General features: G+C 42.7%; 6 protein-coding genes and 1 pseudogene across 11 annotated transcripts; 5 read left to right on the plus strand and 2 right to left on the minus strand.

Annotated features, from left to right (window-relative positions):
• Positions 1 to 3,893: 3,893 nt before the first annotated feature.
• LOC114866719 (proteinase-activated receptor 3) lies at positions 3,894 to 6,747 on the plus strand. Its single transcript, XM_029168813.3, has 2 exons — positions 3,894 to 4,087; positions 4,279 to 6,747. Exons 1-2 carry the CDS (start codon positions 4,021 to 4,023, stop codon positions 5,295 to 5,297), a joined length of 1,086 nt encoding a protein of 361 aa, XP_029024646.1. The 5' UTR covers positions 3,894 to 4,020; the 3' UTR covers positions 5,298 to 6,747.
• On the minus strand, positions 6,336 to 29,929 carry LOC114866718 (synaptic vesicle glycoprotein 2C-like). Its single transcript, XM_029168812.3, has 13 exons — positions 29,543 to 29,929; positions 24,032 to 24,908; positions 18,827 to 19,007; positions 16,975 to 17,126; positions 13,729 to 13,862; positions 13,535 to 13,624; positions 13,356 to 13,466; positions 13,182 to 13,270; positions 12,514 to 12,678; positions 10,428 to 10,561; positions 9,253 to 9,456; positions 8,911 to 9,070; positions 6,336 to 8,786 (listed from the first exon to the last, which is right to left on the minus strand). Exons 2-13 carry the CDS (start codon positions 24,636 to 24,638, stop codon positions 8,603 to 8,605), a joined length of 2,211 nt encoding a protein of 736 aa, XP_029024645.1. The 5' UTR covers positions 24,639 to 24,908; positions 29,543 to 29,929; the 3' UTR covers positions 6,336 to 8,602.
• Positions 29,930 to 40,096: 10,167 nt separating this feature from the next.
• Positions 40,097 to 53,991, plus strand: LOC114866613 (ceramide transfer protein-like). Of its 2 annotated transcripts, XM_029168589.3 has the most exons (17): positions 40,098 to 40,702; positions 41,605 to 41,739; positions 46,550 to 46,666; positions 46,790 to 46,855; positions 48,757 to 48,864; positions 48,943 to 49,078; positions 49,752 to 49,835; positions 49,985 to 50,142; positions 50,252 to 50,344; positions 50,431 to 50,517; positions 50,602 to 50,694; positions 50,857 to 50,952; positions 51,140 to 51,272; positions 51,379 to 51,449; positions 51,550 to 51,678; positions 51,750 to 51,879; positions 52,451 to 53,991. In XM_029168589.3, exons 1-17 carry the CDS (start codon positions 40,592 to 40,594, stop codon positions 52,576 to 52,578), a joined length of 1,875 nt encoding a protein of 624 aa, XP_029024422.1. In that variant the 5' UTR covers positions 40,098 to 40,591; the 3' UTR covers positions 52,579 to 53,991. The 2 variants fall into 2 exon arrangements, with proteins under 2 accessions (XP_029024423.1, XP_029024422.1); XM_029168590.3 differs by lacking the exon at positions 46,790 to 46,855 and having other exon boundaries at positions 40,097 to 40,702.
• Positions 53,992 to 54,035: 44 nt separating this feature from the next.
• On the minus strand, positions 54,036 to 61,245 carry LOC114866612 (3-hydroxy-3-methylglutaryl-coenzyme A reductase-like). 3 transcript variants are annotated; one of them, XM_055513313.1, is made up of 20 exons: positions 61,091 to 61,245; positions 60,482 to 60,687; positions 60,262 to 60,373; positions 60,047 to 60,134; positions 59,766 to 59,850; positions 59,563 to 59,668; positions 58,482 to 58,588; positions 58,267 to 58,386; positions 57,972 to 58,105; positions 57,587 to 57,873; positions 57,306 to 57,433; positions 57,000 to 57,194; positions 56,641 to 56,799; positions 56,404 to 56,561; positions 56,197 to 56,302; positions 55,766 to 55,936; positions 55,534 to 55,674; positions 55,271 to 55,429; positions 55,031 to 55,185; positions 54,036 to 54,949 (listed from the first exon to the last, which is right to left on the minus strand). In XM_055513313.1, the coding sequence occupies exons 2-20, from the start codon at positions 60,641 to 60,643 to the stop codon at positions 54,895 to 54,897; spliced, it is 2,628 nt and encodes an 875-aa protein (XP_055369288.1). In that variant the 5' UTR covers positions 60,644 to 60,687; positions 61,091 to 61,245; the 3' UTR covers positions 54,036 to 54,894. The 3 variants fall into 3 exon arrangements, with proteins under 3 accessions (XP_055369288.1, XP_029024419.1, XP_055369289.1); XM_029168586.3 differs by having other exon boundaries at positions 61,072 to 61,228; XM_055513314.1 differs by lacking the exon at positions 61,091 to 61,245 and having other exon boundaries at positions 60,262 to 60,393; positions 60,482 to 60,622.
• Positions 61,246 to 63,715: 2,470 nt separating this feature from the next.
• On the plus strand, positions 63,716 to 66,599 carry LOC114866614 (beta-1,3-galactosyl-O-glycosyl-glycoprotein beta-1,6-N-acetylglucosaminyltransferase 4-like). 3 transcript variants are annotated; one of them, XM_055513315.1, is made up of 3 exons: positions 63,716 to 64,307; positions 64,576 to 64,797; positions 65,194 to 66,599. In XM_055513315.1, exons 2-3 carry the CDS (start codon positions 64,600 to 64,602, stop codon positions 65,833 to 65,835), a joined length of 840 nt encoding a protein of 279 aa, XP_055369290.1. In that variant the 5' UTR covers positions 63,716 to 64,307; positions 64,576 to 64,599; the 3' UTR covers positions 65,836 to 66,599. The 3 variants fall into 3 exon arrangements, with proteins under 3 accessions (XP_055369290.1, XP_029024425.1, XP_029024424.1); XM_029168591.3 differs by having other exon boundaries at positions 63,717 to 63,973; positions 64,217 to 64,307; positions 64,576 to 66,599; XM_029168592.3 differs by having other exon boundaries at positions 63,716 to 63,973; positions 64,576 to 66,599.
• Positions 66,600 to 71,848: 5,249 nt separating this feature from the next.
• LOC114867030 (beta-1,3-galactosyl-O-glycosyl-glycoprotein beta-1,6-N-acetylglucosaminyltransferase 4-like) lies at positions 71,849 to 73,930 on the plus strand. The gene is made up of 2 exons (XM_029169323.3): positions 71,849 to 71,934; positions 72,039 to 73,930. The coding sequence occupies exon 2, from the start codon at positions 72,194 to 72,196 to the stop codon at positions 73,490 to 73,492; it is 1,299 nt and encodes a 432-aa protein (XP_029025156.1). The 5' UTR covers positions 71,849 to 71,934; positions 72,039 to 72,193; the 3' UTR covers positions 73,493 to 73,930.
• A 12,457-nt stretch (positions 73,931 to 86,387) lies between these two features.
• On the plus strand, positions 86,388 to 89,001 carry LOC114867401 (beta-1,3-galactosyl-O-glycosyl-glycoprotein beta-1,6-N-acetylglucosaminyltransferase 4-like; annotated as a pseudogene).
• The last annotated feature ends 12,934 nt before the right edge of the window (positions 89,002 to 101,935 follow it).

Consider the following 101,935-nt stretch of genomic DNA (forward strand, 5'->3'; position numbering starts at 1 on the left):
GATTCAGTGTTTGAAAGGGTGTGTTTGTTTGTTTTGCCCCTGGAGACGCGTGAGAGCCTCTGTGTTTCCAGGAGCCGTGACCACTTCAAATGGCCTGTGAGTTACTGAACAGGTTATGCATTCCTGTTCAACATCTGGAGCTGCCTCTTTGCAGGAAACCACATGGTGTTTATGTTCTGCTCCCATATTGAACCAGCTGGAGTCATGGGAGTGTTCATCCACGAGGCTCTAATGCTTTAAAACCAGGGCGGAAGGTAAAATATGGAAAGTGTGTTGGAAAGAGAAATGAGCTCATTGCTTCCTGTGTGAAACGAGAGGAGAGAATAGGACAGGATGAGGCTGAATGGAGACAGGATGGGGTGGGATCAGGATGACTCATGCACATGGACTCAATATCTGAGCTCACAACCAGACGTACAGTAACTAATGATCAGCTTCATATTTCTAAAACATACATAGTGGTGTCCCAGTTGACATCTGGATCATATTTAAAAGGCCTCCTGCCGTTTGAGTTATAGCCTCATGAACAGGCTAGACAAGATCCCACGGTGACTTTGACCTTTGACCTCTGAGCACCAGGATGTTATCTCTCGGCCAGTGCAAGTGGCTGTTTGGGCTGGTTTTGAAAGAATTCCTTTCCTGCATTCTTGAGATCGTTGTCAGACAAACAATCCCGACGTACTGAGTCGAGGAAATTAGTCAAACGCTGTTCTGCTGAGGGACATGAATGTTAGAAACCTGAAGGATGAGTCAGTGTATGTCGCAGCTGTGTGGAGGGGAACGGGCCTGAAGCACCTCCAGCCCGGCTCCGGCTTCACCTGCCGGGTTTCTGCTCGGTGCGTTGAATCAGAAGATGCTGCGTCTGTGGGAACTGAGCGATAAAACCAAACCACCAAAGAGTCGTTGAGGCAGAAATAGAGCGACTGGCTGCTCCGGAGCAGCTGTGGAGGTCACGGCGCTCACGCAGCGTAGCGTGTCCGGCTGATGCTGGATGACATTCCTGCTCTGAGGAGGAGGCAGGACACAAACCGTGGGAGCAGCCTCTGACACGAGGCCCGAGTCCAAGTAGTTTTCTGTATCCATGTCAGCAGTTTGACTTCCCTGAAAAGGACCAGGCGGCTGCTCGTAGCGACAGGTCGTCTGACGTGCAGAAAGATACGCAGCCAGCAGCCTCCCACACACACAGTAACAGAGAGAACCAGCACCTCAGTGGCCTCAAGGTGTGGAAACACTAGTTTCAGATTAAACCGAAGAGTCTAGTGAAAAAGGAAGTTCAGGTATTTAAAAAGTGCGGCTGCAGCAGCTTCTTCTGCTTGTTTGGTGTTTCACTTTTGATGATGGGAGTTCACCCGCCATTGTTTTTCTGGGGGACGACTCTCCGTTTCCCAGAAGTCTAAACACAGACGTGCACCAGCTCACGTCATCAGACACGTTATCTTACCATCAAAATACAAGCTAATGCTCAGTCTGCTTCTAACAGAGGAGCCACCTTCCAGCGGGTGTTAGTTAGTTGGTTCAGTGTCTCACCCCGTGTGAGGCTCCTCTCGCCGTGTGATATCTAGGCGCTGTTGTGACAGCTCCTTCCTTTATGCTCTGCTCTGTTTTCTGTCTCTTTCCCTTTTAGGAAATAATCCAGCAAAGCGACAGTCTCGTACGTGATCTTCATAGGAACTGCTGGGTTAAAGCGGCTTCGTCCAACTGGTCTTGAACTAATTTCTTTACTTGAACCATGACTCTGCATGTAGAAGTAGAGTGATAATGAAATAAATCCTCAGTGTAGCAGTGTTGAGTAAATATTATGAATCACCATATGTTTTCTGTTTTACTTAAGGTTGCATCATGCAGACTCATGATGATGCATTACCACATATGACACTAGTCCCTCAATATGTGTTGAACGATATCAGATATGTTCGAAAGGAGGCATAGTATTTATGATCCTACCGACTTCATGTCTCATTACTTCGCATCATCATGTATTTCAGGTCTTTACACAAAAAGAGCAAAGAACATTAATCACACGTCACTAAACACATCTGACCACTGGGGGGCAGTACAACAACAAATGTAATTACATTTGTTGTTGTTGATGCAATGTTATGGTATTTGTACATTAGTGGATTATTTTTGCATTTTTGGTTTCTAATTAGGTCTGTTGGTAATGATACAATAAAAATATAAAACATAATAATGTTTTTGTTGGTTTGTGGTTATGATACACATAAACACAATGATTAATATATAATTATGTGAGACATCAAATGATCACCTCACTTTGCCACCATTTACACCTTGGTGACTTAAAACTATAAGTAAACAGTATGTCAAATAAGAGTTTTTCACACGGTCTGTTTTGTGGTTGTTTATGGAACCGCTTAATTGGGAAGAGCACAAATAACCAGCACAGGAAATCACCCGAACCAGATGCTTATCTGACTCATCTGCCATCACACATAAGCTGGCCCATTCTGACAACTGTGTCTAGAAACCCTTGTGTTAATTTCTTCCAGATGCCAGTTCCAACGTGAGAGCGTTAGCCACGGAGCAGGATGAGGGACGATGACGGGGTTCTGTGACTTATACAGCTACAAAATGCAAAAGAAAGCAAAAGGAATAGAACCGACTCAATAACAGGGAGGTGGCAACTCAGCCTGACACCTGATTATCGCATAAGCTCAACAAAAAAAAACACTGCTACACTGCTCTGCTTCAGCACTGTGTTAAAAGGGACCTTGGTTCGCTCACTGTCAAACTGCAGGAACAGCATCACAGGATAGTGGCTGCAGGAAACAGATGCTGCTACAGATGCACCGCTCGTCCTTCAATAAAAAAGGAAATGCATCAAGCTCCTCTCTGTCTCTAACTTTAACTTTGTAACATTATTACATCCATATTCATTTACAATAATATATTATTCATTTATTCATCGGCATAGACATGTTTTAATTTCTACTATTTAAGGACATCATGCTTTAAGGGCAGTAATTCACAGGTTTTTTTTGTTCCTTCTGTCTGCGTCATCCTTGATGTTTTTTGTGGCCATAGCGTCAAAGGGAGGAAGTGGTCGTCACCTACAGTACAAAACGTCTATCTGGGGTTGATTCAGGGTAAAACAGCTGCCGCTAAAAACATCTCCCTCATTTCTGATTAACAGAAAAACACCACACGGGTCACATCTGTCATCAGCTGGATGTCGGCTTCGAACAATAGGAACCCCAGTGTTTACTTGCTTTGGTCATGACACAATTCAAGCACATGCTGTGATTAAAAGAGCAGCGTGCAGAAACGTTCTTACACTTCTTCACTTTACAACACACCACTGCAGTGACACACAATGTGTAGCTACACACACACATGCACCTATTTACTGTTTATTATCCATATCATCAAAAAATCTATTATTTTACAGTGTGTACTGTTTTATGTTTCAACCATCCATCTGCCTCTTATTAATGCTTTAAATATGCACAATATGTTCTCTCTCATTTTAAAGTTATTTGATACTGTTTTATTTTTCTTGCACAGTTAATACTGTTGTTGATTCTATCCTGTTTTGTCTGTTGTTTTATTCAAAGTTTCATTGCTGCTGAAAACATAAGAATTTCCCTAGCGTGTCTTATCTTATCTTTATTGCCAACAAGAAACAAAAGTTGTGTTTTATGGATCTAAGAAGAAAAATAGGACGCTGTCATTTCTTCACATATGAGCAACAGCAAAGACTAAACAATGCTTCATGTTTGGACAAGCTTATCATCTTTAGTCAGGTTTTCCTGTCACCTCTTTTCTGAATATTACCTCATGTCTCTCTGCATAGGCATATGCAGTAAGTGTGAATCTCACATCCAAACCGCATTTTCTGCTGTGCTGGTGAAGTCATTTGTGTGAGGAGGGGTGTTTGCAACTGGTGCACACCCACAGAATCACAAACAGGAGACAGATGTGACGGTGGCAGCCAACCAAATGCGAAAGGGAGCCGCCAGTAAAGAGAAGTGAGCGCGGCCGCGAGAGAGAGGAGACAACATGGAGCATCTGCGGCTGTTATTCCTCGCCTGTGTTCTCTGTGTGACTGCTACACTTCAGCAAAACGGTAGGATTTAAAGCAGCTGCTGTGAAACAAAAAGCTACCGTGAAACGCTTCCTGTGGTTTTGTATTTGTTAGGCTACAACGTGATTTCCTGCTAGGTCTCAGTAAAACAATAGGCTCAGGTTGTTTCTGAGTCACTCATGTCAGAATCATTAACTCAGCACAGCATTGAAAAACGTCTGTTTTGGTTGCAGAGAACTTCCCAGTGCCCAGAACATTCCAAGGCATTGAAGTCACGCGTCAGCCCCCAACAGACCCAAACGGGACTCAGGCTCCTTTTTCCCCTCCACAACTGCTGTTGCAGAGCAACGGGACGGCGGAGTACCTGAGTGGGCCCCTGAGCACCCGGGTCATCCCAGCGGTCTACCTTATACTGATGACCGTCGGGATCCCGACCAATGTCGCCATCCTCTGTGCCCTGGCCTCCAAAATTCGGCAGGTGTCCTCCGCCATCCTCTACTGCAGCCTGGCCCTCTCCGACCTCCTCCTCCTCCTCTCCCTCTTCTTCAAGGCTCGCTACCATCTCTATGGCAACCACTGGCTTCTGGGAGAGCCTGCCTGTCGGGCGGTCACAGCCTGTTTCTATGGCAACCTGTACTGCTCGGCCCAGACGCTGGCCTGCATCAGCATCAAGCGCTACCTGGCCGTGGTGCACCCGTTCCTGTACAAGCGCCTCCCCAAGAGGACGTGCAGCGCCTGGGCGGCGGCAGCCGTGTGGCTGGTGTTCGCGGCCGCCACCGTGCCCGAGCTCCTCGTCCAGCAGAGCTACTCGCTGCCCCAGCTGGGCACCATCACCTGCCACGACGTTCTGCCCCTGAGCGGCGGCTACCACGCTTTCTGGCTGTGGTACAACCTGCTGCTGACCTTCTTCGGCCTCCTGCTGCCACTGGTGGTCACGGTCGCGTGCTACGCCCGAATCGTACGCGAGCTGAACCATTCACAGCTCAACTGGGCGATGTACATCAAGGCCAGCTCCCTGAACTTCATCATCTTCCTGGCGTGTTTCACCCCCGCGGGAGTCCTGCACTTCCTCCATTACGTACAGTTGTCGGTGGACGGCACTGAGAGTTTGTACGTGCACTTTAACGTGGCGGTGTGTTTGTGCTGCCTCCATGCTTGCCTGGACCCTTTACTCTTTGTCATCATGTCCAGATCTGCAGGTTCTAGATTGTGCAAGGCCTTTAAAGGCAAAACAGTGAGTATCTCCATCTGAGAGATGATGGTGTCTGGACTGTTCTCTGTGGCTGAAATCCAAAGAGAAACTAAAAGCAACAATACCAAGGAAATGCTGTATGACATGAACGTACTGGAAAGGAAGGAAGATTTGTCAGTTCTCAGAATGATGACAGACAAATTGAGTAAAAAATGTGAAATAGAAGAAATTCATTTAACAACCACTCATTCCAACATTTATATTTTGTGGGAAATTGAGTAAGTGATTTCTAATTGGAGCTTTACTAATAATAATTGTTACTCCGTCAATGTTGTTTTGTATAGTTTTACATATGATGATTCCAAGCAGAGCTTCAGTGAGTGTGTCATACCTTCCTTATCGTATGAAAAAGGAACTAATGTCTGATTTGCCTACAGCCCTCTATTACTGACGCATCTTTCCTGTCAGCCAGGATGTGATGTTAGCACAAACCCAAAATGACACACACATAAACACTTCCTAAAATTACAGCTTATCTGTTTGTAAACAACCATGCACAGTATATACTGCAAGTCTGCACTTTTGATGTTTGTACTAACATGTCTGATTAAAACACACAAACTGGAGTTAGTACCTACAATAAAGGATTTAAGTTAATTACCGTTACCTCATTTGTACAAGATTATAAATATGCCTATATTTTAACAGCGCTGTCAATGACCATGATGCAGATTATTATCGTTGTGGTTGTGTGGTTGCCTTCTGAAGGCAGAACCCAATGAAATAATGCAGCTTCATCATCTCAGCTGGATTCTGTGAATTTTGACAGCGTGTGAAGAAATGCTTGAACATGGAAGTGGTGGTGTGGTTGTGAAGATTACCCTTGAATGTTATCATGAACAATATCTCTTTCTACAACAGAATAATATGATGATGTGTAATTTGATGCAGTTTCTCTAACAGCTTTATGAAAAGCTTTGTTACCAGCCTCTGGATAAATCCTTAAAGCACGCTTGTGGATTGTGTGTGTATGGTGCCACCTGCTGGTGGAAGTGGGTGCAGCTGCATTCGGACACTGACCACTAACAGACACTTGGCAGTTGTTCAAATGAAACTCTTTATTCAGCACGTAGACACCGGAGGAATCCACCTTTGCACTGCGTCCACTTGAAGCTTTTCTTATTAAAATAAATCATATCGAGGACTGGAGACTGTTTTTTTTTTTTTTACACGACACGTTTAGTTTGACAGCAAAGGTGTTCAAATCAGAAAGTCACACTTGGCATTTTGAGTGGCTTTCCAGTTAAACTGACAGGAAACATGAGGATTTGAGCCTCCCTGCTGGGGAACATCTGGTACTACAGATCATGCCTTTTCACAGTGACCTAGAAGTCAGCTCAGTATAATAAACACCTGTCCACATAAAATCTGACAAGACACGAGGATGATACATTCACTCCCTGCGGAGGAACAGCAAAGACACAGAAACAGGAAAAAAAAACACGCACAACAGAGCAACAGTAACAAACATGCAGGATTTCATCTGGAAAGAGTGAGTCTGAAGGGTCGATGCAGACGAGCGGGCAGCTAAAGCATCAAACATCCTCATCGGTTAAAATGATGGCTGTAAGAAGGGAATCCATTTTTTACCGTGTGTTAAATATGATCAAAGCAACAGAAACACATTTTGATGTTTGTTTGAAAATGACTGGAAGGAAAAAAACATATTGCGTTTCTCATAAATTATCTGTTTAATTTTAGGAAAGCAGCAAGAGTTTTTATTTGAAAGAGTCTGTTCATTCGAATAGTGCCTGAGTTTGCAGGTGTCGGTTTTTCCAGCTATTGATTATCTGACTAAGCATAATGGAGCTGAATGGTAAAAAAAGACATAGTTCCTAGAACGACGCTTCACGCTGAGGAAGTTTAGCCTTGGCATTTTGTACAGACTGTACTCATAGTTATCAAAGGTAACGTTTAAAGCGTGGCTTTCACATATCTGTTTATATGCAAGATGCCTGCTGGATCTTTTAGAGCACTCACACTCACGCACAACAAACACACTGCAGGGTCATGAGACGAGGGCAGGACAGAGCAGCGAAGCGTCTGGCAAGGTTTGGAAGAGAGATAGTGACACTGTTAAAGAGAGAGAGAGAGAGAGAGAGAGAGAGAGAGAGAGAGAGAGAGAGAGAGAGAGAGAGAAGAGAGAGAGGCACGACAGTTGAGAAAGGCCTTTGGGTTTTGGAGGTTGCAGCAGCGAGGCAGGGGAGGAAGAACAGAGCCAGACGACCAAACGACTTACAGAGAAAGAGGAAGAGTTCTATAAGAGTAAAAAGTCTCCTTGACGGATCAGATCGCGGCGAAGAGCAACAAGACAAAACACAACACGACGCGAGAGGAAGCGTTCGGACAAAAGATTTTCAATCTCAAAAGTCTGAAACTGTAAAAAGCAGAAAATGTAAACTTCTTCTTTTCATTTTAGAAATGTAGCTGCTGAAGTTGCCCATGTTGACTAGCCTACATTATTGTATATAGGTTTTTTTTTTATTCTATGGCCTTGTTATTCTTGCAAATTGCAGCAAAAAGCTTGAACCTCATTGACTGTGTGCAACGCCAACAAAAAGCACAGCAGCTAAAAACAAAATGACAATAAATAAAAAAATTAACCTTCCTAAAAAAAATACACAGCATTTACAAAATAACATTCTCTTAAAGGAGGAGTGTGACATTTTGAGAGTTAGATGACTGAGGAACTCTGGGCTACAGTCGGCCCCTGGTTAGCGTAGCTTAGCATGAACAAAAAGCAAACTTTGCACAATTGCTGTTGTATTCATGTGTCACTGACATGTTGTTGAACGTAGCATCTAAAGGTAATTGTTTCATTACTGTATATGAACTGGTTTTTATTTACCGTAACTGCAAACAAATAAGTTTTCTCAAGATGTCAAACTATTCCATTAAGAGCAGCTGTCAGAAGTCCAAGTCTTTTGCAGCTACTGTATGACACATGCAGTTTTAGACTGCATGTGGAACAGCCCATGTCTGATAATGAGCTGCCGATATGTAGAGTTTTACCACGAGGTGATGTCAGCAGCCACCGACACTCGACTCATTCGACTCCTAATATCTGTAGCTCTGTTTAGGAAAACTGCATTTTAGTGTCTTGCTTTACCAGGTATTTCTCTCAGAGGTGACAGAATAACAATCACACTCGTCCTGTGTTTGCATGTGCAGAGGCAGCCAACAACATCGATAAAATAATAACTTCCAACGATTGCAGCAAAGCTTTTAAAGTGACATAAAAATGGATTATTATTCGGCAAACTGAGCAAACACCTGGTTCACAAGGTTCTGTTTTGAGCTGAGGTCTACATGAGGACATTGGCACGCGTGTCCGGCAGTCGGAGGCCGACCAGGCCGCCGCAGACCAGCACAGACGAGGCCAGCAGGATGGGGATGGCCTTGGTGATCCCCACCAGCGAACCGAAGATCAGGTTGCCGAGCACTGCTGCCAGCTTACACATGGCGTTACAGAAGCCAAAGCCCGTTCCCCTGGAGGAGACCGAGACACAGGAACAAATGTGGAAGTCACTATTCACTTCCAAACTCAGAAAGCACACAGTGGTTCTAAGCTTATTTAGGCTTATACAGGTAAATGCCTTTACAGTACATGTACCTCCTGTCTGTTGGGTACAGCTCAGTGGTCACTACATCCAGGGAGTTCCAGGCAGAGATGCTGAGGCCATTGTAGAGGCACAGCATGAAGATCATCATGGACTCGCTGGTGCCGAACCAAAGGAAGAAGCAGCTGATGCCCGATAGCACCATGGAGCCTCCTGCAGGACACAACAGGAAGCGCCTTTGACTTCACAATCATAAACGTGCCCCATTTACGTCAGCAGAGGTCACTGCAGTCACAAAAGACCAGCAACACAGGAGATCAAGGCATTTCGCAGGAGAAAGGGCTGCTATTCATAGTCCGAACAAAAGGTCACAGCAGGTCCCCAAAAGTCCGTACCCAACATGCTAAGACGTCCTATTTTATCCATCAGAAGAGCCGAGACGATGTTCCCAGGCAACACAGCCAGGGTTCCCAGGAAGTTGACGAAATAGACCCAGTAGGCGCTGTAATCGTCATCAAACGTCATCTGACAGCCTGTCTTGTTGTGGTGGAAGGAACTGTTGATCACTTTGGAATTTGTGAGCTTGACGTCATCAATATCTGTAAATGAGAAAAGCAATTTAAAAAAGTAGTCCTGCAGAGCTTTAATAACAATTATTGCTATTATTGCTGCTATGGTACAGTATTTTACTTAATGTAATACTCAATGGTGTTACTTTAAGTGGTGCATATTCTTAGTTGTCTCTGTGTGTAAGTGTACTTTGATCTCAAGTTTGATGGACTCAGACATCTTGTATTTTATGTGTGAACAAAGGTTTTTCCAAAGAATCTCTCTGGTTTTCCCTAAATCTTGCAATAGTACATTTGCATTTTATTCATAGGCGCACTACATGGGCATGTTCTATTCTGTACAGATATGGTTTAATATTAAACCTCCCTGCTTTCATGAAACACTCCTCTCCCTCTGCTTCTCCTCATTTCCCTTCATCCCCTGCATCTCTGGGGACACATTGCTCGGGGCAAAGATACTCCCAGCTTCACGGGGCGTTACCGGCAACCTGACGTTCCCGTGTGCTGGGGGAGAACATTTCCTCCACCCTGAGCTCCCACATGGTCTGATTCAGCTCCAGTTCTCTCAGAACACGTGCAGCACCTCTCCTTTCGTTCCGTTCGCGCCTGCTGGTGCTTTCAAATAGCAACATAAAGACTGCATTGCCCTTTTATAACACACGGGACGTAGTGAAACCTATTGTTACAATTATTTTTATTTATCAAGCAGCTAAAACACCTAATACAGTAACCAGCTCCTGGAGCTGGTGCTTTTGTGGACTATAACCCATCACAGCTCACTTTCTGCTTTAACTACATGCACCTGAGTTCAGAAAGGCAATATGTGCAGGGGCAGAAGGTTAAGCAGTAATTTAGCAGCATAAAAAAGCCATAAATGCTAAACCTATTCCTTCTTCACTCTCAAGCTTGGATCCTAAATGAACTGTCACAAAGACACAGAGCGACTGAGTGAGCAGAATTTCCTATAGGTGGAAGGAAACACAGAGCAGGCGACGACTCACCCGTGTTGTAAAAGAAGGAATCCACGAAGGTGCAGTTCTTGAAGAAGGAACCGACCGAGGAGACGTCTTCGAAATAGCAGTTGAGGAAAGAGGAATCAATAAATGTGACAGCTTTGAACTTCATGCCGATGAACCTGTGAGGAGGAGGAGGAGGCAGAGAGGAAGGGAAATGTGTCTAATAAAGATCACACGAATCATCCAGTGAAGCAGGATCAACAGGGATTAGAAACATAATTCACAGCAAACACGCTGATGTGCACTATTTCACATTATAATCAATTAAATGAGGAGCTGCTACAGTAGATGAACACAATGATGCACGACGGCCAACAGGAACTATTTGAATTCTCTATTATTTATTCAGAAAGGGGCTAATATCCACATCATTAACGTCATGAACGCTGTGTCTTCTTTCTTCTGTAGTTGTGCTTCTCCTCTCTCTCTCTCGTTTCCTTTCTACAGGTATCATCAGATTCTGTCCCAAACGACCTGTGTTCTGTTTGCCACCTACAGACGGAGGCAGACGGTCACCTACGCTCACCCTGGTTCTGCTGGAGGGCTATTAAAAAGCAGCACTTTTAGCACTAGTAGTAGCTGATAGGATCAGTAGTATTTTTATACGGCAATCATAGGTTTTCAGAAGTTTTCTGATGATTCTGCCATAGTTGGATGTCTTAATAAGGGTGACGAGTCAGAATACAGGGCTGTGGTTGATGCGTTTGTCACTTGGTGTGAACAGAACCACATGCAGCTTATTGTGGCGACGACTAAAGAACTACAGTAGCGGTGGACCTGAGGAAGCACTGTAGATTCTAAGAATTCTAAGGTAAGATTCTAAACCTGAGGAGGCTCAGGTCACTTCGATATCTGTCCAAACACGCTGAGGTTGTTTTATGAGTCTGTGGGCACTGGTGCTATTCTGTTTACTGCTGTGTGCTGGGGCAGTGGACTGAGAGCTGGAATAGACTCAACAAACGCATCAGTAAAGCAAGTGACATTGGAGGGATGGAGATAGACAATTTAACAGTAGTGTCCAATAGGAGAATACTGTCTAAGCTACGAGGCGTTTCTGAGAATGGTTTTCATCCTGTGCACAGCATCCCTGTGAAGCATAAGTGACTTCCAAAGTGCACTACCATCAATCTTTATAACTCCTCTGAGATCGCTGTGATCACACACCACCATTCTTTCATAACCATATTGGTTAACCATATTGTAACTTTATATATGTAAAATATATTTTTTTCTATTTCTATGTCTACATGTCAGATCTTTATATGGTCTGTTTTTATATGTGCGATTTCTTATTTTGTACTGAGCATCTGGGACAAAATTAATTTCCCCTCGGAGATCAATAAAGTATTTCTATTCTAATCTATTCTATTCTATTCTATTCTATTCTATTCTATTCTATTCTATTCTATTCTATTCTATTCTATTATGTAATTTCCGCAATTAATTTAATAAATACTTTACATATAATTGCTACTTAAGGACATGTCACTGTGCTAATAAATTACACTGTTAAAAGAGGATTTTTTACATGTAGCTGGGCTCTGTTACCCCTGTTAGCATGTGTGATACATGTGTTATTGATCTGTGTACTGTATATGTATGTGTTGCCAGCTGCAGTCACGACCATGACACTGGTCTAGATTTAATCTCTTAATAAATGTGCAGCCAAGGTATTGATAGGTCTTTTCCCACTAGCCTTTGTGTACATTTAAGTAAGAAACACATCCGGAGAGTGTGTGTGTGTGTGTGTGTGTGTGTGTGTGTGTGTGTGTGTGTGTTTGTGTGCGCGTGTGTGTGTGTGTGTGTGTGTGTGTGTGTGTGTGTGTGTGTGTGTGTGTGGTGTGCGCGTGTGTGTGTGTGTGCATGGGTAAGTGAGAAAGAGAAAAAAGAGAGCGAGATAAGCCTTTTAATTTCCTGGGGGTGCGGGAGAGGCAGCAGGATTAATTTTAGCGGCTGCGGTGTGTTGTTTCGGGGAATGACAAATAGCGCTGCTATCCCATAACGGGACAAGCAGCTCCGAGCACAGCGCTGTGGTCAGCGAGGCCCGCGGGTCTCGGTTCCCTTTTGGTACCTGTCATTTAGAAAGACCCCGTTCCTGTGGATCTGGTTCTCCAGAGTGAAGTTGAAGGTGAAGTCCTCAATGCGTTCGCTGTTGTGAATCTTCACTCTGGAGGCGTACTCGTCAGCCTGGAGGTGCTTGATGACATCCGGGAACCATACGGACAGACCATAGTACCTGGACACAAGAACAGGCTCCTGAAAAACCTTCACAATATATAATACATACATACAATAAACCTGCGCTGACATTCTGACACATGAATTGTAATGCTAATAACACTCACTTGGCTGCTTAGCACATTAGCGTCTGGCATAAACAGACCTAACTGTAAGTATTCAATCAACCCGCTCGACAAAATAATAACAAAAACAACTCAGCCTACTTGTGTGTGTTTTTAATTGTAACGGACTGTCCTGGAGGCTGAACACTGTCGGCATGTACATACTGTAATTCATTAAAGCAGGCAGCGGGGGAAAAGCCGAACGGCACCTTCCCTCTTTCTGATCGGACCTGTCAACATTCATCAAGAGGATTTAAATGAGAGCGCACCTGCCTCGGCGATAAGCACCTCACTGACACGCCGTTATTGAGACGGAAGGCAGTGATGACTCAGCTTCGCCCCGAGCACGAGGGAAGAGCTGAGTAATAAAAGTGGAAGTCATTTAGGCTCCTCTTACCCAAAAGACAGAGTGAACCAGACTGCAGCCAGCTTCAGCGTGTTGTCTTTCACTGGGTAGGTGAAGCATCTCAAGAAAGTCGACCAGATCTGTTGCACGGGGGAAAAAAGACTTGTGTTAGTGGATTTGTTACGAACCATAAAGCTGAAGGATAAAGTCAGGGCGGCGTCATACTCCTCTGAGCTCGGACTTGATCTTGGAGAGGACCTTGAGCACAGGGTTGGCTGACTCATTCTGCATCTCCACCAGCTCATCCAGCTGTTTGGGGATTTTGATCCTGTTCACCTGCAGGGGGAGACACGGATCTGTGACCCGCTGGCGCCACTGCAGCACCGAGGACGACCGATACTCACCGTGAACACTCTCTCGGGCTCTCCACGAGCGCGCATGTTGGTGTCGTGGATTTGCTTGAGCACCATCCAGGCCTCGTCGTGTTTCCCCATCTAGGACGGCGAAGCTCGACGTGTTACGCTTACAGTAAATTTCACTCACATACATAAATCAAAGGCTAGTTGCGTCAATGCGTCAGACTCTCGCTGTTGCTCACCTCCAGGTAGAAACGGGGGCTCTCGGGCATAAAAGTGAGAGCTACCACGGCGGAGACGCATGGCAGCGCACACACCACCACAAAGACTCTCCAGCTGTGGAACTGGTAGGCCGAACCCATGCTGAAGCTCCAGCCTGTGCGAGAGCAAAGGCCACAAACAGTCAGATCTAATGAGGCACAGCGGCAGATGAGAGCGGCCAAAAACACGCGGTGTGAAACTCCCGGACTCAAACTCAGCTGGAGGGTCTGAAGGTCTGTTGCCATTGTTTATGTTCCTCACAACCTTATAATGGGTTTAATGTCTCTAATGAAATTAATTAACCTGGAGGTCAACTAGCATTTAGACACACACCATCTTCCTTAAATCATGCCACTAGCTGTCCTGTCCCATTCTCTCTCTCTCTCTCTCTCTCTCTCTCTCTCTCTCTCTCTCTCTCTCTCTCTCTCTCTCTCTCTCTCTCTCTCTCTCTCTCTCTCTCTCTCTCTCTCTCTCTCTCTCTCTCTCTCTCTCTCTCTCTCATCTCTACTTACACAAATCTGTTCTGCACGCTTTCATATTGTTGAACCTTGCCTGAAGCACAGCTCATGTTTTAAGTAGCATGTGTGTGCTCAATGAAGCTACTATTCCATGCTATGTTATGGACATGTTCCTACCCTCTGTGTAGATTTGAGCCAGAAGTTGAATTGAACTAAACCGTTAGTGTATTTCAGCACCATGGAGAGAGACACACAGAGACAGTTTAAACCACTGTGTCCATTCAGGCTTTAAATCAAATCAACAACGTTATATTTTCAGGTAAAAATTACATATTAGATTTTTGGTCAATGTTAGAAAAGCATATCAAACATTAACAACAAATATGTTTCCAGGAAAACCAGCATGAATATACAAGCAGCCACATCTGTATGTTTGTATGTTTGTATGTTTGTAAGTGTGTTTGTATGCCCTTTTACGTACAGGCTTGTGTGTGTGTGTGTGTGTGTGTGTGTGTGTGTGTGTGTGTGTGTGTGTGTGTATGTGGCCTGAGGGCTGCTCCAGCCTGTACCACTACAAACCTCATTAAGGGGATTATAGCTATAATGGACTGGAGGGGATGGCTGAGTGATTCAGATACTCCCCAAGATTTATGTCCCCCCTCTACAGTAACTGAGACTTTTAATGCTGTGTCACACCTTCTAGCCACACGTACGCACATTATACATTGAAAAGCAAACAAACAAACACACATATATATTGTGACTCTTTACTGTTACTGTCTAAAAGTCATTTAAATTTCATTTAATTTGTGTCTCTGCCTCTGACTCGCTGTCCGACCACGTGAGCTACATGAGATCACCAGTGTCATTTTCTATATGTATGGGAGCGTGGCTGCTACAGGCTCAGAGGTCTGCACTGTGTCAACCCTATTCCACCAGTCAATGTGAGGAGCACTGCGGCGGAACCTATTAACCAGTCGCCACCGCATCTTGAAGAAGGAACGTGTTAAAACACCGGCGTCTAATCAATTGACCTCAATTATGAGCCTCTGTCGGCACGCTCACAGAGAGGAGCTGACACATCGTCGTCCAAATAACAACGTGTATGAAAAGGAGACTGGGACTTAAATACTACACGTCTACTGGTAAAATGCAGAGCGTTCTATGTGATGCGTCCTGCTACTGTTTGACCTCTGGAGCGGCTGGAGTGAAGCGGACGCACATCTTACACAGTCGCCAGCTTCATTACATGTAATTAACACGCCTTCGAGCCCCGTCCTCTTCCCTCAGCCTTTCCCTTAAATCCTTTTCCTCTTTGTTTTTCTCTCCGCCTCCCTTCATCCCTCTGCCGTATCCCTTCACCTTTCGATTACCCGTGACACAGGCCACATAAATCAAGGGCGCCCCCTCCCATGTTCTTCTAATCTCTCCCTCCGTTCTCTCCTTCTCCTCTCTTTCTGTCCACACCCTCAGCAGCAGATTGATTTCATTTCTTATCCTGCGTCAGACACCTCCTCCCCGGCTTTTATCCTTCAGCGCTCCCTCACTAGCTGTTTATTACATCTGCCAACATGATATGCTTTTAAGTGGATGTGCAACATGCTTTGACATTACACCACAGCGCTGCTGTAAACTTTTAATGGCGATGAAGTGTTGCCGAAGGTTTCAGCCCAGCGTTTCATCCTCCTCTCGTCTGTCGCCGGCCACGCCCCTGCGGAGCCGTGTTTGGATTTCACGGCCGGTTTAGGACAAAAAGCCTTTGTGTGCACATTGACCGCGTACGCCGCCACCTGCTCCCGTTCGTCGGAGCCCTCGCGGGTCTTCATTTCCCAATTTAAGCACCACAGCTGAAGAAGTATTTGCAATGTTCCGTACACGTTGTGCATCATGCTGCACCGTATATGCCGCGCTACAGCAGGGAGCATCACATCATCAACTCAAACTTTATTTCCATCACTGTTTGCAGCGCTATTTAAACTAGTGATGCAGTTGATTCTTGGCAGTGGGGGCTCTCCATTAGCCTTTCTCTTCATTGTACCTCCTAAAACACAATTTCAGCTTCTGTAAATTGCCTAACTGCTTCATCATTTCTTGTATCTAACATGAATGCACCACCATCATATTATTACATACCTGTGTATTATATATTATTATACAAGCAAGAGGTTACTACTGGTGTCAAACAGCTGTCACGCACTGGAATTGAACCTCCCGTGGGAACGTGGCGCTTTGTTCTGCCTCTATTTTCAGATGTACAGATTGTCCATTTTCTTTAGCCACGGGGTCCAAAATGCACCTCACTAGAACAAGTCCAAGCAGGGAATACTTAGAATTACCCTGCTCAGTTCCAGCAGTTTGGTAACAGTCCAACATCGATATTATTAATATATTCAACTAGAAGCCTGCAATCTGTCATCTGATGCTTCTGCAGCTATGCTTCAGGTCAGCCATGCTTCTATCTCCTTTACAGCAGGAGAGCCAGCTTTTATATGTTGTCCTCCTTGATTTGCATTATCAGTCTATGGCAGATATACATGATGTGGTAATACATGAGGTCACAAGACTGTTCAGCAAATTCTACATGTCACAGTTTATTCTAACACAATGTGATGCTTAGTGTAACTAAGTGTAATGTATTTATTTTATGTTGCATGAGTTTTAGTTATTTATTACTTTAATCATTTTTGTATTTTTCAGAAACTTCTGTGTCACTCTCACTTCAAGAAAACCTGCTCATGTCACCAATGACTCAGATGCCACATTACTCACCGTAGTGGGGGATGATGGCCCAGGCCATGGCTGAGGCGTAGATCCCTCCGATCATCCAGAACATGCACAGCCAGCTCAGATGCTCCCCTCGCTTCTCCCGAGCCAACACCTCCGCAAAGTACGAGAATACTATTGGTACCGCTCCGCCAATCCTGCAATTACAGATTGCTGTAATTAGCAGTGTACAGTATGCTTCAGCAGCCCATCCTCATTTGTCCTCGTTAATGTGTGTCATGCCGAACCTTGACGAGCACGCTGAATGATTTACGAATGCAACAGCAAAACCAAAGGCGCTGGCAGCTGAATTGCTTTATAAGCTACACGAATACAGTTTGGATCATTTGTATCATTATCCATACGAGGATAAAACAAACATGAATCAAAGAAACACAAGAAGCAACAAAAGCCATGATAAGAATTGAAATAATAATGGTTCCTACAATAAAGGGGAAAAAAACATTCTATCATCTGCTGAGCAGAGAAAATGAAAAGGCACCAAAGCGCACAGGATATTACAAGTGATTTAATTGAATCTCGGCCTTTACATTTCCTCATACCTTATTGTTACATTAGGGTTTTTGAATAATTGTCCTCATTATGGAAAAAACATCTCGCATTAAACACAACTGACCCCTGCTAATACAACTAGTAAATGCTGGATCACGCTGTTTACGTGACGTGAAGCAGCACCGAACCATCAGGAGGTGTCAGCGGACGTCCGCACATCCATCTGTGTCCTCAGAGACTCCAGGGTTAATAAAAACAAAGAGAAATCACCATCGAGCTGTAAATGATAAAGGACGTGACACCAGCCTGCAACTAAGACTTCAGTTAATGGTGTTTTGGATGTAAATCTATTTCAGTTTAACTGATGAGACTCTGAACGCTGCTGCTATTTCGTAAATCAAACAAAATGCTATTGTTGAAAAGTGTGTTGTTTTAAAACGTGATAATGAGAAAACAGCGTAGAATATTTCAATAAAGAATCTGATGAGTCTGCAGCATTTAAGCTGCTCCATCACGTGAGTCAATTTATTTGTAATATTGCTATTGCATTAATCTTATACAGTAAGAGTTTCTGCCCCTAATTTCAAGTTGTCTGAGTTTATGGAAACATCTTGACAACATCGTGACACGGCTAAAAAACAAGCACACAACACAACACATATGTTCCTGCAAAACTCTCGCTCACATTTTAGAAAATCCCACCACAGCTCGATAGAGTATTGATCTGCTTATTTTCACACACTTGCACGAAAATGCTGCGAAGCCCAGAAGATGTAAGCGTGATTCTAAATCTTCTCCAGCCTCACCATAAACTGGAATCTGCAGACGAAGGATTAAACAAAAAGCTAAAGCTACTGATTTAAAACAAAGCCATTAAGGTAGAACGCAGGTTTTCCTGTAGTCTAACACAAGGGACTGAGAGTAAATCCAGTAAGACCATTAAAGTGGTGAAAGGCCAGTTAAATACAATCAAATACATTTTATGGTTCTTTATTCCAGCAGCTCTCAATCTGCATCCTTTTATTATCTTCTCATAATTACGCTTGTTCTGTTTCGTTGCCTACTTGTCTCGATAGCTTGACCTCAGTCACGTGGCGTAGGAGCCGGGATGTCAGCTCACTGTGATTGGTGGCTGTGTCATCTATCAAGGATGTGGGCGACCAAGCAGACCGGGCCAGCGCGCAGATGTTCATTTACTGTGCTCGGCTCATTTCTGCTGACGTGTCTGTTTTGTTTTGTATGTTCCCAGTTATAATGACCTCCTGTCGTGTGCTTCTTAGTATGGAGGGGGTGGGAGGACAGATCAGACCTGAAAAGGCGAGAACAGTGGGTGAAGTGAACTTACCCAAACCCGGACACCATGCGGCAGAGGAGAAACATGCTGTATCCTTGGACAAAGGAGGAGAGGAAGGCAAAGAAGCCATTGACAGACATGGAGATCAGCAGGCACTGCCTACGGCCCAACTTGTCTGAGAGGCCGCCCCAAAAAAAGGCTCCAAACATCATCCCCAGGTAGACGATGCTGCCTGGACAGAGGGAAGCAAAGGAAGCCAATGTTCACAGTCATCAGGAGTTAAAGATTCATAAAGCTGCTGGTAATAAGTGAATGGATTGTTTATGAAGTGACTCTGGTTGATTCTGGAGATCAACTGAAACCGTTTCAAATAATTTCTGCACTTTTGTAGCAGTGGTCACGCTATAAACGTGTCCATCAGGCACTAATGTACACGCTGCAGGAAATCTGTGGTTCATTCTGGAGTTTAACACACATCAGCTGAAGCATTAAGCGGCGCATCAGCAAAAGAACAGAGCTCTGATTGAAAATGCTCCTGTTATTTCCCAGCGATCGACTGAGCGCCGTGAGATCGTGTAAAATGGAAGTCTATATAAACACCATCAACGGATCGATGGGTCGGAGAACAACACGCACGTGTGTGAGGAGGCGGCGACGCTGCTGTTTCGCCTGGACTGAATCAGCGGGTTCCCTTTCCTCGTGACAATTCTGAAAGTGGATCTGTCTGGCTTCAGATCCAGAACGCTGGCAGACACAAGCAGTATCCCATTACAGGCTCATCTGGTCACACATTACAAGATGAAGCTGGTGCATAAGAGGATTAAATTAGCTACTGTGAAATCTCTCTTCGATAGATGCTTCATTAGCATGAAAGACGTGTTCAAATGTATAAATCCTCTCTGACTCCGTGAGGTGAGGACATTCTCTGCAGGGGGCCGGCTTTTAAAGTCCGGCCGGTGCCTTTTGCTGCAGAAAGTCGGGTCATTTCTCTTCCTGTCCCCCCGCCACATGCAGCACAAAGGAAAGAGGCTGGTGGTGGAGAAGGGTGGAGGTTGTCAGGCCAGTAAATAATCCACTTTACTCTGTATGTGCTAATAAAAATGCTAATGCGTGTGGAGGGTGAGATGCGCTTGTTCGATGAGGCACGGCCAGAGAGAGCTGCGAGGAGAGGAAGTCTCCGTCTCTTCTTTCTTTTTCTGTGGTCCCCTCCCCGGCTGTGGCTGCGGTGATGGGACAGATACGCTGAACGCAAAGGCGCTTATCAAGCTGCGCAGACATGATGCTGAGAGCGAGCGATTCATTACAGGTGACAGGCACTAGACCTATCTGTGTGCCGCTGCTGCAGAGACAGCCTTCCTACAGGCAGCCAGGTTTAAGAAGCCCCACACTGCACTAAAAATATCTAATTGAATATCAAAAGATGCTGCATCCGCACCGGACCCACGTCCTGCGAGTGGTGCAGCTACACATACGATGCACCCGAGTCCGTGTGGAGGCGAAGATGCCACCTGGGAGCAGCGGCTCATTTTGTTTTACGGCCTCTTGTGTGTGTAATAAATGAAGGGGGAGGGGGGGGTCAGGCCCAGGTCACATGTAGCGACCTCCACTCGCCACAGAACTGCACGGCTTTCGTGTTAATTAGCGATGGCCAGTAAAAAGCGGTGGAGCAGAGCAACAGTTGCTCCGCGGCTTAGGCTTGAATTAAAAGTCAGGTTTTACAGCAGGCAGCAACAGATTGTGTACTGCGGCTAAAATCAGCTAAAAGAGCGTGAATTAAGCCCACGTGAACTACAACTAAGCGTTTTCTGAAGCAGGAGCTCCCGGCAGGCAGCGTCTGCGCTCCTGTAACGGTCCACGGTGCAGCTTCCCACTGCATCTAAAGGGATTCATCCAGCGCTCTCTGGAGTTGTTGTCGAGGAGCTCCACACGCGATGCTTTATTTCATACAGTAATTAGCTCTTGAGCGTTAGCGTAATTCTCTGTTGACACCTTTCTGCTGTGTTTTTTTTCCCTCTCCTCGCTGCCTTTCGGTGTCTTGGCACGGATGAGAGGAGCTCGCTGGCAGACAGACAGCAGCCGGCACAATCCAGCTCTAATTTTCCTCAGTGGGAACATTCGATACATTAAGCGAGGGCTTCAGGTTTTCAACAGATGAGGGGATTCCCAGGGGAGTGTGTGATTGACAGGTGGGCTGTAGCACAGGATAGAGGAGCGTGGGAGGGTGGGAAGGAAGAGACGTCCCCAGGACCAAAAGCACATTCCTCCGGTATTAATTACATCAACGCCGGATGATTTGTTTGCAGTGATGGAGTTCACTCATAATACTGATTCAAGCTCATCGACCATAGATCTGCTTCCCTAGAGGCGACACAAGACGAAAATAACAACATGCAACGATATAATGTTGTCCAATTTTCATGTGTATAGGAGGAGAAAAAAGTGTAAATATTAATAGTGATAAAGTTATTGCACTGACCCGTACTCTGACCCGCGAAAAGAATGATTTAGCTCCACGTCTGCAAAAAAAGCAAACAAGTAAGATTGATTCACTGACTCACCATGTGCTGCTCATACTGTAGGAGACAGTGAACATTTGAGCGACAAATATTTGGAGTGTGATAAATTTTGCAACTGAACTGCCAGCTCTATGCTTTTGTAGAGAGCATAAAACGATGATTCAACACACGCATCGCATTTAGTAAAAGAACCCGATTTTCAGGGAGAGAGCGAGAGAGTAGGAAGGTCACGTTTTATATTGAACAGGGGCAGAAAGTGCAAAACCATCAACTCAACCGGATTTTATTGACTTCTTTATGTGGACAGTGAACAGGTGAACAGATTTTTGAACATCTCAAAAAAGCTATAGGTGATGCAGGAAAACACGTATAAGCTACAGTTAGAGGAGGAGAAAAGGGAGAGAGAGGCTATGAAAGCAGAGTCTCCATCTCCCTTCAGGGGGGGTGGGGTGGGGGTGAGAGCCAGTCTACCATAGCTAAACTGCGGTGAAACACAATGCTGCAGAGATTAACTCCAGCCCATATCTTCAGATGGGCCACGAGACACAGACAGGCTGTGAGTGTAACTTTACAGGGGGATTAGAGCAGGAGGGAGACACCAGAGCAGTACAGAAACAAATACTGTACGTACAGTACCTCCGCTTTCATAGTACTCCATTAGATTCACTTACTGTGGATTAGAGAAGGTATACATATATACAGTAATGAAGCCTTTAGATGTGTTAGGGTCCCTCTGGACCTGAATGCAACAAATATGAAGAGGCACAGTTTGCGCTGTTATGTGCATTTTAACAATTATCTCCTATTGCAACGGTTTGTTGACCCACTATAAACCACGCTGCCTTTAATTTGCGGTTGGATGACACTAAGTATGCCCTATTTCATTCATTCCATGCATACAGCACCTCGGGCTTAAAGTCAATCCAGAGGGGAAATTGACAGACAGACAGAAGGTGCCGTTCCAGATGTAACACAGAGATCCAGGAGAGGGGGGGGCATGCGTGGATTAATGCTTTTGTGAGCTAATTATGAATTTCCTATAAATTCAGTCCACAAGTCATCAACGTAGTCACCCAATTAGTTCTTGTTTAAGGTTGCTCTTTCTATGTGCATCAGCACATGCACACATCCTTGATTTATGCAACGTGTGAGTGAGTTGGTAAAATGACTCATTCTTTCTCTCCCTTCCCTCCTGTCTCCTGAGAGATGAGTCAGAACAGAATGAAATCTGGGTGAATAATAACACCGACCCCCCCCCAAGGTAACATGGAAAGCATTCTGTTTTTAGTTGTACACCCACACAATGCGGCTGAGAAAAGACAACATTGGAGCGATGCTTCATTTGGCACTGAGCAGATGAGCGTATTGAGAAAAACGACCCGATGGCGCAGAGGTGGGATGTGGTCAGCTGATGTGGTACAGTCGGATTAGATGTGAAAGTTCTAGAAGGGTGCAGCAATATCTTTTAAGCCCTGCCGGACATATTAAATGTGGCAGAAGCTTATTTTTGATTTTGGAGATAAGTAGTGGAGCGACATACTGTAGGGGAGCACAAACACACAACTTCCTGCCAGCTGAACACACCTCCCACTCAAAGATCCAAATACCTGGTGCCATGACAACCTGCTGGCACTCATAACAGTGAGATCACAGTCACCCAATGCTGCTCCCCATGCACGACCCTGCATGTCATAAACAACTCTCATAATTAGGAGGCTGAAAGAAAGACACCCATAAACTACTTAAAGTGTCTATTAAGCTTTCTATTTTGTAAAATTCACATCATGCTGCTGCTTCAAAAAATGTGTTTTGCAAGTTTTCTACGTTATTGATTTTTGAGGAAAGAAAGTACTTTACAATATTGCAATGCATAATGGCAATACAAGCAACTAGTGAGCCCAGATGCTTGAGACGACCGTCCAGTTTGAATTTTCACCCATCTTCATCTGTCAATGTAATAGGTAAGTGGGTTTTTTTTGCTCGTTGGAATGAGTAAACTACATGACATTTTCAAACAAGTCCCATTGTGCATGACAAGTGTAGATCCTTACAGTTGATAAATGATGTGGGTTTAGACAGGGATGTCTAAATTTAAGGTAAAAGCACTTATGGAAGGGGGAATGGCAGTAACATTTCTCTCTCGTCAGAGGAAACTGTGACATTGCAAACTGACACAGGATAACATTCTTAACGATACAAATCTGTAAATATACATATTCTAGACAAGGTGTAAATAAACAGTAATTAGTTGCTAAATATTAGCCAATATTTTGCTGGTATACTACTATGGTACAAAATGCTGTATTTACTAAAACGGTGCTAAACTGTACATTTCAGCTACATTAAAGCACTGTTAATCTACAGTAATGGCAACTGTGCTGCCTGTACGTTATTGTTTTTCAACAGGAAAAAGTCTAAGGGTGTATTAAAAACCTTTGTGGGTGTGTGGCAGTCACACTGATGCTGTAAATGGGACTGAATCTCACAGCAGAACCTGAGACTAAACATATTTGATAAGTGAGCTCATATAACCGTTTACCAGCTGCTGTAACTCTAACCTGCCCCCGCCTCCATCACGAGCGCCATCATGTCAGTGTAAGCACTGCGTGATCCCATTCAAATGGGCTGCTTTATAAATTTGATGCACGACTAAACAAGGAACGATCTAAACTCCTTTAAACCATTCGTCAGTGGCACCCACACCTCTCCACGGCGGAGTCGATGCTGCGTGGAGTCTTACCCAGCCATCCGGCGCCAGAGTTGGGCACGCACATGTCCGTCTCGGCGCTGGGCAGCACGAAGCCCACCACGAACACCTCCACGCCGTCTGACATCAGCGCCAGGCCGAGCACGAAGAAGAGCTGCCACTGGAACCTCCCGTGGCCGCACTCCTGCATGATGAGCTCGTACTGCTGGGCCAGCTCCTCCTCGTCCGCCTGCCTCTCATTCTCCAGCTCCTTGCGGCTCTTCAGGCTGTCGGGCACCGGCTGGCCCAGGGCCACCTGGCCGTCCCGGGCCTTGCCGCCGCCGTGGGCCGGCACGCCCTGGTACTCGCCCTCGTAGATCTCGTCTTCGTCGTCGTGGCCCTCGGTGGCGTCGCTGGAGGCGCCCTCCTCGTCGTCGTCTGCGTTGTTGCCGTAGCGGCCGTCGGGGTGGGAGTGGGCGTTGTAGTTGTTGTCGTCCTCGTCCTCGTTCTGGAAGCGGTTGTAGCTGCGGTGAGTGGAGTATTCATCCGAGGCGCGATCAACAGCTTTGCTGAAGTTCTTGGCAGCGTGCCTCTTAGCTTCCTTGGCGATGTCCTTGGCACCTTTGGCCAAGGAAGTCCTGTTGTTATGTGTATCATCCATCTTGGCACAGTGGTAGTTGGCACGAAAAGTCTTTTAATTCAACTATATTGAGCTTTTATTCCACGGGGTGCAATAATTACAAACTTCCTTTATTCTTCCTGGTGCTGTATTCCCACAGAGCTGGTGTTGAGGAGTCAGTCAGCTGCCAGGACACGATGATTAGGTAATGATGTCTCCTTCCATTGGAGGGGACGGCGGGCGGTGCTGAGACGGTGACCAGGAGATCCTCACCCTCACTTCAGCCGGAGCAACGTCGCAGAGACTGTCGGCCTGCAGGCACAGACAAGCAGCAAGTTTAGTCTGATTAAAAGCCGTCGGTCCCAAACTGTTGATGGTAATGGTTCTTGGCACATCGGAAAGAACATCAGAATGAACATCTCGACACGGAGGCAGCCAGGCCTCTCACTGAAACTGATAAAAGGGCAGCGTACTAATGAAGGGGAAACATTCTGCTGAGAGCAGAACAACAGCAAAAGAATTTTATTACAGAACTGTGACGTATGTGATTGAACAAGTCTACAGACACATATGATATTAAAACCACACAAATTATAGATATTTGAATATTACAACTTGACATCTTTATAATGTTTCTGTGCATATTTATGTTAAATGGAACTAGATGGAGATGAATCCAATATACACAGTATTCCTCACTTATAGGTATTCTCTTATTGGGATTGTTGATTTTGATTTTCTCGGCTTGGGCTGCATTACAGACTGCGTGACTCTCCTTACTCTGAACCCGTCAACACATCAGGCTCGAAGCCCCTGTCTGCCACGCTGCAACCTGCAGCGACCAAATGCTGCTAAAAAAGAAACACCAGCAAAACTTAAAGAACCTTCAGCGGCTCCACTCCTGACAGGCCAATTACCACCTGCACAAACACAAATATGCTGCACATGCAAAACACAAGACGTGGCATTTTGGTGGCCAGCTACTTAATGTAACAGAGTCTGCACCTCCTTTGCTTACCTGGCATTTATATAATGATACCTAATAAGCAGAAGGATTGTAAAACTGTTCGCATTCATAGTGATGGTGGAAACCTGAACCCAAAGTCCGTCTCCGTGCATTAGGCTTATGATGCTGCATGTGAACGTACAGTTCCTGGAGGGAAAAGGTGCTGGGGCTGGGCCAAGTGCCGAAGCAGGCCGTGGCAGGTTGATCTATGGTGTTTCTGCTCACCTTTGCTCTGCGGCATTAGATAAAGCATCAGTTGGGATCAGTCATTTGAACGTAGGTGCCAGAGCTCCAGCGCAATGTAAAGCAGCCCAGGAGAGTTTGGTGCATTGCAGCAATGACACGATTTAACAAAAGGGTTTTGACAAACGTTGAGCATGGTTAAATGGTGAGACACGACACAAAGTGATGGACTCATCGAAACACTAAGGTCGAGCAGCAATAAATGCTATTCTTGTACTGTAGTTAACAGGATTTATACAACAGGTGCTGTAGTGAAATTTGCTGATCTGTGAGATTAACCTCAAGATGTGCTCTGAGAGTTTCTCACCAAATGGCCGAGATGAAAATACTGGGATTCAAGATATTGAGAAAATGTTTCATAACACAGAATTGTTTATTTATTTTTTCATTAAGACACAGCCAGCGTATCTACTCTACTTCCAGTGTTATTTCACCTCCCCCCTCGCGGTTGCCTCGTCTTTATTCCTCCGTTCGCGATCCTTTCATCTCCGTCATCCACGTGCACCAAAGATTTCAAAGTCGTTGTATTTTTTTAGGCAACGCAAAGTACAAAAGCTATCAATCGTCTGTTGACATTTAAGCTGTTCATGATAGGCTAACTGTTCTTCTCCTTATGCAAATTGTCATTAATGCTGACATTTAAACGTCTTTCAATGCAGTTGGAGCCTTGGAGATAATTCTTTAAAGCCAGTCAAATGTCCGGTCCCGTTTGAAGCAACGCACACGACGCTTTCACGAAACACACAGCAAAAAAAGCACATACTCTACAGTTAAATACAGATTTATATACAACCTCGACATAAGCAAGAAAGCTAATAACGCACATGAGTGAATTTATTTCGTCTTTGGCGGCGACCCCTTACTTTCCGTTGTGAATTGGCTTCATGGCGTAATCTCAACAATCAGCAAAATTCCTGTGAGCTCTGAATCAGCAGCACGGCGGGCGCGAGCAGTCGGGTTGTCACGGCCCGCTGACGCCACCCAGCCACGTTCATTAATCACTCACAGGTGCACGCGCTCACACTGGGGTAAACGCACTGTGCAGAACTCTGGGCTGCTGCGCTTATACTGTATGTGGCAGAACATGCATTCTATATCAGACGCTGGGATTATGTAAATGTAAATCATGTGAGCGGAGCCCTACAGGCTTTGTGCAGGGCCCACAGATGGTTGCAGTGAGCGTTCGCTAATGCACATTATGTGACGAACGCGCAGGCCGAGTTCTACAGATGCTACATAGGTGAGGTTCACGATTGGACGGAAACGATGCAGGACTTATGAGCTACACACGCAATGAGTTTGCATGCTTTGATTTGAATGGAAGAAGATGATGAGACTATGTATTAGCTCTAATATAGCTACAGCTTCAAGTTTGGTCAGTGGTTATTTTATGAAAGATCTTGATACTTAAGACCAAATATTTCAGAGCAGGTAAAACAAAAATACTGGCGGCTCAACACCAAATCAGGAATGAGCACTTCAGAGCCTGTTGCTGTTACACAACTGTCCAGGAAGATCCACTGAATGCTTTCACTGCTGTAAAGGGAACCACTAACGAGTGTCCACACACACACACACACACACACACACACACACACACACACACACACACACACACACACACACACACACACACACACACACACACACACACACACACACACACACACACAGTGGAGCTGAGCCAACCTGCTGTGGGGCCCCTGAGTCACTGCTCAAACCGTGATTAGATAGAAGCAGTCTGCCTGTCCACATGCCCTGTTACGTGTCAAAATGCATTTTAAAATTAGAAAATTAGTCAAATCCATTTTTTTTCTGTTTCTTTATTTGCATTTGAGACTCAGTCACAATATCCAATGAATCATCATTGGAAAACAAATCCCACCTCCAGCAGAGTCAGGTTCAGAGTGGATGGCCATCCGCCTTGGCTGGTTGTGATGAGGGGACGGTGAATGCATGAAAGCAAGCAGCAAAACAACTCAGCCAACACAAGCCACTAGGTTCACTGCAGGAACACAAAATGAGAGCACGTTTCAATGAACATGCTCAGTTATTTTCTGAACAGTGAACCAAACAGAACGTGAGCTTTGGTCACACGTGAGCTGCAAAGGCTTCCTTCACCTGGAGTACCATGGAAATATTATGAGACCTGTACCAGATGTGGATCATGTGCATCACACGATCAATGCACAAGCTGCAGTAGCACGGTTTGGTTGACTTGACTCGGTCCTTACACTTTAGCTCAGCCATTCTGTACTTGATGTGTGTGTGTGTGTGTGTGTGTGTGTGTGTGTGTGTGTGTGTGTGTGTGTGTGTGTGTGTGTGTGTGTGTGTGTGCGCGCGCGTGTGTGCGCGTATGCTTGTGTGTGTGTGTGTGTGTGGGGGGGGGGGGGGGTCGGGTCAGGGACTGTATGGAAGCTACTGTACAGTATGCATCATCATACACATAAAACACACATACAGCTTAACATACATAAACAAAACTATCCAACATATGTTGTTTAGTTTCTGAATCACAAGATGTTTGAGCAAATAACCCATGTGTTGAGCATTGCAAACAGATGAATCTCTTGCTCTTTCCAATAGTGGCCGTAGATGAGTTGCATCCTCACGCCATCTGCCCCTCTTCATGACATGTGATGCAGAGCCATCAAAGCTGAACCTTTGTGTGTTTAAATATAGATGAAGACGAGATCGCAGCAATAGAAAAGGCTGAAACAAGCTGAATGCAGGCCTGCACCATCATCTGCTGAGCTAAAGCAAACAGAGGTACGTTGGCCCAAGGCAAACATTAATGACAATAATCTATTCATATGGAACCTTTATCCCCGAAGTCAACATCTGCTTGGTCACAATTTCTAGATGATCCAATAAAACTTCCTGTTTATGCTCCTGGAGCAGCTCTGAGCCAAACTCATCTGTCACTTCCCCGCTCTTTGTTCCACTTCCAGCGTTTACTACTGCAGCCCGCACCGCGTCTCTACAGTCACAGCCCACGGATCACGACCAGGAAACCACATCAATCACCAGCGAGGCTTCTGACGCACGCCGCGTCCCGTAATTAAGCGACGCCCCGTCCTGCTGGCCGGGCATCAATCCTGCAGCTGGACGGACGTCCCCGCACTGCGCCGAGCGCCGCACGGATGCGCTCGCTCGCTCACTGCGGATTCGTTCCGTCCGCATGAGCTCGGGGTCGCCTCCGCCGTGCGCGCGTATCAACTCATCCATCCGTGACCACGGTTCACGTCAGCGCGGAAACACCCCCCACCCCGACGAGTCATTACGGTACATTTCAGGTTGGACTGAGCACAAGCCGGCTCAGCGCTGCGCATTACTAAACTTTCCCTGAGGAGCAAACGAGCATCAATGACTTTATGGCTTGGATGAGCTTTGGTTAGAGGACATAGCAGCGATTTCTGGTCAAATACAGTTCAAGGCATGTGTCATTCTGTTATTCCAAGCACAGCGAATAATGCTGCTGCCGGAAAAACTCTTTGAAAGTTCCTCAACTTTCCCGTCAATCATGCGCACGGCAGGTTAGTCACGATGCATTCCCACTATTAAAAGCAGGATTTTCAGTCGCCCTAACCTGCACCGCCTCTTTCAATCGTGCATATTAAATCATCCAATAGGGCGCATGGTGATACGATCTAGTGGCTGAATGCAGAGCGAGACGAAGTTACAGAAAAATACTTACAGTGCACGGAGGAGCGGGCGCATCGTAGCGAGCTCGCGGAGCCTCGAGCGTTCCCCGATTCCCCTCTCTACTCGGCGGCAGAGGTAGTGGGCATCGCGCCGAGATCTCTTGTTTCTTGTCTTCTTCGATGCAGCGGTTTCACTGCTGCAGTCCCAGGAAGAGGCGAGAGGCGAGAGGCTGAGGGGAGGTGGGAAGCGTGAGCGTGATGGGGGAGGAGGAGAATGAGGAGGAGGAGGGGAGGATGCCGTAGTAACGGAAATCAATAGTAGGAGCGTGTCCTGCGCGCGACGACGAGCACGCGGAGGCTGCGCGGCGCGTCCAGCTGCGGGCTGCTGAGTTTGAAGCGGAACAAAGGCGAGGCTGAAATGACCGTGGCTGCCGGGGAAGAAGTTTACCGAGGGAGGACGGACTGTTGCTCGCTCCGTAACGTCAACTAAGAGCCAGTGACGCACGGAAAGTCGGTTTCATTAAATCATAAGCTACGGTAATACGGCAAACTGCCACCAGCTTCACTGAGTGTGATTTCACTCGGTCTCCTTCAAAGTAAGTTTTAATGACTTACAGTGTATGGATAATTACACCGCAAACGATCACAATAATAGCCTGGAATGAGGAAATTTGATAATAATAACTTAAAACAAACGATTATTCTGTTATTACTGTACAAATATTTAATACTTCAGGCTATGTTACCAGCTTAAATTGGAAATAGTTCATCTGTTCTTTGATATCACCTAGACTTAAATATTCAAGATGGCTTTTAAAATGATAAACTAATAAAATAAAATGAAATTCATGTTTTATGTTTAGTCTCTAGAGCCACCATTAAAAAACAGGGAGGCTCTGAGCTTCAGTGATTGTCATCGCTCCACCGGTCGGTATGAGCATTACATGTTCGCTGGGGTTCACTCCTGGTTGTCCTCCTGTTGTCTGAACCTGCCTGGCTCGACCTGACTCTCGATCCTTGGATTTTGAAACTATCAAATGTAAGATGTTAGTGCGCATCCTTCTGTCTGTGCTGTTGAGCGCCACCTATTGCTCAGGAGGTTAAAGTCACAACCACGATTCAAACAGCTGCAGCTTATCTGTTGGGTTCCATAATAACTTGTTAAAGACCTTGAAACTATACGAGTAAACCCGCTTGAGTCCAAAATACCTGTTTTTATAGTCATTAATTCACTGAAATCTTCTCACATCTGGTCCTGTAATTTTGAATTACCTTTGACATGTTCACATGTTTTCCCCAAACCTCTCAATAATGCAGCCTCTGGGAGAATGTGTTCAGAAAGTATGAGGAAAATTGTTTTTGAGTAAATTAGCTGGATGGGTGATATGGAGTTTAATGGATTTCTAATTACGCACACTGGTGAGCACATAATTGAATGGGTTTACAAAAACAAAGCATGTCGTTAGTAAAGGTCTGCTTCAAAATGCATCAGGAGGCACTGTTATGTTTTTTATCTAATTGCATACTCCACTCATCTACAGCTTGCACACCTTTGAGTGCTTGCTTATTTGTTGCTTTAGCTGATGTTTAAAATGATCACTTTTTTTTATGGATGAAAAGAAATTTGCATCTTCCTGCTAATGTCTTCTAGATGCATTCATCTTGATACTTCACTCATGTCATGTTTTTCCAATAATAGGAGCTTCATGTTGTTTTGTACGACACTTTCTTGCAACCCTCCTTGTTACTGTGTCCATGAATAAAACAAAACAACGCCATAATGACAGCATCCGATCAGTGGCCACGCAAGCTGCACCGACGAGGATGGAGAATATGGAGAAAATTCTATTTATAACTTGAAAGTACCTTGACAACACTTGATTTGCCCTCGCCCTGTGATCTTCAACGTGCCACGACTCTGAACTCCGGAGCAGATGCCTTCGTCCACAAGCCTTCTGCAAATGCCACAGTGGCAAGTCAAATCTGATGCAAAAGCTTCGTTGAAAACACAAGAATGCAATATTTTATATATACAGTAACCACGTATGAGGCATTATTAGCTTTACATCTTTTTTTGCTGAGCTTTTAGTCTAAAACATTTATTTTAATATCAGACCCTGTTCTTTCTTCTTGAAAGTATATTACCTGCAGGTACAAATACAGCATCACTAAGCAAATCATCTATTCTCTAGTCTGAAAAAGATCAAACTGCCTTGTATGACATAAACCTGCTGATGCTGAAAAACGCTTCCGGGCTTTTTCACTTTCATTTCCCTTCACAGAAACATATGAGAGATTATTAAAGGCGTAAGATAGCATCTTGGAAGCTGTCTGCCTGTGTACTAATTATAAGCACTACAAGTGTTGAATGCGTAGGGGTGGATAGATGGATGCAAAGATGCTGTCAGTGTTGGTTTTGAAACTTAATGCAGTGAGGAAGGTGTGGGTGGTGGAACAGCCAGGACCAATCAGTCAACGCAACATGTAATTACTGTCATGTTGCTGATCTGAACTGGGAGGAGTCTGAGAGTGAGAACAGAGCTGAACGCACAAATGTGGGGGATTGAGAAACTGCACGTGGAGCTGTGTAGGTTAAGAACAGAACAAGCCACAGAGAGTGTAGGACAGGTAACAAAAACTGGAAGTAAGGATGAGGTGCAGTCATGGAGGGAGACTCTGCACGATGACAAAAAGCATTTGTGGTCCGTATAGAACACAACGTGTCTAATGTAACGCAGAGGATTTTATTAGGCCAGAAATGAACTGGCCTTTGATTCAGTTCATGCTTCCAGTGCAGAAGTGTGACTGTCAGTAGGTGTAGGCGGTAGTTAACTTTTACAGTAAAGTCTGTGCTGCAGTAAAGGCTGGATGGGCCCCTGAGACAGGAGAGTACGTTTATTAATATGAGCATGTTGCCATAGGGACCACTGAAGGAGACACTCCTATAACTTGCATCGAGGGAGGATGAGACTACTGTACTGTGTGGCTGAGCAGGTTTGAGGACCTGTATGAGCACAAACAATATGTTTTGTGGACAAAGACAGACCAGTTTTTATCATCTGCTTCCACTCTTTGAAACTCCAGACTTTGACTTCACACTCAGCTCGATGCCGTGAAAAAGGCAATTAAAATTGCATTGGCCACGTCTTTTCTTTTAAGCTGGAAGATCCTGAGCATTAGCAGACATGCATTTGAAGATGAGAACTGTGAGGCGATACATAATACGTCGTGTCATCTAAAGCTGTGAGCTGCCGTCATTAAAAGCTGTCTCACATCATTTAGCTGAGGTTGTATTTGCTAGGTTTTCAGTCAGTCTGGTCGTTACTGTAGTTCAGGCTGAAATTAGTTACAGATTTAGGAAAGAAATCCAACAACATTTTTTTATTGTTACCTGATTGTTTGGTTTATGATTTTTGTTAGTGAGGCTAATATTAAAAAAAAGTGTTTCATAAGTTTACCAGTTTAACAGTTGTCGCATCACTTGAACTGTCACTTACCATCAAACTCAAATGTAAGAAGTTATTTGAAAGCAGAAACACAAACTGTGCCGGTTCTTCTGCATATTGAGTTTAAATTACAGTTTTAGGCTAACTATTTATCTCTCCCTCTCTCCCACACACACTCACATCATACCCCATAGTTTGTCACCTCTCATTAGAATGGAGGATAATAGATGGAGAGTGACAGTGATGTTAATTGGTTTTCCCCGTTCTTGTCAGCCATGGGTTGGATGAAGAAGGGGGAGACGGAACTTCTACGCTCTTGTTATTTAAATGTGCATCACTTTTTCTACCAAGCACAGTCGGATGTTCCACTTTTCTTCTTCCTTTACTCCGTTCATACTCATTTATTTTCAGCGTCAGCTTTTTTCTTGCGTAGACGATAATCACAACATCTCATTACTGATCCTGCACATGGCTCGTCTGAGTTCTTTAGAGAACGTACTGTCCCCGTTTCCCGTTACAAGACATTGAATCTCAACACTAACTGCATAGCATTAAATCCAAGGTACGTCTCCACATTAATTCTGTTTGAATGATAAAGACCAGTCTCTCAAATATTTCATTTTTACTTAAAGAGGAAGTTTAGTTCAGAATGAGACGAAAAAGTCGTATGGAAAAGTTGATTGTTAAACCTGAATGAACTTAGTGTAGAATACACTGGCGTACAGGACAGTGAACTGTGTGATCTGGCAACTCAGCTCAGTGTTCAGAGAAAGCAAAGAAACAAGAGATCAGTCTCCAAAGTCTAAGGATGAACCATGCAAATGCAAAACCTTATTGAATCCTTCACTTCGTATTAATGGTAATCCTTACTCATACCACGGCAACATCCTCAGCTTGAATGATTACCGAATCTTCCCCAGGCTGAACATTAGGTGCAGTATTCAGACTCCAATGAAAGAGGAATTATTGACCAGTAGTCGCAGGAATTTTGATTTAGTTTCTCTCTAGTGACATGAACCTATGGGGTGAAGAAGAGCTATGACCGGTGGTAAACAAAGAGGGGGCTGGAAACCGAGCAACACATTAAACCAGGGGTGTAAGGCAGCTGACAATTCATTAGTTACATTTTCCTCTCAGCCAGAACATTTTAAAAAAGGCACAGGGCTCAATGTCAGTGCATAGCTCTTCCAGAAATAACTTGACAAAGATGGCCCTGTTAAGATGCTGTTCAAGCCTTCTGCGGTCATAGTCATTATACTCGCTGCCTCCAAATTTTACAGCACATTCTCCACCAGTTGACGACGTAAGTAAATCACCATTTTTCACATCATGGCTGCCGCCGCCTCATTATGTTTGCATCTGGGCCCTAAAGGAATTTCCATCTAAAAGTCTAGTCTAGTCTGTGGCAGTGATCAGTATGTGTGGGAGGTCGGGGTCTAAGCTTCAGACAGTCACACTCTAAAAGTCACGGAGAGCTACATCCTGAAACCAGGTTATCAGCTTTAAGTGGACTTTGGATTTATTATGAACCAGCTAACAATCCAGCACAGTGTTGATAAAGTGTCCGCTTCTACACTTTAGGCTATTTGTCTTGGTCCTTTATGTAATGCAGGTAAGATTAGAGCTGAAACAGTCTTTGAGCAGAATGAAGAAAAGCCTGGAAAGCAAACCTCTGCTGGTGCAGGCTGAATACAATCAGACAGAAGCTGTGCACATCTTTTTTTTAATTTCTTTCTTTCTCTTTCCCTACGCATAAACTCAGCAGCTTACACTCAGGCCTCGTCTTGTAAACTGTCAGGAGTCCTCTGAAGGTTAAGAGGCATCTCCAGTAACCACTTGCTTGTTAACAACTCGGTGAATGATGATGGGAGAAACCAATAAAAGGACACAAAACTGAGATTATTGTTTTAATAAATTTCAGACAGTTCCCTTTTATTTTAGTGAATCAGCATTTGCCACCTTTTTCTTCAAGTGCAGTGGCTGTTGTCTGCTGATTTGGTGACATTAATATTCACTGCCTGTGTCATCTACAGAGACAGCGAGAAAGCCAAGAGCACTGTTCCTCGGAGGAAATCTATAGTAGAATATACAATGGGCTGAGAAAACCTAAATTTACAACAGTGTTCTATCTTACACATGAAGCACTCGTTGTGAGGTAGATTAGAACAGATTCATAAATCATTCCTGGCTCACTCATATGACCCAAACTAAAACTGTGATTTCAGTCACAATTGTTTACACTAATGTGGAAATATTTAAATCATTTCAATATAATTTTTTGTATTACAATTATGAGTAATAGAGTATCAATGTCCGCAGCAAATAATTAGTAAAAAAAAGGGAAGTTTTTTTTAATACAGTACACATGGGTGAAATGAGTTATTACATCAGTAGCTGAGCTTCAGAAATGAGCAGCAGGGAGACAAGGATCAGCTTAAAGGCAGCGCAGCAGTGTAGCCTGCTGGCTGTTTATTCGGGGTCTTGTGTAGTCACATGTTTTTTCTTTTTTTGTAAAAAAATAAAAGTCCCATTTTGCACAGCTGTCATTTATTATTCATGGATGCCCTGATTTTCAGTCAGTCTAGCTACATGGTGCCCAACTGCACAAACACATATCAGTTAATATGAAGCTCAAAATTACTAGACTATAGTCCTTCATAGTCTATAGAAGGACATCATAGACTACTCTGTACATGTATGTGCATATACTGTACCTCTTTAATAAGCCAGATACAAATTATATATATTTTTGCAGATCTTCCATATATCGGTTTCAACTCAGCTGCTGAAGGGTCCTAACGTCTAAAGGTTGCTAGTAATTATATATGCACAGAGTGGAAGTCAACAGTCTGCTTGTTTAGGCTTGTTTCTAGGTTGTGTCGACAGACAGGAGACCTCGTGCTGTGCCTCAGAGGTCTTTATTGTTTTTACTGCTGGCTGTGTGCTTCTTGGGCGCATGCTGTATATGAGGGGAGCCATTCTCACTCATGCGAATGACGACTGTAATTCGGCTAGAAAGGGAACCGCTGAGTGGGCAAAGCCTGGCCGTCTAGGGAAGGTCAAAGCTTTCCTGTGTCACTGACAAATGAGCTGTATTTTAGAGCGGCGCTTGCTGCCGTTCTGCTCTGTTGTCTGTACAACAGGCAAGTCGGGAGGAGAGGACGAGAAGAATGCAAAATCTCACCGTTCTTTTCCTCCCAAGGCAAAAGGTCCAGTGAAAATTATATCTATTGTGGTGCTGGAGAACTGCAACTTCATAGAAATGGAAAAATCTTAAAAAACAGTTGATAAAGATGTCATGTGTTTGTGTATTGACATGATTAGAGATGCTAGCAGTTTGGGCCTGTGGCCTATTTCCCAGTATTGCACTTATTGTGTCTATTGTCTGAGTAAAAATTATTTGGAAATTATATGATCACATTCATTAAAGTGTTTGGCTTTGGTGCTTTGTCACTCTACACACTTGATTCAGCATTACTGTAAAACAGCCGTGAAGAGGGTAAATGACAGGATGTAAAAGAGACTCAGTAATTGCAGTCATCACATACCCCTCTAGTGAATCAGTGTTAGGACTGTGATTGTGCCAAGTTTATTATGACAGCTGTGACAGGATTTCTCCATTATGATGCTTCACATAGTTCACTGGCTCAGTGCATCCTTTTGCACAACGACAAATTTAATTCTGTAAATCAAAAATGGAAATAGCTTAGCAAGCGCAGGATCGTGTTTTTTGATTTCTCCAGTGCTTTTAACACCATTCAGCCGGCGCTTCTGAAACACAAACTGGAGGAGACTTCTCTGATGGCTCTGCGATTGTCTTACTGATCACCGATGATGACGATCTCGAGTACTGAGGACTCACTCAGAACTTTGTGGACTGGTGCCAGCGGAACCACCTCCTCATCAACGCAGGTAGTGGTGGTGGATTTTTGTAGACGGCAGCCTGCTGTCATTCCACCGATGCACATCCAGGGGAGGGACATTGAGGGAGTGGACTCTTACAAGTACCTGGGTGTGCATCTGAACTGGACTGGACTCATACAGTGATACGGATGCACTTTACAGGAAGGGTCAGACAGACTCTACCTGTTGAGGAGACTGCGGTCTTTGGAGTGATGGGGCCACTCCTGAAGACCTTCTATGACTCTGTGGTGGCATCAGCCATCCTCTACGGTACACAGTGAAGTAATTTGTAGTAGATGATACATACAAACAGTTCTTGTACTTACATAGACGCTTTAATACCTGGTGATACTGGTAATTTACCTTATTTAAAATCTTAATATCTCCTTTTCCTCGCTTTACACAACTGTTTTGGCGTTAGCTGCCTTTGTTGTGTCATCTTTTTCATTTACGTGGGTGTGTCTATTTATTTCCCCCTTTTGCTGGGTCTTGATTAAATTTTAATTGACTTGAACTGACAAAGATTCAAGATTCAAAAAACTTTATTCTTTCCAGAGGCAAACTGTTTTGTGCACATTGATTGCTGTTATAGTTACACAAAAGGAAATATGGGTAATTAAAAAATTAACAAATTGGAACACATATACACATACACACGCTCACATCAAAATCCCTAGCTAACTATTTGTTACAAGATTGAAGGTTGACCCTAACAGAGGGATGAGGAACTGAACAGGCTGAGTGGCGTAATGTGGAGCACCTACTGATCAGCCTCTGGCTGAAGGTCAGTCCAGCCAGCACACTGTGTGGGGGGTGGGAGGGGTTGTCTAGGATCCTCCTCTCAGCTACAGCATGTAGGGGTCGAGCTCCACCCCCAGAACAGAACCAGCCCTCCTGATCACTTTGTCCAGTCTGTTACTGTCTGCTACATTCATGCTCCAGCCCCAGCAGACCACATCGTAAAACACTGGCCACCACAGACTCATAGAACATCCTCAGCACGGAGCTGCAGACGTTAAAGGACCCGAGCCTCCTCAGGAAGTATATCCTGCTCTGAGCCTTCTTGTACAGTACACATCTGAGGAGTTCTTTTTCCAGTCCAGTTTATTGTCCAAGTGGTGAAGCCTGATCTCCCTTCACCTCATTAATTACTGATAACAATTAAATACTTGCCTTTCACCCAAGACTTGTTACCTACATAAATGAAATACCGCACTGTCTCCTATTATTTATGTTATATGTTATTAGTTATGTTATGTGTGTTAAGATTAAGAGGTGTTACCCAGTTAAAAGAAAAATGCCTTGTTGGACACGGTCAGCAGGAGGCGCTGTCTCCTCAATTTTCTTGGTATGAAAATGGCAGAGAAAATTGACAGTGCACATTTACTATAACTGTTTGATGAACGTGTGCATCTTCACGTACGTGATAAAAGTTTACACTATGGGTTTATATTTGTATTAACTGTAGTGTTACTTTCCTCATTCATGTAGGCCCAATCCTCGATGTTGATGATAAACCAAAAATTAAACAAGAAGCTTCAATTTGTGGTAATTAAAACTATAATGATAGTGTGTCACAATTTATTACTTACTTCTCTGAAGTTGCTGCATTGTAATCGGTTTGTCCTTAAGGAAGTGCATGACACAATTATGAAATACATTAAATCTATTCTTGTAGACCGGCTACATCCTTCCTTTGCCTACTCGGAGCTGCTGACCTATGTGGAATATGCAGCTCGAAGAAGGATAGGGTGTAATCACATTGCTGCTGGATCAGGCCTGCCTGAGTCACGGTCTTTGACTCCTGGCCCTGAAGTCAGGGACTATTTGTATGTCACTATGATTAAATCAGCTGCTGAAATCCCATCCAGCAGTACGGCCACGTTGCTGAGGAACCGTTTAGATTTTCACCGATTTAATATGAAGTGAAAGGATTGGCTCCGGGGCTAAAGCAGAGCCGATTTCACTAGAAACATCTGAGAGGGCCTTGTCTTGTTTTTCTCACCCAAATGTTGTACCTTTCACTACAGCACTCAGTATGAAGTGACTACAGGTTTTAAAAGCCTGTTAATGAGCAATGTCTGAAATTTCAGCTTTATCCATTCACTTTTCTGATCAGTGGAAGGGAAGGGGTTGACTGCACAGCTAATAAAAGCCGTGTGTTTTCTCTGTTCCAGGTCTCGTGATTTCATGGGACTGAATCACACTCACCAAACCCATGACGAGGCCAAAGGCTCTCAGCTCTTTTCTGTTCTTCTGTCTTCTTACTTTGTCCTTAACCAAAATGCTGGTGTGTAAAGATGTGAGTGTCATTTAGGTATGTGTGGGTTTGGTTTGTAATATCACATGACTCACAGCTAACACAAGTGCAGCACTGGTACAGGCACATGTCGAGGTTTGTACCAATTAAGGCTAATCACAGTGAGGTAACATTCTTCATGGCTGTGTTTTATCATGTTGTAATATCATTAATTCAAACTTTTAAAGTGAACTTTCACCCTGTTTACTCTAATAAATTTACTAAACTGGTAGAAAAACTTAATAGTACTTAAAGTCAACACAACAATTAAAGACAACACAACTTTAAGAAAACCGAGGCCCTGTATAACATGCTTTAGTTATGTAAGTTATGTAGCAAAGTTGCAGTTCTTTCTAAGCTCTTCTCACAGCTCACACTTTTTTGAAAACGTAAAAAAAAACTCTGAAGCAGAATTTGACAGGAGTTGTGTTGTTTCCTGTTAACATTACCAACACTGTCAGCACAGTGTGACAAAACTGCACACCCACTGTCATTATTATACGCATTTTACTGACATGTGTGTCAGTCTTTATATCTACTTGGTAGTAATGTATGTTCTAGTAAATCAGTCCATCTTCATGACCTACTCTATTTTCAGAGCTGTACAGAGTAGGCGGAGCCCTGTTCCAAATAAGCGGGTTTAGTGACGTCACGTTAGCCAGCGCCCCTACGCACCTCGAATGTATTATTTTTATATTCTATATCCATATTAGTCTGTTTAAAAATAGTTTGGTCTAACTATGTATGCATAAAAGGCAAACATTGGTAAAATAAGTAAAGTAAAGTAAAATAATTAGGTTAAACAAGCGAGGATGAACTGGAGCTCCCTCCCTAATTTGAATTTGTTTACAGGGCAGTCTGCGGCTGGCCCTGTCCAATATGGCGGCGACGGTGACGTACGACCCCGCGACCAATCAGATTTGTACGTATCTTGTGTGTGTGTTGCGCAGCACACAAGTTGGAACACGCGCTCGCTCAGGCAGCGAGAAGAAGCTCAGGACGTTAGTGGAACATGGCGTTGGGCAGGGTAGCTGTCACCACTCAGAGGAAACAGCACCAAACCGTTCTGTGAGCGGGGTCGACGGATCGCCTGTCACCGCTGACGCCGGCCTGGGTGCATTTGTTTGGCGTTACTAATTCGCCTGTCACTTGTGGGACTGAGCGTAACGCAGCGCAACGAGAAGGGGCGGTAGGTGTGTTGACAGCTAACGGTTTACGCCTCGGCTAACATTTACCTGGACCGTCGACCCACAGATGTCAGAACTAGCCGAGTAGCGTAGGAGCCGTGGGAGCTAACGGGCGCGGGCGCTCATCTGGTGGGGCTCGTCTTCCTGGTAGCACCGTGATTACTTCATCGCTTTGCTAATGCTGACAGATTCAACTTTACTTGGAGGTCATCTGCCAAGCTCGCACCGTTTTTCACTCTAAGGGCTTTGCCAGATCGCTTCAAGGAAATGTCAGACAACCAGAGCTGGAACTCCTCCGGCTCAGAGGAAGATTTAGAGCCCCGAGAGGAGCCCCTGCATCCGACCGGGATCGGGGAGTTCAGCGGAGTTCTCAGTAAGGTAAGTCGTGCTAATCCTCCGGTGTCACCACCAGGTGCCCGGGGAGGCGCCTGTTATGACAAATCATGGCACGTCTATTTGAGAGACGGGTTATCCAGGATGTGTCAACATTTCCACATAGCTGCTAAGCGGCATTAGACTGATAATCCCTTCTGATGCAAAAGAAAAGCCCCAGTTAAAGCAGGGGAGTTGGGTTTGGAACACACACAGCCTTCAAAATACTGCAGGGGGTTCATTCAGTAAACACATGTTGAGCTTGTTGTTTGTAGTGACAGGAGCCAGGCGATTTCTGAAAATAAGACAACGGTATGGAAATAGCAGGACGACCTTTGTGTTAATAACCACTGTGTGTTAATTAATACTATTGATGACTTATTATCTGCTCTGTTGTTTCCACTGACTTGTGCAATATGTTATTTTGGGCAAATTGACCACAGCTCCTAAACAGCTAAGCTGCTGGTGAGCTAATGTGTTATTAATCTCACAGTACACTGGTTGTCTCTGAACAGATTGCATGTTGACCCGCTAACCAAGCATATTGTGGGATTAAGCCGATCAGCCTCCAGAACCGCTCACCTGTTCAATCATACTAAGCTCAATATGCGTCACGAGTCTTGTACAGCTTGACCCTAAGCCTTATATGTAATGTGTCTGTCCCAACTTTTGTGTTCTCATAGGTGTGGACATCTCAGATTAGACATGTGAATTTAAATTAGAAGGGCATTATGAACCTTCCAATTCTAGACAATACAAAGTACAGTCAATAAATATACCAGCTTTCAAAGAACTGAAATAGGAGTCTCAAGGACAAATAAATATTTGAGCAAAGTAGCATTTATTGCAAAGGTATACACCAATAATTTCATTATTGACATTATTAATTAAATGTATTTGTTTTTCAGTGGACAAACTACATCCATGGTTGGCAGGACCGTTGGGTGGTGCTGAAAAACAACACACTGAGCTACTACAAATCTCAGGATGAGACTGAGTACGGCTGTCGAGGTTCCCTCTGCCTTAGCAAAGCTGTTATTACTGTGAGTACTGTTGAGCTTCTTTCCCAGAACGTAATCTTTTTTTTTTCCTGTTACACTTTGTGCAACGTTGGTCATTTGGAAAGTGTTACAAGAATGAACACTGTTTGTTTGTGTAAGAGGGGAACATTTGCCAAGAGAGGAAGCATTATTCTTGCTGCTTAAGCCACCAGATAGATAGATAAATCCTACCGTCATTAATATGCCCAACTTACGTTTATTTGAATGCTGCCACAAGCTTTATTTTGTGCAGAGTCTTGAATTCTGAGGTAGAGGAAGGTTTCTACTGTCAAAGGGAGTTTTCCTTGCCACTCTCACCCGCTGTAGTACTACAGTAGTTTCAGGGGGATTTATTGGGTTTTCCTGAGCCATTCTACATCAAGTGTTGACCTTGTTATCGTGTCTTGCCATTTTACCATATAAAATCAAACCGAACTGAAAACAAATTCTCATTTCAGTGTAGTAAAAGGGTCTGGTACAGTTATAGTACTGCTACACCATTTTAAAATACCACGTTTGACCTATGTGGCGAAACAACTTGTGCAACTGACATTTCATAAAAAAACTCTTTCTGTAATAGTAACTTAACCTTCTAATCTAATCTACTGTTTAAGCACCACTGACCAAATGCCACAACCTATATCATGAACCTAAATGTGATGATCACATAACAAAAGCTAAGGAAAAAGGCAAACTCCCTTCTTTTAGCCTCCATAGCCATTTTGCCATTTTACTCTCTTACCCACCCCCTCTATAAGTTTCTTGCATAGTTTTGAGAAGTCTGGCTTTCAATATATAAAATCTGATACAGATGTTACTGTAGGCTTCCACCATATGTTCCTACTTCATGAAAGAATGGCTCAGCTTATTCCTTTATTCATGTGTCTCAATTCGCCTTGACCTTTGACAACGCAAATCTGTGTCTCAGACTCATTTAACTACAGATGATGACCTGTTTTTTATCGATGACTTCAGATTATGTCCAAGTTTACACTTGAGGTTAGCTGGCTTCTAAACTCATTTAATTTTAAATCAATGATGTGATACTCTTCAATTAACAGAGCGGAATATTTGTGCTCTGTGCCTCTTGGTCAGACATTGCTGTGGTTCAGCATGGCTGTGTTTGTTTCTCTTGTTTGTGGCCCTAAAGGACCAGGACCCTAAAGGATACATTTGCTTTTATTGTAAGGGTTATGCTATTTATCATGACTGTTTTATCACCCCCCATAGACATGGAATCAACTGGTGCCACAATATAGGAGCTGGCAAAAATACAAACTGTTCAACTGCTTTGAACAGTTTGGAGCACATAGTGTAAAGTTTATAGAAGCAGAAAACCCACATCAAAGATAAAATGGCACAGAAGAAGATTCACATGGCTCTGGAAGTTAATTGTTTCAGTGAGTAGCTGGGTCTGTCATTGACTAAAGCTCAGTCATTGCGTCTCTCTAGATAGCAACAAGGGAAATGAATAAGTTACTGTTCCCAGGCTGCATGAAGCAAGCTTTGCTGTGCTGTTAGCTGTATTTATTCAGCTTTATCCATTCCCGACTTATGTAAATATTAACCTGTGCTCTGCCACAGTCAAGTCTCATTTAAATGGAAATGTGCCTCAGACGCCTTGGCAAGAAAGAATTTTACAAAGATAAGAATTAAAGCTCATGATGGTCAACAGCAAAAATGTTTACCTTTCTCGCCAGGAATCCTGATTTCTGCAGGTTATTTCCCTTCACAGAGTTAGATGTACCATTCTGTAAAAGACATACAGCATGAAATGCGGGAATATATGTTATAACATGCAGTTGAAGATATTCAATTCAGGATCAGCTAAGACATGACGTTAACCTGTTGTCATACTAAGCGTGGACACGTGTACATTCTAAGTATGTACTTTGTTCTGATACGTGTCTCTGGTGTAGGTTGAGTCCTCACAGATTCACAGTTAGAGAAATGGCTCAGGCCAGAAAGACAGTGTGAGACTATTTTGTTGTAGAAAAGCCAAGCTTCTCAAATAGTTTGACTTCACATAAATATTGACAGACATCCACTCAATGTTTGTGCAAAGACTGAGCATTGCTTCTGCAGTGCCTGACTGCAAAGACAGCTTTAGTCATGTGTTGCTCAGCCTTTGACAGCTGTTGACTTCTCAGCAAGTGTTAACCAGTGTTCTTCTTATGCGTCCTCGATATTAGGCCACAAACCAGCTAATGCAAGCTTTGCAACTATCATGTCTGTTAACCACCATCACAATTTTTAGATGCACGGTCAGATAATAAATACACACTGGCCTACATATAATTCCTTGCCTCAATGGAATTGGTGAGCAGTGCAGCATGGATCTGTTGCACAGTTTTGACTTTTTTGAGACTGTTGCCCTAGATGCAACGATTTGTGTATTTGGCCTCACTGAACATTTCGGGGGGGGTTGCAGGTCAGGTGGAGGTTGAACAGACTGTGACGTCTATCTGTGTGGAAATGAGACCTTTCCTCATGACATGTGACTTCCTCAACCCTGAGGTTTATGAGGAAGGTCAGGAAAACGAGTTTAGCTTTCTCTTTCCATGACTGAGCTGGTGTTTCCGCCACTAAGACCACAGGGAGCCCATTTTGGTGCCCTGGTTTTCCATGTTCCACATGTCAGAAAACAAAACAAAGAATTTGTTTAAAATGGAACAGATAAGTAATGATGATGTCTGTCTTGCCTTCCTTCTGTTTCGAATGTTTAGATAATGGGAAATCCTTATTTTAGAAAGGGAGCTACCATCCATTCACATCTGGAGGCTGTGACTGTAGACACGTACACCAGCCCAAAGGGGGGTGGAGGGAGTGGACTGAAGGGGATTCTTTATTGAAGCTACTTGGGAAGTTTATGTTTGAAGAGATCAAAGACAGAGCAAACCTGTTTTGTATTATCATATTGATTTCAGCATTCATACTGCTGCTTAGCTACTTTTTGCCCGGCTCCCCTTCTTAACACGCTCGTGTTACAAATACACATTTAAATCTATTCCCCACAAGCGCCTTCAGAGATCAAATCTGATGAGGGCAGTGTGCAAACCATTATCACGTGTCATGTGGGTCACACTTAGCATCACATGGGCACAATGTTGCACGAAGCACTGGTAGTCACAGCTTCCTTCTGTCACATCGAAACTATCCCCTTGTCCTGAATCAGCTTTGTGACCACAGCAACTGGATGCAGTGGGAAAACCACCGTTTGTCCTACACATACTAAACACGTCACTGGATCTGCATTTGCATGTCATCTTGTAAAGTGCGAGGCTGCTTAATTATGTACTGTAGCCATGGATCCCCAGAGTCTACAGATGGTCATGAGGAACCAGTTTTCCTGCTTTCCCAGCAGCTGAGTGACACTAAAATTGTGTATTGTGCAAGTTGCATTGTGTAATCAGTTCTGTCATTTCACACATTCAGTGTAAATTGCTGGTACATTTCACTCATGCAGCACATTTAGAACCGCTCTAAATAGAGTCTAGGTATAAGGCTGTAGGTAGTCCTGTAACTATAATGGTTTGTTGTGATTTAGTTGTGTAAGAGTAGGAACAACCCTGTTAACGTTGAGCTCACATCTTTTGTTTTGCTTATTTCTGATAAATGGTTTCATCATAGCCGTTTCCTCTCTTGAGCTTCCTCTTCCTCCATTTCTGCTACTGGTATCACTGGTAACCTTTACATAAGCGTTGATTTGTCAAACCTTTCCACATTCAGCCTCGTGTTGTGCATCTGTATGGTCCAGGTGTTGGACATCACGGTCAAACAACAATCATTAGTGAAGCCTTCCTACTGATTCATCAAAGTAACATTATTTTCAGTACTGGGTTGGGCTCAACCAGTGTTTGGATGTGTTAATTCACTGGGAGATACTGTACTGGAATGCAAGGTCAAATGTGACCGTTTTGTTATAGCTCATGCCAATTAATTGCTTAATGGAAATAAGGAATAATGAAAATATTACGAAGCTTTATATAAAATGATAAAAATTATAAATTCAATCTTGTAAAAATAAGTGGATGCTTATAAGTAGTAGTGAATGCATTCTTTTATTTCATACTACAAACATACGTAGACGTAGATGCCAATTTTGTGCTTAACACAGAAATGTGAAGTTCTCTTTAGTTCAACAGCTCCTTTAAATTCTTAGCACCTCTCTAGCTGTGTCCTCGACTACGCTTGAACAAGCCAGACTCTCACTCATATCAGCCTGTGCTTTCTGCGTTAATAGACCTTCGGAGGGGCTTTTAGCATCACCGCTCTCTAGAAGAATGTCTGATGCATTTGATAAATACTACAGAATAAAGTACACCAGCACTCCCTCTGTGCCTGCCTTGTCCCTGCACAAGCACCAGTTAAAACTCTCCAGTCGGTGGCCATGCCAGCACAGCAGTTCTCCAGTGCGGACAGTTCATTGGAGGGCTATAAGAAATATTGCTCCAGACTGTAAGTTGCCTTAAAAGGCCAGTTCTCTGCTACATCTCCTCCTATGGGACACTGTCTAAAAATGGATGCTGCGGGAACACTCTTCTTTGTCTTTGATCCCTTTTATAGGATAGACCTACATTAAATACATACAGTTCCCATCACTGGGACTGTGTTTACAGTCATTGAAGGCAACTAAATAACGACTTGTCGCCCACTGTGTTAGAGAACTGGCCTTGTGTCACCAAATCGGGCATCAGATAAGTGTGGTTTCGATTGTAAACACTGATGCCTGTAGCATCAGTGGCAGTGTACTTTCATTGTACACTGGTTAAACTAACGTTTCTCCCCATTGTTCTTCCTGTGGGTGTTTTAGCCTCATGAGTTTGATGAGTGCCGACTGGACATAAGTGTTAACGACAGCGTTTGGTACCTGAGGACACAAGATTCTGATCACAGACACCAGTGGGTCGAATCCATTGAGCTGCACAGGGTAAGTCATACATACTTTTCTCTTAATGCTGCAGGTGGTAAAACAGCTGGTGTCAGCTGTCACATTTTAATACATATTAATGCAACCTTGACTTTTATGTTTTTTTGTATATGTTTCTATCAGAGTATCAGAGAGGGAAGGAGAGAGAGGGGAGGAGTCCAGGGGACAATAATCATCCCTCCACCACTGGTGCGTTATTTGCAAGTCTTTAGAACTCTGGGTCTTATAAATACTTGACGTTTAGCTTTCATGCTGAGTGCACTGCGGTTGAATGTATATCTGCTTTTCTTAACCTGTGCAAATGGGGGGGTTGCAATTGGTACATGATTAATGCCAAGGCCTCTAGCACTGGCAGGCTGAGCTAAAACTTACCACAAGCTTGGATTGAATTAAAACCTGAATTCCATATTGGGACACATTTACAGGAGCACATGTGATTCCAGTAGTGGTTCCTGATAGTTTCCTCTCTCTCCCTTTTCCCATCTCTTGCCGTCATCACACTGAGAGACTGTGTTAACCAGTTGAGAGTTTCATGCACTTTATGCCTGCCTAAAATAATGTTATAATCTAAATTCATACAGGTTTAAAAACAAATTTGGCCTTTTAGATAGTTGCCCCAGAGTTACTTTGATAAATGGACGGAGAAAGAAAGTTGCCTTGCGAACTACGTAAAGCCATCACATTTGTAGAAAGTATTTCGTGAAGCTTATTATTATGCACTCGAGACGCACGCCGCAGATAAATAGGATTTCACAGTACACTATTACTATTTGTGCACTCAGTTGGTCTCTAAGTCTTACTTAAATGCAGACATAATCCAGAGGAGGAGGGGGCTTTAGTAGTCACACTGATGAAAAGTCAGCTACCACACCTTCTGTCTGTTTGCTGAAACACGTGTAACTGACTTGTAGTCAGTAGGAAATTCCCCTTCTGCCCCTCCTCTTTTTACTCATAGTACCACCAGGGAGCCACCATGACTCATACAGAGCAGGAGAGGAGTCAGGCTTGTGCACATATACACCCGGCCATCATCCCACCCACAATGAGTCACCACTGAAAACTCTTCTTAGAAAATCCCGCTTCACTTCCTATGATACATTACTCACAGCACTCAGCAATCCAGCGTCTCCACGGAGACACAACACACCAAACCTCTCAGTGATTTCTTTAGTCAAGCACCTTTATATGAAAGTAACACTTGTTTCTGGGTTGCTATTTTAATTAGAATAAGCCATTATTGTTTTTGAATTTGCTATATGTTATACATCATCTTCCCATAATGTTATTTATTATTATTATGTTTTGACTTGATGTCTGATCATGTCCAGGGTAGAGTTTTATCAGAGCCAGGCTTTTTATGGCTTCAGTTCCTCAGTCAGTTGCATGTTTGCACAGTGCGTTTTGCCATTTATCACCCATCACTTGAACATTTATTACTGCGCGCATCATGCATGCATGTGCATGTTGGTGATTGCTGCTAATACCAACAGATCCAGCAGCTGATACATGTAGATGTTACATTTTCTCCAGTTTTCTTCCTATCTGACTGCAGACACTGCAGTGCCCATTAAACCTAGTTAGACGGTGCTATCTGTGCCGCTTAAGTCAGTGGGATTGCAGGATGTTGGCTAAAGGGCAAGCAGCACCGACTAAAATCCATGTGAAGACAGGCGGAGTCACTTCTGGTCGTTGACCGACTGTAACCTCAGACTCTTACAAATGCCTCTCAAGTGTGTTTATGTTCTGTGCCATCTTGTGGTTGAAATTGGAAGTGTCTCCTAAAGCGATATGCAACTCTGCTCGTTTTTTACCAGCCACTTCTTATGGGGCCCAGGCGGGTATGTAAAAGGAACATGGAAGCTGTTAGGTTTACAGGAAGTCAGCTGTGTTCCCATGGTGACTGAATCTATGTCATGCTGCGCTGTTGTTGTTATTGTTCTGCATATCCGCTCAAAGTCTTTCATAATCTTTGTGGTTGATAATTCATATTCAACATGATTAGTTGTTTTTGTTTACATTCCATAATGTATTTTTAAGCATCTCTTCTTTCATTCTTGTCTTTACGTTGTCTATATTCCTTGTTTCTACAGGCTGATTCTGGATACGGCTCAGAGTCCAGTCTGCGGAGACATGGCTCCATGCTGTCTCTCACATCAGCCACCAGTGGCTACTCTGCCACCTCCACATCATCCTTCAAGGTGACTTTTATAGTTAGTTTTTTTGTTTTTAAGCATATGTACACATATGTACCTAAACCTTTGGTGCTGTGTCTTCAGAAGGGTCACAGCCTGAGAGAGAAGCTGGCAGAGATGGAGACCTTTCGTGATATCTTGTGCAGGCAGGTGGACACGCTTCAGAAGTACTTTGACAGCTGTGCAGATGTTTCCAAAGATGAGCTGCAGAGAGACAGAAGTAAGAATCATTTATTTAGTTTTGATGATTGACTTATATTTGATTACAAGGATACCATCTTCTTGTAACTGTTGAGCTGAAATTTTAATTGCATTATATATTAGTCAGTTTATAGAAGTAACTATGCTCCAGTTGCTTGTATGCAGTTCTTGATGCTTGAAATTAAATGAGTAGATATTTTAATTTTAATTTTAATTTTCACTCATTACCTGTAAGACAAAACAGTTAATTGGTAAATCAAGTGATTCCACATCAACAAAACAGATTATTAAAATATTTATCATTTAGGAGACATGTTAACTGAATATAAGGGATTAGTTTGCACCCCTCCCCTCTGTCTCACCCCATGTTTGCTGGATGGACATTTGCTCATGGCAGCCCGCACTGGTCGCCTGTGGATGACCAGTGAATGAAGCCCAGCTTTTGTTCTCCTCACCTCCCTCTCCCTCTCTCTTCCTCTGTCTGTTCTGAAGATGAAACCAGACCATTGTCATGTTGTCCAGAACAGCAGAGGTCTGTCAGTCTGATGGTTTACTGTGCTGTAACTTGAATTCTGAATAGGCCACAGGGCCACTGCCTTGGAACCCTGGCGACTTAAAGGAGAAACCGATCTGTTTGGAGTTTTCCTGTTTCCTTTTCATCTTAAATCTCTTTTCTTTTTGAATGTTTGCAGTTGTGGAGGATGATGAAGATGACTTCCCCAACACCCGATCAGAGGGAGATTTTCTGCACAACAACAATGGCAGCAAAGAAAAATGTAAGAATAAAAAGTGGAAAACCTAACTTCACATTATAAGAAAGACCAAGTGTGAGGCAAAACAAAAATCAAGTGAAAATTGTTGTGTCATAGCCAAAGGAGCTTATTCATATGGAAAGGAAAAAAGCCCTCATGATTCTTATGTGCAGTGTTCCAGTCGTCGAGTCCCAAAGGAATCAATGGTATAGATTTTAAGGGTGAAGCCATCACGTTCAAGGCCACCACGGCCGGGATCTTAGCCACCCTGTCGCACTGCATCGACCTCATGGTGAAGAGAGAAGACAGCTGGCAAAAGAGACTGGATAAGGTGGGTAACATTTACATCACCACAGGGTCCACGTGGGTATTTAGAGAAGTAGCCATCTTTAAATCCACAACTGTGGATTTTAATTGTTTATGGATTTTTCCGAGTGTAGGAGATGGAGAAGAGGAGAAGAATAGAGGAAAGCTATAAATCCACCCTCAACGAGCTGAAAAAAAAGTCTCACTTTGGAGGTCCAGATTACGAGGTGAGCACACTAAAATGTTCTTCCATAATGATTGAGTTTGCCTTGTCTGAGAACCATCAGCATCTTCTTTTTCTGGCTGATTATAGGAGGGTCCAAACAGCCTCATCAACGAGGACGAATTCTTCGACGCAGTGGAAGCTGCTCTTGACAGACAGGACAAAATAGAAGAGCAGGTGAATAAAGATCAACGTTTGTTAGACCCATAACAAATGCTTTCTGAGGTGATATTAATGGTGTGCGTGCGTGTGTGTGTCCAGTGTCAAACTGAGAAGACCAGGATACAGAGATCCAGCCCCGTTCCCCCTGGAGACGTCTATTCCACTGTTGGTTCTCACAGATTTACTGACAAGGTTGTGAAACTCTTCACTGCTGTAAAACGAAACAACATAATTTATTATTTCCTTCTGTTCCTGTTGTTCCTCATCTCACACATCTTTTATTTATGAACTCGCATTATATCACCGTGTGACGTTACTAATCATTGCTGATGATGAGCTGTTTTTTTGTTATAGGTAGAAGAGATGGTGCAGAATCACATGACCTACTCCCTGCAGGATGTTGGTGGAGATGCTAACTGGCAGCTGGTTGTAGAAGAAGGAGAAATGAAGGTATGATCAGGATATTACAAATGATACAGTGGCACAAAAAAGTGGTTTTATGAAGTGTGAAGTAAATTTCTTTAGTTCTGAAACATGTTGAACTATTGTATGAATGATAGAGTTCTAATCTACAAAATACGCTTTTGATTTTTCTTTCACTAATTTTTTCTGTGTGTCTCTCTGTGTCTCTGTGCAGGTGTACAGGAGAGAAGTGGAAGAAAATGGGATTGTCCTGGACCCACTGAAGGCCACGCACAGCGTGAGGGGGGTGACCGGTCATGAGGTCTGCCACTACTTCTGGGACACCACGTACCGCAACGACTGGGAGAGTAGGTGTTTTGTTTCAGTGTCAGTACCAGAGTTAAGACAGTTTACTGTTAAAAAGCTTCTTATCATCTTATTATAATGCTCCATTTATGTTCTCTGCTTCTTTAGCCACCGTTGAAAACTTCAATGTCGTGGAGACATTGTCAGAAAATGCAGCAATTGTCTATCAAACACACAAGGTAGGATCTACAGGCTGGATGCGGTGTGAGCATGAACAAAGTTACCACACGTGTTTGTGTGAATAACAATTTAATAAATCCGAAATCACCTGTGTCACAGCGAGTGTGGCCTGCATCTCAGAGGGATGTCCTGTACCTGTCGGCTATGAGGAAGGTGTTGAGCAGCAACGAGAACGACCCAGACACGTGGCTGGTCTGTAATTTCTCAGTGGACCATGATGAAGCGCAGGTAAGTCCATTTGGAGCGGTTTCTTGTTTCAAGAAAGGCAGTTTTTTCTCAAGAGTGGTTTGTCTCCACAGCTAACCAACAGGTGTGTCCGTGCCAAAATCAACATCGCCATGATCTGTCAGACGCTCGTCAGCCCACCAGAAGGAGACAAGGAAATCAGCAGAGATAACATCCTGTGCAAAATCACCTACGTTGCAAATGGTAAGTCCACGACCGCTTTTGAGTTGGATGTTAATAGTCAGGATGGTCCCAGTTCACAAACAGTGAACAGGTAACCCTGACCTTAATTTCCTTTTAGGTTTTAATTCTGATGTTTTCTACCACCTTTCCTGGTGTAGTTTATTAGTCATGAATTAGTTTTGGGTCCAGTTGCATTCTGTCATAACCGTATCAGTAATCCATTAAAATGGATAACTGGTTGTTAGAGCAGGTCCAGGCTGAATTTAATCAACTGTTTATAGAATTAGAAATGTTCTATACAGTAAAGCTTTTGAACACAGAAACTTTGCATATTTCTGTAATAATAATCATCACTCTAGTACCACTTTGTTTCATGTACTGTAATATGAAAAGATCCAAAGTTACATATACGTAGAAGTCCTGATGATTGACTGAGTCTTAAATGTTTTATGAAAGGGGAAAAAAACAGTGCAGTGAGTGTTACATAATGTTAAACTCATATATAAAAGGCAGTTTGACATGTTATGAAAGGCGTGAAATTGCTGAACCGCTCAAACCTTCTCCCTCAGTAACTTTTGCATCCTGTTTGCAGTGAATCCTGGAGGCTGGGCTCCCGCCTCTGTGCTCAGGGCTGTGGCTAAGAGAGAGTACCCCAAGTTCCTCAAACGCTTCACTTCCTATGTCCAAGAAAAAACTGCTGGCAAACCCATCTTATTCTAAAGCCCACCGGCAACACGGATCAAAAGGTGGACACAACACATCTGAGTTAATTTAGTAGGATTTGGGTTAGGATTAGAATTTAGGGTTTTAAGGTTTTCTGTCTGAATGAAAGGCATGAGGCTACATTCAAATATCTAAGACAACCCCTAACCTTTGAGTCAACAGACTTCAGTTATTTGAAATGTGGAGATTTCTCCTTTTGTTGTGGTTTGATCAGTAAACTTGGGAAATTGTGTCATTTAAAAGCAAATTCTTGAAAAGGTTTTACACACATCTGTAATTATATGCCTCCAGCATTAGAGATGTTATTCTGCGCTCAGCTCATGTCTCTTCTGACATATATAAATATGTATGTTCTGTAAGTAGTTTGTAAAGAGATCTTTGCTAATAGACTGAAAAATCTAGTTCATGTTAATTTTCATATTTTCAAGGCCCAGTTTTGTTTTTTTGTTGCTGCTAACTTTTATTTCTAAACATGACCACACTTGTTATAAGTCCTGAGGGTTGTCACAAACTCATGACCCCTATGATATAAGACTTGATTCTCGACTTTCTCCCATGAAAACACCTCCGATGGTGCTGATGGAGGAATCAGTCAAAAAAGGTTTCACACGTCATGTACAAAACAAGAGTTTATGTACAGTGTTTGTTTCTTTGTTAATGTTGCAGTGTGATATAACACACCTGTACTTTGAATGTTAAAAGAATTGTACAGTGTCGCTAGCATTTCTCTGAAAGTCTGCAAATTGTTTGACCGAGTCGAGCCCAAATGCCTTAGTGTGATGGGAGGGTATAGCTTCAGATGGTCAGTGCACCCTGAAGGCAGGAGGCACTAGCCAAGTGCCTCCTGGCTGGGAACAGAAAAGCTCGGCTATGTTTAGATACTGGAATCGATTGTTATAAGAGCAAGGTACTTAAATTCTTAAGAGGTTTATTTGTTACAATATGGGAATAAAATTCTGATTGGACTTAAACTGCTGGTAACTTAGTGAATCCACTATGAGACATTTAAGGTTGTTTTTACAGCCTCCCCCAACATTTTATAGCCACAGACCAGGAGCTCTAACACCACACTGCAAATGTTTTGTCTTGACTCATTTAAGTGATGATAGATTTTCAGTTGTTTTACCAAGCTTTGCTGTTAAGTCTAGCTAAAAGACAAAGGTGAGAGAAAGTGAAGCCACGTGAGACTCTGCAGCCCTGCAGCTCAGTAGGAACCAGGCTGAAGCTCCTTCACCTAAAGCAGAGGTTTCTAATCAGTTTAGTCCTAATCGCATTGTTAGAAACTGAATGTAATTAGAAATTCATTTTTGTAAATGAATTGTTTATATTGGGATCAACTTACAAATGTACTGTGACAACATGGCACGTGATCTGCCCTGTTTAAAGTGAAATAAATAAGTTTATCTCTCAGGTTCAGAGTAATTTGTTCATGTTGCAGAAATATGAATGAGTCATTATGAACAAGGAACATAGTATCATTTATTTTTTAAATAACTCTTTGTTTTTTACATCAATAGCTTTAATTTATTATTCTAACTAGTGAGTGCCAAAATCTCTGCCAAGAACTGTCCATAAGGCCACATCTGAGGCCGCTTTGCAGTCAGTGATGTCTTTACCCTCCAGGAGCAATGCACACATTCATCTACCAAAAGGTTTATAAGTTAATTCATATGGCTTTGACTCTAACTGTTTTTACAAAAACATTTGCCAAAAGCCTAAAATGGCATCTGCTTTTATTCATCTGGAGCAAAAGCCCAACAGCCAGACAGTTCACAGGAGCACCTTAATTCACACAGGTCTGTGTAAGTTATATCCTGAAAAATGGATATACCACAACATACATTCAGGCAGGAGGTTGGCATTTGACTGTTCACACAGTAGCAGCACTGTCTCAAGCAAGCGTTTGGTAAGTGCAAAGATCAGAACTCAAGATTATCTGTTGGAGTTGCAAAATCATTCTGGAATTTATGAAGTTGACTTTCAGTGCATGATAGGAAACGGTTTGGCTACAACTTATCAGAGGCACAGGACCTTTTTTCTTTTGTAAAGGATGATGATTATACCCCTTGACAATAAAGTCTTCTGAAAGATCAGTGTCGATAGCAGTGAAAGCTTCTGAAACTACTGCAACAAAAGATGCAAAGCCATGGCACAAAAGGTGTAATCGCAAAGTCCCATCCCCGAAAATCTTCATTCTGTTATTCACATCAGCACATGCTGACTCTGGTTATTACTCCCTTCAGAACTACATCATTACTCAATGATGTATTCAGCTGTGCTCGTCCAATGACTGAAGATAGACCTTCCACATGGTCACGCAGAGGTCTTCAATTTGGAAATTGCTACAGCTGAAAGGTTTGTCGTGGATCTAAGAACAAAACAATTAAACAAGTTAGGGTCAAAGAGAAAACAATAGTATTCACATCTCAAAAAAAGAGACATATCTAACCTGTTGTGAGTCATATGGCTTTTGACAAGGTGTCCAGCAGCTAGGGCAGCCATCAGGGATAGCTCCCCTGCTAGCACCGTACCACACACTATACGGGCCAACTGACGGGCATTCTCACCCGGATGCTCTGGACTGGTACCTTGGACACTTAGCATCTAAAAACAGGGACCTTATTAAAAGGACTTGAACATTATAATACATGACATACAGCAAAGATGGCTGAGACGAGTTTAGTCTTACCTGCAGACAGGCCTGTTGTGGTGGTAAATTGGTGCCCCCTCCTACAGTACCCACCTCTATGGAGGGCATAGTGCAACTGATATATAAATCCTCCCCTTCTGGACCAGCAGGCTCCATCTGAGTGATGCAGTTGGCACTTCCCACTGTCTGAGCAGGATCCTAACACACAAGTTTGACCAATGACTCCTTTTTGTTTACTTTCTCCACCTTCTCTTGTCTCCACTAAATTGCACAAAGCTCTAATCATGCCAATGGCCTCTTACCTGTCCACAGGCAATATAAATTGCTGCTACAATGTTGGCAGAATGAGCATTAAAGCCACCGATACTGCCCGCCATGGCTGAGCCCACCAGGTTCTTACTGACGTTCAGCTCCACCAGAGCAGCTGTAGTGCTCTTCAACACCTGCAGATACAATGACAGGTTGTCCATGTGAGAAATTCTGTTCCACTGTTAAAGCTATAAAAGATAAAAAAGGAGTTGTAACCATCTTTACCTCCTTCACCACCTTCGCTGGGATGGTGGCCTCACACACAGCAGACTTGCCTCGGCCCAGAATCCAATTAATAGCAGCAGACTTCTTGTCAGTGCAGTAGTTACCACTGAGTGAGAGGACCTCCATATCTAGATACTGCTGCTGGAGCTTGTGCAGGGCCTGCTCAGTCCCCTGCAGAAAACAGCACAGACTGTTTCATTAGTCATACATACATAGGAATTTTGTACTGATACTACTAAAGTATCAGTACAAAATGCATGTTTCCTCCCCTGCAGCAGGTCACAACAAAGCATATATCAACCTAGTCTAAATGACATGTATCTAGAAAGTACTAGTTAAACAAATTGGGTCACTTATTTTTTTACCAATAGTAAAAGTAAGAGGAGATGGACTGGAGGTTATTTCTAACTGCTAGGTATGGTTTGTTGTACCTTTGAAAGCATGTTCATGCCCATGGCATCTCCTGTCTGCGACTGGAAGCGAATATACAGATTTCTTCCAGCTAAGCCTACTGTCAGTTTCTCCAAACGAGCAAACCTAGGGATGCAGATGTTTGTCATTGGCACTCACATTCTGATGCGTTAGAAAAGACACTTGACAGAGGTGACCACAGAAACCTGGACTGTGGGTGTATTCACCTGCTTGTTTGGTCAAAAGCCTCTTTGATCAGCGCAAATCCGACTGAGGTCTCGAGCCAACTTTTGACCTCTGCTGCCCTGCACGCTGAGGGCAGCCTCACAACCGGACCCCTGGCCATGCTGTCAGCTAGGATCCTGCTCCGACAGCCACCACTTAGCTAGACAGGAAAAAGAACAGTGTCAGCGCACACTCATATACACAATTAAGCAGCAGCTATACAGATATCCTTCACTTACAGACAGGGCTCTGCATCCTCGGTTAGTGCTGGCTACCAGACAGCCCTCTGTGGTTGCCATGGGAACGTAAAACTGTTTCTCATCCAACAGAAGAGGACCAGCCACTCCTACTGGTAATGGCATATAGCCAATTACATTCTCACAGCATGAACCCATTACCTAAAGAGGAAAGAACATAAATAGGTACTAAACAAAAACCCACTGTCACTGCAATATGAAAAAACAACAACATTACTAATGCTACCACTTAACGTGAAAAACATCACATTCTACAAACTGTGTGTGTGTGTGTGTGTGTGTGTGTGTGTGTGTGTGTGTGTGTGTGTGTGTGTGTGTGTGTGTGTGTGTGTGACCTTTACCTTAGAATAGTCATAGTTCTTGTAAGGCAGACGGTCCAAGGCTGAGGGAACAGGTAGTCTGGATGATAAGATCTCCCTTCTGATGGCTACGCCTCTCTCTGGAGTCTCGAGGACAGTTTCTAGTTTATAGTTCAGGATGTTACGTGAGGCTACAAGGTTCATCACCTCTGCATCACTGAGAAAACGAGGACCTCTCTATGAAACAGCAAGGGCAAACCAGTGATTAAATAATGTGAAGCGATGATTAAACCTAGGGTGGGAAATATAAAATAAGATGTATTTGCTTTCAAATCTGCTCCAATTTACCTGAGGGTCAAAGAGGATGGTCATGCACTCCTCCAGAGTTCTGGGCTCTGAACTTGAGCTGCACTGTGTTAAGGAGGACGTCTGAGCTAAGGACTCCACAGAAGATGAAACATAGGGGCTGGTCTCGACTGAGGATGATAGAGAATGTGACACTTTTGTCATAAAATAATAAATACAGAAGGCCAATGAGGTTATATGACAATAAGGTTACAACGAGCCTTTGGTGTTTCCCTTAAGTTCAGACGTTAATATATAGCAGTAGGACCAGTGAGAGGACTCACCCTTCTCTCTGAAGGTCCTGTCATCCTTGAGGGAGGGTACAGAGTCTGAGACAGCGGGGGGGCTAAAATTGATTTCTGACATAGCATTCATGGATCTCTGGGGTCTCATGGCTTTGAGATCCCTCCTGCAGCTGTCCCCCACTTGCTTGGGTTTCTGTGTGGGAGAGGAGCTGCTAATCGGACTCTTGAGGGAGAAAGATGATTCTGCTTCCGTTTGCTCAAAGAAGACATACTTGACAGCCAGGAGCAGAGCTAGACTGAGAGTTATCACTTGTTCCAGACCCATGCTGGGAACAGATAAACAAAGACAAAGTCAAACATCAGTGTTTTTTTCCAATGGGACTAACATATTTATACTGAGCACAAATGCAGTCAATGCCTTTACCTGGTGAGCTTCATTGGCCACACTGTACCATCAAAGTCTAGTGTCTTTGCTATGGGCACCTCTACTGAGCGATTCTGGTCTGGATGCTCAGCTGCTAGCCGAGTGTGGGCATGAACAAGAGCCAAACCCAGGGACTGCAAGATGACATCAAACAACACATTAGTCTGAACATTGCCTTAATTTAATACTTTCAGTGAAGCACAAAGATTTTGTTAAATTCATTCATACATACATTCTTAATACACAGTCTAGCCCTTGAATAGCTTAACTACCAAAGCTAAACGCAGATTCTCACCATGATCATTTTAACTCTCTGGGTCACAGGATTGGGTTTGTTGTCCTCTTCTTCAGCCAGTACGTGGGCAAAGTGGCTCAATTGCCAGATAGGGCGGCCCTCACGACTCTCCCTGGACAGCTAAATGTACAAAAATGCAAACAAACATTTACCGTCTCATGCAATGTTTCAGAATTTATTAAATTGTTGATATTTTGCTTAAACTTGACTCCTACCTCCAAGACCAAGGAGACACATGCAGGAAAGAAAGTCATAAAGACAAAGTAGTTGGCCAGGACAGACATACAGCCAAAACAACACATTATCTCAAGTTGGGGCACACCTGGAAGACAAGAAAATGACAATACTTCGGTTTCCATTTAATTCACCAACACTGTAACCTCTCTAATATACAAAACACAATACAACTTTATTTATAAAGCACCTTAAAATCAACACACAGTGCTATACACAGACAAACACTCAAGATATTTAAAAGGGGGAGACAATTTAAATGTTAAGAACTAAGTCAAATAAGAAAAGAAAAAACAAAAACGGTAAAAGCCAACATCTCAAACTGGGTTAACATGACAAAGAAAAGTAAAGAGTTTTAAGAAAATATTTAAAAACAGGAACTGAGTTTACCCGTTTGATGTGTAATGACAACTCATTCCACAACATTGGGACAGCTACTGAAAAAGTTTGGTCACCTCTAGACTTTCTCTTTATTTTAGGAATGACTAAACATAGTTGAACGGCTGACCTATAAGAGTTAGGGGCAGAGGCCAGGCAGCAGTGTTTTTGACTAGCTGTAGCCAGGCAAGTGACCTCCGGATAGGTCTAACATAAAGTGCGTTGCAGTAGTCTAATCAACTTGTAGAAAGCATAGATTAAAATCTCAAAGTGATGTCGTGAGCGAAAAAGTTTTGCTTTAACCCGTTTTCTCAAATGAAAAAAGCTGAGGTTGACCACTGAACTAATTTTTGCATTACGTTTGAGATGTCCATCCAGCCTCACACCCAGGTTTGTTGCTGTAGATTTTAGATCAACATGAACTTAAAAGCCATCACTAGGTCCGAACAGCATGGACTTTTTTATCATTAAAATGCAAAAAGTTAATTGACATCCAGGCCTTAATTTCTTCAACTCACTGTAGTAGCTGAGTAGTAGAATGGGCGTTATTTTTTTCCAAAGGGACATAAATTTGACTATGGTCAGCATAAAAGTGGAATGAGATGCCATGTTTTTGTAAAAATGAACCAAGTGGAAGTAAATACAAGAGCCCCAGGAATAAAAAACTTTTTGAACAATCCTTGCCTGACATGGTGCCAATTCCAATTACCAGACACTCAACCAGAGCATCCAGGGTGAATGTGGGGCCCAGGATGGCCATTCCCTGGGAGATATTTTCCCTTACCTCCTCCTGTTTAAAGGCAGAAAACATCAGTCATCAACATTGTTCATGTGAATAAACTGAATATTTTCTTTAGCTTGGTTACTGTTCATATTTGTGATATTACCTGAGAGTTTGAACTGAGGGCAAATTTGGCTAAGGCACAGGCTTTGGAGAGATCAATGAGCAAAAGGAAGAAGGGAAGGGCTTCACTGGGGCAAAGGAGATTGTATTCCATAAGTAAAATTATTTTCCAATAGATCAATTCAGTGGTACTGATAGTGATAGGTGTTTGTTTTTAGAGACATAGTGCAGACATGAGGTAAACACAAGTGAGTTTTTGATGTCTGAGATGCTGATGTAGCTGTTAGTGAATGTAACGTGATAGTGAGTTTCTTTAACACTTACTTAAGGCCTGTCAGTTCTTTTCCAAAGAAGTGGATGACTACTGTACTGAAAACAAAGCTGGAAAAAACTGTAAATAACCCTGCAATACCTGTAAGTAGAAAAAAAGGAAACAGGGTTAAACTTAGAGAATTCTTTTCATTCAATGTCTGGGTGGTATTGAAGGAAGCGACACTGGTGTAATCCCAACACCCTCAAAAACACCACATAATACTGACCCAGTATATATTTGGATCCCAGTTGTCTGAGATTCTTGAACTGGAAATAGATGTAAACAATGGCCATGCAGCGTGTGACTGTTAGAATGATTATGTCACTGCTGGGGACGTTCTGCGAGGGAACAACGAGCACTGTGTTTTAGAAGCATACAAGTACTACTTCAGTAAGATTTTATCATTGCCCATAAGTACGAATGAGCCTTCCTCCATCAAAACTCACCTTCTCAACTTTAGGACATTCATTCCAGCTGCACATCTGGCTGCTGGCTGTCAGGCTGTTCATGGACACCAGGCAGACGGTGAGAGCCAGGGTGCCCACGATTACCTCCCAAGGATGGGAGGCCACCAAGAGTCCATAGAGTCTGAACAGACGTGCCAACATGGTCTCGGGATGCCTCTACCTGCTACTTAAGGCCGCAGTCTCACCTGGGTTAGAAATGAAGGCTACAATCAACATTTAAAGCAAATTGGACAAAGAGAAAGCCAGTGGAGGGCTAAATATTGCGGTTCTTGTGATCGAATAGTGATCCGAAATTAAACGCTGTAAGATGGCGAGTAGAAGATTAAAAGAATACATTTTCTTCAACGTTAATCAATTAGTAATAATTGTAGCGATTACCACGCGTTTGATCATAAACTGCAACACATACATCTAAGAATCATTCACTACATGTTAGCATTTAGGCCATACAAGCGGGCGTTATCGTTAGCATTTCCAATATTAGCACATCATCGTCAAGGTCAACGTTTTCCCAGCGTTTTAACAACTCCACGTGCTCGTTCTCTTAACAACAGATTAAGTCCACTTACTTCGAAAAGTAAGTTTTACCGTAATCAGAGTCCAATTCCATTAAAGGCCTCTTCCAGAAGCAGCGTCTCTTAGCTAGCTAGTTCATCCTATACGGGACCAACATGGCGCTGCGGAAGCAACTGCGTCACCAAAACACGTAACGTCACATTTGACTTTACGTGACGTCTCGCGATCCGCCCCAAGGCTCGTAACATATATAAAATAGAACTGAGAAATACATCTGTGGATTTATAAAACTGTGTTGTAGTGTTGCCAGTATTTTAATACAGAAATAGTAAAGTTATTTAAAATTTCAATTTATTATTAAAACATTTATTTACTAAAACTACTACTAATCTGGATTTAATCTGTATGGTTACGTTATTTTTACGATATTTATATACAATTTTTCCTCTTTTTTATAGAGTCATCTTATCTATCTACACCCACAACACAACAAGAATCCCATTAAGGCACCTTACACAAGTAAAATGAGTATTGTACGGGTACTTTGGTTAGAATACTCCCAAAAATGTGTAGTTACAGATGATGAGTGTTTGAAAAGGACAAGTTTATTTGTGGTATTTTCCCCTGATACATGCTTATATGAGGCTTATGTTCTATCTATTATCTATCTAATGTGACTCAACTGTAACTGTAGCAGCCATGCCATTTTGGCACTGGCACGCATCACAAAGAACCTGGCACCAGAACCAGAACTGCCTTTTAACCAGTTCTACCAATTTTGCTTCATCACTGGTTCCTTGACTGCTCCTTAAACTAACCTTTTCTACTGTTCTGATCATTCGTTTCCTATTCCTTATGAACATAAGCAAATTTACAGTAATCGGGGTTATTGTGTATCACAAATTTGAAACAAATTTGACCTTTATTCATGATTCACTAATCAAGGGCTAGGCAGTCATGGATTAACGGCACTGCATCAATTACAGTCAGCATAGTTGCCAGTAGGTGGGGGTGGTGTTTTGTTTGAAAAACGGTAACGTGGTCAAGTCAGGAAATACAAGCCATAAGAAAATGTGTTTAAAAACTTCAACACTTGTCGCGTAGAAACCTAGAAGCCTGTTATAATTATACAGTGGTCAAACTGTAACTCAGTTTATTGTGTTTAAATTATATATTGATGGCAAACAAAAACGAATATAAAAAACTGCTATCTATAAGGTCTTAGTTTTAGTGCATTATGCTGATTAATTTTTCCATCTTATTATATCCTTGTGTTGTTACAGCGACATTTTGTTGTGTGTTTGTCATTGTTTCGAAATGTGTCTGAATAAATATGGGTTAACATGACCCTACGCAGACGCTGTTGCAGAACAAGCAACCGCTTAGGAGCCACTGAAGTTAGCATCCGTTTCACTGTGGCTGTTTTTTTTTTGTTGTTGTTGCAAAAATTCGATAAGGGTTTTTGCTTATTGTTTGCTAGGAGGACGTGCAACCTTTGTAGGTTGTTAAGTGTTTTTTTTTAATTTTAGAGTATGTAAATCTAAAAACAGACATGCTAAAAACACAACTTTCGCAACTTTTAATAAAATAAAGTTCAAATATAATAAAATATAATAAGATGAAACTAAATTATAAAATAGTTTCGCACGGTGTCATTGTTCTTTTCCGAAAGGTTCAATACATTTTTAGAACGAGGGGGAAGAAAGACCGCTGGTTTCCTTCCTCTGAAATACCTAACGGCCGTTCCGAGTCGGGCTTCTTTACGGCACGACACGGTCGGTCCGTGTACGTTGTAACAATTTGATTTACCCACCAGATTAAAAGCGAGTCGTTTCCCGTTTTGAGAGCGAAACGGCTTCAAATGCACTTTTGTCTGGTTTTGAAAAAAAAAAAACTATTTTTCAGCTGGTTTATCGGCTTTTTACACTGGACTTTGATTAAATTCCGTTTTCCGCTCATAGTAAAAAACGAGAAAATGGCCATGTTTTGTATTTTATCTTATGGACAAATTAACTAGAAGAGGACTTAATTTCAGTCGATATCCTCTGGAAAGGAAAATATAAATTCTCTACTTAATTTGTGCGTGAGCACCGACTTCCTGCCGTCGTTGTACTTCTTTTCAAAATAAGAGTCACGCTTTCTTAGGCAGCGCGTGTGGAGTGTACCGTCAGAACAAACCTTACGGAGTGTGTATGTCCTGACTACTTTACCTGCCTTGGCAGGTCTGGATGGGGAGGGGGAGGGGGGCAGGCGGTTCTTCCTAAAGTCCACTATCACCTCCAGAGTCTTGAGCGTGTTGAGCTCCAGCTGGTTCTGACTGCACCAGTCCTGTTCGGGCAGTACCTCTTCTATTGACCCCTGTGGTCTGACCTGGTGACAGTCTGTTTCAACCTGTTCATGTCAGGGACGAGGGGTGCAGGAGCCAAATGCACAGCGCCGAGACAGGAATTGAATGAAATGTTCATTTAATAGGGACAGAATCTAGAGCTGTTAATGTGTCTGAACACCTGGTTGTTTGGGTTGGCTGCCATGGCAAGTAAAGTAGTCAGGACCAGATCTTCCAGTAAGTCCAGTACATCTATATTGTAACGAGACCCCCCCCCCCCCCCCACACACACAATGTGAGGTTTGTTCTGACGGTACACACGTTATACTAAGAAAGCCAAACTCTTATTTTGAAACAGAGTACCACGACGACAGGAAGCCGGTGCTCACACGCTTACTAAGTAATGGGTTTATGTTTTCCCAGATGAAAATAGTTTTTTCAAAACCACACAAAAATGATTTTGAAGCCGTTTTCCGTTTTCTCGTTTCGAGAGAAAAGGGAAAACCCATCTTTTAATCTGGTGGGGAATTCAAACTGTTAAAACGTGTACAGACCTGTCAGACTGGATTCGTGGCTTTTACGCACAACGCACAGCGCACAACTTGACCAAAAGTGGAACGCTGACGACGGTAAAGTGCTGAATTCTCTGGGAGACATAAACCATATATTGCTCTATTATTTTAACAGCGCCACATTTTACTAGTTGTTATAATAACTGTAAACTTAAAACTTTTTGGAAGTGTTAATGTCACCTACTTTTGAAATAGGAACGCATTTTGGCACCGGAAATAACATCGATTAATAGTTTTAAAGGTGTGCCAGGGTAGGTTTTGGGTACTGCAAAAGTTAATATCTTTTTTTCTACCTGTAAGAAGAGAAAAAGAACGAAGAACGTGCTTGTTAGCAGGCACTGCCAAAGAATTTGCATAGCTCACGAGACCAAATGGCGTCAGCTTTATTTGGGTAAGTGCTTGACAGCACAGGATGAGAACATTGCCGACACTTACTGTCTGATTTGTGCTGATTTTGAGGTAAAATTGCTTTTACGAAGATCTGTGTTATTTAAATTTTCTGCATTTTAGCACATTTGTTGTTTAGCGCAGTGTTGTTATTTTTCGTTTTTCAGTTAAGTGCATTTGAGCAGTAAAACGTATTGTTGGTAATGAACAAGCTTGCTTTAACAATTACAAAATGCACATGTCATATTAATGTTTTGTTTTTTTTGTCTTAGTTTGTTTATTCCTCCTAGCACAAAATGAACAGACGGCTCAGACGACTGAGAAAAAAGCTTTTCTTGACCCTCTCCTTGTCGGTGTTGACCTTCTGTGTCCTGCTGCTCATCGTTGACAAATACAAGTTCATTATTGAACCTTTTACTTCTTTGGAGGAATATCTGATGGTTCAAAGATACAATATTGACTGTTCAGCCATATATGACAGGGACCCAGTGGAGGTGGGTAAATCTCTGCTCCTCAGACAGAATGAGACTATTAAGGACAAGGAAATAAATCTGCTTAATCTTGTTTCAAACTGCTCATTATTTTTGAGGTTCAGAGGTTATGATCAGGTTTGCGTCTCAGATAAAGAGAAAAACTTTCCCATCGCTTACTCTCTGGTTGTACATAAACATGCATGGATGGTAGAGAGACTGATCAGAGCGACGTACTCACCCAGTAACATCTACTGCATCCATTACGATCGGAAGTCTTTGACTCGATTCATTGCTGCTATGGAAGGTCTGGCTCACTGTTTGCCCAACGTCTTCATCGCTTCCAAGCTGGAGGATGTCAAATACGCTGGTTTCAGTCGGTTAAAAGCCGATTTAAACTGTCTGTCTGACCTTTTGCAGTCAGAAGTGAAGTGGAAGTACGTCATCAACCTGTGTGGTCAAGATTTCCCCCTCAGACCCAACGTTGAGCTGGTGTCAGAACTAAAGAAGCTTAACGGTGCCAATATGCTGGAGACACGTCGACCTACTATGTTTAAGAGATCAAGGTTCTCCAGGACCCCTCCTCCACATGATATACAGTTGTTCATTGGCAGCGCCTATTTTGTTTTGTCACGAGAGTTTGTTGTTTTCATGAACTCCTCAGTTGTAGTCAAAGACTTTTTGGCTTGGACTAAGGGCACCTACTCCCCAGATGAACACTTCTGGGCCACAATTGTCCGACTGCCCGGCGTACCTGGAGAGGTGCCCAGATCTCACCCTGACATCCCCGAACTGATGAGCAAGACCAGGCTGGTGAAGTGGTCATTATTAGAGGGCAGCCTTTACCCGCCGTGTACCGGAGTATATGTACGTGGTGTTTGTATTTATGGTGCAGCAGAGATTAATTGGTTACTCAACTATGGTCACTGGTTCGCTAACAAGTTTGACACCAATGTGGACCCTATTGCTGTTCAGTGTCTTGAGGAGACGCTGGAGAAAAGAAAAAATGTTTTTCAGCCAGTAGCACCCCTAGAGTGCTTTAATTATCATTCACCTTTATAGGAACAGCTCCTGTCAGCTCACGTGACCTCAAACCACAGTGTGTTTGACCGCACCTGAATATGGATGCAGGCTTTCGCTGAAGTTTAACCTGCAAAGTTATAATTATGATATATTTTGTGCTTAGTTAGTCTTTAAAATTTTTCCTGGGAACAACCTCCTGCATGTTGCAATCATCTTTTAAAAAGATACTGACAATATTAAATAAGGATAAGACCAGCTTTTGTTTTGCCAGATTACAACAAATGTTGGTAAAATGCATGAATGTATTTTACTGTATTAAACTCAGACTTTTGAACATACTGAAGGTTCTTGCCAAAAGTGTTTAATGTCTTAGTTTCATGGAAGAAACACTGAGGGCTTTTACTGTAAATGCTGTCTGAATTTAAGATACAAATATAGTATCATGATTATGGTCTATTACACACATACAAGTACTAAGTTTCACAGGGATTAGATTAGAGAAATGTTTTGCCATTTAGGACCCCATCCATTCAAGCCAGTCTGGTTAATCTGGTCGTCAGCTCTGGTGAGGCAGCTCTGTGACTTTACTGACTTGCAGGATTTCCGTATCTCACCTTGCAGAATGTTTTCGCATTGTTTAGTAATAAGACAACGTGGGTAGAGATAAAGTTCTGCCCTTCACTCTCACTTGTGAAAGTTTTTCTGATGGAGCGGTGTAAGGATTGGCTTCATAAATTATTTGCAGTAATGTTGCTATTGCACTTGATTTCTATTTAACAGCAATAAAAACATACTGTATCTGACTCGTGCTATAACATTTAGTAAAGCATTTTAAATAAACAGTTCACAGGATTTGTGACATGGTGATGCCACAAAGTATGTATTTTATAGGATAGGCTTAGGGTTAAGGGGGGATCGTTTGTCACTTTTTGTTCCTTAGTGTTGGGCTTATATATGATCGCCCCCTTGTGGCCAAATGTGGAATGTGCAGCAAATACCTAGAAACAAAATAAAAACATTTTAATTACTTTGTATTAATGGGGGTATTACGCATAAATCTCCTGTCAGTACATAAAATTTTAGCTCTATAAATATACTTTACTTGAGCTTTATTAATTTATTTTTTTCAAAATGAAGCACCAATATGAAACAGTCTATGTGGTTTTCTTTGAAAAGTTAAGATTCACTCGTGAAGCTCATGGGCATTTTCTAGCACTGACTAAAGAATCAATGTCAAGGTAAAGTTACTCACAAACTTTCCTGCACTTCCTACACGCTCGTGAACTATGACCCTTCCAGCAAAGCAAACCTGGGCAAACCGGTCTAGAAGTACATTTTAGACAGATATCAGTATTGAAAGATCTTTATTTGGAAAGGAGGCGGCCATGTTTGAACAGGTCTGTGTACAGTAAAGATTTAATCAAGGACTAGAGCACACCAGCAAATGTGATGTGTTGTTTCGTCCGTGGCAGTTTGATTCAATTCATTGATAAGGAAAGGAGATGAAAGTTATTAGTCCAGTAGCTATATCAGCAGCATAAAAATAAGATCAGCTGACATAACTGTGTTATAGGATGTTTTAAAGCACTACACATGTAGTCAGTGCAGTCAGCACCAGGTGGCACTAACACAACATTAAGCGGTGTTGTGACAAATGTGATGAGGCTAAAGTCAAGAAATAAGTCTATGTGCATTTTACTGTAACATACATAGAAGTTAGTCAGTAAAGTTTTAAAAGAACAGATTTTATATGTTGTTGTTTACTTCATTCAGTATCATCCTTAGAGTGATGAGGATATTTATACAAACAGTAATTGGTTTGTTGACTATCAAGAAATCTGCAACACTTTTGCAACAGTTTTGATTATGAACTAATGAGTGATTTGACATGTTTCCTGGATGATCTTTGTATTTTAAAAAAATTTAACATTGGACAATCATTGTCAAAGCATTTGTGATGTGAAGCGAGTGGGCAGAGCATTTGTTACTTCATAATGTATTATTAGGGATGTCAGGGTGTCTTGGCACCTCTCTGGGTACATAAGGCAATCATGGCCTATATGAGGAGTAGGCAAAAAGTCTCTGACTACAACTGAGGAGTTCATGAACTCAACAAAGACTTGAGACAGGACAACATAGGTGCTGTCAGTGAACATCTCCATATTGTGTGGTGGTGGGACAATCTTTCATACTGGTGTTTTGTTATACAGCATTCAAAGTTAGCAACTCTTGACCTTGTGGTGAAACCCATATCTGTATATTTGTTTAAACTAAGGTGGCCTGTCTCCAGCATATTACATATTTACAGTACATGTAGTTGGTACCAGCACACATGCTCAGGCTGCCTCAGTGCATGCGTCTTGTTTGACTCTGTGACACTTTTAGAGCCAGCTCGTTGTTTTTCTCTCTGTGGATGGGAAAAGGGAGATTTGTAGGTTCTTTTTGGCAGGTATTGTTGCAAACGCTGCAGTCAGGCATGTTCCCTTAGATCAAAAGCTCACTGTGAGCAGTGAGGCTGCTACAGCGTCTGAACTGATCAAAACGGCATTCCTAATCCCTCCAGATGAACGATCCATACAGTATGAACGAGTCCCAAAAGAACTGTAGTACTTGGCGCTCGCCACAGAGCCTGAGCTGTGAACGATGAACGATGGACGATGAACTAAACCGTGCAGCCTGAGCTGTCTTTTACGTGACGGAAAGCAAAACTTATTTTGACAATTAGTGAGAATTTTAAAGCAAAAAGTGACAATAAGTTCCCTATAATGTTTACCTGGTGACACTTCAACATGTTAATATATGTTCGAAAGTATTGTTTACAAACACACTTTACATTATATACACAATAAAACTTCACACCTCTACAAGAATCAAAGAGCACTAATTAATTATGAATGAATTTGAATATGAATATATAATCTCTGGTGTCAGGCAACAAATAAATTAACTTCAGATATCAGACATCATTCATTTCCTTGTTTCTCAGTCCACTCAGCCCGTGGCTGATCTACAGCTGTCACATGACAAAAGAATGAAAGAACGATCCGGATGAACGAAACACAAACAAAATGGAGCTTGCTGCTGGCCACAGAGCCGTAGCGGCCTGGCTGAACCATGACAAAAGAACCAATCCCTGAGTAAGGACACTTCGTTGAGTAAGTCGTGAACGAATCCTTTCTGTTTCCTGTCCTGCTGACTGAGCTTAAGCAGCTGCAGCCATGTGGCGAGAGAAGGTATTGCATGAAAGTGAACGAATCGACCTGTCCAGGGTGTACCCTGCCTCTCGCTCATAGATAGCTGGGATAAGCTCCAGTACCCCCGCGACTCCGCATAGGACTAAGCGGTAGAAAATGGATGAATGGATGGAAGTGGGATCTATTGGGTTTAGTTGTGTAACCTTATCTTGTAAAGTGCCTTAGGATATTCTTGTTGTGATTTGGTGCTATATAAATAAAATTGAATTGAATTGATTGAATTAGTTTATCAGCCTCACCTGTTTGTACTTGTATTTAAAGCCTTATTTTGTGCAGTTTTTGTTGGTTTTTTGTTAGGATGCCCAGTTGTGTTCTCTTGCCTAGTGTCTGCTGTTAAGGTTTGTCCAGTCTGTGTGTGTGTTTGTCCACATGTTTGCTGTGTGTTTTTAGCTTTTAATTTATTAATTAGTTTTCTCCTGCACTGTAGTGATTTTCAGTTATCCAGTAATCTATATTAGTTGGTATTTAGTTTTGTCCTCCTGCACATGCAGTGCCTGAGTTTGTATTCCCTTTTGTGTGTATTTATTCATTAAAACTATTTTGCATGTGCAAGCTTGTCTCTGAGTTGTGCATTTGGGTCCTTCTCCTTCTCCATGTTTGTAGGCCTTAGCACATTTTTTTTCCCGTTTGCAGTGAGCGCCTCTCTAGTTCAGTTTGCCCTGTAGTATAACAGCCCCAACCTGATGGCTCCATACGGCATAACTTGCTGTCTTCTAAATATTCTACAGCAGGATCTTTGACCATTGAATATTAGTGCTGTACTCATATGCAAGGAAAAACAATGGCGGACAGATCAGTTGGGCTCCAGCAACCTGGCCCCTCCCCCTTTCAGCCCAACCCTTGCTAGGGCAGGTACATAGATAAACAGGAAGCACTAGTTGTAGTCTGTGAGGCAACAAGGCCTCTAAAATTTTTCAGAGGCTTTTTTCCGAGAAATAAATGATCATTTCTTTGGATTGAATTTAACCTCCATATACAGTAATTAAGGTATTTAAGGATCAGTTAGGCTTTTAACATGAGGCAGGAAATTTGTTCCCAGATACAGGACAGCAAGATCATATATATCTGCTCTTACAAACTAGTAGAGAGGCCTACCCTAACCCGATCTACTACCAGAACAGGATATAGCTAAAAGATTCCCATGCCAATGAGATGGTCAAATTTCCAAGTAAATTTCCAAGTTGAAATTCCCTTCATGTCCTGCAGCCAAAGCAACATGCAATTCTTGTGGGAAAGTAGGACATTTACCAAAGTTTGTCAATCTGCCAAGAGAAAGGTTCGTGGAATACGAATAAATGTACTGACTGTGCTATACACAAATGACACTGTGTAGCATAAAATCCCGTGTAGTGTACATGTTAATGTGAAAGACTATTCTCATGATGTGGAGCTAATTGTGCATACAGGCTCATGTTTCTACTATTCCTGTGAGCATGAAGCTAAACAACTTCCCGACATGTGAATCTACTGTTTCCCTGTTTACATACTCAAAAGAGATAATTCCAGTACTAGGGTGTTTACATGCTATAGTGACTCACAATGCATATTTTGCTTGCCTTTATGGTGGTTGAATCCGATGTGGTTTTACTCGTTTTGCATATGTTAACCGCTCTCAGTGTTGCCAGATAGGGAATAAAGGAATAGTGTACTGTCATTTTGAATCAAACTATCATAGAACTAAAAACATCTTTAAAAATCACAGTACATTTAAAAAGAAACCCATTCTACAGTATGTGCACATAACCTATTTGGCAAAACATTTTTTTTGTTTACTCTTTGAATTTCCAGTTCAGCTCTGCAGTAAGTAAAAAGTTAAGTTTACACAGTGCTGCTGTTGCAGTTGTTGAGTTGGTGAGTGACCAATTAATTCCTGTTGCACTATAATACAAACATCACGGACATGTACTTCTGTCAAAACATAACCACCCTGGGAAAATGAGAGGCCAATACTAAAAAAAAGGGTCAGTCTCAAAGATCTGAGCCTGTGCACCCATGATTTAGCACCGAGTTGGTCTGGTCTGGCAACAATAAATATATTCATTCAGGGTAACAGAGAAATCTCTGCCGTGAACCCCAATATCCCCCCTCACCCTGAGCCAAAAGTGTCAACTACATCATCACCAAGTGCTTCAGAGGCTCAGGTCCTGAGAAAGCTACAGTAGCCAAGGTGCTGGAGAGTTGCCAACAAAACAACAAAGTCTCCACCAGCAAAGCACCATATCGACTTTGTTATAGAAGGCGGGAACCAAAGGGAACCAAACCAAGGCCAAGAGATACAGCAAGACCCTTCTCCCCTTGCCTGGAGTGGAGTTTGTGCAGTGAACATCACTGCATCAAAGTGAATCTGAGAAAAGTGAGTCCTTTGGACTCATAAAGGTTCCTCTTGTTCCTCCCGAATCATAGAAAAGATTAGTTCATATTGAACGAATAGTTCACGAATGACACACCACTAGTTTTAATAGAACAGTCATCAACATGAAATTAACACAACATAAGGGTTAAATAGAAAGTGTTTTCATTGAGGTGAAACATTTTTACGTTTATCAGACAGGATATTTAAACAACCGCTTTTGAGTTTGTGCATCTCTCTCTCTCTATATATAAAACACATTAACACATTAGTAACACATTAAATAGGATAAATGTCACAAATCAAACATCTGACATTCACTGTGGCATTATGCTATGAGCATGTCATATGAGGTGGGAGGAGACTGATGTCAACTGATGTGAAATGCCATTATTATCTGTGTCATCAAGACCTGCTTTGTCTTTTTATGCATCAGGCTCCTGCACTACTGTCAGCTAGTACAATTGGAATAACAGTGCTTAAAATAGTGAAATTGGAAGGAGAACGAGTACTTACTGTTTCTTCTAATAAAAGGTAAGTTCCTCAAATTTCTGAGACACAAAACATTTATCATGTCACTGTCTGAAGTCAGAACAGAATTGAATCTAAATGCATTCTCATTTCTACAACTTCTACAGTCTGACAAGATTAAATGTTTTATCAACATCTGGAACCTATGTATGAAACTAAGTGAGTGTAGAGTTCATATTTGTACAAGTTAGTACATATTTGTTTTTTAGGGTACTTTAATGCATAAAACTGTTCGTCTTCGTTTCCTCCCTCTCATTCCAGAATGAAAAATGAAGGGTTGACTCTCCGGATGGGGAAAAGGGAGCTCAGTAGGTTCTTCCTGACTGTGCTGATATTTTGTGTCTTGCTGCTAATCTATGTCAAGTACAAAAACATTCATGAATGTTTAGGTCCCGCAGCTCCTTTTGTTGACATTAAGACAGTTCACAAATACAATATTAACTGCTCAGCCATATATCACATGGACTCAGTGGAGGTGCATAAATCTGTGACCATCAGACAGAAACACATTGTGGAGGACAACGATGAAAATTTGATCTACCTCACATTAAACTGCTCATTATTCCGAAAGGTCAGAGGTTATGATGACGTCTGTGTCTCAGATGAAGAGAAAGACTTTCCCATCGCTTACTCTCTGGTTGTACATAAATATCCATGGATGGTGGAGAGACTGATCAGAGTGACGTACTCACCCAGTAACATCTACTGCATCCACTACGATCTGAAGTCTTCACTTCGGTTCATCGCAGCTATGGAAGGTCTGTCTCAATGTTTGCCCAACGTCTTCATCACCTCCAAACGGGAGGACGTCATTTATGATGGTTTCAGTCGGTTAAAAGCCGATTTGAACTGTCTGTCAGACCTTTTGCAGTCAGAAGTGAAGTGGAAGTACGTCATCAACCTGTGTGGTCAAGATTTCCCCCTCAGGCCCAACATTGAGCTGGTGTCAGAACTAAAGAATCTAAATGGTTCTAATATGTTGGAGACATGCAGGCCACCTCAGTTTAAGAAGAACAGGTACGGTTTTCACTACGAGGTGAGAGATGCTGAATTTGAATATAAAAAAACCCCAGTGCAAACGAGTAAGAAAAAGGCCCCACCACCACACAACATTGAGATGTTCACTGGCAGCACCTATTTTGTTCTGTCACGAGACTTTGTTGTGTTCATGAACGCCTCAGTTGTAGTCAGAGACTTTTTAGCTTGGTCAGAGGACACCTACTCCCCAGATGAACACTTCTGGGCCACCATTGTCCGACTGCCCGGCGTACCTGGAGAGGTGCCCAGATCTCACCCTGACATCACCGACCTGATGAGCAAGACCAGGCTGGTGAAGTGGTCGTACCTGGAGGAGAGCCTGTACCCGCCGTGCACGGGACTACATGTACGTGATGTTTGTATTTTTGGTGCAGCAGAGATTCATTGGTTACTGAGCTATGGTCACTGGTTCGCTAACAGGTTTGACACCAATGTGGACCCTATTGCTGTTCAATGTCTTGAGGAGAAGCTAGAGGAAAGGAAAAATATTTTTCAGTCAATAGCAGCTCGGCACTCTCTTTAAGGGTCAATCACATCAGTTCTGGCTGATTTGAAGGAATGAAATGAAATGAAATGGGTTTATCATCGTCATTTGAAAATTACTACCGTTCTATATTATTATCAGTGGTGTGTGTTTATGGTTTGGGTGGAGGGTAGAGACAAACGTCACCTCAATAAGCAAGTCAGACAAGTTTTATCCAGTGACAGGTTCAGATGTAAGATACACACTCATAACAGCTACTGTACAAAAAGCTTATGTTGAAAATGCAAAGCTCCTTTTACATTATGCATATTTAAAATATTTCATTTTCTTTTTGTATTATCTGCCTGACTATTTATTTTAATATTATATATAACTTTTTTATGAGGAAATAATCTGAAATCAGAGATTTTTTAGATAAACTCTTATCTTAAAGTCTGGCTGCTCATTATAGAACTTCTCTTTTCTGGATGATTATACCGTGTGTTTACATGCATCCACTTCCTATATTTAAAAATATTGATTTTAATAAATATATTTCCGATTCTGGTTTTGACTCATATTTACTTCTTATTTAAACTTAATAATCCATCATATTGACTAAGTACACACAGGTTGTAGGTGGACATTTTCTACAAATTAGGTGTGTGCTCACAGGAGATCTACTGTATCTGTTCTTTCACTATTTTGAACTTTGACTTTTACTGTAGAAATACTGTAAAATACAGTAATTGGTTGTATTTCAAAATATAACAAAGTGCATAATTAGAATGTTTAGTTAGACACTAACCTCATTCAGTTACAATTTAATTACACTGAATAAGCAAATGTCAGGAATCTATACTGTTTGCGTCTGTACAACCCTTTTCGGGGTTGTATTTTGATTTTGTTCTCATCTGCTATATTCATGCTTTACTTTCTGTCTTGCGTTTTCTCAGCTGTTAATCATAAGTAATCTAGGTTTATACCCATACTACTGTTTTCCACTAGTGTCATGGACTCTGGTCCTTAGCTGTGCTGAGCTGTGCATGTGGGTCCATCACCTTGCTCTGTACTCATTACTGTGTCCATCAGCATTCCAGCACTCATTCTTGTAAGTCCTGTTGATTTGATCTTCGTGCTTTTTTTTGTCATTGCCTCAGCCCTGTCCCTGCCAGTACCTCAGCCTGTATTTGGATTACCTATTTTTGACCCAGGACGGTCTGACCATCGCGTTGCATCCTGATTTCGACTTGTTGCCATTAATAAGTGTTCCCTTCTACCTACCTTGTCTGTCAGCCGTGCATTTGGATCACACCTTTAGCATAAACATAAACAGTAAAAGTAAATATTTCATACCAAGTCAATGAGCTTTGTTGAGTGATCCAGTTATTAAGAGGGTGATGTGGAGATGCCTTCAGGGACCTAAATAAATGTGCTGCAGAGGTTAAACATGTACTGCCCACAGTCTCACTAATAAGCCTTGAACCCACTTTTAAAGCTGCTAACCTGTTACAGGAGCAGTCTCCCTGCCCTTTGGCCTGAGTTAATCCCCTTCACTCTGTAAAATGTAATTCCTTGACTGAAATTGATATGCATTAAAGCTTTTATTTAAAAATCTCTGCACATATTGTGTATTGTTTTGAGTAGAAGACCACACAGGGTGAGCATGGATATTCTTGAGTGAGAAAAGGCCCAAGTCTGAAAAAGGAAAGAGGGTGGTTCTGGCTGTGCTGCTTGTGGTGCCCCAAGTAGTAGTACCGTGGCCCCTGGGTCTGGTTTGGCTGTTCCCCAGTGCCTTGCTACCCAACTACATTTTTTCACACTGATCCACTTTGATCTGTGAGGGGCATCCTACTGATGGAGGGACTGAGGGGGCTACTAGGAAGTGGTCCCACCCATCAGCCATCCCGGTTTTAACTGCATTAGCCATAAACACTCATCCAGGACACTGGAGGCTGCCTCCCTGGGAGACAAGTGGATAGCACCTTAACTTTGGTTGTTCTTTTTGCTGGACTTCTGGGCAAACTGACAGTCATCCAGGGTTCCTTATATCTAAGCACATACACTTATGTTTAGGGCCAATAGACATGTAGGATTGGCGGACGCTGTCCGCAAGACACATAGTCAGCCAACGGTCACGCTCCTGGAAATCTCCTCCACTTTTAATGCACTCTAGTTCCATACATTCATCATCACCCCTTTAATTAGTAAAATAACTCTGTCCGGGACTCTTTTCACCGCTAGTTCACACACTCCACTTTCAGGATCACTCTTACCCCTTTTCTCTTCCTATCCATTCCATGGTACTGTAGAACAGTTTGTATCCTCCTCCAATCTTTGCTAGACTAGACAAGCTCAGTGGGAGAGATAGAAAATCATAGAGTGATTGGGTAACTTCTCAGGAATAACAAATAATGGTATTAGTTTACCAGTAATACTGTATGGACTTCAAATGACAATATTTGAATGTTTACTAGCGATTTGCTTAGTGTTCATCATTTGTTGCCCACGTGTACTGGTTAGAATTGTTTGGTACGAATCCTTAGAGTCCTTATAATCTGCTGGATCCCCAGCCACACAGCTCTGCTACTTATCTGCAACTTACCTGTTTCCTGGTGTGACAAGGAGGTGGCAAGAGGGTGGAGCCAGCAATGGAGACGCATACCAGATGTCAGGAGTAGATGACCTCCTAGAACCAGCGTCAAGACCTTACACGACCTTCAGGACTCCAGCAGGCCTATATCAGTTCACTGTCCTTCCATTTGGGCTGCACAGGGCCCCAGCTACGTTCCAGAGGCAGATGGACAGGGTCTTACAAGGATGTGAGGAGTGGGCCCCTGCCTATATGGACTAGGTTGTCATCCACAGTAGCTCTAGGGAGGAGCATCTGTCCCACCTGCAACAGGTGTTAGAGAAGATTGCTGAGGCTGGCCTGACCCTAACCATGGGGAAATGTGAATGGGCAAAACAGGGGCACAGTACCTGGGGTACCATCTGGGCAACAGAGAGCTACGACCCTAGGTCAACAAGGTGGAGTCCATCTGCCAGACCCCTGTCAGGTTTTGGCAAAGATCGGACCCACATGCAAAGCGATGACACGGTAGACAGCGGATATAGTTAAAGGAATATTTAATGACAGAATCCAGGTCACAAACGGTCCAAGTTATACACAGGTAGACACAGGTTAACAACACCCAGGGGTTAGGCGAAATCAGGTCCGAGGACAGGCGTAGGTCAATACCAGAAAGGGCTCAGATCTCAGGAACAGAATCGGCGGGCTTAGACAGGTCCAGAAACAAGCAGAGTTCAGCAACAGAGTAACTTACAAGATTGGTCAGGATCAGGCGAGAAGCAATGGTCAGAAAACGTAACTGGGTCGACAACAGGATAAGCTGAACTAGAGAAATGCTGGAGCGTGAGAACAATGAATCAACGATCTGGCGAATGACAACGGTGACAGGTGGTGCTTAAATGTTCTAAGAAGTAATGATAAATTGGGTACAGGTGCGTGAATAGAAACCGGAAGTAAAGTTAGCGCAGGCAGAGTGATGTGACAAACCGGAAACTACTAAACTAAAACAGGAAGTGAAACTGGAGCTCTGACAGTACCCCCCTCCCTACGGCGTCTTCCACGACGCCCATTAGAACCCCCCCCCCCGGTCAGGGCGGGCGGAGGGTGGACTCAGGAGGAGGGACCGGGTTCCGACCCCTTGGTCGCGGCCTGGTTGAGGCGTGGCGCTCCCCCCGGGGAGGGAGCCTCCGGGTGCGCCGCATGAAAGTCCCAGATGAGGGACTTGTCCAGGATGTCCCGAGAGGGGACCCAGGAGCGTTCCTCCGGACCGTATCCCTCCCAATCCACCAGATACTGGAGTCCTCTTCCCCGTCGTCTGCAGTCCCGGAGTTCTTGCACTGTGTACGCCGGAGCCCCCTCCACGACCCGAGGTGGTGGAGGCGGTTGATGTGGAGGAACCATTGGGCAGGACAGGAACGGCTTGAGACGACTCACATGGAAAGTCGGGTGGACTCGTAGACTTCTGGGCAAAGAAAGTCTCACCGACACTGGGTTAATAATCCTTGCTATGGTGTATGGACCTATGTATTTGGGTGCTAACTTACGCGGCTGTCCCTGCAACCGTAGGTCCCGGGTCGAGAGCCAGACCTGGTCTCCGACCTCATAGACCGGGCCTGGAGTTCTCCTGCGATCTGCCGTTGCCTTGTAGCGTGCCTGGGCTAATAGCATGGTTCTCCTGGCTCGTAACCATGTCTGCCGGCACCTCCGGACCAAGGCGTGGGCCGAAGGAACGTGGACCTCCTGCTCCAGAGCCGGAAACAGCGGCGGCTGAAAACCATATGCACACTGAAATGGGGTTAAGCCGGTGGAAGTGCAGGGCAAGGTGTTATGTGCAAATTCTACCCAGACCAGCTTCTGGGACCATGATCCTGGGTTTCGGGATGCTAGGAGGCGCAGACCCACTTCCAGCTGTTGGTTGGCTCGTTCCGTCTGCCCGTTGGACTCTGGGTGATAGCCAGAGGATAAACTGGCCTCAGCTCCCACTAAAGAGCAGAACTCCCTCCAGAAGCGGGAGACAAACTGGGGCCCTCGGTCGGAGACGATATCCCTGGGGAATCCGTGGAGCCTGAAAACGTTCTCCAGCATCACCTGTGCCGTCTGCTTTGCCGAAGGTAACTTGGGAAGTAGAATGAAATGCACTAATCTCGAAAACCGATCTACCACCGTCATGACCACCGTCTTTCCCTGTGACGGTGGCAGACCGGTTACAAAGTCCAAGGCCACGTGCGACCAAGGTCTGCACAGAACGGGCAGGGGGTGGAGCAACCCAGCTGGGGGCTGGTGAGGCGACTTACTCATAGCGCAGGTAGGACAGGCGGCGACGTACTCCCGTACGTCCCGCTTCATGGATGGCCACCAGAACCTCTCCCCCACCCTGAAGGAGGTTCGCGGGGCTCCTGGGTGGCCACTGACAGCGGATGCGTGAGCCCAGTGAATTACCTCTCCCCGGAGGTCCGGTGGAACAAATAGCCGATTCGGAGGGCAAGCCGGGGGAACAGGTAGGTCTCGTGCTGCTTCCCTGACGTGGCGCTCCACCGGCCAAGAGACCGCCCCTACCAGACACTCTGCCGGCAAGATGGTCTCGGGTTCCGTGGTCTCCTCTGGGGAGTCGTGGAGTCTGGATAGCACGTCGGGCTTGGTGTTTTTGGATCCAGGTCTGTAAGACAGGTGAAAGTTGAACCTACTAAAAAACAGAGCCCACCGGGCCTGGCGTGATCTGTGTATACAAGGAATGGCTGTTCCGCCCCCTCCAGCCAATGCCTCCACTCCTCTAGGACCACTTTAATGGCTAGCAACTCTTGGTCCCCAATGCTATAGTTGCGCTCGGCCGGCGACAGCTTCTTAGACATAAACGCGCATGGGTGAAGCCTACATGTACCTTCGGTCGGGTCTCGCTGCGAGAGTACGGCTCCCACGCCCGTGTTGGAGGCGTCCACTTCCACAACAAACTGACCTGCGGGGTCCGGCATCCGTAGCACCGGAGCTGAGATGAAGCTTTCCTTGAGCTGCTGGAAGGCGCCGTCTGCGTCTGGGGTCCATAGGAAAGGAGACTTAACAGAGGTTAATTTATGCAGTGGTGCCGCGATGTTGCTAAAACGCCTTATGAATTTGCGGTAGAAGTTAGCGAACCCCAGAAACCGTTGGACATCCCTGCGGCACTGGGGAACTGGCCATTCTTCTACCGCTTGAGTCTTGGCCGGGTCCATCTGGATCCGACCCTTTGACACAATGAACCCGAGGAAGGCCACGGTGTCCACATGAAACTCACATTTCTCCGCCTTCACAAACAACCTGTGCTCCAACAGTCTCTTGAGCACCTGACGGACATGTGAGATGTGCTCCTCTTTGGAGCGTGAGAAGATGAGGATATCATCTAAGTATACAAAAACAAAATCATTAATCATGGACCCGAGAATGTCATTGACAAAGGCCTGGAACATGGCCGGTGCATTGGTGAGGCCGAACGGCATAACCAGGTACTCGAAGTGCCCGTTGGGCGTGTTGAAAGCCGTCTTCCACTCATCACCCTCGCGAATGCGCACCAGATGGTACGCATTGCGAAGGTCCAATTTCGTGAAGCACGTGGCACCGGAAAGCAGTTCGAAGGCCGAGGAAAGTAGAGGCAAGGGGTAGGAATCCCGTATCGTGATGTCATTAAGCCCTCTGTAGTCGATACATGGCCTTAGCGAACCGTCTTTCTTTCCCACAAAGAAGAAACCTGCTCCTGCGGGCGACGATGACGGCCGTATGATTCCTGAGGCTAGTGCTGCGTCCAAATACTCCTTCATGGCCGTTCGTTCCTTTGGGGACAAGTGGAACAGCCTTCCCTTGGGTGGTGCCGTGCCGGGCCTTAAGTTAATTGCACAGTCGTGCTTCCTGTGTGGTGGTAGGGATGTGGCTCTGACCTTACAAAAAAACGTTTGTAGGTCGTGGTAGCACTCTGGGACGTCCTTGAGGTCAATCTCCTCCCCTCCTTCCAGCTCCGTCGCCTCCTGTGGGCCTGCTGGCTCGAATGTGGACTGGAAACAGGAGGTCCGACACTCCGTACTCCATTCCCGCACCTCTCCACTCCTCCAGTCGAGTGTGGGGTTGTGCCGCCTCAGCCAAGTGTGCCCTAAAACCACAGGATGATAGCAGGACTCCACCACAAAAAATGTGATTTTCTCAAAATGACCATCAGCAAACATCATGGGAACAGGTGCGGTGTGATGCGTGACCCTCCACAGTCTGCGACCGTCCAGTGCCTCCGTTTCCACTGGCGACGCTAGGGGGGCTGTATGAATGCCCAAGCGCTCCACCAACCCTGCGTCCATCAGGCTGGCGTCTGCTCCGGAGTCGATTAGCATCGCCTGCTGGAGAGAACGGGTACTTGAGGATAAGGTCACGGTAGGTAACGATCTTGCGGCGGCCCCGCCGAGGATAGTTCGGCTCATCGCTATCCGTTGCTCTAGTGACGAGCCTGATCTTTTACTGGACACCTTGCTGCGTAGTGTCCCCCCTGCCCCCAGTACATACACAGTTGCTGGACGCGTCGCCTGCGTCTCTCCTCCTCAGTGAGACGTGCGCGCCCGATCTGCATGGGTTCCTCCGTAGTTCGGGTCTCGCCCGTCTCTCTCTGACTCGCCTGACCACTCGTTCCTCTCGACGACCTCCGTGGACTCTGAGCGGGAATGTAGTGAGGTTCCCTCGTTCTCTCCTCACCGTGATGTTCTCGTTCACTGTTCGCCAGCCGTCGGTCGATCCGTATGGCCAGCGCGATCAGTTCATCCAAAGCGCTAGGAAGCTCGCGGCTGGCCAGGCAGTCCTTTACCCGGCGTGACAGTCCGCGAATAAAAACGAGCGCGGTGGCATCCCAACCAGCCTCCGCTGCCAGCGTCCGGAATTCTATGGCGTACTTGGCCGTCGTTCTCCTCCCCTGGCGGATGTTCACCAACCTTTGCGCAGCCTCGCGCCCCGGAATGATTTCCTGAAAGATCTGTTTCAGTGCTTCCGAAAAGGAGGTGAATGTGGCCACGCAGGGGGAGTTGTTCTGCCACTCTGCTGTTGCCCACGCTGCTGCCTCGCCAGTCAGATGAGAAATGGCATACGCCACGCGCGATCTTTCCGTGGGGAAAGCAGGTGAGTGCAGCTCGAAGTGAATCTCGCATTGCGTGACGAATGCTCGGCAATCGCCGGACTCACCCGAGAAGCGTGTGGGTGCTCCCAAACGAGCGTCGGGAGCCGGGATGACAGCCATGGGTGCCGAAGCGATCGCGCTAGTCCCAGTGGCCGCTGCGGGCACCTGGATCGGCTTCTTGTCTGCCGGGTTGCCTTGAACCAGCCGGCTCACCGCCTCCGCCAGTCCTGCCACCGTCTCCTCTTGTCGCAGAGCGCAGTCCGCCAGCTTCTGCAACGCCTCGTTTGTCCTCTCCTCCTGCTCGCTGAGCCGCTGTCCCTGAGCGAGGAGCGCAGCACGGAGGGTATCAACGCTGGCTGGGTCCATGTCTGGCCAGATCGTTCTGTCAGGTTTTGGCAAAGATCGGACCCACATGCACAGCGATGACACGGTAGACAGGGGATATAGTTAAAGGAATATTTAATGACAGAATCCAGGTCACAAACGGTCCAAGTCATACACAGGTAGACACAGGTTAACAACATCCAGGGGTTAGGCGAAATCGGGTCCGAGGACAGGCGTAGGTCAATACCAGAAAGGGCTCAGATCTCAGGAAAAGAATCGGCGGGCTTAGACAGGTCCAGAAACAAGCAGAGTTCAGCAACAGAGTAACTTACAAGATTGGTCAGGATCAGGCGAGAAGCAATGGTCAGAAAACGTAACTGGGTCGACAACAGGATAAGCTGAACTAGAGAAATGCTGGAGCGTGAGAACAATGAATCAACGATCTGGCGAATGACAACGGTGACAGGTGGTGCTTAAATGTCCTAGGAAGTAATGAGGAATTGGGTACAGGTGCGTGAATAGAAACCGGAAGTAAAGTTAGCGCAGGCAGAGTGATGTGACAAACCGGAAACTACTAAACTAAAACAGGAAGTGAAACTGGAGCTCTGACAACCCCGGGGCCAAAGACCAAGAAGCAGGTGAGGTTCTGGTAGGAGTTGTTGCATCATTACTAAAGTATCGGGAGTAGCCGGATTTCCATATTACGCTAGCAAAAGCTGACAGCTGGGTGATGCTCGCTTATGATGTCATTGCAGCATCGCGTCAGCGATTTGCAGCAAAGATTTGTTCTGACTGTGTCAAACAGGTCAGTCTTTTTTGTTGCTGTGAAATTTTGTGAAGACTTAATCCACGGATGTCAAGCCAATTTACCAGGCTCCACAGTGATGAGCATTATGGTTGGAGAGCATTCTGTCACAGTTTCTGGTCCTGCTCTTTGTTTTATTTTGTAGTCCTTCCTTTCGGTAATGTCTGTTTCTTTTCTCGGGTTTTATTTTGAAAGGACTTCCTGTTCATGTCATGTCACAGCTGTTCCCTGCCATTACCGGTCATTATCCACACCTGCAGCTCATTCAGTAATCAGTCACCTAGCATTTAAGCACCATCACTCACCCCAGTACCTTGCCAGATTTTTGCGTGACATTCACCACATTCCAGCGTTCTGTATACTAGTCCAGCTTTGTTATCGTGAACCTTGGTTTCGATCACCGACGCCGATCCTGTCTAGCCCTGTTTTGTACGCTTTGGCTTTTTATCCTGTCTGATAACGACCTTGCTTACGAATTCAACGACGACACTGCCTCTGCCAGAATGGTACTGTAATCCTGAGCTTTTGTTTATGAACCTTGCCTGTTCCCGACACAGAGCCTGCCTGATCCTTTGCATTGTGCCGTATAAACAATCTGTGTATTCCTCTGCATGATCTGAACGTTATCTCCGGAAATAAAACCTCATTTACCTTCGCCTAGTGTGTCTGAGCCGTGCATGTGGGTCCAGCATCTAGCAGATCCTGACACATTCGAAACCGTGGATTCTTAACAAATAGTAAAATATTCCACAGGATATGAATTTCATGATGTTTTTTTATTTCAATAAAAAGGTTTGTCTATTTATATTTTAATATATGTCACCAGGCAACATTTTAAATTTATTTGTTTTACTTTACAATACATTGTACATTTACATTACAACTTGAAGGAGACTATTGAGCCCAGAGAATGTGACGACTTATTTATTTTATATAAGTTTCAAAATGAAGACAAGAAACTTGGCACTGCTTCATGAGGTATGATAACTATCTGCTTTATCAATGCATAACATATGCGGCAGGAAACAGCAGAGAGTGGACCCAAATGCACAGTGCCAGGACACAAGGTAGGTGGTGAAAAAATGAGGTTTATTCCAGTAATCGTTGAAACCAAACACCAACACCACACACAGAAACCGAAAGTACTACAAAATTAAACAGGAAACCAAAACATGACAAGTGAAAACAAAGTCCATCAGAATAAAATGGGAAATAAAACCATAACCTGACAGTACCCCCCAACCAGGGGGGTGGAGGGTGGTCCCAGGAGGAGGAACCGAATCCCTCCCCGCCAAGGCACACAAGCAGGGTGAGCGGAGGGAGGACCGGAGGAGGGTCAGCACAGGGGTCCATTATGAGTCAAGACATTGCACATTCTCAGGGGAACCCCGTGAGATATGGAAACCCCCTCACATGGAGGGCGGAAGCGGGGGATCGTCCCAACCCAGCAGCCGCTGGGCTGGAACGGCAGGCGGGTCCTACGACAGCTGGCGGAGTCCGGGAGGGCGGAGCCAAGTCCAACCTCCTCCCGGCGGCGATGCTCCGAGGATCCCAGAGTCGAGGCGGACGACGGCGGCAGAGACCATGCCATCGCCGCGGCAAGAGGGGGCGTTCCCCAGGCGAGCGGCCGTGACGACGGCGGAGCCGAGGCGGACGACACCGAAGGAGGCAGCGCCACCAAGGGGCAGGGATGGCCGAGGGCGAGGCCACCAGACCGGAAGAAGAGGCCGGAACGGACGTGGAGCCGTAACCAGACAAAGGGCCGGGATGAAGCTGGAGCGACCTCCTCCTGGAGGCCGACAGGAACTGGAGCTGGAGCGATCTCCTCCTTCAGAATAAAACGGGAAATAAAACCAAAACCTGACAATTTGTTGTTGTTTTACCCGACTAGCGCTTTTTTGTATAGTGGGAGGAACACTGAGGGCTTTTACTTTAAATGCTGTTTGAACTTACAAGATGTTCCTACTTTGACATTCAGAATGTTTTCCCACCTTTCAATATGAAGACAGTGTGATTAGAACTAAAAGTTCTGACACCACTGAGACTTGCCCTACATTTCTGCAGGTTTTTCTTCTGCAGCAATATTACATGGTGATGCCTGCGTTGTGAAAAATCTTTTATTTTAAAGGTGCTTGTGGTCACCCACAGGTCAAGCAACAAGTGTGTTGCTAAGTGAGGATGTACCCTCAGAACATCATTTGTATCCTATTGTTTCCTCCTAGTAATAATGATTATTCATTAAATATTATTCTAAAATTAAAAGCATGAGTAAACATAAAACATATAAAAGATAAACATTTGAAAACACACTTAAATAAATTACTCAGATGGACAGATGCCTGCAGAATGTTTCCTTTTGGTGCAGATGGTATTTTCTGATTTTGTAGCATCTGTATCACACCAATGCCTGACACTTGCGCTGGTTCTGCGTCACTGAGACCCTGAGCATGAAAACCTACACGTCTAACTGCTTTCTACCACAAAAAGCAGCCTACATCACCACCTGTGCTCTCTCCGATTCACATTCCTGACCTGATGCCTCCAACAGAGCCTCAGTGCACTGTATGTGCACTTGCATCCTTGTTACTTATGACACTTGCAGCAAAGCAAACCCGGGCAAACTGCTGAATGACCTATCAGAATAGTAGGGGGAAATGTTTGAACAGTGCATTGTACAGTATAGTATATTGAATCTTGAACTAAAATAAACGAACAGATGGCACACTCTTACTGCTGTGCTGTGTAACCCTGTTGTCCAAAATGTTTTTAAAAAATGTTTTATTTCTGAGTGGAAATTACAGTTCTAGGTGTATTTTACTGTGTTTTAATAAAAGAGTGATTTTTGCATTTGATAATCCTCTTTTGTTGATTGTGTTTGTTGATTGGCTACAGAGTCTACATCTGTGCGTTGTAGGGTAGCCCCGCCCCCTGTGCCTGCGCAACGTGAAACGGTTACAGATAAGAGGCGGATGTGGTAGTGATGGCTTTTTTCACTGATTCGGCTTTTTTGAGTGGGCACTGTTTAATGTGTGATCCCAAACCAAACCAAACAAAACCCTAAACAAAACATCGCTGGCTCCTGAAAACGTGAAAAAAAAACATTAAACCACAGAAACCAACTCAAGCTACTGCTGCGGATTGAAAAGAAAACAAAAGAAAAATACCGGACCTGCTCTCCCCCAAACCCTCGGTATGCTTGGCTCCCTCCAACAACCACGAACAGGAGACGCCACCTGTGCATAAATACATTTTCACCTTCGCCAGTCTGTACTTCCCTCCCCCCATCATGAACACACCTCACATGAAGCATACACCAGACTCCTGCTGGCCTACAGCTAATTCTACCGTACCTCAGCTGCCAGAGTTGCCGCGCTAGACTTGGCCTTTGTGGACCCCAAAATACAGTAGAGTGGCATCACAAATGCAATGCTGGTTATTATGGCTCCTGTAGAACCAGGACTTACCACACTAATACAGACACACTGCCTCTTTTATACTACTCCTTTCTTAAGTTTGAATAACTCGAGCAGACTAACAAATGCAACTTAATGCAAGCAGGAAAAGAACACATGTTTTCTCACATTTAGTTAAATGTGCAAAAGTCTAAATGTAAATCTTAAAGCTAAATGGTAAATGTAAATGTAAATGTTAAATGTAAATGTTAAATGTTAAATGTTAAATGTAAATGTTCCAGCCAGAATAATTTACCAAACTACTTTTCATGGACGTCTCCGCAAAAAGGAAACTAACCAGACCTGGCAGCAGAGTCTACTCTGAAGTGTTTTCTCAATGACAATGCAAGGCTTTATATTAAAAAATGCAATGATTGGCGTCACAAGATGATGAATCTTCTTTATTTTGTAAACTGTCAACAGTGTTGTCCAACTATCCTTTGTGTGTTCAGGTACTGGTCAAACCATCTTTTCTGTTTTCAGTTACTGGTCCAACCAATTCTGTTGCTGGTCCATCTGTCCTGCCTGTGTTGTTGTTCTCACTCCAAAAGGTCGAGGCAGATGTTGGCCCACATTGAGCCTGGTTCTGCTGGAGGGTTCTTCTATAAAAGAGGGATTTTTTCCTCTCTGTAGTCCTCTGTAGTCATTGATCAGTTTTTAACTAAATGCATCCTCGTTTCTGGAACTTCTACAGACGGACGTGATTAAATTGTATGATCGACATCTGGACCCTGTTTACAGAACTAAGTGAGTGGAGTTGATAATTATATAATTCATTACATATTTGGGTTTTAGGTTAATTTACATTAAACTGATGGCTTTGGTTTCTTCTCTCTGATCCTAGAATGAAAAGTAAAGGCTTCTCTCTCTGGACGGGAAAAAGAGAGATTTGTAGGTTCTTTTTTTCTGTGTTGACCTTTTCCATTTTTTTACTAGTCTACGTGAAATATAGTGACATCCCTGATCGTTTACATCCTCCAGCTCCTTCAAATGATATTAAGATGGTTCATAAATACAATATTGACTGCTCCCCCATATATAACATGATCCTAGAGGAACTTAGTAAATCTCTGACCAACAGGCAGAAACAAATTGTGAAGGACAATCATGAAAATCTGATCTACCTCACATTAAACTGCTCATTATTCCGAAAGGTCAGAGGTTATGATGACGTCTGTGTCTCAGATGAAGAGAAAGACTTTCCCATCGCTTACGCTCTGGTTGTACATAAACATCCATGGATGGTGGAGAGACTGATCAGAGCGACGTACTCACCCAGTAACATCTACTGCATTCACTCTGATCTGAAGTCTTCAGCTCAGTTCAAAGCAGCTATGGAAGGTCTGGCTCACTGTTTGCCCAACGTCTTCATCGCCTCCAAGCTGGAGAACGTCATTTATGCAGGTTTCACTCGGTTAAAAGCTGATTTAAACTGTTTTTTAGACCTTTTGCAGTCAGAAGTGAAGTGGAAGTACATCATCAACCTGTGTGGTCAAGATTTCCCCCTCAGGCCCAACATTGAGCTGGTGTCAGAACTAAAGAAGCTGAACGGTGCTAATATGTTGGAGACATGCAGGCCACCTCAGTTTAAGAAGGACAGGTACGGTTTTCACTACGAGGTGAAAGATGCTGACTTTGAATATAAAAAATTACCAGCAAGAATGAATGTTAGAAAGGCCCCACCACCACACAACATAGAGGTGTTCTCTGGCAGCACCTATTTTGTCCTGTCACGAGAATTAATGTGTTCATGAACTCCTCAGTTGTAGTCAGAGACTTTTTAGCTTGGTCAGAGGACTATGGGGTGCCAAATGTAAAAGTAGCACCTATAACTAGTTTTCTCACATTTAACTAAATGACACAACATGTTTTCTCACATTTAGTTAAATGTGCAAAAGTCTAAATGTAAATGTTAAATATAAATGTAAATGTTAAATGTTAAATCTAAATGTTAAATATAAATGTTAAATGTAAATGTTAAATGTTAAATGTTAAATCTAAATGTTAAATGTAAATGTTAAATCTAAATGTTAAATGTTAAATGTAAATGTTAAATGTAAATGTTAAATGTTAAATGTTAAATGTAAATGTTAAATGTTCGCCGAGTGTAATACTGAATATTCATGAATGGGCAAGTAGACTCCATCCCTACTCTCAAACAGCGCTGGTCTCAGATCGGAGACGCAAACTCAAACACGTCAAACAGTACGCATAGCTCCGCCCACATCTGACTCTGAATCGGTGCACGAAAATACTGGAGAGAAGCTTGAAGTCGAAGCCATCATGGCCGCCAGCTCCGACTCCCTCCCGTTGGGGGAGATTGCACGTGCTGTAACGGCAGGTGTGCGGGCTGAGGCTCCGCTTCAAACTGCCGTTCTGTCGTAAACACCATTAATGAGGAGTCAAGTAGGTTTAAAAAGAATATTTCTGTGGCGCCGGTGGAGAATTAGTTGGCTAACTATACTAGCTAGCCGAAGTTACGTCCAGGCTAAAAACAAAAGTTTCCAGATCAGATGTGGGCGAGGTTTGCGCGCACTGTTTGAGGTGATTGAGTTCGCGTCTCTGATCTTAGACCAGCGCTGTTTGAGGGTAGGGATGGAGTCTACTTGCACATTCATGAATATTCAGTTTTACACTCGGCCAACATTTAACATTTACATTTAACATTTAACATTTACATTTAACATTTAACATTTACATTTAACATTTACATTTAACATTTAGCATTTAACATTTACATTTAACATTTACATTTAGCATTTAGCATTTAACATTTAACATTTACATTTAACCTTTACATTTAACATTTACATTTAACATTTACATTTAACATTTACATTTAACATTTGCACATTTAACTAAATGTGAGAAAACATGTTGTGTCATTTAGTTAAATGTGAGAAAACTAGTTATAGGTGCTCCTTTTACATTTGGCACCCCATAGAGGACACCTACTCCCCAGATGAATACTTCTGGGCCACCATTGTCCGACTGCCTGGCGTACCTTGAGAGGTGCCCAGATCTCACCCTGACATCACCGACCTGATGAGCAAGACCAGGCTGGTGAAGTGGTCATTATTAGAGGGCAGCCTTTACCCACCGTGTACAGGAGTATATGTATGTGATGTTTGTATTTATGGTGCAGCAGAGATTCATTGGTTACTCAACTATGGTCACTGGTTTGCTAACAAGTTTAACACCAATGTGGACCCTATTGCTGTTCAGTGTCTTGAGGCGAAGTTGACAGAAAGAAACATAATTTTTCAGTCAAGATCATCTCTAAACTGTTCAAAGGGTTGATTTGAAATTTACAACACAGACAATCAATCTATTTAGATATTTTTGATTATCAGTAAAAATTCTAAGATAAGATTTTTCAAATAAACATTTTCTTGTAAAATAATTTCTCTTTTCTCAATGATTGTACCATCTGTTTACATGCATCTACTGTCCATATTCAAAAGCATTGATTTTAATAATTATATTTCTGATTCTGTTTTTGACTTTTATTTTGTTATTTAAATTGGATAATTCATAATATCTCATGTAAATAATGTATGTACATGATTAAGAGAAGACAACACAGAATCTGCTTAAGAAACAAATTGAGGTTTTAAAAAATGCAAAACATGTCACACGAAGTGCTGCTAATGTTTAATCCAAAGGGGCTGGAGGAGAACAACTACACTGTTTCTGTGTTCTGAAGTACTACAGGCAAGTGACAGTGTTGAAAAGGTGCACAGATCTTTTACTTTACTGCTTAAAGCACTGTTAACATATGTATTTCAAAATAAGTTTTATTTGTTCACTTCCGTTTAATCATCTTAATCTAAAAACACAATACCAACAGAGTGATGTAGAGTCAGGGGTTTAAGGAAATGTGCTGCAGAGATTAAACTTATATTTCACAAAGTCTCACTAATAAGGCTTGTTTCTACCTGGGCCTTGCCTTTTTAGACACTTTTAGAGCTGCTAACCTGTTACAGGATCAGCCTGCTTGACCTTTGACATTTCTCATGTCTCTCAATCTAACAAGATCAATACCTGTCAAGATTAAAGCTTTTATTTAGACTGATTATAAACTAAATTTGATTTTTATTCATGCTTAACTGATCTTGAGCCAAGCTGTGATAGACTGACTGAGCATTACATCAATTATAGTCAGCATTGTCAGCACTAGGTGGGAATGTGTCATGTTTCACGCCATGTCTTGTTGTCACGCCATGTCCTGTTTTATTTTGTTACTTCCTGTTTCAGTCAGCTGTTCACTTACCGGTTCTCAGTATCCACACCTGTCAGTAATTAAGTAATCACCTACCAGTATATAGCATCCACCTCGCACAGACTCAAGCCGCCAGATTGTTAAGTTCCGAACTTCTTTCCAGCGATTCATGTATAGCCTCTTGTGTTTGACCCTGATTGCCTTGACCATTGTTTCCTGCCTGAACCTCGTTTGTACCGCCGCCTGTGAAAGAACCGTGACTGACCATCTGACCGTGAGTTTGCTTAATCCTTGCCTGTACCTTCACCGAGACCTCCTGTGTACCGAACCTTGCCTGATTACTGGACTAGAGATTGCCTGCTCCCTGAGCCTTTGTGTATGACCTGGACCGTCTGACCCTGCCTTGCAAAATAAACCTGTGTTTAACCATCATCTCGCCTCTGTGCTGTGCATGTGGGTCCGACGCCTGCCCTAGTCTGACAGAATGTTGTTTTGCTGGAAAAATGTGAAAGTTGTCTGGAAGAAGAGTAAAGTCGTGTTATGTGGGTAAATGTTTTAATATTGTAACTATTGTCAAGTAAAAGCCTATGATAATTTCTACATTTCTAACATGTATTCAGCAAGGGCAATATGCGGTAAAATACACATACAGTACACATGTGAATGGGTATAGTATGAAGTACAAACTGCCACACCTGGTTAATTTAAGTAACTACAACACATTTTTTTCTAGAATAAAAATGTTGGCAGTTCATTCTCACAACAGCTGACAGACCTTGAGGTGGTGGAGTAAAAAATAATAATAATGAGAAGAATGCCTTTATTAGTCCCACAGCGGGGAAATTGCACCTTACAACAGCAAGAGGACAGAAAACAGAGAGAAACCATACAAACACACATCTATAAACAGAGCAAATGTAGTTAACAAGGTCCATGCACATGCAAAATTCACATTTTGGACATTCTGGTACATTTATATGACTCCCTGTTTCATGTTAAGACACTCCTGGTGTGTTAGAAGTACAAGTGAAGAGGGGCTCTGTTCCTACAAGACGTGATCCACTTGCTGCTTTCCCAAGCGTAAGTACATGCTTGATACTTATTTGATGTATGTACTCCAGAAGCGTCTTTGGACATGATTTTGTATTAAAATATTCATATTTGCCTTAGGTTTACAACTTTGAGACTGTTGCAACATTCAAGTCTTCGCTTAATGAAATAAATATTTAGCAAGAGCTAAGCTAAACTAATTGACTAACTGTGTACAGTAGCTAATTCCTATGCTAATCTATAAAGAGAATATCTGTGTCCTGTTCACTTCACAGTCGATATTTCTGAGAGATTGTCTCTTTTTTGGTGCTCTCTTAGTAGAGTGCAAACCCCAATAATTTTTACACATACAATGTACAGTATCACTGCACCCTGAGGGTCACTCTCCTCCCTCAGGGTGCACATAAAACAAGAAGAATGCATTTCATGAACAAAAAGTAAAATTAAAAGTTATAAACTTACTTAAATCCTAACTTTAACTATAACAATACAAACACAAGAACGGTTAATTTACCCATAAGCCTTAGTAGCAAGTATTTCTCTCCATCTGTAGAAATCTCTTCAGCTACGTCCTACAGTATTTCAGCTACAGTATACAGTAATGTCCTGTGCTCAATGGGGTGCAAATTAGCTTCACTACAACTGAATGAACTGATCTGTGGAGTTTCCTGCCTTTGGAGAATAATCTCCATGACATCGGCACAGCTGACTTTTGACTTGCTATTTATGACTAGTAATGAGACTATTTTACAGTTTAATTACCACACAAATTTACCTCAGATAATATCATGATAAACGCAAACATTAAAATCTTCCATTTTGTTTTGTATTTCTGTTTTTATTTAATATTTATATTTTCTGCTTCTACATTATACTGTGTGTTAAAGCATTTAATTCAATTACTATTATAATAGGTTCATGTTACAGTATTAAGCATTTACAACAATTTTTACCCATCGAGAGATAGATTTTTTTTAGCTTTGTCCTTTTTCTTATATACAGTAGATGTATTCAGCTACACTATTAATGTCTCGAACACTTTAAATGTTTCAGAATTTCTTGATGAATAAAGTCAGCATTAGAGCATCCTGCAATATATGCAGATTTTTAGCGCTGCCTAATGCATAATGTTTTATGATTAATGGTCAATAGAGTAAATGTTAGCACCCTATCTGAAACTGGTGTAAGAAGGAGTGACCCTTGCAATGATTGCTGCATGACTTTGTATTAGAATATTCGTTTTTTTTAGGGTGATTAGGTCTAGGTTTACCCATTTCAAACTTTTATTATAACTTTCACCCCTATATTGCGTGGTAAAATTATAACATGTTTACAATTTTGTTTCCACATCAGGTTTGTCCTGTCAGCTCTGTTAACCTATGATTGTTGGATGATTTCCTATTAGCATTCTCCTTAGGATCAGGTGTACTTTTAAACTTTTGCAACCTTTAACTTTCTCAAAGAAAAACTTGTGTAGTATATTTAGTGGGAGAGCTGAACAGCTCTCACACTATTGATATCTTCGCTCTTTATTAGTGGGAGAGCTGAACAGCTCTCACACTATTGATATCTTCGCTCTTTATTATTAGTGGGAGAGCTGAACAGCTCTCACACTATTGAGATCTTCGCTCTTTATTAGTGGGAGAGCTAAACAGCTCTCACACTATTGATATCTTCGCTCTTTATTAGTGGGAGAGCTGAACAGCTCTCACACTATTGAGATCTTCGCTCTTTATTAGTGGGAGAGCTGAACAGCTCTCACACTATTGAGATCTTCGCTCTTTATTATTATTATTATTAGTGGGAGAGCTGAACAGCTCTCACACTATTGAGATCTTCGCTCTTTATTATTAGTGGGAGAGCTGAACAGCTCTCACACTATTGAGATCTTCGCTCTTTATTATTATTAGTGGGAGAGCTGAACAGCTCTCACACTATTGAGATCTTCGCTCTTTATTATTATTATTCTTATTATTTCGCCCCGTTTTTCGGTCGCTATCTACTTCTCAACGCTTCATCGCAGAATCATCGTTCAACGTTCTAAACGTGCGTCATCGTTAGACGATGCAGGCTATTACTTTTCACGTTTTCAGCTTTTCAACTTTTAACGTTATTCAACGTTTTCCGTCGTTTTTTTATAATGGTCGTCTATGGGAATCATCGTTCAACTTTCTGTCAACTTCCCTCTTTTCATCAGCGTCTATCATCGTCATACTTTGGCGTAGAAACGTCATTTTAACGTCAAAAGCGTCTATCATCTTTCAACGTTCTCCGTGTAAATCAGCGTCCTCGTATCTTTTATAGTTTTCGACTTGTGAGCGTTTAAATATCGTGTGGTTTTTGTTAAATTTTCAGCTTTTCCATTAGTGTGTATTGGCTCTGTTAGAGTGCGTGATGTCACAGCTACAGTGAGAAGGTGCGCTTTTTTAAGACAGAACTTCTGTCTCTAACTCGTCACTACAGCCACAATTTTTACTCTATCAACATAAGTACTTCACTAAATCGTAGTCATACTTGTCTTCTTTCTAATGATGTGTCTGGATATACCCTCAGACCTATACTTTAGTCGCTATCAACCTCAAAGCGCAGAGAGATCCCGAAATTCTCCCATAGACTCTAATGATAATTTTCGGCAGACGTCTGGGGAGAAAAACAGAGGAGACATATTTTGAAATTGCGACTGTGGCTACAAGCTTTTGTCCTTAAACATAAAATTCACACCATTTGCTCATTGAAGCCTTGGGACTCGTAAAATGAAATAATTTTTGTGATAACTATCATGGTTTAGCTGGAACAAGCCTGTTTATACAGGGTGAAACTCTGCTTTTACAGAGCAGAGTGAGCCTGATTTTCCCGCCTTTCGTCTCCATGGCGACGGCGCAGCTGCAGATTTGACTGACAGGTCAAACTGCTGATGCTCAGTGTAGACAGCAGTTCCATGCTTATTACTGATTACTCAACTACACTATTGGATTGTGTAGTAATTAAGCACACGCTTCCTCTAAATCCTTTCAAAATAAAAGCACCAAGCCAAATAATTAGCTTTAATAGCATTATTTCAACTTTTAGATGGGTAATTATGACTATTTAAAGATAGATTAACAGTTTAGTAATTACCCACATGTGCTTCCTCTACATCCTTTCAAAATAAAAGCACCAATGCCAATTATTAGCTTTAACTGCACTGTTTTTGCCTTTGAATGGGTAATTAAAGACTAATTGACAGTTACGCTATTACCCCCACACATTTCCTCTAAATCCTTTCAAAATAAAAGCACCAATGCCAATTATTAGCTTTAACTGCACTGTTTTTGCCTTTGAATGGGTAATTATGATTATTTAAAGACTAGTTGACAGTTACGCTATTACCCCCACACATTTCCTCTAAATCCTTTCAAAATAAAAGCACCAATTACAATTTTTTACTTTTAATGGCAAGATTGATTAGAAGTTTGTGGTTCTGAATACTAACCAATCGTTAATGAGACTACTTTAGAGTTCAGTAAATAGCCACTCAAACTTATTAGGGTGCTTTTATTCTGAAAGGGCTAAATCTAAATCTTTTGCTTTAATAGGGCTATTGTTGCTATTGAATCATAAATTATGACTATCTAATGACTATTTTATAATTTAGTAATCACTCACACACAACCTCTACATCCTTTCAAAATAAAAGCACCAATGTAATTTATTATCTTAAATGGCAAGATTTTTGTTTCTGACTGGTAAATTTTTAATAGTTATTAAACTATTACACAGTTAGGTAATTATTTACAAATACTTTCTTCAAATCAAAAAGATAGTGAGCTTCTTTATGATTGTCAACAATGCACTCTGGTCAACTTTTTAATCTTTGACATCTTTTTACCTTGGTCAACTTTTGAGTCATTGTCATATTTTAATCTTGTCTTAGTATGACCATGGTCATCTTTTTAATCATCATGTTTTTAATCGCCATCTTTTGTCATCGTTTTAATCTTTGTCATCGTTTCCTCGTTTTCATCGTTTTGCCGTAGTCAACTTTTGGACGTAGTCAACTTTTGGACGCAGTTAACTTTTTGACGTCAGCAGCTTAATCAGCGTTTGTCATCGTTGCGGCAGCAGATCAGCTCTCCCACGTAATTTCTCGAGAAATTACTTTTTCTAGTTATTCTTATTATTTCGCCCCGTTTTTCGGTCGCTATCTACTTCTCAACGCTTCAACGTAGAATCATCGTTCAACGTTCTAAACGTGCGTCATCGTTAGACGATGCAGGCTATTACTTTTCACGTTTTCAGCTTTTAAACTTTTAACGTTATTCAACGTTTTTCGTCGTTTTTTTATAATGGTCGTCTATGGGAATCATCGTTCAACTTTCTGTCAACTTCCCTCTTTTCATCAGCGTCTATCATCGTCATACTTTGGCGTAGAAACGTTATTTCAACGTCAAAAGCATCTATCATCTTTCATCGTTCTCCGTGTAAATCAGCGTCCTCGTATCTTTTATAGTTTTCAACTTGTGAGCGTTTAAATATCGTGTGGTTTTAATTAAATTTTCAGCTTTTCCATTAGTGTGTATTGGCTCTGCTAGAGTGCGTGATGTCACAGCTACAGTGAGAAGGTGCGCTTTTTTAAGACAGAACTTCTGTCTCTAACTCGTCACTACAGCCACAATTTTACTCTATCAACGTAATTACTTCTCTAAATCGTAGTCATACTTGTCTTCTTTCTAATGATGTGTCTGGATATACCCTCAGACCTATACTTTAGTCACTATCGACCTCAAAGTGCAGAGAGATCCTGAAATTCTCCCATTGACTCTAATGATAATTTTTGGCAGACGTCTGAGGAGAAAAACAGAGGAGACATATTTTGAAATTGCCACTGTGGCTACAAGCTTTTGTCCTTAAACATAAAATTCACACCATTTGCTCATTGAAGCCTTGGGACTCGTAAAATGAAATAATTTTTGTGATAACTATCATGGTTTAGCTGAAACAAGCCTGTTTATACAGGGTGAAACTCTGCTTTTACAGAGCAGAGTGAGCCTGATTTTCCCGCCTTTCGTCTCCATGGCGACGGCGCAGCTGCAGATTTCACTGACAGGTCAAACTCCTGATGCTCAGTGTAGACAGCAGTTCCATGCTTGTTACTGATCACTCAACTACACTATTGGATTGTGTAGTAATTAAGCACACACTTCCTCTAAATCCTTTCAAAATAAAAGCACCAAGCCAAATAATTGGCTTTAATAGCAATATTTCTGCTTTTAGATGGGTAATTATGACTGTTTAAATATAGATTAACAGTTTAGTAATGACCCACACATGCTTCCTCTACATCCTTTCAAAATAAAAGCACCAATGCCAATTATTAGCTTTAACTGCACTGTTTTGCCTTTGAATGGGTAATTAAAGACTAATTGACAGTTACGCTATTACCCCCACACATTTCCTCTAAATCCTTTCAAAATAAAAGCACCAATTACAATTTATTACCTTTAATGGCAAGATTGATTAAAAAATTTGTGGTTCTGAATACTTACCAATCGTTAATGGGACTACTTTAGAGTTCAGTAAATAGCCACTCAAACTTATTAGGGTGCTTTTATTCTGAAAGGGCTAAATCTAAATCTTTTGCTTTAATAGGGCTATTCTTGCTATTGAATGATAATTATGACTATCTAATGACTATTTTATAATTTAGTAATTGCCCACACACAACCTCTAAATCCTTTCAAAATAAAAGCACCAATGTAATTTATTACCTTAAATGGCAAGATTTTTGTTTCTGACTGGTAAATTTCTACTAGTTATTAAAATATTACACAGTTAGGTAATTATTTACAAATACTTTCTTCAAATCAAAAAGATAGTCAGCTTATTTATGATTGTCAACAATGCCCCTTGGTCAACTTTTTAATCTTTGACATCTTTTAACCGTGGTCAACTTTTGAATCATTGTCATCTCTTTAATATTGTCATAGTATGACCTTGGTCATATTTTTAATCATCATTTTTTTAATCGCCATCTTTTGTCATCGTTTTAATCTTTGTCAACGTTTTCTCGTTTTCATCGTTTTCATCGTTTTGCCGTAGTCAACTTTTTGACGTCAGCAGCTTAATCAGCGTTTGTCATCGTTGCGGCAGCAGATCAGCTCTCCCACGTAATTTCTCGAGAAATTACTTTTTCTAGTTAGTGGGAGAGCTGAACAGCTCTCACACTATTGAGATCTTCGCTCTTTATTAGTGGGAGAGCTGAACAGCTCTCACACTATTGAGATCTTCGCTCTTTATTATTAGTGGGAGAGCTGAACAGCTCTCACACTATTGAGATCTTCGCTCTTTATTATTAGTGGGAGAGCTGAACAGCTCTCACACTATTGAGATCTTCGCTCTTTATTATTAGTGGGAGAGCTGAACAGCTCTCACACTATTGAGATCTTCGCTCTTTATTATTATTATTCTTATTATTTCGCCCCGTTTTTCGGTCGCTATCTACTTCTCAACGCTTCATCGTAGAATCATCGTTCAACGTTCTAAACGTGCGTCATCGTTAGACGATGCAGGCTATTACTTTCACGTTTTCAGCTTTTAAACTTTTAACGTATTCAACGTTTTTCGTCGTTTTTTTATAATGGTCGTCTATGGGAATCATCGTTCAACTTTCTGTCAACTTCACTCTTTTCATCAGCGTCTATCATCGTCATACTTTGGCGTAGAAACGTCATTTCAACGTCAAAATCATCTATCATCTTTCATCGTTCTCCGTGTAAATCAGCGTCCTCGTATCTTTTATAGTTTTCAACTTGTGAGCGTTTAAATATCGTGTGGTTTTTGTTAAATTTTCAGCTTTTCCATTAGTGTGTATTGGCTCTGCTAGAGTGCGTGATGTCACAGCTACAGTGAGAAGGTGCGCTTTTTTAAGACAGAACTTCTGTCTCTAACTCGTCACTACAGCCACAATTTTACTCTATCAACGTAATTACTTCACTAAATCGTAGTCATACTTGTCTTCTTTCTAATGATGTGTCTGGATATACCCTCAGACCTATACTTTAGTCGCTATCGACCTCAAAGTGCAGAGAGATCCTGAAATTCTCCCATTGACTCTAATGATAATTTTTGGCAGACGTCTGAGGAGAAAAACAGAGGAGACATATTTTGAAATTGCCACTGTGGCTACAAGCTTTTGTCCTTAAACATAAAATTCACACCATTTGCTCATTGAAGCCTTGGGACTCGTAAAATGAAATAATTTTTGTGATAACTATCATGGTTTAGCTGAAACAAGCCTGTTTATACAGGGTGAAACTCTGCTTTTTACAGAGCAGAGTGAGCCTGATTTTCCCGCCTTTCGTCTCCATGGCGACAGCGCAGCTGCAGATTTCACTGACAGGTCAAACTTCTGATGCTCAGTGTAGACAGCAGTTCCATGCTTGTTACTGATTACTCAACTACACTATTGGATTGTGTAGTAATTAAGCACGCACTTCCTCTAAATCCTTTCAAAATAAAAGCACCAAGCCAAATAATTAGCTTTAATAGCAATATTTCTGCTTTTAGATGGGTAATTATGACTGTTTAAATATAGATTAACAGTTTAGTAATGACCCACACATGCTTCCTCTACATCCTTTCAAAATAAAAGCACCAATGCCAATTATTAGCTTTAACTGCACTGTTTTTGCCTTTGAATGGGTAATTATGATTATTTAAAGACTAGTTGACAGTTACGCTATTACCCCCACACATTTCCTCTAAATCCTTTCAAAATAAAAGCACCAATTACAATTTTTTACTTTTAAATGGCAAGATTGATTAGAAAGTTTGTGGTTCTGAATACTAACCAATCGTTAATGAGACTACTTTAGAGTTCAGTAAATAGCCACTCAAACTTATTAGGGTGCTTTTATTCTGAAAGGGCTAAATCTAAATATTTTTGCTTTAATAGGGCTATTGTTTCTATTGAATGATAAATTATGACTATCTAATGACTATTTTATAATTTAGTAATCACTCACACACAACCTCTAAATCCTTTCAAAATAAAAGCACCAATGTAATTTATTATCTTAAATGGCAAGATTTTTGTTTCTGACTGGTAAATTTTTAATAGTTATAAAACTATTACACAGTTAGGTAATTATTTACAAATACTTTCTTCAAATCAAAAAGATAGTGAGCTTATTTATGATTGTCAACAATGCACTCTGGTCAACTTTTTAATCTTTGACATCTTTTTACCTTGGTCAACTTTTGAGTCATTGTCATATTTTAATCTTGTCTTAGTATGACCTTGGTCATCTTTTTAATCATCATGTTTTTAATCGCCATCTTTTGTCATCGTTTTAATCTTTGTCATCGTTTCCTCGTTTTCATCGTTTTGCCGTAGTCAACTTTTGGATGTAGTCAACTTTTTGACGTCAGCAGCTTAATCAGCGCTTGTCATCGTTGCGGCAGCAGATCAGCTCTCCCACGTAATTTCTCGAGAAATTACTTTTTCTAGTTATTCTTATTATTTCGCCCCGTTTTTCGGTCGCTATCTACTTCTCAACGCTTCATCGTAGAATCATCGTTCAACGTTCTAAACGTGCGTCATCGTTAGACGATGCAGGCTATTACTTTTCACGTTTTCAGCTTTTCAACTTTTAACGTTATTCAACGTTTTTCGTCGTTTTTTTATAATGGTCGTCTATGGGAATCATCGTTCAACTTTTTGTCAACTTGCCTCTTTTCGTCAGCTTCTGTCATCGTCATACTTTGGCGTAGAAACGTCATTTCAACGTCAAAAGCGTCTATCATCTTTCAGCGTTCTCCGTGTAAATCAGCGTCCTCGTATCTTTTATAGTTTTCGACTTGTGAGCGTTTAAATATGGTGTGGTTTTTGTTAAATTTTCAGCTTTTCCATTAGTGTGTGTTGGGTCAGTTAGAGTGCGTGATGTCACAGCTACAGTGAGAAGGTGCGCCTTTTTAAGACAGAACTTCTGTCTCTAACTCGTCACTACAGCCACAATTTTTACTCTATCAACGTAATTACTTCACTAAATCGTAGTCATACTTGTCTTCTTTCTAATGATGTGTCTGGATATACCCTCAGACCTATACTTTAGTCGCTATCAACCTCAAAGTGCAGAGAGATCCCGAAATTCTCCCATAGACTCTAATGATAATTTTCGGCAGACGTCTGGGAAGAAAAACAGAGGAGACATATTTTGAAATTGCCACTGTGGCTACAAGCTTTTATCCTCAAACATAAAATTCACACCATTTGCTCATTGAAGCCTTGGGACTCGTAAAATGAAATAATTTTGTGATAACTATCATGGTTTAGCTGGAACAAGCCTGTTTATACAGGGTGAAAACTCTGCTTTTACAGAGCAGAGTGAGCCTGATTTTCCCGCCTTTCGTCTCCATGGCGACGGCGCAGCTGCAGATTTCACTGACAGGTCAAACTGCTGATGCTCAGTGTAGACAGCAGATCCATGCTTATTACTGATTACTCAACTACACTATTGGATTGTGTAGTAATAAGCACACACTTCCTCTAAATCCTTTCAAAATAAAAGCACCAAGCCAAATAATTAGCTTTAATAGCAATATTTCAACTTTAGATTGGTAATTATGGCTATTTAAAGATAGATTAACAGTTTAGTAATTACCCACACGTGCTTCCTCTACATCCTTTCAAATAAAAGCACCAATGCCAATTATTAGCTTTAACTGCACTGTTTTTGCCTTTGAATGGGTAATTAAAGACTAATTGACAGTTACGCTATTACCCCCCACACATTTCCTCTAAATCCTTTCAAAATAAAAGCACCAATTACAATTTATTTACCTTTAATGGCAAGATTAATTAAAAAAAATTGTGGTTCTGAATACTTACCAATCGTTAATGGGACTACTTTAGAGTTCAGTAAATAGCCACTCAAACTTATTAGGGTGCTTTTATTCTGAAGGGCTAAATCTAAATCTTTTGCTTTAATAGGGCTATTCTTGCTATTGAATGATAAATTATGACTATCTAATGACTATTTTATAGTTTAGTAATCGCCCACACACAACCTCTAAATCCTTTCAAAATAAAAGCAACAATGTAATTTATTACCTAAATGGCAAGATTTTTGTTTCTGACTGGTAAGTTTCTACTAGTTATTAAAATATTACACAGTTAGGTAATTATTTACAAATACTTTCTTCAAATCAAAAAGATAGTCAGCTTATTTATGATTGTCAACAATGCACATTGGTCAAACCTTTTAATCTTTGACATCTTTTAACATTGGTCAACTTTTGAATCCATTGTCATCTCTTTAATATTGTCATAGTATGACCTTGGTCATCTTTTTAATCACCATCTTTTTAATCGCCATCTTTTGTCATCGTTTTAATCTTTGTCAACGTTTTCTCGTTTCATCGTTTTCATCGTTTTGCCGTAGTCAACTTTTGGACGTAGTCAACTTTTGGACGTAGTCAACTTTTTGACGTCAGCAGCTTAATCAGCGTTTGTCATCGTTGCGGCAGCAGATCAGCTCTCCCACGTAATTTCTCGAGAAATTACTTTTTCTAGTTATTATTCGTATTATTTCGCCCCGTTTTTCGGTTGCTATCTACTTCTCAACGCTTCATCGCAGAATCATCGTTCAACGTTCTAAACGTGCGTCATCGTTAGACGATGCAGGCTATTACTTTTCACGTTTTCAGCTTTTCAACTTTTAACGTTATTCAACGTTTTCCGTCGTTTTTTTATAATGGTCGTCTATGGGAATCATCGTTCAACTTTCTGTCAACTTCCCTCTTTTCATGAGCGTCTATCATCATCATACTTTGGCGTAGAAACGTCATTTCAACGTCAAAAGCGTCTATCATCTTTCAACGTTCTCCGTGTAAATCAGCGTCCTCGTATCTTTTATAGTTTTCGACTTGTGAGCGTTTAAATATCGTGTGGTTTTTGTTAAATTTTCACTTTTCATTAGTGTG

This window comes from Betta splendens, chromosome 12 (genome assembly GCF_900634795.4).
Source record: "Betta splendens chromosome 12, fBetSpl5.4, whole genome shotgun sequence".
Taxonomy (NCBI): domain Eukaryota; kingdom Metazoa; phylum Chordata; class Actinopteri; order Anabantiformes; family Osphronemidae; genus Betta; species Betta splendens.

Excerpts from the sequence above, each read along its gene's own strand:
- LOC114866719 (XM_029168813.3), top strand. The coding sequence starts at position 4,021 with ATGGAGCATCTGCGGCTGTTATTCCTCGCCTGTGTTCTCTGTGTGACT. Across the intron at positions 4,088-4,278 it reads TGCTACACTTCAGCAAAACG|AGAACTTCCCAGTGCCCAGA; the intron begins GTAGGATTTAAA and ends TTTTGGTTGCAG.
- LOC114866718 (XM_029168812.3), bottom strand. The coding sequence starts at position 24,638 with ATGGATGATACACATAACAACAGGACTTCCTTGGCCAAAGGTGCCAAG. Across the intron at positions 10,562-12,513 it reads GGGGTCTTTCTAAATGACAG|GTTCATCGGCATGAAGTTCA; the intron begins GTACCAAAAGGG and ends TCCTCCTCACAG. Across the intron at positions 9,457-10,427 it reads TTCCTTCTTTTACAACACGG|ATATTGATGACGTCAAGCTC; the intron begins GTGAGTCGTCGC and ends TCTCATTTACAG.
- LOC114866613 (XM_029168589.3), top strand. The coding sequence starts at position 40,592 with ATGTCAGACAACCAGAGCTGGAACTCCTCCGGCTCAGAGGAAGATTTA. Across the intron at positions 46,667-46,789 it reads AATCCATTGAGCTGCACAGG|AGTATCAGAGAGGGAAGGAG; the intron begins GTAAGTCATACA and ends TGTTTCTATCAG. Across the intron at positions 50,143-50,251 it reads GGCAAAAGAGACTGGATAAG|GAGATGGAGAAGAGGAGAAG; the intron begins GTGGGTAACATT and ends TTCCGAGTGTAG.
- LOC114866612 (XM_055513313.1), bottom strand. The coding sequence starts at position 60,643 with ATGTTGGCACGTCTGTTCAGACTCTATGGACTCTTGGTGGCCTCCCAT. Across the intron at positions 60,135-60,261 it reads GGGATCCAAATATATACTGG|GTATTGCAGGGTTATTTACA; the intron begins GTCAGTATTATG and ends TTCTACTTACAG. Across the intron at positions 55,430-55,533 it reads TTTATATTGCCTGTGGACAG|GATCCTGCTCAGACAGTGGG; the intron begins GTAAGAGGCCAT and ends CTTGTGTGTTAG.
- LOC114866614 (XM_029168592.3), top strand. The coding sequence starts at position 64,600 with ATGAACAGACGGCTCAGACGACTGAGAAAAAAGCTTTTCTTGACCCTC.
- LOC114867030 (XM_029169323.3), top strand. The coding sequence starts at position 72,194 with ATGAAAAATGAAGGGTTGACTCTCCGGATGGGGAAAAGGGAGCTCAGT.